This window comes from Pagrus major, chromosome 13 (assembly GCF_040436345.1).
Source record: "Pagrus major chromosome 13, Pma_NU_1.0".
In the NCBI taxonomy this organism is placed as follows: Eukaryota; Metazoa; Chordata; class Actinopteri; order Spariformes; family Sparidae; genus Pagrus; species Pagrus major.
Genome location: NC_133227.1, coordinates 28,058,354 through 28,202,532, shown reverse-complemented (window position 1 = coordinate 28,202,532; position 144,179 = coordinate 28,058,354). Strand labels below are relative to the sequence as shown.

The 144,179-nt window shown below is 41.1% G+C and overlaps 1 protein-coding gene across 1 annotated transcript; it reads left to right on the top strand.

Annotated features, from left to right (window-relative positions):
- Window positions 1-34,356: 34,356 nt before the first annotated feature.
- On the top strand, window positions 34,357-107,106 carry LOC141007468 (polypeptide N-acetylgalactosaminyltransferase 10-like). The gene is made up of 12 exons (XM_073479833.1): window positions 34,357-34,515; window positions 55,585-55,687; window positions 60,320-60,458; window positions 65,465-65,631; window positions 86,970-87,155; window positions 89,495-89,678; window positions 95,278-95,395; window positions 100,056-100,163; window positions 103,048-103,269; window positions 105,264-105,380; window positions 105,741-105,890; window positions 106,942-107,106. The coding sequence occupies exons 1-12, from the start codon at window positions 34,357-34,359 to the stop codon at window positions 107,104-107,106; spliced, it is 1,818 nt and encodes a 605-aa protein (XP_073335934.1).
- The last annotated feature ends 37,073 nt before the right edge of the window (window positions 107,107-144,179 follow it).

The window sequence follows — 144,179 nt, the reverse complement described above, 5'->3', positions numbered from 1 at the left end:
CAAGAAGAAGACAGGCAGCAAGGTCATTATCAAAGTTATGAACCAAATTTATTGCTGGTAATTAATGCAACTTTTCAAGCGATCTTTGGCAAGAACACACAAGGGCTCAATCTATTATCCCGGGCCATTTGGGGAATATATCAGCATATTAAGTGGTTGACATTATAATTTATTATCAACACTGATTAGCGCCTGCATCTCACAATACATTTGGAAGTCATGAGAGACGTCATTAAACTACAATTTGAATAAGTTAATAAGGAGGCGAGGAAAAAAAAAGAAGTACAAGGGAGGATGCAACATTAACATCGACCTCTCCCAACAAATTAACTCTTAATTCCCCTGAAAGCCTCATTTGTCAAGTTCAAACTTCTATTGACTGATCTGTAGATTAAGGTATGACCCTTGAGCAGTATTACGTTACAAGCAACCTCTTGTGAATAATTTGGTTTGATGCTCCCATCAGGTTAGAAATGACTCTGTGAGCTAAACTGTATGTTCAAAAAACAGCTCCTGAGTCTCGTGGAGGTTTAACCTTTTTCTGCTAATTAAAGCGAAATTAAAATTAGCATCGCTACAGTTTAATTCGAGTTGAAATGTGTTTGTTTTTCTTCAATTTATTATTAGTTCATCCATTAAGGTTTCAAGAACTGCAATTCTTTTTCAGAACATGGATACCCGACCCGGACCCAGACGAGCAAAAATGTAGAAATGATGTCCGGGTTATGGGCGAGTTTGTTTACATCATTTGCATGTTTTTTTTTTTACAGGCTTGATGTAAAATGCCTGTTCAAGGTCATCTACACTTTACATGTCTGCAATCAGGGTAAACAGGCAAAACTGTATCCATGGCAACAACTGCGTGACAGGATGCTTCCGCGTACATTAACTGCAGCTGGCTTGAGTCGAAGTTTGGACTTGAAAAACAGAAACTCCTGTTGAGTTCGGGTCAGGCTCGGTAACTACTCTCTTGAACTCAGTCAGGTACAGACAGAGAAATAAAGCCCAAGCTGTACTCTGATTCTTCTGTATGTTCTGGTGTTGGTTACACCTAAGATAATAAAGCATGCAGTTGATTCTAGCGTAAACGTGAATAAAATCAGACTAAATTTTCAGTTTTCACTTTCTTATTTCAGCCCGACATTGTGATCATTTTTAGATATCTCCCAATCCCACTTTTTCTTTTTTGGTGCAGATTTCGATACTTGAACTTGAGTATTGGTCGGTACCAATACTGATGTTAAAAAATAAAAAGACCAACACCAGATCTAGTATTTTCCGATACTAGTGCTGGTATTGGAAGAGCTCATTTTATGTTTGAAAGGGACCGATTGTTATCAATACACATAAATTGGCACCTGTATGTTATTGTGTCCATTTATCTGTTTTCCACCTTTACATATATTTATGTTCTGGCGCTGGAACATGATGACCACATTTTTTTTTCCTTCCTGAAAAGCTCTGACTGGTGCGGCTGTTTCTTCACCTGATGAGTCAGTAATCACAACACCAGACCTCTGCAGAGTGCTGTATGTAGCCTGTAGATGCTGTAGCTGTATGTGTGTGAACATCTATTTATTGGACATATGTTTGGCCTTGAAAATCTGTGCATATATGACCACCCCCTGTATGACTCTGGTCAGGCTGTCCTGTTTATTGTTAATCACTGAAAACCTCAGAGATGTACGACTCAGAGGTCTGGAACCAGGCTGAACTGATACTTCAGCTCGCTGGTGAAATCCTTTTATCTCTCAGATTTTCAGGAGCTAAGAATAACAGCAGATGTTTGGCCTGATAATAGTGTTTTTTTGTCCCCACTGTTTTCTGTGTGTAGTAATCTCTGCTGGAAGGTTTCAAAACCTTGCCAAAATGAAGGGAAAGTACTACAGCCTACAGTCTACAGCCCCTCAGAGTCTGGATGGTTACATATTTTTTTTTAATGAATCAATGAGCTCGAAGTGCTGATTGCACTAACAGCTGTGTTTAGCTAGTTGTAGTATTCATCGGAGAGGTCCTCCCACTACACTCTATAAAACGACACACTGATAATCACGGACAAAATTAGTAATATCTTTGTTAAAAGCGAGTGCTTTTAATATGACAGCTGTGTTACAGATCATGGCCTTTAGATGCTCTGTGGTTAAATGAGACAGGGAGGCTCAATTGTACATCAGAGCCTTGATGAGCACAGACGGAAGCAGCCACAGCGAACAGTCATCCAGAACAAGAACGAGCAGCAGAAGTAAACACATGGTGAGCAAGACAACCGCAGAGGAGATAATAGAAGGAAGAGGACGCACTGGAAAAGATTTGCTTTAGAGAAACAAATGGACCGTCAAAGTCTGCATGGCTGAGGAGACTGTTTACACAATTTGCTTATGCATGGCTAATGTAATAACTCGCAGAAAATATGCAGCTTATATCAACACCATCATTCCTCACATGTGCAGAATCCGCTGAGATTTAAAGCTCTTTGCGATGACAAATGGGCCTCGCTTTAAAACTGTTCAGAATCAATAACTTGCGCGACAGAAGCTAATTCTGTTGCTTTTTCATCTAAATTATCAACCAGTTTGCCATCTGCGTTTCATTAGGCTCCATGGAGCCACTTTGCAATATGTAAAAAAAGATGAAAGAAAGTTAAATCAACACGTGGTCATGTGATGTGTGGAATAGAAAGCAGCTGTTTTTTGTTTTTTTACACAGCCTTTTGTTCACAGAGGCGTGGTAATTGATTAGATTTGCCTTGCAGCATGGGGCTGAAACAAAGCTGTGAGTTGCCTGGGGACACGCCGCGCTTTCTATCATCAATCAGTGATAAACATGCAGATATGCTTTAATCTGATGAACTGCAGCAACGAGTCAAAACCACAGAACTTCGTAGAAAGTGCGACAAAAAGTTTCAGGTTCTTTACATGTCGTATACAATGACAAAGCAGTCGATGGTCATGCAGAGCGTATTAAAAAGGAAAAAAATCTCAGCTTTGGAAAAACCTTTACTCCCTACAGAAATCACATACACAGTCCCATTTTAGCACCTGCACTCATATGGTCAGAGTCACTATAATCACAGCTCACATCTCTGCCAAATTTCACTCCTGCTCTTTTCACATCTCTTCCCCCGCATGAACCGTCTGTCTGTCTGTCTCCCTGGAAGCAGCTTCATCACAAGCTCCAGCTTCCTCCCGAATCCGTTGTGATGGAGCACTTTATCGTCCCACACACACTAATGGAGGGAGGGAGAGAAAGAGATAGATGGGGACCAATTAGCATCCCTGTGCCAGGCTTAAACCCCAGAGAGTCTCGGGTCGTCTCAGGGTTTTTCATTATGCAGAAGATCTTTTCATGCAACTTGCTTTAGCTTCATTTTCAAGAAAAGTTCCTCAAAGAAAAATTCCCAAACTGTTATTTTCTACTTTTTTTCAGGAGGAGATAAACTTGTCAGTTAGTGCCAAGTGCCTGCACAAGCTTAAAATTTGGTGGGATATTTAAGGATTTAATCCCGTATTAACAAGTGTTATTATTATGTCAGTCATGCACACTTAATTATACTGTCTTACATGACACTGCAGAACCACTTAAGATGAGGAACTGTCCATCTAGTACTGCACACAACCATGTTTCAAAGACACCAAGCAAACCACTGTGATTTGTAATTACTGCTCTGAGTAATTTGTGTTCGGTAGGTACCAACTATGGCATTTTGGAAGACAATGACACAGACAATATGTTGTCATTTAGTTTGGAAGCAGCTGTCGCCAGAGGAAAATGTTGACATTTTAAATTCTGCAAACGAAAACAAAGAAAAATTCATGTCAGGAGGTGTGTGGACAGCGGTGGTGTCACAGCAAGGAGAGACGGCTGCCGAGCCAGAGACCACCGTTCAAGAAGGTGTTTCAACATTTGTAAGCGTCAAACCACTGGAGAACGAGACATCAGGACATCTTGAGTTTGTGTCAACAATACCAAGTATGTTTAAAGATACGTGTGGACGTTGTGCAAATGTTTTAGTGGCAACAAAACTATGTTTTTGACAGGACGTTGGGATATTTCCTGCCGGGTTTGGGGTGACAAAGCCAAGTTTTTTAAGCCAAAACATGATCTTATCACAGCCCGAACCAAGTGTTTGTTTGTTTTTTTAGTTGTCGCAAAATATAGAAATCTAACAACATTGCCAACATTCAGCCAACTGGGTTGATGGAAGTCATGAATACATTCTGCATATGAAATAATGTAAAACAAAGTGCATACCAGCATACAGTTTCAACATATTATCATCTTTAATCAGATCATGGTGGTATTGTGTTTCTAATGAGTAACCATGATTGCATGATATGAGCAGTCATATTTCAGCCTCCATCAGTATTAAAGTTCAGTTTGAAAGCAGTAAAAAAACAGAATTGGCTCTGCAGACAGAACAATAGTAACAACTGTACAGGAAATTGGTACCGAACCTGTTGAACTCTCTGCTGCTTAACTGCACACAAACAACTGACATATTGCATCTGCAACGAGATCTGACATCCATCAGAAAAATAACAGCGCACCGCTTGTAAACACAGATCCTGAAAGCATTTCATTATCCTCTGATTTTCTTTTGAGCTGTGAAAAAGACAAGAGCTGAATTAATCAAAAAAACAGCATCGGGGCTAAAAATGGAACATGACTGACGCACATGTGCATATAGTACGGCAGGACGTAACCTTCACAACAAACTAAACAGGAATCTGAAGATGGGAATGAAACGCTCCCTGCTGCGGTTCGAGCAGATGTTTCTCCCTTTTTACTTTTTAGAAGTCTTCACTTCCTCAGTTCATTTTCTAACTTCCCATCCCTCGTTCGCTCCTTTCTCTCATCTTCATCCTTTCCATCTTTGTCTCGTTCTCCCTCTGACTTCCTCTCCTCGTCTCTCTTCATCACCCACTGTACAGAACTTGCGCCCATTGTCTCCATGCAAGTAAATCCCCCTTATATAATATTATACAAATTATCTAATCATAATTAGTAATTATTGTAGTGACGACGATTTCCATTTGTTTCCATCTCTATTAAATACAACCTCCTCACCAGAATAAATGTTGGCAATCTTAAAAATTCACGTTTCTTTATGTGGCACCTTTATGTTTCTTTAGCTTCAATTGTCAATTTTTTGTTATGGCAGTGCCGTGCGTATGCTCTGGTTAGGTTTAGTCACAGAAACCACTTGGTTAGTGTCCGGAAAAGATCATGTTTTTGCTTAAAATACCTGGTCTGGTCACTACAAATACAGCTGGAAATGTCCCAGTGTCGCGTCAGAAATATCCAGTGGTTTCAGGCCTACAATGTTGAAACACTGTCTTGAACAGTGGTCTCTGGCTTGGCGACACTTCTCATCACACCCCGAGGTGAGCTCATAAACATAGTAGTCTGAATGTGACATGAGACGTATTGTAGAAATGTCAAATAGTACGTATGACACGCACAATTTTAAATGTATTGTCGCCAACATTATTCTCTGGTGACTGGGCTGTCTACTATATCATTGTATTTATTTGATATTATAAATTCTGCGTCAAATTTGTGATTCAATCTTGATGAAAAACAAACAAAAGCACTGAAAACACAAAATGTAAATGTGCTGTAAATCCAAAACAATGAACAAAAAACAGGCTCAAAGGATGAGGAGCTGCAGAAATTATAATTCTCTATTTGTTCACCACTGTGAGCTCCCACTCTTTGTTGCATGTAGTTAGTCGATTGCACCTCAACATAACATTATTTTTTATGTATGCTGACTTCAAGTTGTAGAAAATCAGCGTAGTAGCGATAATAAATGTGTTGTGTGTTTCAACATTTGTAAGCAATATTTTTAAAGGGACATTTTCCAGCTGTGTCTGTGGTGGTAAAACCAGGTATATTAAACCAAAACATGATCTGACCAAGTGGTTTTTGTGCCGAAACCTAAACAGACCATAAGCACAGCGCGGTCTCAACATAAAATTGAAAATTGAACCTAAAGAAACAGAAAGTTGCAACATAAAGATAAAGTCTGGACACGTTCACGGTTTGCAAAAAACGTACTTTGCCAACATGTATTCTGGCGATGGGGTTGAGAACAAAAACAACAAACCAACTAAAGCTCACTAGCGGGTTTTCTAAGTTCTTAAACCGAACATTACTGCCTCCTGACTTTTCCTAATGTCTGTCTTTGAAAACAGGTTTGCTCTGAAACAGTCAAAACTCTGCTGAAAGTCGCTCCCACGCATGATGATGAGGACTTCAAAGAAAAGCTTTTCTCGTTGGGACTCTCCGTCACGTTGAAGCTTTTTCCCCCTTGACAACAACTCAATTATTTCTATATGTATGCAGACCCGAAGGTGACTGCGAAGGTCAGACTGTATTTCCACGGTGCAGATGACTTCCCTCTGTCGCCTCTCAACCTCATTCTGCTGTTAAAAGAGTCGTATATTCACATTTTGGAGGCGGACGGGACACATTGAGGATGTTTCTATAAGCCGACTCTTTCGCCTGTCGACTCTGTTGATTGTATTTTTTTCCTCTCAGTGAACGTACATCCACACCGTGCTGAGCATCGGTGAACCCGAGGCCCTCTTCCCTCCCACTCTGTAACCAACCCTTTGCTGTTGAGCATGATGCATGGTGGATGAGCTCCAGTGCCCTCTATTTCTCTTCTTTTCCACCCCCGATCCTCCTCTTTTTTTCTCTTCCCTCTCTGCCCCCATCGTCCCCCCTCTCCATCTGTTAGTCAGATGAAAAATTGGAGAAACATTGTTCTCACCATTTCGCATAACCCAAAATAGACCTGGCCTACTAAAATGGCCCCTTCTTCACCTTCCCGTTGGGACTGAGCCAAGAATATCTCCTTGGAAAAAAATGTAAATCTCCTTTTCTCAAGTTTTATTTCAAAATTAAATGACTTTTACCAACTTGAATGTGTTTAACATTGTGCAGTAACTTCATGCTGCATCAGTGGGCGTACTGTAAAAACATGTGCAATAAACATGTTTTATTAAAGCCAACATCAATAAACATTAAAAACAAAAAACAAACTCATCAAGAATCCCCCGACACAAATAATAAAATAAACAAAAATATATTTATATCAATATTTACAACCGACATTTACTACTGATTATAAACAACAGCACATAATAATTTTAACATTGCACCTGACTGTGACAAACGATCTGACTTTTACAATCTTCAAATTCAATTTCCGAAACAGAGAACAACAACAACAACAGAACAACATACATCATCTTTAAGCCTCACTTAAGCTGTGTTTTTAAATTGCTCTGTCACTCTGAGCACAGATAACCGAGCACTGAACCTGAGCAGAAGGAAAAGAAATAAATAAAACATTTCATTATGTATTACAGTATTGAAAACATCAAATTTCACATGTTCTGCTTGGTTTCAAACTGCTGAGGATCAGGTGTCTCTCAGTAGAGACACTAATTCAGGACTTTTCACCCATCTCCTTCCACAAAATAGGAAACTCATACCCTCTTTATTTCATCCTCTGACTTTGACTTTGAAGGTGTAAACTCTGGCATCGAAGCATTTCCCCCTTTCAAATCCCTTTAATTATCAAACAAGTTTTGAGGAGTTTCACCTCATGATTTTTGTCCAGTGCCGATGTTCAATGCCAGTTCAGGAAGTAGTGTGCTGTATTTAAAATTAACGTTCATCAGCATCAATATTTATGCTGCTGTGGGGTTAGGAAAAGATTGTGCTCTGGCCCAAAATACCTGGTTCTTCCACCTGTGTGTTCTGTGTAAAGTGTGTCTAAATTTGGCACAATTAATCGAAAACAGTAGAAATTGTTGGCACCTTAATACCAGCATCAGAGGCAAAACACCACCTTCAATCTAACATGTTAAATCTAACACGCTTAAAATACAAATTCTTTCATAAAAACTTCCAGAAATGGTTTCATAAATACTTGTGAAAGTCAGAACGAGGAGGCAAAAATTGCCTTTTTAGAAGTTAATTCTTCACTCTGGCAGACGCACACAGACATGCTCACTCTGGCATACACTCATACATATTCACCACCTGCAGTCCTTGCATAGAAGCGGTGGACCTAATCTGTGCCACATACTGTTGGGTGTAACACGGCATGAAAGATGCATGCACGACATTTTGGAGAGAGGTTACACCCCACGAGGGAATGACTTTCATTCTGTCTCGTTCGGTTTGGCCCGTTGTTCTTTTTCAAAAGTAGTAGATTTCTCTCGGCGGTCCTGCAGAGTCTGAATGTGAATTCAAAGTCGTCGAGTCGGTCCAGAGCCGAGCCTTGTACTGTTTTAAAAGACTTGAGGTCTGACGGCTGAGCTCGGATGGGTTTTTTACTGTAGTGGGAAGGTTATTTTGTGGTTTTTAACTAGGTTTTGCTGAGTAATGAAGGTCAGTCTATATCTTCTCTGAGTAAAGGCGTGCAGTTTTGTCTCTGAATTGCAAATGGGAAAGACTGTGAAATTAGGGTCACCCTGCGGGTCCGTAATGACGTGCTGTAATGTTAAAATGAATTGAGTGCTTCTCCCGGGGACCTAAATCTGTTTTGCAGGCTGAATTTAATCCATTGTTTATTTCAAATAGAATATTTATAAGTGAGTCAAAGTATATTTCTGTGCGAATGTCAACAGCTGAGGGAGAGGAAGCTCACACTCAGACTGTCTTTGGCTCTATTTTTGTATGACAGTTCAAATAAAAAGGGATTCAAGCCCCTTAAAATGAATCATGGGATCGCTTACAGCACCGGGGCCTGTTTTACAAATGCAAATTACAAACGATGCCGATGTCAGGTTTCACAAATTGAAGATACATTTTCATGTCCTACATGGGTTTTGCACTTTCATGCATCGGCTGCATGGACTTCATGTCATTCGTTTTGATTTGTGAAATGCAAATTGGCATCATGTTCCAAATCACAGCTTGTGCGTTGTAAATTTGGTGCGATGAGCTTCTGGTTTCCAACCGATCTGGCTCGTGCCCCTGAAATAAGAAGCGATGTTGACTCGTGACACCTTTCTCACAGATAACAGATCGATGAGGTGCGAGCGGTTCAACATAAGAGTGATGTTCCTATCTCAGGTTGTTTCATCTGAAAACTTTTTAGAGGCCGGAAAAGGTCACGTCGTCTGACTTGATACAATGAAAAAGGGTAGGACAGGAGAAGCAACAGAAAAGTCATCATTTATCATCGACCCTTTGGGCGTTTTGTGACTCACAGAGGTCATTTTTTTCTCCTGTGCACTTTGGATTATCTTTAGAAGATTTAGGACTATTAGAGTTACTAATGAGCACAGAGGAGGCTGGAAAAATCTAGGAACCTACTGCTACCAGACACAAATGGCCTACAAGCGACTTACAATCCCAAAGTGTTGAGTTGACTAGTTGGGGTTGAGAATCAAAAACCTGCTATCTTACAAATAGGATCTTAAAATGAGAAGGTATCGTAGACAGCTCTAGATGGCGAGAGGAATAAATAGAAAAATTACGTCCAATACGTTCAGCTCAATACGACGTTGGCGGCCAAAGCATGACACTCCATCGTGTGTTTGCAACTGAATTTAATTTCCAATGTTAAAACCTGCATTAAAGCTTATATGTGGAGAATTTTACAAAATTATGCCACCCGAGACATTGGAAAAATCACCAAACCAAACAATAACAACAACAACAAAAGGTTCTTCTCCAGCTTCCAAACCAAACAAATAATCTTGTGGATGCAAGGCGGCTTTCTGCTGAGAGGACTTTTATAATATCTGGTGTGAATATTTCTATAAATGCACAACCTCCACGATTCGATACCAGGAGACCTTTCTTGCATTTCATACTCTTCTCTCTCTACATATTTTCTGCCCGTGTCTCTGCTGCTACTGTCGAATGGAGGCACAACTGCCCAAAACTAATTTACAGTGCACTATGAAGTCATTTTGGATTCTGACATACACTCATCTGATGCTTACATGCTGCTGGCCAGCTGGATCCATTGAAGTGTGGTCCGCAGCATGTGCTGCCCTTTTTCATGTGTGAGACATGCAAAATGTATAAAACACGTAAAATACATTTAAAACCTCCTGCAAACGCCTCAGACATGCACCAGGACTGGCTTTAAATTCAAAGTGCAAACTCTCAGTTATATAAAAAACCCACACTGGAACAGGCTCATACTGGCAGGTTATTGTGGATCCACCAATCAGAGATGAGGCACAGGAGGAAATGAGGAAACAAATGCTCAGCACCGGTTAAATTAACCTTTTTACGTATCAGCAGGAGAATAGCAGCCACTTAAATCCTGCAATCTGGTGACTCTGGAAAGTTGTGTCCATTCCATTATGATAAAGACCAACAGAGACGCCTGCCCACTCATACATCTCTCTATGATGGGCCAATTAAAGTAATGCTTTCCGGCGTAATGTGCAGCCCTTGCTATATTGCAAAATGAAACAATAAAACAAGAATAATGTTTTGTTGTCGCAGACAAACAAATCTTTTGCTTGGCTCTCAAACGTCGATGCTCGGCCAAGTACTCGTTGATTGCCAGCAAATCTGTAGCTTGAAGGCCAACGTAATAATATTTTTAAAAAAAACAGAATCTCGTAACATTTAAAGGCCAGTACCCTAGCTACGACAAAAATGTTAATGAATAACACATTCTTGGACGGATGTCGGCATCTGTCCTGCAACAGTCCCGGGCTTTTACTGAAGGAACTTCAGCTGAGCTTTCACTTGACCCTTGGACGGGATTTGGAAAGTCGAGACTGGCCGTCTTTCAGGCGCAATAAAGTTGATTTGGCAACTCCTGACAGTGTATGTCTTTCATTGAACTGTATAAAGTCTCATTTATTCCCCCTTCATTTGTGGAAATAGATATGTAGGACTCAAACGATGTAACTATAACCACCCGCACACTTCCATGGGTCCTTTTGCGTTGGCATGGATGTTAAGCAATAGAACCACTAGAGGGCAACTTAGAGTCGGTGGTGGCTGACAAACAACAAACAGGGTGAGGTTGTAATGATGTACGGCTGCATCCAAATGTGGACTTTCACCGGACTTCACTGATGAAATTACCCAGAATTCATTGCAAAACGGACGTGACATTGCAGAACTTATTATGAATGTGTAAAACAATGACTTTATTATAACATTAGTCGAATCTTGCGGGCTGGAAATGATATTTAACTGCATCATAATACAGAAATATTTGGAGTCCAGAGACCGGAAATTTGGATTCAGCCTACCTTTAAAGAAAGAGAAGAAATCTGAGACACTGGGAATTCTTCTCACTATCAATGGGAGAAACTGATCTGAACATCTTTCCCAGTACTTTCAGACGTTCACCATTGTTCCAACTTCTTTCTATGCTCTATGATCTCTGATAGTTTCAGTTTCGTCCCCACCTTTGAGCTCCCTGAAAACTTTCACCAATACGGACAAAACTAAAGGAAAGTGGATGTGAATTAATGTTTACTGGAAGGAAATTGAAGACGAGCTGACAGACAGACCTTTAAACTCAAGGTTCCTTGTAGATCAGGACAAGTATTACCAAAATAATGATGCAGGCTTTTCTGTAGAGCGCAATGTTAGAACGAGTGACAAACCAGAAATATGTTTAAGAACTCTGCTCCAAACGGTGATTGAGTCTCCTGGAGCTTCAGACCACTTTTTATAATTGCAGCCTGCGACAGAAAAATAAGCCTGGACCCATCTGTGATGTTGTAGGTCATAAAAACGGGCTGTAACTTTCAATAAAAAATATGCCTTGACAGACTAACACGAGATAAATCTGTGAAATAAAAATGGGTAGAACAGAAATTGCAGTTCACAGCAACTCTCTCCTTTTAATATCATCCAGAAAATAAGAAGGAGCAAACACACTGCGACCTTTTCTGTGCATCATCCACGTCGATCACCTCCTGGCTCACTGTAGGAGACATAGAAGTGTCTAACCAGATATAAAGCCATTATATACACTTATATCACATCATTCTTACAAGAGAAGCAATGTAAAGAAACACCACAGAGAGCTCCACGGGGATCAGAGTAAGGGGCTATACAGTGAACAGTATCCATAGCAACAACCATGTTCATTGGTAATCATCAAAAGACAACTAATGACCAGTTTGTATCTTTATGTATGTGAAAGGAAAATGCAGGATGAAATCGAGAGAAAAGACTACAGTTTAGAAAGCCAAGGCTAAAAAAACAAACCGAAAGCCACGGGTGTTTTTGACACAGAATTTATCCGCGAGTCCTGTAGACTGATCCGTTTATATCCATATGTATAAAAATTTGCTCCAGGGGGATCCTTCATCGATGTTATCTTAACAACATATCAGCAGAGAGAAAGTACACGCTTTCATTAATTTCATACTCGACTATAACGTCAGGGTAAAAGCAAATATTTTGCCATAAGTTTAATCATTTTTTTACTCTTCAGACGCGTCTGTTTAAGTTTGTGTCGCCGGGAGCGTTTCGTATCCATGCACATCTTTATTTTGAGTTTGGATGTTTTCTGTTGAGTCGGAAAACACCTTCAGAAGATTTCCTGCCCTCCCTGAGTTTATAACTTTACTATTGTAACAAATGTATGAACCTGAGTGACTGACATGGGTTCCATCCCAAACTATGATGTGTGGTGCAGCCTGGTTCAGGGCTGTCAGGACCTCCATGATGGGTTCGTTTGACGTGTGTCATGCAGGACATCCTCCACCTGGAGACAAGCCACTATATGTTCTGCATAAATCGGTAATATAAGATGCTAAATCGGCTAATTAGCAAACATTAGCTGGCACAACTTCCACTGTAACTGCTGGCAAAGAGATGCAAAAGATGGATGCAGCATTCTTCAAGTTTACTGTATGTTTTCACACATGTCCTCTTGTTGGTTGGTTGGTTTGTCAGCAAGATTACATCAAAACTACCTGACGGACTTCCACAAAACTTGGATGGAGGACAGGTCTCAGCCCAGAATAGACCCCCTTAACTTTTGGTGCGTATCCAGATAAGGGTACGGATCCAGGAATTTTATTTTACCTCCTTCAACATTGCGTTTTCCAACATTTTCATTAATTTCTCAGGGAATAATGCATGGACGGCCTTGAGGCCGGAGCTATGTGCTCTACTGAGTGCCGTTCTAGTTTGAATACATTCTCAACCCTGCGTAAAATGTGTTCTTCTTTTACCTTGTTGGTGTCTATCGCCTGGACATCTTGATGTGCCATCAGCTTGTTTGTTGCTGCCAGCAGCATAAGTGTGTAGCTGTGCAGGCCATGCAGTTTAAAGGGCCAGTGTGTAGGATTTAGGTGATCTACTGGTGGAATAAAATCTGCAGAATTATGTTTTCATGAGTGTATAATCATCTGAAACTAAGAATCTTTGTGATTTTGTTACCTTAGAATGAGCCTTTTATATCTACAGAGGGAGTGAGTCCTCTTCCATGTTTCTACAGTAGCCCAGAACAGACAAACTTAGCACTTTAGCTTTTTCTGGGTTTTTAATAGACACTGTGGGAGTCAGAGGACACCGCTAGATGCCACTTAATGCTACAGACTGGTCCTTTAAATTTGTCAGCACATGAACATGTTAGCTTAGCCAGTGAACGTAAGCTATTGCATCATTTACTCTTTCACAGATGTATTTAAAGGCTTTACTGTAGATGTTCACAGTTACTGGTTGCATTTTAAACAGCTTCCGACTATTTACTCAGAGTGAGACCATCTTGGACGTTCGCTCTGCAATTTGTCTGCATTCACAACCCATAAACACACAGAAGGAACCTATTTTCTTTGCGATCGGGTCTAATTTTTTTTTTTTCCACAGTATATTCACATGTATTATGCTATCAAAATTAATTTGACGTTGTTGCTTTGAATGTTCTACATGATACAGTTTTGAATGTATCAAATAAACATTTGCATAAATCCGGGACTCTGGAGGGAAGCTTGTTATTTGCAGCCTCCATGTCAATGCATAATTATATACCTACAATGCAGTTTTGCTGATGCAACACCGACCCAATCGCTGTCTGTCTATTACCTCTCCACTTTCACTTATTTCTGTCTTTAGTAGCTGAAGGTTTGCGATTCGTCTCTCTGCTCTCAGAGCCCCTCTGGCTCCCAGTTATCAGTCATTTATTCTCTAATCTCTCCGTCCAGGAGCAGCCTTGGTCTGGCTCCATATGGCAGAGAGCTGAGGTGGGCAGCTGGCCTTTTATCACAGCGCAGAGCCCGACCAGGTTACACACCGACACACACATCAGAAAAAAAAAACACACACACATGCAAACAGAGACGGTGCAGACTGCAGCAGCACCTGCACTCCTGCATGCCCCAGCCAGATTACACACTGTGTGACTAAAACACACACGTGCAGTATAAAATGGATGCTAACATGCACTGGAACAAAGACGCAGGTTGTACAGTGCAAACACAAGCAGTGGTGCACACACAAATAGACAGAAAACTGGCACAACGCGTGGGGGAAGGGAGACACATGTACACACAGGCAAAAAGGTATAAAAACACTGTGTATTACATCGGAGTACAAGTCTGGTGACATATTTTGTTGTACATTATTGACAGATGTGTAAAGGGAGTGCAAAAAAATGTGACTGTAATCAAGATGAAAGTCAATACGAGGAATCAAAGTGGGAAAGAATGGTGTATTTTGAGTCCTTTCAAAAGTCACTTCACAATCTGCCTTCACATTTCTCTGCAGCTCTGTCACTCTCCCTCCATCAAAGGTTTATTTTTTGCATTTTATTGAAGGGGGTACAGCTGCTGGAAGTCGAGTGCTGTCTGTGATTGCCCCCTCTGTCATTTTGAGCAGCTCCATGTTGTTCATTCAAGTGATGAAGTGCTCTTCATGTCTCGGGTAGAAATCACTTCCTTTGTCAGTCCTGCAGTTTGTTGTCAATCCATTGTGAGGCACATTTTGGCCATTGTGTCATGTTGAAACTGCCTTCACAGGTAGGATACAGCGTATGTTGTTTATAAGCCTTAAAATGACCTGTTTTTATAATACACGTCATATCAGTTCGATAGTTTTGCGACCACAGAAGCACGTGATCCGACACATGATCTTTTCCTGACTATGGTTTTTTTTGTAGCGCCCGACTGAAAATTGCGATATCCAAACATATATTCACAGAAAATATACATAAATGCACATTTCTTTGCAATAATGCCTCAAATGTGGTTATCGAACACTTGTGAAAATGTTTAACAATAAACTTTAATGTCCAAACTGACTTCAGAGGCCTGAGACAGTAAACTTAACTGGGAATGTAATTATTATACCTCACCACAAGCATCTTTGTCTGGATTATGTTCTGTAAAAACATTTACCACTGTGGCTACGACAGCAGGTCGTCCAGCAATCTGAAGGCCATTGGTTCGAATCCCTGGCTCCCCTGGCTAAATGTTGAAGTATCCTTGAGCAAGATACTGAACCCCAAATTGCTCCTGACGAGGTTGAGTGGTCAGTAGACTGGAAAAGCGCCACAGAAATGCAAGTCCATTTACCAATATATCTGTGATAGGCTACCATCGGCTGAATCGACACATCGGTTTGGACAGAGCTTGCTGCTTCCCCCTTTTTCAGTCTTCATGCTAAGCTAAGCTAACTGGCTGCTGGCTGTAGCGTTACATTTAACAGACAGATTTTTCTTCCTATCTAACTCTATTTCCCAAAATGTTGAGCCAGCCTATTGCTTGTCACTCAGAAGTACCTGTATATGCCTTTTGAACTGAATGAAACAAACAACAACTCTTTATCTTGAATATTTGATCATTGTGAGATTAACTGCGTTATAGCTTCAATATCTGAAGAGCTGTCTTTACATCCTCCTTGTAAATTCACACTGGGGAGTCATTCCTATGTTCCCAACGATCCTGTGCTCCCAGTATTCGGGTTACCGGTTCAGACCTGAACACAATAGGAGGGTTAATGTGTGTTAAGAGAATATTGAACAGGGGAACAAAGGACTCACAGACAAGAATATTTCCTCTCAGGCGTCAACTCGTATTTATAATCAATCTCCTCGTGAATCCGGTCCGGTCGTGTCACTCTGACTGCTTGGTGTAATGAATGGGACAGAAGCTGAATCATCCAGCAGTCTAATGTATTATCAATTACTTGATTTCTGCCCGCTCTCGGTCAGATGCATTGATACAGTGTGGGCTGACAGTGAACGCTCCGTTGTCCGGGCTGCCAATGGAGCTCAGCTAAAGGCCAAACCGGCGTCACTAATCTATGTAATGTATGTGGTGAGTTAGGACATGAGACACACTGTGTAAGGGCAGCTCATTAATCAGCTGCAATAATCTACTGTATCATCAATAAGTTGATTGCTGACTGGCCGGAGCCAAATCTATTGATACAGCAGCGCATTTCTCCTCTAATGTGGAATGAATTGCATGGTGTGTGTGTGTGTGTGTGTGTGGGAAGTAGCATAGTGCATTAGAGCCTCATTTGTAACACTGTTCGGGATTTATGCATAAGCTGATCATGAGACCTTTCCCTGCTGCAGGCCTTAAAGTGGGTTAAGCTCGTTTAAATCTACATTAATTGATGTTTTGGGCCAATTGGGGTCTCAGGGCCTGAATAAAATCCCAAAGAGACGTGTAGACTGACGACTGCGGACACCACGGACATGTAGTGTTTCTGTTTACAGTCTGCTTGGAAGACGAGTATCACACATGTGCAGATGTATTCACCAGGATAAAATGTTAGCAGTTAATGTCTGTGCAAACCACAGATATGTCCAAACCACTACATATATCTCTGTCATCTCCAGATAATTTCCAGCCGTGTTTGTGGAGACCAAAGCAGGTATTTTAAGCCAAATCATTATGCTTTCTTAACCCTTGCCGAGTGGTTATGTTGACTAAACCTAACCAGAGCATAAGCAGAAACAGAAATAAGTCGGACCTAAAGAAATGCAAAGTTTTAACTTCTCCGGGGTTTTGCCGAAACGTTCTTTGCTAACATATATTTTGGCGATCCGGCTGTCATAAAGTTGTTCATGTGATTGTGTAAGCAAATTTTTGAGACATCCAGCAGAAGCAAAGCAACATCAGCATTCATTTGGAGCTCTGTTTCTGCCACACATCCAGGATCCACTCTTCTTAATAACTTTGGTCTTCACCGACTTTTGGTAACAACGTCTGAGGTTGATGAAAACAGGTTAGCATAGCTGCTATAGCATCCGTTATATCAGAACTGGAGAGTATATTTCATTAAAAAAATCTTCAGTTAGAGTTTGATTCACCAGCTGGCTCAGCTCTCCTAATGTTTATCTGATTGGTTGAGATCGAGATAGACAGTGAAAGACAGCTAGTTCGTCCAATCACCTGCCAAGTGTTTGTTTTACCCGCCCTTTTCCAGTGTCAGGAGTCAGAAATTGTTAATGTGAAAATATTAATTTGTGTAGCTTTAAGGAAGAGATCATTTCTTGGAAAAGACACTAATGCAAAAGCCGCTCGTAATCGTGAGATGAGTTAATCTGAGGTTGTTTTATTGATGTAAGAAGTTATCTCAGTTATCTCTCCATTTTCCTTCAATGTATATATATATATATATATATATATATATATATATATATATATATATATAACTTTGTCATTGAAAAAGAGAAACATCTCAGTATTCTTTGTTTTTGGTATCTTTCTTAAAGAGCGGATTTCAAACACATCAACACAAACTTTAATTATCACTTTTCAAAACACCGTTTTCCCTCAAATGTCACTGCACAGTTGGCAGCACTGAAGCAAGTAACTGCCTTTTAAATTATTTGTGCAGGGAGACTCACTGTATGTCCATCTTTCGCCAACATACGCATTTACATTTACATCAGAGGTAAATACAGAAGATCACAAACATCGCCGGCATTGTGAACATGTTTTCCCCCCGATGATATCTCTTGAAGCTCTCAGGATTCTTGCGTCTGCGGCATCAAATGCATAAACTATCATTTCAGCCTGTTCTCCGCTCGCAGCATGAAAGCTGCTGGAATAAGCAGTTAAGGCAGCGATCTGTATATCTTTCTCAGTCAATCAATATGGAAACGATCGCTTTGCTCGGCTTTCATGACAAAAAAGTCAGCAGGGAAATAAAGGCAAAAAGAAAAAGATGGAAAAATCCCACATTCATGAATTAATTTTGACCATATCTGCCTATGTAGTTCATATCTCTGTCTCTGCTTAATGTATATGAGGATCTGAGGAAATGCAAAAGAAGCTGCTTAACAGCAGATACTGTGAGTCACTCACAGCTTCAATCAGAACGAGAAGCAGGACTTGTAGGGAAATTTCACACCAGTTCTTCTTGTTTCTTTTTCAAAGTGAACAAATACGGAATCGCTGATGAACTAAAACCGCCTTGCTTTAGTACTGCCGTTAGTATTATTGTATAATAACTGAAATTATTCAGAAAATCAATTTGTAAAGTGGATAAAGATTTCAAGAAAGTGATGAAAAGCAAATCACAGAATAACAGATTTGCAGATAAAACACAGCAGCATTGATTCAAAACCTTGACTGAAGCTGCAGGAATCACAGATGACTCTCCGATTTTATTTTACTTTCCATAAAAATGCCATCTAATCTGTTTTTCTCCCTTTAGATGGCTCGAGCTGTGAGCTGTCAGCTTCATCCGCCCAGCGAGGGTTCACATCATGTACACAACCGGCTGTCATTTAAAAAGCTCTGTTGCTGGATGTCCCAGTCGTTTTGTCGGACACGTTTGACAGCTGGACACAAACACAGCCACACACACCAAACACCAGCGATGTAAATCAAATCCACTTTGGGTTTTTAAAAAATCAATCTGGAAAGTTGGAAAAGTGTTTTTGTCCTAACCTTAACCAAGTGTTTTTTGTGCCTGAATTAACCAGCTCATGAGCACAGCGGTGCCACAATGTAAACTGAAAATTTGATCGAAAGAAACGTAAAGGTGCAACATAAAGAAATGTAAAGGTTTAACGTATGTCTGGGTGCAGAAACGTCAATCGCAAACATTTATTGTGAAGATTGAGACGAGTATATAACAAAAATCACCCGATCTCTGCAGCAGGTTTAAGACAAAGCAGACTTAAATATTATAGACTTACTGATTGCTTCATATTTGTTTCTCAGAGACATCAGATTGTTGATTCTGAATCAAAATGTGTCGCTGGTATCAGAAGGAAAGATAAACACCCCGACAAATGACTTAATCTCAGTGTGATCAGCCTGACAAATGGTTTATGGCAGTCTGAAACGTTTTTCTGTGAAAAACCACGAGATGTTCTCAAAACATCAAACCACGACTCTGCATTCAGACCGACAGCCTCCAGAAATGTAGTAAATATAATTCAGATGAGCTCAGAGCAAAACACATTTAATTAACATTCACTTTATGTTGTACAACTTTTCTTTAAGTTGTTTCACTTCAGTCTTGGATGGTATTTGGATGGAAACATAGCTGCTGTCCCAGCATTTGGCCCCTGCAGGCATCCTGAGTGTTGGATGAGGTCCTGCATTATTTGACTTAAATGAATAATAGATGGAGGCTCAAGCTGAACACACTCCATTCTCTTTGACTTGAAAATATCAAGTATGTCCATTCGATTACAAAGACAAGGCGCTGCTGGTGCTGGAGCAGGAAGGCACTGAGGTGTAGCTGTGCAGTATGATCTGATCTGATTTCTCATCTTTTTATTCCCTCAGTCTGCTCGCTGCTGACTTATAAAGTCTGAATGTAAGAGACACTCTTGTTTCCTCCCTTTTGCTTCTTGGCAGAGGCGTACAGAGCCTCCAGACTGGTTTACATTTACATCTTTATAGAGGGAATACATAGATACAGTATGTCTCAGCTTAAAAAGGCATATTCAATGTTTTTGCATTATTCTTGACATGCTAATCCATCTCAATTTATGAATGCATGATAAATAATTTAAACAGCAAGAAACTGTCTGTTTGCTAAACCGCTCACCAAAACAGTGATCGTCCAATAGTATCTTAGTAATCTCAGTTGGATACGGCAGGCCTGTCACGGTGTGAGGAGCGGATCAAACGGCGCATTCATCTGCTCTGATGTCAGCTAAAAACGTTAGCATGTCAGGCTAACTAGCTTATTTCCTACATTATTAACATAACCCAGCATGACTTGGAAGACCAAGAAGCATTCCTTGGGCTAACTTTGTTTTGAGGATTTACTGTGAACATTAAATAGATAAATCAAATGAAGTTCACAATTGAACTTCCACTTTATAATATTTTCCCGCTGCGTGGAAGATGTTCCCAGTGAGGGCGACCACTACATAAAAATTCAGTGTAACATGTGCAGTTCTGTTCTCAGTGGGGTGATACGGTCTTCTACAGACTATCAGCAGGTGAGGATGCCAACTTTTTGTGTGGGACATGCAGATTCAGCTTCAGTCTTTTGGTGGCCCAAATAAACAGCCAGCAGATTACAATGACACATATTTACATTTTACGTTCAACAGCGACTTCTAGTGGCTGTATAAATTATTACAGCAGCAAAAGAGGGAGTAGTAATATAAAGGGTGCCAAAGTCCGCTTAAGGAGCAGGTCAAACAAACACAGGACTGTTGTTCCTGTCCAGTGTGAAACCAAAAGTCAGTGGTGAGTTATTTTGATTTACTAACATAATTAAGTTACGGCACGTACATAACATAACTGAAGTTATGTACGTAAGGTACATGTACATTTTGATTTCCTAAACCTGAGCAAGCAGTTTTGCTGCAACAGTCATGTCGTTTTGGGAACAGGGATATAGGAGGAGGAGGTGTTGCTTTTATAAAAATATCATGTATGTAGCCATCAAGTGCATGTTTTGTCTGTGAACAGAGTCCTAATAAAACAGGACGGCTGAAAAGTGCAAAAGTCAAGCTGTGTTTTCAACATGAGCAACCCTGAGCTTGATTAACAATTCCTAGCTTAATTAGCTGGCTACCTGTAGCTGATTAAATCTGTTTTTAACGTAAACTGTGCATGCAAGACTGCAAGCTCGACAGGTGTAGTGATGGGAACCAGAGGGGGATTACACGTGGACAATTAATCTACACATATGTGCTTTGGAAAATGTCGCAAGTTAATAAGATAAAATGCAAAATCACCTGTATGGTCATTTAAACACAGCGTTCCTCATCTGTCATCTGTGAAGGTCAACTTGCTTGAAACTACTTTCCCCTACTTTCATCTTTCCCTCATAGGCAAAGACATTTAGAGGCTGATGAAGTTATAAAGGGAGCAGTTGGGAGAAAATGAGAGGGAAAGTGGCCGGGCTGGCTGTGTTTACAGAAGATGGGGAGGCTTTATGAAGGTATTTGGATTGCAGGGAAATGAATATATTTTGGCTGGCTGAGTGTGATCATCGCTCAGAGTGGTTGATGAAGCAGCAGGAAGAGGAAAAAACAGCGGAAACGGAGATGAACGAGAGAGACACAGAAAAAGATCAAAGTATGAGAGTTGCAGGGGAGGAAATACTGTATTTTAATCATGGTTATAATTTTGAAAATGGAGACTGATGGCTGGAGGTGGACGAGCATTTAGAGAATTAAAAGCAGAGAAAAGCAACGGAAGAGCCACGTTGTTGGATGCAGATACTTTCACTTTTGTTCTTAATGGATTCAGATGAAGCTGTCGCATCCGACTCAAGATCCGCTGTTGTCAAAGCAGACTTTATTAGTGAGTTAAAGGCAGGAAGAGTAGCACCTGTTCAATAGCTGGTGCATCAATACTCGTATTCAAGATTTAAGACGTTAATGGCCACTCCAGTTGTACAAGTACATAGTAAAATCCTTGGTTCAGGCTCCACTTCAGAAAATAGAAGATAAGTGCATATATATTGCATAAAGAAATAAAAGCAGAGTAAAAAAGGCATTATCTCTTATACTTTATACAGAGCAGATGTTACATTACAGACGATGATGTTTTTTTCAAGCGGTGCTCACTGATATGTTTTACGTTACAATGTTGATGCAGTGAATCCTTTTATCCCAGAGTTTGTCTGGCTATGCTGGAAGCAGACAGCCATCTGCTCTTCTTCTGGAGCTCAAGGTGTGTTCGGTCGATTTTGAAACGACACTGATATGGCTAACTTATAGAGGATAGAGGATAGATGTTGACTGATTATTATATACATGCAGTTTTTATGACCTGGTGACCATTGGATATGAAGTTGTGGCTCTCATTTAGGTAGGGGCCTGGTCTTGTTAGACCGAATTAACTGCCCGGTATCGCAAAGATGGCTGCCAAGTGGCAAGATTTGCCTAAAAGGACTTTGCTTGATGTAAAAGGTGTCACTCGAAGCAGTCATTGCATCCATGGCAATTTCAAATATTCATTATAGCAGATGTAATGAGCCTGACTTTGTGTTGTTGTGATTAGAACAGTTTATGTTACCGTAATCAGAAAATGATGTTGTTTGGTCTCATATTGAGGGGCTCAAAGTTATTAGCAACCACGACTTCTACGGTAAGGATAACTGTTATATTGTGTTCAAAAACTTTGATATGGTATACGTTTATAAATATGTCAGTACTACATAATAGTGGACTAACATCACATCTAAGCAGAAGAGATCAGTTATAACACCAGAATAAAGGTTGGATACAGACTCATGTGTCAGTGCAACCAGCCAATGACTGTGTGGTGTCACTTAAACTGGGTCCTTGATACATGTAGCGGGAACTGACACACAAGCAATTTTGAGTATTTTTCCAGGTCTTTTCATATGTCCACTGTCCCATGAAACTTTACAGGTGTGTTGTTGAGATGAAAATGTAGGCTGAGTCCGTAGATGTGCCTGGTCCAACCCACGAGTACTGAGTGCTCATGTAATCATAAGTAATGTCACAAGTCAGTATGATTGAACATGTTGACGAGTGTTGTGGCTGGTGTGATCCCATCGCAAGATGTTCTCATTCAGTTTCTGTTTGTTTAAGAATGTTTTGATGTTTCGTTCCTGTCTTTCTCTTATTGCTTTCCTCACAATCCAATTAACTCCACACAAACACAGGCGGGGGGAGTAAATGAGTGAAAGCTCTCTTGTCTCTTCAAACAACAAGGTGCAAGTTTTTAGTAAAGGCAGAGAAGGAAGAAAAGACAAAGATAACTACGGAGACAGACAAACTTTCAGGAGTAAATGCATGCTGAGAGGGACGAGTTTACTCCCCCAGATACAACTTCTGCACTACTTGGCTGAAGAAATAGACAGAAACCTAAAAAAGAAACAGACTCTCTTGCAAAAGGTAGTCAGGGTAAACATTGAGAATGTCAAAAAACACCAAACCCCACTGAAATATGAGATCATACTTGTATATCCTGAGGACAAAACTCAAACTGGCATAATTTATGAGATTTTTTGGGAAAAAACATGCATCAGAGAGAGGGCCTGAGCCTTTGCACAGAAAAGCAGAAATGTGACTTGTGAAACACACACTCATGTAAGCAAACAACAAGTCTGCCAAAAAACCTGAGGTCAGCAATTTCACATCACTGCAAGAGCACATTATGAACTGCTGGGGGGTCAGAACTGACACACAGGGGGGCAACAAAAAAACCAACAACAGGCAACAGAAGTCGGAGAATGGACTCAGCAGACTATAAATTTGGGATAACGTGGCCTATATTGTCCCACGACTGGGACTAGTCAGTCCTCTAGGCAGCAGAAGTTACTCGGGGAAGGATCGGTATATGACAAGCTGTCAGGGCGAATAAACAAACACAGGGAGAGTTTAAATGAGGGATACTGTGGAAGCAGAGGAGACAGATTTACAGTCCAGGAACAGCTCTGGGAATGTAACAGCCTAATCTTTCTTTCTCTGCCAGTTACACCACGAGTCTGAGGGAATACTGATGGCACATAATTAATTTATACACAAAGAGAGCACACTCCATTATTGTCAACACAGAAGGAGCCTTTGCGTGGAAAATGTTTGATTTGGCGGGCACACGCACACACACACCACAAATCAGAGTGGCTGGTGTTCTCATAATAAAGTCAGCCTGGAAGACTTTTAGTTCATAAATGGATGAATTCAAATGTGACAAATGTGATTTTAATCTGTGACGTTCATGTGTGGCTTCCAGGAGTTACTGCATGATACAGTGTTGTAACTGGCATGGTTTTGTTTCCCCGCAGCCTGCTGCGTCTTGTGGTTTTCCTAAATTACCAACAAAGCCTAGTGACAACCCTCAGAGGAGAGGGATTAGTTAGCTGGTAGGATAAAGCTAAAAAACTCAATATGTCTTCAAAGGTTTTGACCCATGAATGGTTTGTGTATGTATATACTGTAAATAGTAAAGTGTTGCATAATACGCTGTGGGGATTTGTTCATATATGCTATTATATGTTATTCAGTATGATTATAGCGATGTTATTAGGGTTGAACTCGACTACAACCATTATCTGGTACAGCAATGTGATCTCAGGAGATGGTGTATATTCACAGGTCACTTTTCGCGTGTCATTTAACGCCGCGTAGACTTTGTAAAGACGTGCTGACCAACACAACTGACCTGGCAACCCAGCGTCCTGGTCAGCAGACACAGCCTGTTGAACCTCATTGCAAGCATGTAGAACGTAGCATATGAGTTACAGGAAGGTATGCATGAAAATATGGGAGAAATGTTGCCCTGTCGCTTCAATAAGGGACTTTATATTTAATATTTTAGTAAAGAAATGATTATACATGGCAGGTGGCAACTCTACATCGCTCATCTGTTTTGATCCTCCATAAGGATATGAGGATGTAAAGGATGTACAACAATAATTTGACATATTGTTTTAGTTTAAAAGGTGGGGGAAGCGGTTTGCTGCATAGAAGACACGCCGTCTCTGCACAATATGAGTCAGTAGATTATTGAAACGACACATGAAAAAGCAGAAAATACGTAGTGATGGCGCACAAAATGACTTCAGAGATTGGCCGTTTAGTGATACCAGGCTGGGTATAGATAATGTACTTTCATGTACAACGGATATCATCTGAGTGAAATGTGTCAATATCCACATCCACATTTCTGTGATGAAGGAAAATCCTAGGAGAATTCAGTGTAAAGTGTAATTCAGTACGCTGACCAGACAAATACATAAATGAACACATGTAAACATCCATTTATCTGCTTTCAGTTGCATTTCAGTGTCTTGTGAACAATTTCAAGTGCTAAATGGGGGCATTCGAGTAAAGTATTACTCTTTAATGTTTGGTTGTATCCGTACTAATGTATAACCAATATGTTCTCTTCCCCCCAACACTGATTGTAAAAACACAAGTTGATGAAATGACTTAATAACTTTTCTCTCCTGAGCACCGGGAAACAAGGTTTTCCAAACAAGTCCAATAGCATTGCATCATCAACAAATAGGAAACTAATTAGCAAGAGATTCAATTCAATAGTTGATCCACTCACCATCAATACTGCCTTCAAGGGAGTCCTTGGTCCAAACACAACATGAATAATGATATTGACAATCAGGACACTTCACTTCACACATACTTGAATCCATACTGAAAGCCTGTACTGTGTATATGTTTGTTCCCTTGTGTAGTTGAACGATTCCACTCCTGCAACCCAATCACCATAATAAATCTTGGCAAACTACGCTTTTGCAAAATGTGGATTTGTTGTAACTTTAGATTTCTCATTGATCAGTTTTCAATTTTATGTTGCAACAACCCTGCTTATGTTCTGGTTAGGTTTAGGCACAAAACACACTTGGTTAGGGTTCAGAAAAGATCAAGTTTTGGCTTAAAATGACAAACACAGGTGTACATGTCTCAAGGTTGTTAAAAAATACCCAGTGGTTTCTTGCTCACAAATGTTGAAACAACGCTGATCCATCCTGGCTGACTCACAGCATAACTTCAGCTTGTTTAGAATAGATATGAACAGGAAGCCAGTCTCACACTGGGTAGTCTGATTCGAGCCTGTAGAGGTTTAATGGCTTCCTCTTTGGGATGATTCTCCTTCCTGAACTCTCCACATTGCTCACTCATATGATAGATTGCTCTGTTACAGATTTAGCCAGAAAAGCTGAGTAATTATATAGAAAGCATCAGATGAGAAGTGGAACCATAAAACAATTCAGCATCGGTTCCACTCTTCCACTCAGCATACCAGTCATGCCTGATATTATTTCACTGCGTATTGCCGTGTGCAACGGTAATTTCACTGGTGAATTACCACTTCTTGACCTTTGCTGGCATTAAGAAAGGGCACTTTCACACATAAATTGTGTATAGAGTGTTCCCGCCGCCTCTTTATCACCAGAAGAAAGAAAGCAAAGGCAGCATAGGGATTTCATTATGGGAGTTTTTTTTCAGCTATAGGCTATATTAGTGATTAAATGCATTTCTTTCCAACCTTGAATGTGCTTACCACCGGCAGTAATACAGCATTTGAATAGCATCACTGCACAATCATTAAAACATAACAGTGAGTGCTGGAAGACGTGCACAAACCCCAAGGCTTCGAGTCAATATTAACCTGTAACATGTCCAGCTGATTCTGAGGGTGTTGCTGCATATTAAATACTTCTTATATAAAACCATGCATGTCATTTTCAGCTGTATGGTATGTGTATTTTTAATATACTGTTCCTTAGAGCCACGCATTTGCCATATTTGACATCTTATATAAGATTTGAAAATGGGTTTAAGTGGCCAGTAATTCAAAATGTTGTGTACTTAACTTGATGTAATTAAATCAATCATCATACACACATCATACAACCCCGGAGGTGTATATATCATTTCACTGTTGGAGGAGGACAAACAAAATTCTCAAAAAAAAGAGCAGTTCCTGAAGAGGACACCAAAGTTACACTTGTATTAAATGTATACAGACGAAACTCTGAAACTTTCGGGTGGTACCAGCTGTTAAAAAGGTGCCATTATTGTGGCCGTGTTGACGCACAAGATTCAACTGTGAGGTAATGGACCGAACAAAATGCAGTCTGGTTATAACTGTGAATGTGTTTTATTCTATCGACTGGAAGTAAATAAAAATGTACAAATCTTTTATTTTAAGTTAACTTTTGCAAACTATAATGTGTGTGGGGGTGCAGGGTTGGTCGGCAGTGGTCCAAACCACTGTGAGGCATTCGAAGGGGGGCGTCAAACTTACAAACACATTGTTTTGCATCTATAATTAGAACAGTTGTTTTCAATGCATTATAACATTATTTTTATATGATTTAGTCTCTTCTCTTTCTAAACCTTCATGGTAGAAGGAAGGTTGAGCAGTTCTGGTCCCGTCTGTTTAAGTCAGACGGTCGGTCACTCAGAGATGCTTGATGTGCTTTGGCCAAACTGTGACAACAGGTCATCAGTACATTCTGCTTTGTTAAGTAGTTCGATTTCTTGTGTCAAGCAAAAGCACCAAACATTTCTGGGTTCCAACTTCCTGAATGTGAGAGTTTTTCTAATTTTCTCCGTTTTATATCATTCCATACTGGATGCCTTCAGTTTTCCGCCTTGTTAGTAGGACATTGAGGAGATTTGTAGGTGTTATCTCGGGCTTTTGGACATGGTGATATGCATTTTTCGCCATTCGGTTGACATTTTATTCACTAGATGGTTATTACAAATAATAATTAAGAGATCAATCGATAATAAATTACTTTTTGTAGCAACCCTACCGCATTGATTCGTCCTGACAATAGGACGGGGTCTGCAGGCTGAGCAATGAGGTTGCATGGAGAGCGGATGAATTACCACCTGGAGCAGATTTTTGAGTCATTGCTTTCGATCAACACCCTTATCAAATCCCCACAGATAGTGTATATTACGGTCATTTCATGCTGCAAGGCAGAGAGAATCATCCTTAATTCTCCACGGGGACAATTTCAGTTTTCCATTTACAGAAAGGTGAGATGGGAGTTTTGGCCGAAGCTGCTGGAGCAAAAATAATTGCACACATTTATCTGTTTTGTCTCCAGGAAAACGATGCCAGCAGTAATGTTCAGCTAATCACAGTTCAGCTCAATTAAAACCAGCATTGTGGCGTTAAGCAGGAATGGAAATAATTTGTACAAGGCACAGGTTAACGAAGCATACTTATAATTTCAGGTGTTACAATGATCTCACACCCACTATAACAAAGAAAACCCATAAATGTGATGATGTAAACAGGATCTAAATGTGTTTTTCTTCTTTGGTACAAAAAGAAACTTCTTTACAATCTAATCACACCAGCGTTCAGTCTCACACCTGTAAGCACAATTAACTAACACTAAGGTGTATATATATATATATAGATAGATAGAGAGAGTGAGAGATGCCGCCCGGTTCCCTTTTTTTCCTGTAATTGATCCCAGTGCAAAAATCTGTGTCTCCTTGACAACGGACACAATATGGACATAATGAACAAGACAAAGGCAACATTTAGAGGCAGTATACTTTAAACCAAACATCAGGCAAGTGTTGTTATGTCTTATTTAAAAAAAAAAACTGTTAACTGTTGTCTCAAGAACTGGATCAATTTCTGTTGTCAATAAGTCCTTAACTACAAAACCCCCATGGACACATACAAACTCAAATACTGGAGATGTAACAGGATGCAAATGATTGTGAACTGATCATTTAAAAACATGCTCATGTCAACCACTACTGAGAAGTCACCCAGCTTCACAGAAGTTTCTCTGACGTGCAGGATCGACAGCCTGGAGACAACCAGCTGCACGGGTACATCACACATCTACTGCACATGACTACAAAAACCAACTTCAGACAAAATGGAGGAAAAAGTGGACAGTCACAGCCATCAGCGTTCCCATTCTTCATGATAGCACTTTAAAGGGTAACTGCACCAATTTTACACATTAAAGTGTGTTTACAGGTCTTGGGTAGTTCTGCTGTATACGTGAAAAAGGAAGCTGCATGTAATCTGATAAATTGCGTCCAGTAATTACATCGTGGGTAGAGTAGACACAAGGTTGTGAAAAGCAGTCTACTGGTCTAGCGTTGCACTTTTATAACCACAGATGGACTCATTATGGAGAGTTTTCAAACAAATGATTAAAATCGATTCAGCAGAACCAGAGATCGCCTTTTTCAAAACAAAACTGGATATTTTAAGCCCAAAACGAAATATTTTCCAAACCCTAACCAAGTGGTTTTTGTGCCTTAATCTGACCAGACCAATAGCACAGTGTTGTCGATTGGGTTGATTTGGTGGGAGCTGCATTTAATTTTGCTCATTAATCGACATAAATGAAGTTTTGTAAAAGTAATTTTCACTCACATTGCTGCATAGTCTGTTAAACGCTGACCTCATCTTCTTAACCTCAAGCTGCCCCCTGACTCTTTATTGTCTCTAGTGGCAGTTGATTTGCCTCTTCTCTGTGACCTCTGACACTCAATGAACAAATCCTCATGTCTAAACCCAGTCGAGCATCTCCCTAATCTCCTCTAACCCTTGTATTTGACAGGCGTGCATATACAGAGTAAGAATGAGTGTGGGTTAAATGAAGATTAGCCACATTTTTTAAAGAGTGGACTTGAACCCAGGATGAGTTGGAGTCTCTCTCGCCCCTGCTAATCCTGCTCTGGACGCTCTGAGAGAGAGAACAGCTCATTCCTCTCTCCTGTTCTCTCCATCTGTACCAGCCCGAGTTGTGACAATTCAATCTGTTCAGCGTCCTCCTGCATGAATTATGGATGAACCCTGCAACCCTCTGAATGTGGCGGGGATTTAAGCTTTATAACTGCTCCTGCTCGTGTCACAGGCTCAGTATGGATTTGGAAAAGGTTGGATAGAGGAAAAAAAATCAAGGTAATTTGCGGAGCATCAAAGCAGAGGAAATGCCTGTATTAATATCCCCTGATGGCAGACCGATGATTCACTCCTCTGTGCTGAACGCCATTAGCAGAGCTCATCCAGAACGGGCCGGGCCGTGACTCCCCTGATAAGCAATTACTGAGGCGTCATTCTGTCTCGATGAGCTGAGCTGTAAAAATCTGCTCCTACAGGTCGTAAACACAAAGTTTGCATCAACAGAAACAGACATATGAGAAGAAATGTTGTAAGGCACTTTTATGATGGTGTAAAGCTCTTTTTCTATCCTGGTAGTTTTCCGATGGCCGTCCGGTTCATTCGCACAAACAGCTTAGCAACTAACACCTCTGGAAAATCATGCCATGTATCGTAAGACAGCTTCGATTCTTGTTATTCCATTTATGCAAACCACTTCAAGATAAAACCACATCAGGCAGGCACAATCAACAAACAAACACATTTGCCTACTAACAAGCGTTTACAAGGTTTTGGCAACTCGCCAGTGAAGCGTCTGAGTGTCTCAATGGTGAATCCAGATCCAACAAAAGCTGTACTCTCTTATTCCAAAATGTTCAGGGGATCCATTTCAGTAAAATATTTCGTCCAAAGCATAGTATTCCACGCATAAATGGTGACAAAATGACAAAAATAGCGACTTACTGCGATCGCTGATGCCTTTCATGCTTTACTCTGTCAAAAAACGTGTTTGACTGATGCCTCATTTGACCAGTTATGAGCGTCTATGCCGGCCCTGGAGCCTACAACAGCCAACGTGTGATTGCCTAGACAGAAGATCCACTCCTTGTTTCATCTCCTCTCTCCTGAGCCACTTACATGCCAGCCACAGGATGATTGATGCATCATGTAGCCAATGAGATTTCACATCCAGGAAGATATCATTGTTACGGTTGTTTAAAAGCCTAAACTTCGAAATTTTTGAAGTTTGTATGGTTTCATGCATTTTGCTCAATGTATAGGCTGTTGTTCCACCTGAGCATTTGTTTTTCTGACTATTTTATATGCATGAAGTTAGTCTAAATAATGTAATAAAGAATTATAATGCGCTTGTTCCTCTCAGGCTGGGGTATATTGAGGTCACAAAATGGCCTTTTGTTTGGCAGGTGCCTGAATACATAACATATGTTACGTGTGCATTTTCTGTGATTGTTATTAAATTAGATTTTTTTATGCTATATAGTGTGTACCCATTGTATTCTCCAGCTAATATGTGCAGTTACAGGTCATCTGCAGGATTATTTTTGCATTAGAAGTATCAGGCGAGAATAAAAAATAATAAATATTTCAGTGTGGGTTCCTGTAGATCAATGCCAGAAGCAGAGTTCACTGAGTTTGTGATCGTTTGGGAAAATAATTCAGACTGTAACCTTTAAAAAAGAGATCAGCGATAGGGTTTCTTGCTCAAGGGCACTGCAGACACTTACCTTCTGCTGGGTTTCCACTTGGAATAATACATGGCGAGAGCTCTCACAGAGAGCGACTAGAGTCAAGCATCGGTGGTGTTAATTAAGTAAGGAGTATGGATCACAGTGACAATGCACTTTATAATGCAGTAATTATATTCCCTGTCTGCAAGTGTAGCCGCGAGAGAAATTGCATAAGAGAAAAGAGAAAAGAGAAAAGGGAGGCGGTGGAGGAGGGTAAGAGAGAGAAATGTAACAAAATGCTCCACATGGCAGCACAGAGGGATATCTGAGAGAGCTTCAGCTCTCTGTTAACAGATAAAAAGAAGGAGTGAATACAAAGAGACTCTGGGATGAGGACAGTGACACATACTGGAAAGCAGCAGCAACAAAATGACTGTCGCTACTGGTCTGTTCCAGTTTCCCTTTAAAGAGTAACGTAACACCAGGCTGGATAGAAGTGTTTTTCTGCCCTCTCTGGATTGTTTGACTTCTGTCGGGTGTGGTCAGCTCTGATGCACCTGTAACCACACCCCCATAGTGATGTCACAGCATCTAGCAGTTTACCTGTAGTCGCTGCGGACTTAAACCACGCAGGGTCGACGAAAACAAGATTTATAGCTGCTGTTTAGTTGCACTTTAAACAACTTTACTTTTGACTTCTTTATCTTTTTATGCCTTTTCTAATATGTTTACCAATACTAACACATACTTAATTTGTGTTTCAGCCATTTATTTGTGTTTTCTACTTAAGATTAATGTGTTTCGTAAACAGTCATAGAGACCATCGTTTAATGGAAAGCAGTGGCTGCAGTGGTCTGCAGTAATAATCCTCCAGGCTTGAATGGTTTACATTCAGTCTGGAGCCGGAGCATTAACTCACCTGCTTTCTTTTCTCTGTGTTGTGAACCTTTACTGGTAGATGAACATGTTTTTTAATGTTGTTGACAAAGGTGACGCTTTTTAAGTTCAAGCAAGCATCAGATTCAGAGAACAAAGTTTGCTCCTCCAAGTCTTCTTTCAAACTGAGAAACTGCATCAAGCTTGAGGGAGAGGATCAGAAATCCTCAGGAAGTTACATGATTTGTCCTTCAAAACAAAAGCACAAATTCTGTTTTTTTTGCAAGAGAAGAGGTTAAATACAGAAACATGTACCGATGTACAGTATGTGTAAAAAAGCTAGTAAAACATCCGATGAACTCGATAAACAAACAGAGAAGAATACATTTAAAACGTCTACAGAATGGGAGCTGCACTGAACCCTGACTGACAGTATGAGTCCTTTCAAATTGTAGACATCGTCTTTGTGACTTCCCACAGTCTGATTACACATGGGGCACTGAGTGTTCACACTGTGTAATTTGGTCGAGTGTTTTCGCACCAGCTAAGCTCCATTTCACAGCATTTAGGGGTAGTTGCCTCAACCACAGCTGGGTTGGAGGCTGTGGACTTTAAGCTGCCAGCTGTGTTGTGTGGTCTTTTATTATGTAGCTGTACAGAAATCTACATGACTTTGGTCTTTCTTTATTTTACACTTATATATAAGTGGTTATAGTGAGTAGGTCACGGTCAGTACATACTGCTTGGAGGACGGGTTATTTTTGCCTCATTGATCTGATATTTACAGACATTTTTAGTTCTTTACAGGTTATTTTTTATTCATTGTTTTATGTTTCATTTAAATCTATCGATGTTTGGACGTTGTACCTCTTTTTTTGATATTGTTGTATCCGAGTTCTTATGCGATGCACTTGACCAATATTTTTTTTCTATTTTCTCATATTTTAGTCAGATATTGAGCGTCTGTCTTCACCTTGATAAATGCTGTCGGATCGAAAAAACACCAGGGTTCTTGGCTCTGCATTTGAGCAATGGAAACTACTAAGATTTGTTTGGGTGGCTGTGGGTTAGGGTTAGGTCGCTGGTTCGATTCCCCTGGTCTGCATGTCAAAGTGTCCTTGGGCAAGATACTGAACCCCAAACTGCTCCTGATGTGCTGGTCGACACCTTGCATGGCAGCTACCGCCATCAGTGTATGAATGTATATATGAATTACTGTAAGCCGCTTTGGACAAAAGTGTCTGCTAAATGTCTCTTGGAATTAACTTAAAAATGACATTTTGACTGCAAAAAAATAAAGAAGAAAATAAAAAAATAAAAGAAAGGCCTACTTGTTTTAATGGATGAGTCAATAACCATGAATCAATTACTTTCATGTTTAAATAAAGGCAAAGATATAAACTTTTATTAACAACAATTATTAAATTACAAATTAAAACAGGTACAAGCAGAGGTAGTATTATTTTCAAGGATTTTAAAAGATTTTAAAGTGGTCATATAATGCTAATTTTCAGGTTCATACTTTTATTTGGGGGTCCTAGTAGAAGAGGTTTACATACTTTAATTTTCAAAAAACACACTATTTTTCTCATATGGTGCATTGCTGCAGCATCCATTGTCACACTGTGTCTTGAACGCTCCGTTTTAGCTACAGAGTGAAACATCTCGCCTCTGTTCAATCTTAAGTGAGAGCTGCACATGTGCATTACCTAACGGGCAGGACGTAGCCAATCAGAGGCAGAGTGGGGCGGGTCAAGGTAGTGTGATCTAAAATAACGCCACTACAGCTGTATGTCTACTGACTGACTGGAGTGTATATATTGTTTAATATATATATAAAAATATATTTTTTTTATAACGGCTGTAACATAGTGATGCACATAAGTTACGGAAGTAAAGGCTCGACTCCAAACCAGGCGCTTCAGGAGCAGTGTTTCCTGTGAGAGACAGTGACTCCCATGGGCGTGGACTTTGGACTTTATGCAGACCTTTTACATGCACAATACCAAAAAAGGCAAAAACCCAAAAAGCATAATATGACCTCTTTAATACACTAACCTAAGAGCAGTGTGATGGACAGCACCCAGTGGTTTACAGTAGCCTAAAGCAGCATGAGTCTGTGTGGTTTTATTTTGAAAATCACGACCGGATGTCGCGTCTGTCGCGGTACTTCAGCCGCCTTGAAACCAGCCCGTCCTCCGGCTCACAGTGAAAGTTGTCTCCGCTCGGTGAGGCGGAGAGTCTGGACTCGCTGGTCGTCGCCGCCGCTGCTTCACACGCGTCCTCCCGGAGACATGAGGCGGAAGGAGAAGAGGCTGCTGCAGGTCGCCGGGCTGCTCATAGCGGCTCTGCTCTTCTTCCCCAACGTCGGGCTGTGGTCTCTGTACCGGGACCGAGTGTTCGACAGCTCGCCCGGCTCAGTGGACGGACCGGGCGGCATCCTCCAGATACAGGTCAGGGTGTGATACCGTCTCTCAAACCGGTGTCTTCTTTAGGGAGACAAAACGCACATTTGCAGCGTCTTTTTTTTCTAATTTATCTTCTTGTTTTATTCTTAATTGAATCAACTGTCCTCTGCTGTGGACTCGACAAAGACAGAGACACCTGACACATTCATGACAATTCATCCAGGCGACTTCAGAAGTGACATTGAGGACAGTGTGAGACAGTTCAGCGGTCTTTATGGGCGACTCTTCCCTGCGCCAGTGCAGGTTCAGCACCATGGAGAGCGCTCAGCCCAGAGAGGCTTCTTTGTTTGGAGCTCATACAGAAACATGGAGCTGTGCAGTCAGTCAGCCAGTCAGTCAGTCAGTCAGTCCACACAGTCTGGTGTTTTTATTGCTTTTTTCTATAACTCGTGGTGTAATTCTGGAAGGGATTAAAGAAGCATTTGAGACATTTTCCAGCAGCTGGAGGCGATAAAATGACCAGAGTGGAGAGTGTTAGTTGTGCTGATGGTCTCTGCTCAGGGTGAGCTGTCGCTGCCGGGTGAGCTGAATCAGTCACAGTGTTTCTGATGCTCCTTTATGAAGAAGCAGCTGTAAACTATTTCATTTGGTTGCTTGTGCTCAACATCTGCTCTGAAGCTGTTGCCATGGGGATCAACTAAGCCCATCATTGGTTATTTGCAGTATTGATCGTGAGGATTAATTGATCTTTTCATGTATGAAATATCTAGACGAGAGACGGCCACCACAGTTTATCACATCCTGAACTCAAGACTTCAGACTGGTTATTTGTAAAACACTGAACCTTGCAACCAGCTTCTGGGAGTATAATCCATTGTGTCATGACTTTTGGGGGTTGCCAGATAGTTGCGGAGAAAAAAAGTAAAAGAAAACATAAACATATTTTAGACTGGGGAATAGTTTCTACATTACATTTTGACTGTACCGGTGATGTAATTTTCCTCACAATGGATGTGGGTTGGATTTTGTTGGTTCGTTTGTGAGTCAAAGTGTGTGTGCACAAAAAAAACCCCTCTTTTACATTTTGGCACTTTCAGGATGCTTTGAGTTATGAGTCCCAGTGTTGGAGGAGGGGTGGAGGAGGGGGGTTGTTAACACCAACCCGATTTTTTGTCGATGTTCGTGTCTTGAAAAGGTTGAGTACCACGAGTACGATCGGTTGTTGGTCTTTAAAAGTGAGAAGAAAGCTCCCAGATGCATGCATCGATGTTCCCACTGGGATTTTACAGCCCACTGGATGTTGTTCAGCTTCTCCCTACAATGCTCTGATTCAACCATCGTCAGTGATTCATCATTCTTACGCTCTTACATCACATCTGGAGGATCGTTGACATCATCGGCAGGTTGTCACCAGGTGTCTGTCTATACTGTACGTGTGCGAGAAGAAACGCCACCCGCGGCTCCAACTCTGACTCACAGTCGACGTGTGAAACAGCAGCTTTATCCACTTTAAATGAGCTGAAAATGACAAAGACCTGCGCTGTTTCCATTTTCAACACTATTGGCGGCAGGTCGTTTAGCCAGCATGCTCAGCACCAGCAGCTTTCTCTTGTCGACTCTTTCCTTGATTTCCCTCAGAGCAGAGCAGATGAGAGATATTGATTGATAAGCTCTACAACTGACTGACTGATTTAAGGTCTTCGTGGCTCAATCTTAATAAAAAAGTTTGTTGTTCCCCGTTTTCTAAAGAAATGCATTCAATATCTGTGGGAGAAGAAAACAGTCCTCAGTTGCCACGAAAATCAGTAATGCTATGGATTTTTTCTTTTTATCCTTTCACTTGATTTGTTTTCATTTATCCAATATGAGAGTCCTCCCAAAGAATACCTTTGTGCCAAACTATTATATATTGTGGAAATTGAAATTGTATTACTGTTGTTCTCTCAGGTGCTTTGTAATGTGGCAACAGATTTCATTTAAACATCCGGAGAGAACATTTCCCGCAGATTGCTTTTAATATCCCCCGAGAATTCAACAGCGTAAAGGCTAATTGTATAATACATCTTCCTTTCTGAGTACAATTGGAACAGTACGAGAGTGAGAATATATTCATATTTATTGTGTTTCAGGAGCAGTTATAGACTCCTGGAGGATTTTCACAAAACAAAGTGAAAAAATAATGTGAATCTAAAGCGATTTTTGAGTGTGGTCTTCTGCAGAGGAAGTCACACAAAGTAGTTAGAAAGGAGGTGGAGCAGGTCGTCCACTAACTGCAGGTTTGGCTGTTGTAATCCTTGGTTCCCTCTGCGCCACATGACAAAACGTTCTTCAGGCCAAACTTTGAGCCTCAAAATGAGTCCCAGTGGTCGAGCCAGCAGCTGGCACGGTGTCTCACTGCCACCGGCGTGTGAATAGGATGCAGATTGTAAAGTGCTTTGGATGAAAGTTTGTAATTTAACCAAACCTTAATCATTTTATAACAGTGATTTGTGACAACTGATGTCGTCCCTCCAAAAAGGGGTACCAGCTCAGAAAAATATGTGTGTCGCTCTGGAGTTAATTACAAAAATCATATTTTGTTGTTGTTTAATTTGGAGGATTTGCTTCGTAGCTGGTTTACACAGGACTGAATGTTGCATCGCCTCCTTTCTAGTGGTGTTATTACGTCTCTCCTTCTGTACGATGGCTGTGCAGAAGGCTGGTGGCCGGTTTGATGGATGGATCTCTGATAATTAGACTCAAGCTGCAGATGAGAATTCTCCTCGGCCCGTTTGATGTGAGGTTTTTCGGGGAAATATTTGAGACTGTGCTCCCAAAGAAGAGCTGTTTCATTTAGTGCTCCAAAATGACATGTTCACACGTGACAAAGCCTTCCAGCAGCAGCAGCAGTAATTGTTACCGGAGGAATGAAGTCAGGAGACATTGTTATAACATCAACGACGTCCACGTTGGGATGAGATCATGGTGGCTGGACGGGTCAACAAAACACTGGACTTTAAAACAGAGGACAGCTGATTGATGGTCACGCTTAGTCGATGTTTAAGCATGACCACGATTGTTCCACAAACATAAGTATTTATTTTATTCCAAACAACAAATGCAACCAAGTGGTTTTTGTGTCTGAGCCGAACTTTACAGTTTTGTAACCGTTTTGAAAAGGCGAGAGAAAATTCTATGCGGGTTCTAGTTCTAGAGGGCAAACGTATACATTTTAATCCCGTCATCCAGTACTTGCTAATGCCAAATTTACCTCAGGTAGGATTCAAAGTACCAATGAAAACGACTCCCTGACTGAGAGAGACCTGATAAAAAGACTTACAGGAATGCAGTCAATCTTAAATCACAATATAAAAGGTTAAAAATCTCTGAGTTTGAGGACCGTTTGCATTCATTCCATTGAAAAGATGCAGACGAGTACCTGAAAGCAGCTCTGCCTCCATTAGCGTGTACATGATGGATATTCAAGGTAAAGTCATTCCTGCACCGTGAACTGTAGATTTAAATGAGAGAAGAGATTTCAGGCAGTTTCAACACTAGAGAATAATAAATGACTCGCAAGCCTTCATGCAGAATCAAGACGTCGTGTTATTGATTGTATTGGTTGTAAGAAAATTGAAAAACTGCCGTGAATATCTTCTCATTTAGCATTTCATTACCTTGAAGTTATGTTGTATTTATGGAGCTAGCAGAAAATGTTGAGTGGTTGGACTTGGTTGTTGTTGTGAAGGAGGAAATTGGTTTAACACCAGGCAGCGCTAACATTTGTCATGTTGTTTTTTAGCTTCTAATACAACACTAAACCTCTTTTACACGGCTGGAAACTGCGAGCATTCATCTCCCCGCTCTGTTTTTTCTCTTTTCTTGTAAACTTTTAATAGCAGAAGACAAATGAAACAAGAGAGAAATGAGAAAAAGGGAAGAAACAATATGTGTGTTTGTGTTCTGTGTTTGAGTGCTCCCTGTGGGCTGTTATGGCTTCACTGAAGTAGATAAAAATCAATACCCTCATCCCATTCAGCCTTTTCCCACATAAGTCTTGTTAGAGACATTTGTAGCAGATATTTTGTTCCCCTGGTTGGTTTTTCTGTCTGCTTCTTCTTGTAGACGTCACAGTGCTTAAACCATCAGAATAAGATCAGAGTGGATTAAACACAAACAGAATGAGCTGCGGTCTCATTCATACACAAACTCTCCCGCTGATGCATTAGATGAAATAGAATATAAATGAACGGCATCCATAAATATGTTGTTTAAAGATTTACTTACCCAGGGAAGTCAGGCAGGAGGCTTTTTCTATACTTACATTTATTTGGTTGCACTTTTTCACCACTATTTTTTTTTTTTTTTTGCTGTTTGGCCCCGGAGCATTTTGACTTCAGGAATTTACAGTTTGCGATTCTCCCTCTCACTCCTTCATGGAGATCTACAGCAGCAGTCGGTCTGGATTCACAGCAGGTACGACGAATTCCAACAACAACATCCTGTCACGGCAGATAAATGTCAGAAAGTTTCCAAACATCCATTGAAACTCGTCAAACTACTCCTGCAGCTTAATCCACTTCTTAATCCACCAGTGACCCACATGTTCAGAAACTCATAGTGTCTCCATCATTTTTAAATGCATCATCTCTTCAATGCTCTGAAGCTCAGTATTTAGAAAAAGGTATCAGGAAAACAGTTTGAGACTGCGTGTCAACATTTCTGAGTGAGAAACCACTGGGTGTTTTTGGACAAGTGACCACGACGCTTCAACATTTGAAATGGTCACACCACAGGATATTTTTAAAAGGAGACCTGGGACAATTTCCAGTCATATTTTTGCAGCAACATTAAACTGCTATTTTTTGATGAGAAGTCAGGACCTTTCTAGCTGTGTTTGTGGGGACAGAACCAGGTATTTGAAGCCAGAACATGATGTTTTCCTGGCACTAACCAAGTGGTTTTTGCGGCTAAACTGAACAATATCATAAGCACAGCACTGTCAACATAAAATTTAAAATTGAACCCAAAAACCCAATGGCCATGATAAATGTTGGCAATGTGCATTTCTGCAAAACTCACACTTTTCTTATTTTGTACATTGTTGTAATGGAGTATTCCCTCTACAGAAAATGTAGCAGCAGAAGTTGAGGTTGGAGAGAGCATGACTGCCTCACACACAGCTGTTTTATGGAGACTGAAAATATGTAAGAGGGAGTGAGAGGGACACAGTTTGTCTGAAGGTTACTGATGAATTTTTCAAATGCAAGTTTTAATAGTTTGAGAGAAAAGAAAGGAGAGGAGGGCCAGCATGGGATGTATTTCATCATTAATCAGAATCAGGTCGTTTATATCAAACATAATATATCATTTAGATATAACTATTATAGATTAGTGTATTTTCTTGCCAGGGCTGCTCGCGGCATGGAGAAAATAGAACAGACCCTGAAACCATCGCTGCAAAAATCATGAGCCAGAGGCCGATCGGTCTGAAAAGCCTGATTGAATAGCGTGGGCTCATAAAGGAAGCCTCCTGTGTGTCCCCCTCGTCCCTCATTCAACTCCTCCAACTGGGGATGTGAAAGAAAGACGCGAGCAGGAGATTCAAGGACGGAGGAAATGTATTTACTAAATGAGATGTCCTCGCTCGCTTGAGAACAATGCCATTGATCATGAAGAATGGCATCGCAACTGTCCTATAATGTGTAGAAATGATTTAGTATCGACTGCTGTTGCATTACCGGTTGTAGATCCATTCAGTTTTTTAACAGTCAGCAGGATTGCTTTCGCTGACCCATCAGATCAGACCAGCGACAGAACAGACAGGACTGATAGGACACCTGTGGCTCTCTCCGTCTGAAGCCCCCTCTCCTCCGAGATTTCATTCAAGGAATTGGACCTCAATTGATTTGTGGGTCGAGCTGGAGGATGGAGGAGCGAGGATGGGAGGAAGAATAATTAGCTGAATGAAAAGCTCTCATTGTTCGAGCATGTTGAACTTCTTGCCACACCCCACAATCAGCGAAATGAAACCATCGACTGATTAAGATGTAGCCAGAAGTGTGAAATTGTTCAGTGTTTCAGGCTGAACGGATCCCAGCAGCAGCAGCAGCACTTTGTCTGTATTCAGTGTGAGAGCGGAGTTGATTTTATAATAATATTGTGAATATTAGATTTTCCCCAAGTTTTGCTGTGAAACGAGGTGAGAAGTGAAGAAGCAAAAGGCTGGATTTTTTAGTTGCTCTTACTTAAAGCAAAATGGCCTCGGGCTACATTGCACACAGCGGTGCAGCTAAATGCCTTTCAGCGGCACACTGACAGCTCTTTGTGTTCAACCAATTTATTTGCTCCTCTTAAGCATACTGAACATTGATCGCTGAGCCGGAGGGAGGGAGCGACCCGTCTCTCCGGCTCCTCAGCAGCACGACTCCGGCCCATCAGAGCCGAGTCAGTCTGCTGTAGATGGGGAGATGTACAGGACGGAGGGATGCTGAGGGAGGATTAGGTGAGTCAGTGTCTGCCGCGTTGTCCTGTAGTAGCCCTGTGTTGAGTAGAGCTAAGAAGCAGTCAGGGATGATGAAGCCCTGAATCCTGCTGACAGAGAGGACTGCAGGGCTGCCGCTGCTACTTCCTGTCATGTGACTCAGAGCTTCATTTGCAGCTCTAAAAACATGACACTGACAAAAGGGACGCAGTGTGTTGTGGTCTTCATCACTACAACTGATCTCTGCCTCTTGACTCATGAGGAAATACGTCCACACTGCTGATTTATCTTCAACTGCGCTGCGACACTCCATAATGTGAGGTCAAGCACCAAGTCCTCATACCTCAACAATGGCTGGACATCACCAGATGTTCATGCATTAAAGTCTGTTTTGGTTCAAATCTATCAAACGTGTACATTTATTTGTGTGTGTACAATGTGTCAAATTTAAATTGAATTATCAACATTACAAAACAAACATTAACCCATTGGTGAATAACAACTATATTTACCATAGCATTACCAGCGTCACGTATTTTAACTGAAAGTTAAAATTTGGAGGTTTTATAGTCCCTTGAAATTTAACATGTCTGGCGTTGGATGTTCAAATGAGTAAAAACTGAGTATAAACCCAAGACTTACATTTGAATGTCATGTCTGCGCCACTTGATGTCGCCATTTTCTCTTTCTTTCCCTCTTCTGTTTCGGGACTGAGCGGCGCGCAAAGGATCTTGGGATATGGGAGGCCGCGAAGGATAGTAGCGGTGTGTCCTCCAAAAAGGGGAAACGAAGGCTGCATTTGTGGGGTGCATTTGAAGGAGCCTTCGAATTGGGACAGCCTTCGCGCGGCGTTGTGACGTAATTGGCCTTCGAAGGCTGCAGACCCTGAATTGGGACACAGCCACAGTCTTCCAAAATAAACCACATGGCTATTCGAACAAATATGAATGTTTCCTAAAAAAAAAAATCCAGCAAAATACATAATTTGTAACATCCCTCCATCACAATGACACTCAACAAGAATAATAAACTCAACACTTGAGCTGAATTTAAAGATATGAGACACAAAATCATAATTTCTGTCTAATTTTGAGCACACGTTTGTTCAAATCAGTTCTTTAGTTGTGGTAGATGTTTTATTGGGACCAGTCCCATGGCACACCTGTGCACTAATCATGCTGTTTAACCAGCACCTTGATATGCAACACCTGTCAGGTGGGTGGACTGTCTTGGCTAATGAGAAGAAACGCTCACACAAGGATTGTGATGCATTTTTGTGCAAGATTACAAAAAAAACAGCCTTTTTCTGTGAACAGGAAAAAGTCTGAGATCTTTTACTTCAACTCAGGAAAAAAATGGGGGCAAAAAAACAGCAGTGTTGTGTTTATATTTTTGATCAGTGCAATTTAAGACACATATTTCAGATCTGACGCCCGTATTGACCGGCAACATCATTTTGGCGGGGCCTTTCCAAAAAAAAAGTATTCACTGTTGCAATAGTGAAATAGCTGATCTGATGTTGCTGTATGGCTGAGATTTGGCTGAAGTTTGGTTCAATTTATAGAGATTATACTCAATATCCTACAGCTGCTCGAGGTCTCTCTTATGTCAGTGTAAACACATTTTGTTTTTGGCCGTAAAACGGACTAATGCTGTAGTTTTTGCTCGGAAGGACAGTTTTTTTTCTGATCTGCCGTATGTATTATTCAGGTCTAAACAACTACAAATACATTAAAAAAACAAACAAATCAAGAGACAGGGAGGGAACTTGTGTTTTTCTTCAACATTAAGTCGTGCACTTTGTTGACCCAAACCTCCTCTAGATATTTTGCAGTGGTGGACATATTTCCAACGTTCTTACTCAGAGAGAATAGTAATAATGGATCTAATCCTTAAAGAAATTAAGGCTGTGTTTTACTGAACATGCATAACAACATACTGTACACAACACGATTCCACAAAAAGCTGATTTACTGTGCAGTTGAATTGTCGTCCAGCTCTGTACGTGAAGTGAAAAATATCCTTTTTGCACTTCTCAAACTGGCGGGGATGAAAAACACAAATTTCTCCCGCGTGAAGTTAAAATGAGTTTGCTTCTAAAAAGCTTTGTGTGTTACTGAAGTCTGCTGGGCTGTGCAGCCGGCTCACAGCAGCGAGGCCTCTCTGTCAGCGTCGCCTCTCGCTGGGAACAGACAGGAAGCTTCTCTTTGAGCTGGCAGCACAACGACTCAGCACTTAATTGCCACCATACAGTATTTCTATCCCGTCGTTCCCCTGTCCTCGTCCCCCTCAGACGTGATAATAAAGAGCTTATTTGAACAGCTCAGATGGGTTTGGACCGGGGCCAGCGGAGGCTGTGATCCTGCAGGTCCATCACAACATGCTTATAGCTCATGATGTGTTTTTTGTGCGAGTCTTTGTTGGCAAGGAAGGCAGTGTGCTCCGTGTTTTTCTCCTTGAGGTTGACTTAGAGGCGCCATTCACCCAGTTTTTTTTTAGTTAACTCTTGTAGTGTCCCAGATATTTTGGTTTAATGTGTTGAGGTTTTGAGAGGCACATATACCATGACCCCGACACAATGGAGGTGAATTCAATGTTGTGTGCTTTTTAAAAATATTGGAAAACTGCTTTAAAAAAAAAAGGTTTTACTTCATCCTGGCTGCTTTAATTCTCTTTCTTTGCTAGAAAGTAGCCCCGATAAAAACTGTTCAGATGGACTGTTTCTCGGACATTGCAACCGTCTCTGTATCAACTACCTTCTAATAATAAGCATGATAATACCTGTCATCTCTTTGTCGCTTGTCCTTGCACCCGCTTGACACAATGCAGCATCCCTCTGAGACTCAGATGGGCTTTCTATTGTTCAGTCGGACAGTCAGGAACTGCAGTTCATCTCGGCCTCTCTTCATATTGTACCCGCATGAAACCTTCAAACCAAATTCCTTCAGCATTGAGTTTAATCATCGCGTTTTAATGCTGTTACAAGGTCGAGGAAGGAAGCTTTAAAGCTCTGACTCTTTCAGGTCAGCCTCACAGTATTCGCCTCTAAGCTTTTTAAAACTCTAACTGTCTCTTAGCAGAACTGTGTGCATATGTATCAAAGTGTTCAGCAGCAGTAATTTGAGTGTAAATTCAGATATTTGCATGTTTCCGCGCTGTATCCGCCAACAAGTGTTATTAATACTGTGCAGTCTGTCAGCAGGTGATAGCAGGACTGCTTTCAGCTGGAGGTGTGTTTGTGTGGCGCTCGCCCTCCTCAGTGTGTGTTAGTGCGGTCCTTTCTTTTTATTTGTGCACAAACACATCCGACTGTGTATCTGTCCTCTTGGTGTGTGTGTCCTTGATTTGTGTGTCACCAGATACAAATTATAATCTACTTTATTAAATATCAAGCAGACTGAAGTGTTGAGGTAAGTTAATGGTGTTAAAAGATGGGTCGTGGCCATACACAGATATTATCAATAACTTTGATGATAGTCCAGCGCAGATGTTACGCCTTGTCGATCTTTTCTTTATTAGTTCATGCGGTTGCCTCTCCATTATTCATTAAGTGTACTTTTTCTCTTTGTATGCTTTATTTTATTTACTGTCATGGTTACAGACTCTCCCTCCACATCCATTCACTCCTATTTGCCATAAAGAGGGACACAAATGCCGTAAATGAAGTTAAGGATCGATTTGACTGACATTTTAAAAATCTCTAGAGATAGTGAAAATAGTTGTAAAGGTGTTTAGCCGTTATAATAATGAAGTGAAAATCTGATTTTGTGACAGTGTTGAAACGACAAACTGTATCAAGCATATTAATCTGTCACGCCGGAGCAGAGGAGCTGGACAAAAATGCAGGAGATGGCAGGCAGGAAGTGCAATGAATGGAGTCGTTTCCTGGATCACAGCGACACAAGGAACCGGAAAACACAACAGATGACTCAACAAAGACAAAACAAAAGACTGGATACAAACTAAACTAACGAGGGATGCAGGTGGAGAGAGGTGGAGAAACAAAGGTGAGGGCAATGAGTGGGGGAAACAAGCAGTGAGGAAGGAGATGATGGGCCGGGAAAAACACCAGGAAGAGGGAAGGGCTAGTGAGACAGATGTAAGACAGGTGTGAAGGGAAAATCAGGCTGGCGAGGAGCACAGGAACACAGGAGGGAAACGACAAAAGACACCACAAAAACCCAGAAAATACGTAAGACATAAATAAAAATGACACTGAAATGACAGGACCATGACATGAACACCCTAATTCACATTTGGCAGCGATGACTTTCTCTCTATCTGTCCTTGTTTGTACAAAAACATGAAACCTTTTCCTTTCTTGTAATTGACAGAAAGAGAAAAAAACAGTGCTGGATGTGACATTTTCTGGAAAGTTAAACCTTTCGCTAGAAGTGCTGCCAGAAAAGCCAGCGGGTGCAGCACCTTTTCAAAAGAACAGCTGCACTTTGACTGCCTCGTGGCAGTTTTTCATTGCTGTTGGTGTAGTTAGGGGAAAACAACAACAACAACAACACACCCTATAATGTCCTTGTGTTGCATCCCTGAGCTCATTACTGTGATTTAATAGTTAAACTTAAAGGGAGCAGGATCCTTCATCTCGACACCCTCTTTTTCTAAACTGAAGGTCCACAGATGGAGGGTGTTGTTTGCTGCACAGATTGTAAAACCCCTTGAGGTGAATTCTGGTTTGTGATTCTGGGATACATAAATAAAACTGACTTGGCTTGACATGTGGACGGATCTCTGGCCATCTCATGGAAGCAGCAGGTGGTCCAAACGTTTTGTAATACCAGTGTCCACATCACAATCCATCAGTATGTGAGCAGAGAGTGTGAGACGGCAGGAGGCGGTGGACTCCACAAGTCCAGGCCTCTCTCCGGTTCTCTGCCTGCCCTCTCCTTCTCAGCGGGACTCCTGATAATGACTCCTTTTGGGAGATAATGGACTGTGCAGCGGCCTCGCTGAGCTCCTCATTGAGGGGGGTTTAGAGTGCCTCACTGCAGGAGCCTCCGGCTGGAGGTCCTCCGCCTCAAGCTCATGTCTGGCTCAGACAGGATGGAGAGCAGATGTCTGGAGGGATTTGCATCTACATCAGAACAGAGTGAAGAAAAGAGTGTTCATATGTGCTGCTTCTCTGAAGGTGTAGTCCAACAGACTGTATGTTTAATGAGTCAACTGAGATGATATTATTGCTCTGCCTAGTAGAAAGTTTGGTAATAATAATAATAATACATTTACAGATAAATTACAACAATATAATTTGTAGAATAATACAACCAGCAATAACATTTTTACAAAAAAACTATTAAAAACAAATTAAATGGAGGACTGACCAGTTCCAAAGTCAATCCAGTTGCCAGAATAAATGTTGGCAAAGTACATTTCTTCAAAACCAAGGCAAAAAAAGTTAGAAATTTTACTTTTCTTTGTGTTGCAACTTTACCTTTTTTAGGTCAAATTTGCATTTTTTCTCTTGCCACAATGCTGTGCTTATACCCTGGTTGGGTAAAAGCACAAAACCATTTGATTTAGGTTAAGGAAAAGGTCGTGTTTTGGCTTAAAATAGCTGTTTTGGTTGCCACAAGCAAGGCTGAAGATGTCCAGAGGTCTCGTTAAAAACACCCGGTTCTGTCACCAGAAACATGGCTGGAAATTGTCTCCGGGGTGTCCTAAAAAACATCCTGTGGTTTCACACTTACAGATGTTGAATCTGTGATCACTGGCTTGGCAGCTTTTTCACCTCTAACTCTGCCTTCTCCTCCACCTTCTCATATGAAAGTCATATAATTAACAAGTACTGTGAATGTGATATGACACATATTGCACATGTTTTCCTGGTTACTGGGCTGTCCAACGTTGTGGGGCCCTGACTCCCTGACTCCAAAGGCTTGGTCTCCCCTGGTTTTACCTATTACCTATGATAATTGCTTCTGACTTTAACAGAAGAAAGTTTTGACAGACAGTTTTGTGTTATGTTGTTGGATTCAAACGAGAAATAGATCGTGTAGTCATCTGCGTAAAAATTGAAACTCCTGTTGTAACCTTTAAAAGACTTGACTGAGAGGTAACATATAATTAGAAATAATAATCAAGGGCTGGAGACTGAGCCCTGAGGTACTCCATAGAGCAATGAAAGGTGAGGGATCTAAAATCATCAATGGCCACACAGAATGTCCTTAGAAAGATACAATTAAAAACAATCTGAGCGGGGACTGACTTTAATGGAAGCAGGGAAAAGCAACTTTAAAAGATTAAAGTATGTCGGCGTATGTCAGGTTCTGTAGAGTTTTTCTGCCATCTCGTGGCAAAAAAAATACATCAATGAATGCATCTTCTGCTGATTTTCTACACAGCAACAGAACATTTCTAGCCAGAGTTGTGAATGAATATTAATGAATAGTCCTGAAACTTCTTCATCTCTCTCTAGCCTGGCCTCTCACTGAACTGAAGCAGGAGTAGGTCAGTTAGTCCACGCTGAAGTTTCTTGTTCTTAGAAGAGGCGGCCGGGGATTTGTGGGCCTCCAGCACAGATTGACTTGTCTGTGAAGTGTCTGAAGTTGGAGGAGGAGGAGAAGCAGAGGGATGAGGTGAAAAAGAAAAGACAGGTAATTGTGTCTCTGGGGCTGGAGGTGGATCCGTCTACGATCTGACAGAACAGGAAGGGGAAAGAAAAAAGAACAGAAAAGCTTCCTTTTCTCACTCAGCAGGAGGAGAGGAAACAGAAAAGGGAAGTATTGACCCAAGGTGGTCTGATTCATCCTCCTCGGAGAATGAATGGGCTTCTCTGTTCTTATCAGACTTTCTGCACTGCTGGTAATACCGGCTTCTCCTTGACGCCAAACAGAGGCAGTCCAATAGTAGTCCTCTATCTCACCTTGTTCACTTTCTTCTTTGTTCAGTATAACAGATCTGAAAGCAGGTGGAGACAAACAAAGTGTTGAATCATGCCGTGCATAGGTGCAACAACCTTTGGAACGGCTTTGGATTTTGAGTTGCCAGCCTCTATCAAAAGATATCAAGCAGCTTTGCAATGTGGACTTTTTTCCTTTGTAACATTTTTACTTTTTTTCTCTGAATTGTTGTGCAGCAGTATCACAATTTCTCTTATTGCAGAGTAATAAAACATAAATGATAGCTAGCCAAATTAACTAAGTGTAACAAGGATAATGACAAGAAATAGTTAAGTTTTTTCCTGTCGGCGGTGCCAGAGGGAAAGACGACTGTCCTCCCGAGAACGACAGCGTCAGTTATTTCAGAAACTGCCCCAAAACATGACATCACATTTTTTTAGTGTGTTCTACCTTACGGATACAACCCAAAAGTGGATGTGTCGTGCAAGTCCATCAACTTGATCAAGTGCGACATTTAGAAACAGTTCAGTTTTCAGTCTGTGACAGAAGATGTGTGGAGTCTGAATTCTTTCCAGCCATAGACGGAGCGTAGTAGACAGGCTGGGACAACAGAGTGCTTATTATTGTAAACATGGTGACAAAGATCCTCCGACATTAATCATGTAAACATTTGAAGTATTTATTTCAACGCCAACCCATGATCTCTACTCAAACCTGACCGTGCTGTTATTGCATCTGAACCTCACCAAACCTTAACCACAAGCGTTTTCACACCATAATGCTTTTTTTTTTTTTACTGACAGTTAACAGTTTTAGAAGGAACAGACAAATGCTGGCACTCTGCTGATCATAGAGAGGCACGAACAAACAACATATTTCATTGTTTAATTATGAGGGCTTGATGAGGAAAAGGCACGTTGTTGTTCCCTAAATCAAAAGTATTTATCCCCACGAGAGAAGAGTCTTTCTTATATTTTTAGCACAAGAAAAAAAGGTTTTGCACACCAAAGGTTTTGCGTACGGATGGGAATTGCATAAGTCATGTATGTTAGATACAGTGCACATTAATGTGAAAGACGATCCGACAATACACAACAGATTACAAGACATTGAGATATCTGTGTAATAAGTGAGGTGGATAGTGTGACCCGTGAGTCAAGGATAAAAATTAAATAGTGTGGTGATAATGAATATACTAAAAAATGTGTATGTACTGTGGATGCAGTGTTCATAATATTCGTACAGTCAGTGCATCTTGCTGGACGTTGAACCGACAGGATCTCAGGTATTATTAATGCCACTTCAGACTGATACAAGACGACTTTGTGTAAAGTCAGGTCAAGGCCGAGAAGAAAGCAAAGCTTCACTTTATGGAAAATTCCCTGTAGATAGAGCCAGCAGTGGCTTAACCTGTAATAAAGCATAACAGCCAGGAATACATGAAAATATGATAAATAAAGTACAGAGAACAATAGAACAAGTGTCCCTGTGGTATTTATTCAGAAAGGCCGAGAGTGTTGAAGTGGCTTCAGCCTTTTCCACAGTGCTTGAATGGAAAATGTACAAGGTACAAGTGAGACCTCAGAGGTCACTGGCAATTTTTGCACTCACTCACTTCTCAGGAGAAAAAGTTTTCTCCCTTGTGCCGTACATCCACTGAAGACAAATTTAGGCGAAGGTGACACTTTTCAGAAAAAGGTGATGCCTCAGAGGTTAGCATGACATTTCAATTCATTGTGGCTTTCATCGGTTCCAGGGGTGTTAAAGACCTTTTCAAGTTTGGTCGGGTGTGACGTGTTAAGACATTTACAGAAGCCGGTGAGAAATGGCACAAAATGGTCAGTGGACATGCTGAGAATAAGAGGTCTTAGGAAGAGTTGAAAAATGTGCAACAGGGTAGATTTTTAGTTCTCAAGTGTTGCTGAATGTTCGCTTAGCTTCACCCAACCTAGTTGCTTAACCTGTCAAGCATTTTTTTTCCCTGAATGTTACAGTTTATATTGACAATAGTGACAGGTGAACTGAACTTAACTCATTTAGGATTCTCATTTGTAGGTAACTCCTGGCAATATTGTCAGCTGAAATGGAAACTCTCACCGGCCCATTTTATCAGCTGGAGCTAGCTAGCTAAAAGCTAATGTAGGCTTCACTGGTTGGTTGAAAATGCCCCTTCTGGGTGACTTTGTAATATTTCAGACTGACTCATTTTAAAATGAAAAATCTCTTTGAATGATTCACTGGAACGGCTGTTTTCCATGTTAATATGATGCTAATCCTCCTTCTTAGAGTGACTGGTGCGCCGTATCATTCATTCATTAAGATCTAGGTTAGCGACTTTTTCCAAGTGAATAGCCTTTTACTAACACTATTGTTTTTGCTTAGCCCACTTGGCTAACGCTTCTAAAGCCTTGAAAATGCCGCTGTTGTGTCTGTTTTCATGATACTTCATTACTTAGGCTAGTTCCACTTGTGGATACCACTTCCATTAATGCTTGTTTATAGAATTAAATTGCTTTCTAATTTGTAATCAGTGTCATTTGCTTTGTTGTCCAATACAGAAAGATTCACTGTTGAGTGTCATTGCTGCGTTGGTTGCCCAAAGCGTTGGTATTTGATAACCTGGAAATGAGACTCACCAACCATTATCTTTCTCAAGAATTGCTCACTTCACCTTTAAATGCCAGCTGCTTTCTTCAAAATGTTTTGGAAGTATGTAAAATCATGATCCTCCAAACCGCCAAGCCTAGTACTAGTCCTTTCTCTCAAATCAAGGCTGTGTTTTGGCAATATGTCACTTTTACACACACACACACACACAAACAAATCTATAAAGAGACTTCATTGTTTAACTCATAATGTTTATCCCCACCCGGGGACATATACTTTGTGAGCAGCAAACATTAGATGAATAGATGAATAGGCCGTTAAAAGGCTACATGAAAGTTAATTAGTGATCACTCACGCAGGTGAAATTGGCCACTTCCTTCTCCCCCTCTCTTTCTCTTTCCCTCTCTCGCTATCTCTGCTGTGAGCTGAATGTTTTTCTCGATAAAAATATGAATTTCCATCGAGGCCTGTCACTTATCTGACTCACTGCTTTGTAATTAATGATTGAACAGTTGATGGAGATAAAACATGGGCTGCGTGGCTGACTGTGTCGCTCCTGTCATGCCCTATTAGCTAGTTTATGCTGCACCTTGAATATTGATGGAAACGGAGTAGAAAAGTGCCCGGAGCAGAAATTTGTTTGTGGCAGCGTGAAGCCTCGTCCCTGTGATGATGGCCATTAGGAAGGAAGCAGCAGAGCACACAGCGGGGAGGCAGAGGAAGCACAAAGAGGAGACTAAAGATGGCTGTGTTGACTGTTTGTTTTTACCTTTTTGTATAATGTAAGTGCCACTTACACCTGCTTTTATGAGGTGGGTATTGTTTGTCTGGTTGATACGACACAATACATGCCCACAGAAGTGTAAATTTACTTTTATTTGAATTCCTAAAGCACCTGCCTCGTTGAATTGGATTTGTGTCAAGTGTTGGAGCGGATGATAAATGGTCAAGTAACTCTGGAGGGTTTTGTTTAGTGAGGTGGCCATATCCATTGCCGTCCACTCAGTCTTCACATGCCTTGAAAATAACAACATCAGAATGCTGTTTTGTTGAGTTCAGCGCTACATTTAAGAAATTCTCCCCCATGAAACCGATTGGCAGACTAGCACTCTGGGCTTGAGTGCAACACCCTGCAACTGGATGTTGGACTTCCTCACAAACAGACCCACAGACAGTTCGGATTGGCAGTCACACATCCTTCACCCAGCTGCTCAACACCGGAGACCCCCAGAGCTGTGTGCTCAGCCCCCTCCTGTTCATACTGGACATCCATGACTGCACTCATTAAAACATTAAGGTAACTCTGTTGGGACATTTGCAGTTGACACCACCGTCATCTTCCAGAGAGCTCATTTTGGGAGGCAGTTAACAATCTTGCAGAGTGGTGCACAGAGAACATTCTACTGTTCAACATCAGGAAAACAAAGGAGCTGATTGTTGATTTTAACAAAAAACCCCACCTGTCTACATCAGTGGAGCTGAGGTGGAGCAGGTGAACAGTTTTAGGTTCCTGGGAATCGACGATCATGGTCTGTCTGAGTAAAGAAATCTCTGAAACATCACAAACAGGCATGGACAGGAAGGCTCTGCAGTGGGTGATTGATCATCAGTGGTACCATCTACTGAGCATTAGTGATATAGTGATATAATGATAGTCTGCTCACCCTGCTGCTGTTTAACAAAAGATACAGGAGTATCCACTGCTGCACCACCAAGCTACAGAGCAGGAGCAGCTTCTTTCCTCAGGCTGTGAGGGCTCTGAACTCATTCTCAACACTTCACCTGAATAATAATAGTTTATTTTTATGACTTACTATTTATTCATCATTGTATATATTTCTTTTTTTTTTTTTTTAAAGAATTATCATTCCGTTATACAACCCTTACTGCAGTTGAGGCATTGTGACACATAGGAGAAATAATGGTTCGGTTTGCTAAAAGGTTTGTTTGTACACAAGAGATTGATTTACTGCTGTATGATTGATTCCTGTGTGTTTGGGTAGTTGATATGTTGTTGAGACCGAAACAGTGACATTGGAAATTGATCAGATTTGACCAATGTGCATAATCAGACCTGGCTTTGCAACTTTGGTGGAGAGGTGTGTCTGTTAAGCTGCCTTGCCACAAAATAAAATGAAGAACTGACTAAAAACATGAAATCACTGTTTATTTGTGTTATGTTTGCATTACGTTCCTGTCTTTTGGTCTCACTGTGGGTGTAGAAATTAATCTTCAGTGGATTCTTTCTCACATGATTTTGTGATTAGGTCCAAAAAAAGCAACTTCTAGCTCTTAGAGACTGACACCAAAACTTAATTTTGCAGAAAATGAATCGTCGAACTGTGCACTGGCATATTCATGTATGGATTTCTTGTACTGCATGTTTCTTGATATTTATCAGCTCTCGTTTGATTTCCACTGTAATCTCAAGAGAAAAAGTTCTCCCTTTAGCTGTGCACCGCTGTGACGGAGAATGACAGTAAATTCAAACTGAACTGAACTGAATTCAATTGGAGTGAAATGAATTGAATGAAAATGAATGTGCCTCTATGGTGGGGAGGAAATGGATGTTCCACTAGAATGCTGGGTTAATGTGGTGTCCAGTCTCATTTCGTGCATATTAGTGGTGAGTGATTACGACAGCTTTTCTGGGAGTTAAATTCCCCTGGCTGTTTGTTCCCTGCAAGGTCCTCTACATCTGCTGGCACAGTCACTTCCTTTTTGTCGGAAATACACAGAAGGACTCTCGCTTCATGTCAGCTCCAGTGTGACACACCGAGAGGAAATATGAAGCAAGAGGAGGAGAGAAAGATGAGGTTGTAAGACAGTTGTACTAACATTTGGTAAAAGAAAACCAATTGACTCACATTTTGAAGCTGATTCTTTTGAGGAAAGCTGTTGTTCCTGCAGACCCAAATCAATGCTGAGTAAATCTCTGTCCTTTATTTTAAGCTTGCAGGATTTTGTTGTTGTTCCTGTTCAATGACCTCCTCGTACAAACCATTTATAACTGACCACATCGCTAATACCACCAATCAGAATAATTAGCTAGCAGTAGGTGACACAGAACAATGAGGTGTCTGATTTTCCACAATTAATTAAACTTTGAGAGGCAGAGAGTGGCTGAACTCACTGACCTGGGTGCACCAGAGCAGGCATTCGAAAACACAAAGTCAGCTGTAACTAACAGCATTTTCATGGAGTTACATTCTTTGCATGTAAATACTACTATTCCTTATGCTGACATACACAGGAATTAACTGATTTTAATTTGTTTGCCTGTTGCGGTTGTGTTTATTCTTGTGTATATTCTCATTTTTGAGACCGTTTTTACTGAAATTCATCGTGAAGGTGATTTAAGTTGAGGATAAAGATAATTCTGACATGCTTTATTAGACTTTGCTTCCGAAGACCAGGGTTTGCCTCTTATTTGTGACCATAATTGAGAGTGAATTGTTGAAGTCAAGATATGTCAAGTAAGTAAGTTAGCATACGTAAATGACGTAACGTTTGAGTGATGAATTTACTTTACTTATGTGTTGTGACTTACAGTATGTTAGTGAGTAATGTCACTGTTATGTAGGTCACGAGACAGAAGTCTGATCATTTCCTAAACCTAACCAAGTAGATTTTGTGCCTACACCTAACCAAACCATGGCACTTTGATGACGTTAATAAACTGCTAACTTGACCGCGAAACCCCTTCATGTGCAAAACTGACGATGACAGTAGGTAGAGTGTCAGAGTTTGAAGCTTTAGGCCACTGAACAAGCTGCTGCATTTGACAAGTTGGGAGTAAGAATGTGTTGGAAATCCTCAAGTGAAGTACAAGTACCTCAAATTTGTACAAAAAGTACAGTATTTGAGTAAATGAATTTAGTAACTTTCCACCACTGACTAAATTGTTTACATCCAACACAGAATCATGCAGTGTAATAACCATCGCAGCCTCTCGGGGTCACCAGCAAAGATTTTGAAATCTGCGTCCAAAGTCTGTCAGCACACTAATTTTACACATTCTCTGAATTGAAGAGGAGATACAAGAGCTGCATACATATGTATAATATAATGACTTATTATGCAATGGAGCGAGTGCGCTGAGTGAAAGTCACCTCAGACAACAGTGTAATATTAAGATTAGCATACAGTATATACTGTATACAGTTAGAATGTATTATGGGATGTTGACACAGTATCTCGCTCTGGTTTTATGCAGGATTGATTGGCTGATATCTGAAATGTCACACAGGCTGGAAGCAGCTCCTGCAGGAACGAAATACACTCACATGAACGTGCACATTTCCATCGCTCGCCACGGTGGTTTGTTTGACTGTACTGTGGTATCAGCTAACGGCCTGGTTAATAGCATTCTATGCAGTCAGACGTGTCATTTGTATTAACAACATTCCACTAATTGTATCCTCCCATGGAGCTAATTAATTTACCGTTGTGCAGCGATCCTATAATATCTTGAGTCACTGAAAGTCATTTCCGAGCGCAGAGAATTTCATAAATGGCTGCTTTTTGCATTTTAATACTGAGCAGAGAATAATAGCTCGTGGTGATGAGGGTGTGCGTATGTGTGTGTGCATGTGTTTAAACGGCAGTGAATTAAATGTCATCTTCTAGATGTCATACAAATAAAATGTGTGTGTGTCGCCGAGCTGTCAGCAGCACACTTTAGGAAGAAAATTTAAACTCCTGCAGATTTTGACTGACACCAGGAGGAAGATGAAGTCTGTTTTTTTCTCTACAAGTGTGAGCTATATTTATTATTCAGGCATTTAAATTAAACATTTTGAATAGATAATATTCATGGATGACGTTTATATTATCCAGGTCTCCTCCTGTATTGATACTTTTTAATATCAAAGACAGTGACAATATTTTTTTTTTACTTTTTACTACCTGGAATCAGGCCGTTTTTTCGAGGAAACATCTCAAGATAACTCAGGACTGTAATATAAAAGAATAACGTTCTTAATTTTCATAAATACTTCAGTTAATCAAGTTTTCATAGGTGCCTCGCGTGCTCTAACATCTTAATATCCAGATAACGTGCTGGAGAGCTTTCGTGTGATCTGACTAAACTTTGGAGCGTTTTGTCGGTGCTTTATTTCCACAAACTAACAGTCAAAGCCGTTATAAAGACACGATGGAAGCCTTAATGGTTTGGTTTTTGTCCTGCAGGGGTTGAACCAGATGAGGAAGGTCGCCCAGGTGGGACTGGACGGCGTGCGGCGGACGGACTGGCACGACTACGAGGCGATGAGGAGAGATGCCGCTCGCTCAGGTTCGTCCAAACTCTCTGCTGATGCTGCAGTTTCGTTTGGGCAATGTAATGTTTGTTGAGAAGATCTGCTCTGATTCAGCATATGGTCACAAACACTCACACACGCACACACACAACTACACACTGCAGTTCTCCAGTTCAGCCTTGTCTTTTTTTTGTTTTCTTAATTCCTACCAAGTGGATTTCTCTCTCTCTCTCTCTCTCTCTCTCTATCTCTATCTCTCTCTCTCTCTCTCTTTCTCTGAGGCAGTGTGGATCAATTCTCTGAGTACAGTTCTGAGTTCATAATTAAACACAGTTAATCTTCCACAATAAGTATTGATTTAGCCCCAGGCCTCGAATGGGAAACATACCTTTGCCTTTTTACTACAAATGAAACAGATTTAACAGGCCTTTGTTTGGTATTAGGTGGTACTTAAGTGGAAATTGAGCTGATTTGTGAGAGAGCAGCAGGGGGTTTGAGACTCTAAACAGCCCAGGTGTCATAATAACAACTGTTTCTGCAAAACATGGACATGCTGAAAGTCTGTCATATGTATCACATCAACATTTCTACAATAGAGATAGAGTGACATCGTTCAGATGACATCTATAAGACATTACTTTTTAATATGGAGAAGAAGGAGTTGGAAGGTGGCCAGGAGAAAATGTTAACAAGCCACAGATATGTTGAAATTTGTACGTGTCATAGGCTGCATACAATACGAAAACTTTCATGTCGGGAGGTGGAGGGGACGGTGGTGGTGTTAGAGGCGACAGGGCTGCCAAGCCAATGACAGTGGTTCAGGTCCGTGTTTCGGCTTTTGTAAGTGTGAAACCACAGGATATTTTTAAGCACAAGTCAGGCTGTCTACAGTGGTTTGTTGTGACAAAACCAGGTGTCTATAACTAGACTTTGGGACATCTGCTGCCGTGTTCATGGTGACCAATCCGGGTGTTTTTAACAAGACTTTGCAGAATCTCCAACCGTGCTTGTGGCAAAACAGTGTTTTTAACGAGAACTTGGGACATCTCCCACCAAAAACAGGTATTTTAAGCCAAAATATGATGTTTTCCTAAACCTAACCGGAGCATGAGCACAGCGAGAAGAGAAAATTGAACCTAAAGAAACAAAACTGCAACATAAAGAAAAGTTTTCACTTATCTGTGGTTTTGCAGAAATGTACTTTGGCAACATTTATTCTCTTGTTGGGTTGCTAGACAAGCAGCAAAACCCTGGTCAAGACCACGTGAAGACCACAGTTTGTAGCTATATTTCTGGTGACAAAACTGGGTATTTTAACCCAAACCATCTTTTCCTAAACCTAACCATGTTTTTGAGCCTAAATCTAACAAATAAAATCAAAATGTAGAGATTCAACATACCTGTCGTTGGCAAAAAATACTACCTAACTACTATTCTGGCGATTGTGCTGCTCTACAAGATCGTATCGAATATTTTTTTTGGATAAAACAGTGTCATGGGTTTGTTTTGAGCACCATGGAGGGAACCAGATTTAGAGACTGTAGAGTTGAGCTATTTAACGCTCAACTTGTTCCAGAAGTAAGTGTCCCATTCATCTTGTCAGCTGACGATGATAGGTGACTCAGAGATAGGTGACTTGCAGATAAAGCATTTCTACAGTGTGGATGTGAGAGAGCGCCTTGTTGAATCACCAACAGAAAAGATAAACAAGTACTGAAACTAATCATGTTCACACTCCTCACCTCAGGCAAACGCTAACAGACCATCAGAACTTCAACCAGCCGCCTCAAAGGTTTTACAGTTTTTACCCCCAGGCAGTCAGACTTCTGAACATCGGGCCCCTAACATAAAGCAAAGTGAATTTATTGATTTCTTATTTTTTGTATGTATGCCTCCGTGCCAGTGATAGCCGTGGCCAGAGGCATTATGTTTTCAGGTTGTACGTCCGTCTGCCTGTCCCATTATTGTGAGCAATATATCTCAAGAACGCCTTGAGGGAATCTCTTCAAATTTGGTACAAACATCCACAATGACTCAAGAATGAACTGATTAAAATTTGGTGGCCAAAGGTCAAGGTCACTCTGACCTCACAAAACACACGTTTGTCCATTTAGTTTTACACAAATGTCCAATAGTAAACAATTATGAAGTTATGGCATTTGATATCCAAATGGTCGCAGGTTAAATACACTGTGACATCGTAATATTCTGCTAAAATGTTCTGCCAATTATTCTACACCATTCCTCAGGCACTGTTATGTTACGCATATGAATAAGACATGGTGGTAATTCTAGCTTTGTTTTTTATTTAAATATATATGATATAGAGTGCTGAGTTAGCCAGGGCATGCATTTCATTACATTAAAATGTACTTTTTGTGTGTCTATGACAATAAACCTAAACTATGAACCATTGAAACTGGTCATTTGCCATGCTAAAGTATTATTTCTCAGAAACTAAGTTGAAATAACAGTGGCCATAATATAAACCAATAGTACTGATGAATCATGCAGGAGAGTCATGTGTTTGTGTGTTGAGAAACATTGACAATCACATAAAAAAATTAATAAAAATAAAATTGGAATTCAGATTTGGGAAGAAATACTTCTTGAACCAGCTCCACCGCCCACTTGTAACTTCATAGCTGTGTTTCATTTGATTTATAACAGAAAATGACACACTTGCACTGTTAGACGTTAATCAGAAAACACTTCACACTCAAAACCTGCTGAGAAATACGTCGAATGAATTTGAGACACAGCTTGTGTTTGAATGTTTTAGCAGACTGAGTTTGAATGGCTTAGCTGCATAAACAGAGAGTGGGAGTCAGTCTCGGTGCCCAAATCTCTGAAAAAATACTCAGCACATGCGACCCCCACTGCTTCAGAGCTGCATCCAGACCTCAGTGCATCCCAAAACTGATGAGGGGTTGAAATATGTGCTCATGTAAAACATGCGTACACAGTCCAAAATGATGAGAGCTCCAGCGGTGAAGAAAATGTGTGTTTTCAGAGAGGGATTACAGATGTCGGTTAATTCACTGAGGAAATCTGTAATTCAGTCAAAATGAATCTTGTAAGCCACTTTTCAAAATGTTTGGTGCATATTTGCCTGAGGAGGGCTAGAAAAACATAATTTAGGAGATCTATACAACTGGTTTATTATGCGAGGGAAAAAAAAAAAAGGTACAACATTAAGTCTTAGAGTTTATCTCTGAAATGAGCCATTAAAGTGAGGAGTTATTCTCCACAGTTATTACCTTCAGGAATATAGACGGATCATTTCTGCCTAATGGAACAAGGCAGCTCACTTTAATTCGAGGCTCTCCTTTGACTATAGATCAGCCTCACGTACGGATCTTTGTGTGTTTGTGTGGAGTGCATTGATGAGCGGCTAATGAAACATGCAGCACGGTGTTATCTGATGCACTCTCCTGAAATGAGCTCAGTTTTGAGCATTTTCTGCAGGTGGAAAAGGTTTAATAGAGACGGATTAGGTACATGTCATACATGGAAGCTGAGGGCTATATCTGTCAGGTGATGCTTAAAGTAAGATTACCACATTATAAACTACTTCTGTGTGCTTCCACATAACGTATTATATAACACACAAATGTGTAATAACATGAATTTAAGAACTGCTGCATAAACACCATTTATACTGATAAAGAGGTTTTTTTCTCTCAAGTAGCAAGCTAATCATTTTTTCTTCATGTGTGAACAGCTGACTCAATACTTGTGTAGCTTATTTACAAGATCAATATCTGTTGGTTTTTTTTTTTTTAGCTTACTAAACAATGTTCCCAGTAAAAAGGGCAGTAGCAAACAAATTGGACCTCATTTTCTATATCAAGTCAACAGCACATTTGTAAAATCCTTCAGCTTGGAACAAAGGGATCTTTTCTTTTCAGATGAGTTATATTCAACATAATTCTCAGTATTCATATGTCATCATGCTGAATGAACGCAGTTTTGGTTCAGTCCACAAATCATCAGCCCATCGTTCTTAATACAACCCAGGGTAAATGTTAGGAAAGTACCTTCTGCAAAAGCATTGATAGGTTCAAACTTTCTTTATGCTGCAACTTCAAATTTCTTTAGGTTTATTAGGTCGGTCGGGTTTAGGCACAACAACATTGTGTTTTGGCTTAAAATACCTGCTTCGGTCGCCACAAACTTGGCTGGAAATGTCCTGAGGTCTCGTTAAAAACACCTGGTTTCATTGTTAGAAACACGGCTGTAGATGATCCCCCCTACCCCTCAGAAATATCTAGTTTTTGTTGCCACCAACATGGCTGAGTGGTCTCTTTAAAGATGTCCAGTAGTTTCACAGTTATAAATACCAAAACGCAGACTTGAACAGCCTGTAGTCTGCCCGGTTTATCCCATATAAATATCTTTCTAGTTTGCCTGCTATCTAATCACAGATTGCTCTACTATACTATAATATACTGTACATACAGTATCTTCCAGCAAGCCTCACAAGGCTCCAAACCTATTTCCCACACTATAGCTAACTTTGGAGTATATTTTTTCTCACCTAGAAAACATCTTAGAACAATGTTTTAAACAAACAATGAGGAAAAGAGTTAGTTCTTCAAATATTGAGGAGATGAAGAGTTAGTTTTACTCACTGACCTCTGTGTGTGTGTGTGTGTCGGATGTAGGTAACGGTGAGCAGGGGAAGCCGTTCCCCCTGACAGAAATGGACCGGGTGGACCAGGCCTACAGGGAGAACGGGTTCAACATTTACATCAGCAACCGGATCTCCCTCAACCGCTCCCTCCCCGACATCCGCCATCCAAAGTGAGTCCTGTATGTGTGTGTCTGTGTGTGTGTGTGTGTGTGCGTGTGTGTGTGTGTGTGTATGTGTGTTTGTACTTCCAGGTAAGAAATCCTTAATATTGTTAGAAACTTCCTGTGTGATATCCAGTCAACACTGAAAGCAGCTGACTTGCTGGTGGAGTTTCATTTTCTCAACCAGACAAGACATTATTTGAAAATGAAATTGAGGCAACATTTTAATTCAGAGAGGTTCATTCATATTTTCACTCATGATGTGTGTTTTAGTCGTATGGCAGCAACTTTTTTAGGTCAGTTCTCTAATTCTCTAATGAAGCTAGGGAAAATGCAGAGCCAAGATGAGGAAACATGTTGAAAGTAGTAGTAGTAGTAGTAGTAGTAGTAGTAGTAGTAGTAGTAGTAGTAGTAATAATAATAATAATAATAGGAGTAGTTGCACAAATGTGTCTTGAATCTTTTAAATCCCTTCAATAAACTCTGTAATATTCAGAGTTATGATTAAACCTGATCCGGTAGTAAAGTAAATACTGTAACTTCAGTCAGTGAGAAGCTGAAGTTATTAAGTCTCTGTGTATTCATATTCGTGGGAGCAGCTGGTCACAGACGTCAACGTCTGGTTCAGTATTTGTTGAGGATTACTGCCACTGCAACCAACAACTTCTAAATCTTTTTTTTTTTTTTTTTTTTTTTTTAAGTTTTGGTATATTCTCTGTCAGGAACCAGCACCGGTCCAGACTCCTGTGAACCGTGTGCGCCCTTCCAATTTCAGGATGACACTGCAGAAGGCCTTTAATCACAGCTTTTCTTTATCCCGACAAGAACTTTTCTGTGACACTTGACCTTCCCTTCTCTTTCATGTGGAAAGCAGCTTAGAACGCTTCCTCTCTGCCAGAGTCCCCGAGGAGGACCGACTCTTTTATTCAGTGTTTATAAAACCAGGCCTTCGTTGACCTGATACACCTCCTGCCAGGACTCGTCTTGACTGACAGGAGCTCTATGCAGCATCTCAAAACGTTTAAACATAGTTAGCTAGTTTTTTTGTATGGGCCTGTTTGGTTCTGCGGCTGACTGATGTAGATACATGCAACCGTGTGACTCCTGGTTTTAAAGCAGACGTACGTGCAGATGGCAGAGCTACAAGTACAAGTAAAGTCTCAAGTCAAGAAGGAGGTGTTGCTGATCCTCACAATGACACAGCATTTAAAAAATATAAACTTTCAAAGCTGTTATCAGTGTTATTTTTACATAACATACACCAAGTCTTTCCATGGACTCATCATGGTACGTAGCAATACAGCTGGAAAAAACAATTCTTTGATATGCACTGGTCAATTTTGAGATTTTGGGCTAATTTGCTTCCATAACTTCTTTCAGACTGGTTAAAAGAAAATAACCAGAATGCACATTCAGGTGTTTATCTTAGTTTAGATCACTGTTATGGAAATTATTGCATATTTAAATGCAAAATATCAGAAAAATTCCTCTACAAAAAATAATTAAATTCATGTAAATAATCAACTGGGGAAGTCTCATTGTGATATCTAGTGGTTACATTTTTTTTTTTTTTACTTTGTTCTTAAAATGAGTTTTCCTCAGATTCTGAGGGAGAAATCTCGATTTCAGTGGTACTGACATACACCAAACTTTCCAGTTTTATTCCCATCTATATTCTGAACAGACTTTTTAACCTGGCTTTATCCAAAATTTAGATTTCTGTTCGAGGAATGTATGAAAATTAGAGTGTTTTTAATTACATAATGTGGTTACAATTTACATATTTTAACATATAATTTCACGAAAACTTAATATTGTCTTAATGTAAGTCTTCAACTGGGAAGTTTCATTGTGTTCACTATTAGTTCAAATGTCTCATATTTACCTTTAGTGTCTCCCTTTAAGAGGTGTTTCTTCTGGCCATGTCAGATCCCTCGAGTGAGGGGGGATAAATCGAAAGTCCTCCAAACTAAATTACAGAATTCATTTCTTATTAGTGCCTTCTGAAATGACTCATAAGCATTTTCTAATCTGGTGCCACGGCCATCTTTTGTCAGGTTCTTCCAATATGCATATAAGAGCATGAGAAAATAATTAATATGTCTGCTCTCTCATCTGCTGCTGCTGTGTTTAAGTATGACAGCTGTCATCAAGTGTTGACATGACAGGTGCTGTAATCACAGTCGTGTTCTAGTGTGGTTGTAATTGAATTATTAGCATGTAAATAGGCTGAATAAACCAATGATGTTGAGGACTGATGTAGCCCCCCATCACTGCCAGACACCTGTCGCCCTGCTGTGACCAATCAGACGGACACACCTGCTGACCAGCGCCCGCCTCCCCCCCTCCGCCACGGCTTCCTTCACCCGGTGCTCCCAGTAGGCAGCGACTGCCTCTTGATGATTGGCATGTTGTCTGTGCCTCAGAGGCAACCAGTCCCAGACCTGCGACTGACACATTCGATTTTTGCACGCTGACAAGATTTAATTGGAGCAAACACACACACACACACACACACACACACACACACACACACACACACACACACACACACACACCCACACACACACACACCTCCATCCCCCTGTGGAATTGGACAGGGTTTGTTAAGAGCAACCAGCCGACTGCCTGTCGATCTCTCTGCCTGCCTGTCTCCCAGCGTTCATATTTGAATGAATAACACGCCGGCTGATGTTCAACACAGACATTGATCGACTGACACAGTTCACTGCCTCTCTCTCTCTCTCTCTCTCTCTCTCTCTCTCTCTCTCTCTCTCTCTCTCTCTCTCTCTCTCCACCTTCAGTGAGGGAACATCACTCTCTTCCCATGATTACCTCCTCTGCAAGCCTCCTGCCGCTTGCTACGATGATCATGTACAAGGTGATCGCTGTAACCCATCATCGGAGCACGTGTTTGCGGCTGATAACAGCTGTATGTGCTGCAAAATAATCAAATTAAAGCCGTCTCTGGTGCAGGACGAACATGCCAGAGGTATCACTGCACCCAGCTGCACTGAGCTTCTATTCAGCGGCCGCGGGATGAATTATTAAAAGTTGTTGCTTTCTCTTGTCCAAATAAAAACTATGGAAGTCCTGTTTTGAGTAAAGGAGACTGTTCTCTCAAGAAAAATGACATCAGTTTGATGAAAAGACAAAAAATAAAGCCTTCAGAGTTAAAGGCACAGACAGGTGACAGGTGGCATCCCTCAAGGGTCAATTATTGGACCAGTTTTTTTTCATTTGTTTTTTCTCAATATTTTTCATCAATACTGAAAAACAATTCACACCTTTATATCACTACACCTGGACTATTGTAATGCCTTATTTAATCAACCTTATTTGATATCACCCCATTTCTAGCACCTCTGTTTTGCAGCTATCCTTCATTTAGCTTTGATACATTCGCCTTTCTGTCTGCATATGTTGTGTTGCTGCCTGACATAATGGGTGTTTAAGCTTATGGATGATTTTATATACATCTGTCTTATATCGTATTGTGTTTTGCGCTTGTTTTTATACCTGTGATTATTTTCTTCTTTTTTGTGTGCTGTCTTTGTGCATTGCAAGCACTTTTATGCTTCCAAGACATACTTTTCTGAACTTACCAGACTGGTTTACTTGTTCTCATGCTTGCTTTTACCCACTTAGTCATGGTAGTCACATTACTGATGATCATTGATCAGGAATCTCATTATGTTAGTAATTTGTGAAAGAGCCGATAGTCATCCCTTCAGTACTGCAATATCAAGATAAAAACAAAGCCATACTGTCCAACCCTTATTTTAACCACGCCATGATTTCTAACCAGGTCATTTTTGTGTGTAAATCTATCTAAACCTTAACCACAGCAGTGTCCCATCAGAAAACCTTAGATTAGATTAGCCTATATTATCTACCATTGGAGAAATTTGTCTTGTGCATTTGAGAGAAGAACAACAGTCCCAGGAGATTTTAAGGCTCTGCTTCCTCACTGTCTGCTCGAACATCTCCTGACCAGAACATGGAGGCAGTCGTGGTCTGAGTTCAACGGACACATCACCAAAACATGTTGTGATGCCGCGCCGGATAATAGATTCAGTGACTGCCTTGAGAAACCGCATCATAATGCTTGTATCCACTCAGAGGACCCTGAGCCTTTGCAGAAAACACAGGCGGTAATTGATTCTAGAAATAATATACTCCACACGATGAGCCCATTGTATCTGAGAATCAAAATGAAACCAGAAGTACTTTGTGCATTATTACCTGCTCAACGCTCTCCCCGCTGGGGGAGGGAGCTGGGCTTCTAGGCAGCAGTGTCTACATCTGTTGCCAACAAACCAGAGTATAGCTGTGTCATCAGAAAACTTGGTAATGTAATTGTTTGTGTACTATGTTTGTGTAATATCTCCTAACAGCCATATAAATGATTCTTTAATGGTGCTTGTAATGGTTCTGACTAACAATACTGTCCTGCCAGCAGCCAACAAAGATCTGTTTTTTTGAAAGATGATTGCTCTCATGTGGTTTTTACACCATCCCATTTAACGTCAACTAAAACTCTTCAGTGCGGAACAGGTTTTTTTTTCCAAGAATATGATCATCTGTGCTTAATGCAACACACAAGGAGACAATTTCAACCAGTGATTTATGTGTATGCATGTATGAAAAGTAATGGGGTTTTAAAATAGTTTTTATTTCTCTCTTTCTCTCTGAGAGGCAAGCAAATATAATTTTCACTGCAACAACAAATGAGAAAAGATGGATTTGAATAATGGTTTCAGAGAAGATTGGACGTAGATTTCAGCAGGCGGAGTAGAAACGCTGTCCTCCAGTCGGCACAAACAAAATCTATCTGAGCGCTGAATCCATACGTCACCTCAGTGACCCGAGTTCTGCTGAGGAGACAAGAGTGAGTCCAAAACAAAGGTTGCTGGATGAGGGATGTGAAAGAGATGCTTTCTTCTTTCCATCAATAACAGAGAGAAAACAGGAACAGAGTTGGTATTAAGTGCTGTGTTTCTGTTTCTGTGCAGCTGTAAACAGAAGCTGTACGCAGAGAAGCTGCCCAACACCAGCATCATCATCCCGTTCCACAACGAGGGCTGGTCGTCGCTGCTGAGGACCGTTCACAGCGTGCTCAACCGCTCTCCTCCACAGCTCATAGCAGAGGTCATCCTGGTCGACGACTTCAGCGACAAAGGTACCGAGGACGCACACACACACACACACACACACACACACACACACACACACACAGCACTAAACTAAATGCTGCATCGGTTTTCTATGAAGCCAATAACTTACCCAAACATACAGCATGAAAATCGAATGTAAAGTTCTCAGACTGGTTGCCAAATGTCAGTAAAATGAAGTTATTGATCGACACCAAAGACGCAATGACTCCTTGTCCGGGGGATGAGAATCCTGGCTTTCAAAACTCTTTTGAAGCCTCTGAACTCCTGAACTCTTCGTCCAGGAGGGTTTTTAAACAAACCTCAGTCTGTCTCTGACCTCTGTACACTCTCATACAGCCAACCAACCCTGAGCAGGCTGCGTTTCTGTTATATTAGCATGGGATAACCTCCAAAAAGAGAACAAGGCTAAACTCAACCAGCTCAATCATTGGACTTGGAATGTCTTATTATGACACACTGGTCTCTCTCTGTGAAAAACTCTTTAAACTACATATTATAAAGATTAGATAAAAATTAAGCCTCTTGCAGCAACCTCAATGTGAATTTCTTTATAACGAAAAATCATCCTTTGACCCATCTAATCCAGTGAGTGCTGCATTTGTTCTCTCAGGTGAAAGTAAGGTTTAGTCACAGTGATGAAAAGTAAAATCTTTTTACTTAGCATGAGGCCTGTCTTAATGAAATCCACACTGGGTTCACCAGACTACAAGCAGCATGGACTCAAAAAGCAGGTGCTCTTTGGAAGTTAGACTTGTGATCAATATGATGCAACCAAAAAGTACCAAGGCACACTCCTCTGCAAAACTTTAAAAAGCCTTCGATGAATGGGCTCAACGCCTACAAGTTTCAGCTCAACTCGTCTTTATTGGCACACAAAAGCAAGTAGCAGCTGACAGATACATCAAGGTTGGTATCAGCTGCCAACAACCATCAAACACCTTTAAACTGTCTTTTAATTTTTTGTCCACCCAAGCAAAGAGCACACAAACATGGCAGATTGGCTCGGCCCTATATCTACCTTGCATCTGCTTATGGGCGAAACTACATCAAGTAGCTTGACAAGCAGATTGCCAGTTATCTGCTTAGTTGGCGAAACACCTTCATTGTCTTAATGAGGACTTAGCAACAACTCAACAACAAACTAAACAGCAATTCTTTATTGTGGCTCAGTTCCTGCTACCCCAACCTTTTTGTATTCGGTTGTATTAAGAAGCTACATGAATATGGTCATTTAGCAGTATGACAATCAGTTACTGTAATGGCCGTATGTCTTTCTGGCTACAAACCATCGAGACACAAGCTCAAAGTTACAAGTTCAGATCTCAAAACTCCATCTCTGCTGTTTCAACCTGTGTTGGGAAAGTAAATGCAAAATTCAAATTCTCCGAACCACAACTTCTTTAAGTAACAGTATCATCCATAACAGATCCACCTGGATGCACACAAGCTACAGAAAATGACTTCTGGGCTCAGGTGGATATTTTCCAGTGAGGAAAGGTTCGGGGGGAAAGAGCCTGGAAACAGTCAAGATGTCGGTAGACGCAGCTCATGTCTTTGTCTCCTGGTGATGAGGACTGCAGTAATTGGTGATTTAATGATGGCGGCCTAATTTGCACAGGAAGGATGGAAACATAATTGTGTTTTTTATTTTAAACAAAAAGACCGGTCTGTGCGGGTTTTGGTTTTGTTTGTGACTCTTTAAAAGCTCTTCACAGCAAACCTCTCCCTCCCATTGTTGTGTAGCTTGTGTGTGTGTGTGTGTGTGTGTGTGTGTGTGTGTGTGTGTGCGTGCATGTACGTGCACCTGTCTGCGTGTTGTTTTCTCTCTCACTCTCTTTTCACCAGCGCCTCTTAAGAAAGTGTTTAATTCCTTGTTAATTAGTGCTCTCTGTCACGGTCCCTCGTTGAAGGATGTGTTTACCTCTCGTCTCCACGGTAATGAGATGTTCCGCTGCCTCAGACTCATTTAGAGGTTAACACCCATCAGAGCTCAGAGACCAAAACCCTCCCACAGCTGCTGCCGCTGCTCAGCACCGTTTTGGAGACAAAGTGGAAACAAAATCCGGTGAAATCTAGATTTCAAAAACTGCAGCATCATAGTTGAATAATCTTGTTAGTTTTAAATATTTGGACAATTGTTGAGCTTGTAAAGCTTCTCAGAAAGATACTAAAGATGTTCCAGACAACATGTCCTTGTGAATAATGCAATGCATATGTTTATGTATATGTTTATGGTTGTAACATTGTAGCATAGAAATCCAGAGCTGCTGATCATCTGAACAGTAGAAAAAGACAGAAGGTCATGTCTCTTCACTGCCGTTATTAAGTGCACATGAAGGAGTTATATTCTATTACTTAACGTCCTCCACATCACGTGTATTCTGAGGCAAAATACGTTGGGTCTCGGCCCATAACACTGCAAGAAAGTTATTTTCTTGAGGAATGATGATCAGATCTTGATTAAAAAAAAACAAAATCAGGCTTATTTAGGCGGCTGGTGTCTATGAGTTAATGAGTGCAAAAGGGGATTGGTAGACATATGTACTCTGTTTTGTAGTTTGAAGAAAAACAGGTCTTCCTCAGGCATTTCCACTTTGAAAGGAAAGGAGGAAAATTACCAGTAGCATCATAATCATGTAATTACCTTCACGTGTAAAGAGCCCTGTTAGAAGGTAAATTAAAAACCAAACATTAATACGTATAGATATACACAAACTAATGTCCAGTCAGCAGATAACAAAAGATATGTCAACGTAAGTTTATTAGCTAAACCTTGTGTTGCACTTTTAATGCAAGTGAATCCCTGACAAACTCCCAATTAGGTTAACTTTTACATAATGATTCAGATAAAGAACACAGGAAACCTTCTTCTCTTACATCATCCCACCCCCTCCACCGCCACTCGTCCCCGCAGGTTGGAAGTAAAGAACAACTCAGTGGTGTGAAAATAGCCTGGAACCCGAGCCGGGTCCGAGCCCTCTGTCGTCAGGATGGATGGGAGAACATTACACAGCTGCAGGAGAGGGATTTAACCTCTGCAGGCCGTCTGCTCCAACACTTCCTCTCAGTGGCACTGTCCTTTGATAAGAAATGAGCCCGGCTGTAATTAAGGCTTCGGAGACACGAGGACAAAGTGAACTTCAATCAGTTCTGGTCTTTGGTTGAGTAGCTGGTATTACAATGTCAGAGAGAATAATCCAGGACAGTTTCTGTGCAGAATCCCACAAATCAATGCTCGGCATTGAAACCCTGCAAAATAAATTAACGAGCAAAGTGTGTTACAGAAGAGAGAAAAAGTGATTTATTATAAAGTGTGGTTCAGACTTACAGCATGGTGCTTCATTCTGGTTCACACATTAATTTAGCAAGCTGAGAAATAATTTCCTGTAAGAATGTGGAAAGAGGAGGAAAATGAATTGGCTGTATGGGGGTGTGAATAAGTCTGTGTATTTGCATTTTTGTGTCTCACTGTAGCTGTGGCTTACTTCTTCACTTCTTTTCAAAATCGACCAACGAAGATTAGGATTTAGTCCTTTCCAAAGTTAATGTAGTGTTAGCTACAGGGTGGGAACACTGCCCATACAAATAATCACAAAGGATTTCAATCAATACACTTAAACTATTTAAACAAAAAGGCCCTAAAACACAAATCACCTGCCTAAGATTCCTGCAAATATAAACATTAAAATACAATGCATACACACAACAGCATGCTGACTTGTTGAAGTGGAAAGAGGAAATCTGGAGACCTCACGTACATCCCAGCATAGTTTAGCCCTCCTTCAACCTGAGCAGAAGTCTTATCGGTCACAATAACGGTGAACACTTGGCGGTGTGCGGTGCGTTTAAAGCATCAGGGAACACCGAGGCGATCAGTCAAACACATCCACATATGAGCAGACAGAGAGAGCACTCCACAACATATAACAAGTTTAACATGTAAATGAGACATTGAGATGTAACACAGGTAAATGTTTGTTAGTAGGAGCTACAGAAACAAGACCTCCAACAAATTGGAGGCAACTCATCATCAAATGCTACTGTAGACTTGTCTTCCATCTTTAGTTCAGTTGCTGTTTGTTTTTGCAATTTTTTATTCATTAGTCAGTTATTTTTATTGTGTTATTGTTCGAAGGCTCTCAGACAGTTTTTTACTTCGACTATGATGCTGTAAATCCTCATGAAATCACTGGTCAGTACACTCCGGGCTAATACTGCGTTCCAGACAATTGAACTTGAAAATGTTCGACCTCCTACTGAGAGAAGTACAATTGAAGGCCACTTAGAGTCGTAATTGCTACTTGTAACTTCAATCCGCCCACCCTGAACTTCACGAGGGAGCAGTTGTCTGACATCACACAACAATGGCAGCACTCATGAGACAGTATTTGCATGAGGCTCACAAAAGGAATAATAAGACACATTTTCCACATGTAAAAGTGCTGTAAAATAACATGTATAATGACGTTTGTTGTGGTCAGCCAAGTTTTTTGTCAACTCCTGGCGTCATGCACCAAGAACACTTCAAGGTTGGAAGTTGGAAATTTCACCTCGGCATTTCCCACCTCCGACGTGGACTTGAACGCAGCATACGTGCATAACTTGTCCTTTAAATGTTAAATTGAAACGGGCGGGGTGGACAGAATTGATCCTGAAACTACGGCGTGAGCATTTGCGCTTTGTCAGTTTATTGAACGGGAGCACAGTCTCCTGACCTCACTCCTAACATGGTCGAACTTCTGTCACATCAGCGCCGGAAAGTCAAAGTGAAGGAATAAATACAGTTCAAGGACTGTATGTTCAGGTACAGAGTACATACATAGAGTATTTTACAGCAAACTATTTTGTTCTAGCATAGTTAATTTAGCACTCCTAATATAGCTAATCAAACCACAAGCATTCACATAAACGAGCACTTAACGTGGCTTTTTTTGTGCCGTTGTATCGTGACCTCCTCTATACTGACGGCTGACATAAAATATGATGATTCTTCAGCAGCTCGTGATCCAATTATTATTCACAAGACATAATCAATGTGTGAGTCACACAGACAGACACACAGACGAGAAAGCCTCCCAGTCAGTTCTGCTGACGCCGAGTTACCTCGCTCTGTTTAACATCCACAGAGCCTGCAGTCATACTAATGCCCCGTTATATTTAGAGCACTTCATTATGCATCAGAACTGCTTGTAACTGTTAACCCGAGGCCAATTAACTCATGGTGAGGCACTTTTTTTCAATATTGCGAAGTTTGCCTCCAAGGTGAGTAAGATTACACGTGTTGTAATTATAGAAATGACCTCCAGTTTATATTAATGTGGTCGTTAAAGGACCCCCCTCCAGTGTTGGCCAAAGTTAATTTTCCATATCAGCATCAACCTGCTGTGAGTGTTTGTATCTGTTTATACACAGTTGAAATGAAACAGCCGTTTCCCCTCAGTACCCGTTCATGTCACTCTTCATTCATTCATTCATTCCCATGGCTGTTAGTTTAAATCCAAACTGCAGAGATGTGTTGTTAGGTTTGATTGTTAAAGATGTAAGGAGGTCCATGTGTCCGGAAACAACAAGGTGATTATTTGATCGATCAGTTGACAGAAAATGATTAACTTTCAAAATCGATTTATGGTTTAAGTAATTTATTGCAGATTTGCAGATTCAAGCCTCTTAGATATGAGGATTTGCAAATTTTCTGTTTTTAAATTATTGCAAAATTCAATAACTTTGGTTTTGGGGCTGTTGGATGGACGACACAGGCAATTAGAAGAAGTCCCCTTGAGCTTTGGGACATTATGGATGTATTTTCACTATTTTTCTGGCATTTGGTTTGCAAAAGGTCTCAAATGCATTTAAAGGAGTAAACCAAAAACAAACTGATGAGGCGCAGGCAGCAAACGCAGACTAACTGACCGCTGAAATAGGGAAACACACCAACTAAATACAAGGACTGATGATCAGAGACAGGTGATTCAAGATCACTGAGAAATATGTAGATTTGACTAGTCATTGAATCTACTGTAGGTATAAATTAGACTAATTCATGTATTGATTGTTGATCTCTACAGGGTCAACAGTGCCTTTCAGTCAGGAGCTCATTTTTCAACCTTCATACATAATTATCCTCCTGAGGTTGAAGAGGCTCTCTGTGCCTCATCCTGTGATCTTTCTTTACCTTTCTGTAGTCGTCAGTAATCAGCATATTGATGCTGCTGCTGCAGTCGACCTCTGTAGGGAACCGCCTCGCTCGCTATCCTTTATCTCTGCAGTCTTGCACTAAAAACTGCTTCCTTCCTGTATTGACACTGACGATGTGGCCATTAGCAGTAGATTGGATTCAGGCCTCTTGGTTGTAAGTGTGGTTACCCCCTTCTGCTTTAACATCACCGTCCCCATCCCCAGGCTAATCATTGAATACTTTTATTTATAATGCACACCGATGTTGATTACTGTTTACAATAGGGAACAATGCTAAATGTGCATTACGGCAATATGCTATGAAGCTAGCGGTCCCCCGACTGTGCCCAGAACGGCAGCTCCCAGTGAACACGGCCGGACTGGGATGGAGGTGCTGCTGGCAGACTGCTGGTTAACAGTAGTTAGCAGCTACTTTAGCGACAAGTAAAGCTATCTGTCCAGAGTTGAGGAGCAGCTGGAGAACATCATATGTTCTCACCCCAATCAGTGGCTAAACTTCTCCAGTTGTTGTCGATCTGTGAGACGCAGCCACAAGACACACTCCGCTCTGGCAAGGCCTTCTTTGTGAACATCCATGGCTGTGTCATGAAAATTAAGACAACATATCGTTTTCCAAGAAGAAACTCTAAAATACCATTAAATGTTTTATTGCCAATTTTTTTGCCATTGTTAGGCCTGGTATTGATGTGCAGGTGAGATGTAGAGCAGCACATGTGTGATAAAATCACTTAAAATTTAATTTAAAAATTGATTTTGACTTTTAAAATGTAATATGATGAACTTTAAAACTGTTATTTACCAAATTCCTGCCAAGAAAAGAAAAATGTGTTCAGTCGCTGACTTCAGGTTTAGCTGCCGTCTGTTTCACAGCAAGCAGCAGATGACAGATCCTGTTTGTCAGGTGGCAGTGATGCTGGAGGCGTATCATAGCAACAAGAGCCTTGAAGGTATGGTGAGAAAAGTGGCTGTGGGAGTAACCTCTTGTCCTTCCATTCACTGAACCATCCATCTATCTATTCACACCTGTGGCTCTTCTTTCTCTTTGCTTCTTCTGAAAAACAGTGGAAGGTCACTGTGCGACCTTTCCATCGTCACTCTCCATGAATGGCCCATGTGACAATAAGTTACATATGATTCGTACTCTACTTACTAAAAGTTTGGTCCGGTATATCGCCTCAGCTGGCAGCCGTGGTACGTCTGCGTGGCTGCGACGTAAGTCTTACAGGCAACGCAGCTGATCAAGCAGTATGTGATGAGCATAATGGGTGTTTCTATTCTCCATCTTGCATTTCACTGCCATTTTCATTCTGGCTTTAGTTTAGTTAGATGAGGGCTGGAGGTTGTGTCTTTGTGCTTGTTTGGCACTGTCTGATTTAGACTATTACTTTTCCAAATTACCAAAACTGTTTCTTTTAACACAAGGATTTCCATGAATTAACCCCCTGCTGTCTGATAAATGTGTGAAAACAGTGGGCAGCATCTTCATTTTCTTTGTATTCTCTTAATTAGCTCTGTGTGGCAGATTGCAGATGTTGTCCTCTCCCTCCAACATGCCGCAGTCCTTGAGTTTTATTATAAAGTAAATAATAAATGCCTGTCAGTCCTTCCTTTGTCACACTTCCCTTCATATTTCTTTAATTATAGTTTCAGCTGGGGTCAGTTCACCATGACGCCCAGCATTCAGTCTTTGCCTCTCTGTTTATCCCTCGCTCTGATGCTGCCTCCCTCACACTCTGTTACCACATCTGACCAGGAGGCAGCTCTGATTTACAGCCAGCAGCTCGAGCGTGACACTGAGCTACACACAGTGAGCAAGTGTTGCTATCAGAGCTGACAACGGCTCTTTTATATCTCTGGTTTCCACTCTCATCCCTCGTTTCTTTGCCTCACATATATTTACAATGTGAGAACTAAAAAAAGTAAATCCACAGATGTGAAATCTGTCTCCTGAATATGCCATTTTCAGATCTGATATCACATCATGATAGATGTGGAAAATTGGTTTATTTGAGAAATATCTCAATCCCACCGTGCTGCCAAGACATAAATAGCGCCTCTCTCACAGTAGTTGCATGGATTTACACCGACTGCCTCCGTTTATTTCATTTCTCTTTGAAACGTTCTGCTGCTTAAACATAAAGCTGTCTTAACATGGTGTTTAATATTGGATGAATGGTGGAGCTGACGTGAGTTGGATGTCAGTATATCAGGTAAGGCAGGTAACAAGGAAAGTTATCGTAACTGCTAATAAGTTAACATAATTCATTCACTATAGAAACTGGGGAAAAGACCTGACCTCACTTGCAAATGGGTTTAATTTAAAGTCATAGAAAATCTTGGTTTTCACAACTGTCTGCTGTTTTCTGTTGGATCTGTCCATCCGTCACACACACGCGAATTACATTACTTTTACAGTACTCTTAAATAGTATGGCATTGCTAATTTAACAGCTTTTCTGTTTTTATTTGTACATATAGATGACCAGTGGCGTCCACTACTTTTTTTATTATTATTATTTATTAGTGACCTTCAGAGTTTTAAGCCTTTTTAAACGTACAATATGTAACTTCTGCTGTTCGAAGGCTCTAGATGTTTGCCAAGTATTGTGTGGAGGGCTGGGCGGAGTGGCTCTGAACTGGAGCCGTTTACCGACGGGAGGAGAGCTCAGACACTACTTTTAAAGTTTTGGGATTAAAAAGTGGATTCATCTTCCGGCAGGAAGTGCAGTAGACGAAGGACACAGGGAACATCGGGGGAAACACAACCGATGACTTGACAAAGACTGGACTTAAATAACAAACTTAACTAACGAGGGGATGAGCTGCAGGTGGAGAGAGGTGGAGAAACACAGGTGAGGGTAATGAGTGTAAGGGAAGCAGGGACGGAGCTGATAGGCTTGAAAAATACTGGGAACGAGAGGGGGATTATAGCACAATACGCCACTAAAGCCCAGAAAACACATAAAACACTAACACAATGAAACTGAAATGACAGGACCATGACACACCCTCAGTGTGTGCCGTTGCTCGCTAACATTAGCTCACTGCTAGTGTACAATAAGGTAAACTGGCTGTTTGGGGCAGATAAACACTGCATGAGTAAAGCAAACAAACACAAGAGTAAACCTGGGAATTTCTCTGTTGGAAATATTTGGGATGATGTAAGTACACAACAAACAAAGGTCGAGTCGTTTGTAGACATTTTAACGCAGAATTACAACATGCTATATCTTTAGAAGGGAGTCAACCCTTTACTCTAATGTCATCACATTATCAGGTAAAAATGATTATGCGAGCATCGACTAACTCTACTAATGTGATTATAACAATAGACTGACTCCCGTAGCCTCCTCTCTGCTGTGTAAAGATGGGTAAATGGTTGTGTGTGTCTGTGCAGCTTAACATTGGTGGATGAGCGTGAGCAATGAATTCTGCTGGTGGAGCGCAAGTCATTTCACGGATTTATGGCCAGACAGGACGGGGAAAGCAGCTCTAACTCGTACAGAAAAAGAACAGAAAGCCGCCTCCTTCTTCTGCACATCAGGGGAGAGAAAATAGTGCATGGGAGGCGAGGAGATGGAAACGCTTGTAAGAGTGTGTGTGTTACAGTATGTACCTCCTGGAGCCTCATATGCTCCATCGTGTCAGCTTTTCCTGGATCAGATCAACAGAGCTCCTAAATCTGAGACTCACAGATCCACTAGAATGAGTTCAGTCACTGCAGTGCTTATACCTCACCTCTGCCCCGACTCCTGCAACTGTAGTCAGCTCGGATTTCCAGCATGGATTTTGATTTGGACCCATTTTCAAGGGAATTTAATACCAACACATCCGTGGAAACTTCTCAAATAATTTGTTGGATGTTCAGTAACTTCCTTAAGCTCATCACTTTGCCAATAGATTTGCTAATTCTGCTACATTTGGCACAGCTTCAAAGCTCTGCCATTAAGCCAAATACCAGCTGGGCTATTTAACTAAATGGCCAAATGTGCAACTTCCAATTGTCACTATAACACAGTTAGATGATTGTATTGTTGTTTGTAACAAATGAAAGTAAATCTAGATGCGTGGAGCTAAACAGCTTATCGTGCTTTCAAGTTTCTGTAGATTTTTTAAATCCTCATTTTTTCACAGTGAAACTGTTTTGTTGTTAAAATCCACTGTAACTGCTTTGTGCCGTCCTGCACGTGTTGACGATCAATGCCTATTTTAATCTTCGTCAAAATTGTATTCTTCGGTATCCATTTTATTCTTTAGTATTTTACTGCGACTATTATCCTGTATTCTGTACGATGCAGCTCAGGGAGATGCTTCGCTGTTTTTATTGTCATACACAATGACATTAAAGACTTGAATCTTGAACAATGCCACCAGAAGGACACATTTATATCCGAGCATCTGCAATTTGTTCAGCGCCAATTACTGCTCATAATGAATGCATCTGCTTAACATTCACTGTCAACATTTTGTTTTCCTTTACAATCCTCTCCTGGCTTGTTCTGAAGCTTTACCCCAACTACTTAACTTAAAAAAATATATATGGATGGTCTGAACATTGGATTACACTTATAAAAATAAAGTGTATGTAAAAGAATGTCGTATAAAATAAATACTATCCAAATGCTTGTGTGTACAGGGGTGTTTCTTAAAGCGTTTTAAACTGAGACACTGACTCAGCTGATCTGATATTAACCCAGTGCTTTATACACCCAACAATATCCAAGTCAAACTCCAACTAACGACCTCTGTGTCTTCAGTGGTAGAGCAGTGTCAAACTGTGTGGTAAAACAATCGGAGGAATTAATTTTGTTTCTTTCACCGCCACATTATCACAACCAGGGTTTTGACACCACATGAACACTCACTTTGGGACTTATTAATGAATTCCAGTTAGCAAAAAAACATTGTTTATTACAGCCATAGCTGTGGGGAAGAGTCGTACACATTCACACCTTGACACCTGGGAGCTGGCCAGTATACGCCCACAGCTTGAGTCTACTGGCACATAAACAGCCCCAGTAGGGCAAGTGAGGGGCTTTGTTCAGGAGTCTGACAGGAGTTAATGATGCAGGGAAAGGTGTTATTCATTCATTTCCCCTGGCCATGCCACAGTGGGGCTTCAAAGGTTTGAAATGAGTTGCCAAATAGTTGGTTTGCTTTTTGTTGTTGGTGTTTAATCCACTCATGACTGTTCTCTGAAAACTATGGAGGAATATAGTGTCTGAAAAAAAGGCATTCTCTTAATTTAGAGCTTAAGCCTTCGAGTAAGTCTGTGTGTTAACTTTCCTTTTACAAGTGCTGCCAAGTGCTTAAATACATAATCACTGTTTCCTTGTCTTTACTCATGCATATTTTATAGACAGTATTAAGAGATAATACTGGATTCTTAACACCATTTTCTACTGCACTTGATTTGGAAAGTCTGCTGCGGGCTATTCTGTGATTACAGCTGACAGTTGGTATAAGTCTGTGGTGAGTTGTTTGCTGTTTGCTGTTGTATTCCCCCCATTTCTTCATTGGCATGCCAGCTGAATGCATAATGTATTTGTTTTCTTAGAATTACAATTACATAGTACCATGATAACGCCAATTAACCAGAAAATTATGTAGAACTGATACTACCAGATGACGTTAAAGTTGTTTTAATCAATAACATTCTGAATTAGAGACATCGTATTTTCCGGTGCTGATGATGGAAGTTGCTAGAGGGTGACGCATCAAGCTTCTTTCACATCTCTGTTGAGAGCTGTATATGTGCAGTAACGATCAGACAGCTGGCAAGGCTGTGCAACACAGAAGCCAGTGACAAACCAATCTCTCTTTGAAACTCAACTGCGCTGCTTGAACTGAGACCAATGGAAAGACAGCATCAAACTAGCTGCCTTGGCTTCAATACATGTCATCGTATCATGCCTGACAAAGGGTGAGAAGAAGCATGTTCACCCAGGTGTTGTGTTTTCTAAATGTCAATTGTACACATTCACATTGGAGTTAAAAGCCAGATGTTTACAGGTGTCAGAGGGTTTTTTGGCCAGTGTGAAAGGGGTATACATGAACCATACAACAGGTCTAGACCACACAAGAAATGTAGTATAATAATGAAGTATAGTTGGGTAGGTTTCCAGTTTTGCCAGTGTGGTCCAGTGTACGAGCTTCCAGCCGATTTGGTGCCAACTGACTGAACCGGCAACTCATTGGCTTGCAAGATTCACATGCATGGGCTTCTTGATCTGTCTCTTCTGTCATCTTTTCTCCAGTTTCACTTCAGTTTTTATTTATTATTTAGATGTTAAACTTTAAAATAAGTTAAAGTTAAGTTACATTTTTGTTGTTGCATTTACCATGATGGACTGTAGTGCTGCAGTCATTGTTGGGCTCTCATTATGATCTTATTGGGAGCGGCTGAGTCATGTGCGACAGCTAGTGGTGACAGTCATTACTATCATTCTCTGCCAGTTTATTTTGATCCGTTACCCTTTCCTTGTCATGACTATCAAATAAAAATGTCTCTCCTGGCCTTATAATATTGCCAGCAATTTTTCTAAACTGATATCTACTTTGATCTAGGAAACTCTGAATCACAGTGCTAAGGGTAGCTTTTGTCTTTATTAATACCACAGTAATTAAACCCTGATCAAACAGTAGCTTCAGTGAAAAGGTCACAGTGCCAAATGCTCAATCCAGATTCTTCATTGACGATTGTGAAACATCAGATTTAGGCGTAAACTCCTCATTATTTTGTTCAGCGCTTGTGTAAATACTGTTGTTGCACTAGTCAATAACATTGATTTTTATTCAGAATTAAAAAGACTTGTGTCATGTAGTCACAGCCAGTGGCACAGCACTATATTTACTCAGTGGGTGTACAGTGGCACTCTGCACTATCAGCCACTCTGTGATGGAAACCTGCCATTGGCAGATTGATCGTCCAATTACTTTCCTGCTTTCCGCTCCCTGATGGGATCAGTTGAACAAACGGCTGCAATACTTCATTTCAAATAAGGAGCAGGCTGTACGATGCTCTCATGCAGAGTGGCTTGATGTATTTTCAGTAAGGTATAGAGGCAGCTTGGCACTCAAGCAGCACAGCTCCCAGCAGGCATCAGCACAGCCTCCAACCTGGAGCCACCACAGAGCTGACCACAAAAGGTCCACTGCTAATTGTGTAGAAATATGTCATTGTATTCGAAAGGGAAATTGTTACCTCTGCCAATGCTGGTGCACAGCGCTGCCAACCACAGCTCCATATGGACTGAAGCCACGGACATTTTTGCAACAGCTCTTTTATTTTTTTCTTTTCAGATATTGGTCCTTGTATCTGGGTGCTCATTGTTAAGGCCCTACTGTTTTGCATTTTCTTCTGGATCTTAGCATTGATATCAAGCTGCTGAACACGATACAGAACAAAAACAACAACAAAAAAACTCCATATTCCAAGCAGTTCATCTTGAGATTGGACAGGATAATTGCCAAATTAACCAGAGTGAAATAAACAGGCAACAACAATGTGATAAATCAGTTATTCTTTGAGCCTTGGTTTGGCTAAAATGATCATATTTCTTCAGTAGGCGGTAGAAGAAAGACCATAAGCTCAGTATTATCAAGGCTTCATCCTTTAATGTGAATCTCAATGTGATCTGCTTATTCAACTATACATATTTCATGGGTGAGGTAGGAAATCTCACTTTGAGTATCTATAATGGAGAGGGTTCATCCTCTGGGAATGACCTTTAAGATTACGTTTTTCAAAGTGCAATTTAAAACCTTGGCCTTTCGTTACCTTTCCCCTGTGGCAACCACAGAGCAAAGGTAATGAAAGGACTAAATCCATCAGGATGCATCCTCTGGAGACCAAGAATATCCTCAGCAAGTTGTGTCAAATCTTGTCAAGGACAAAACGTATGTTTGATCAAGGAGAAATGTTTACCTAGTGGTGGTGGTAGGTCATAGGTACGGGGGGTTGTGTCATCGGAGTTATCCTTTGTGGACCATCAATATTCAGTGCAAATATTATAGCAAGCAGTGGGTCTCACGCTGTCCCCTGCACCTCCCAACATGAGAGTCTGGTAAACATGTAATGTGAATGTGATAAGATGCATTTCGTTGACGTGTCAATACGATACGTAGTGGTTTGCAGAACCATTACCGGCTAACGTTCTATCCTGGCAACTGGGCTGAAAATAAACATACATGCTTTAAAAAACAGTTTAAACAGAGTTTCTAATCAGTACTTAACGGACCAATTTAATTTCAGGACAGTTTTATTAATGTTTAGTTACTTTGGCTCCCTGACAGAGCTGCTGTCAGCAGTGCAGAGCCACTTGGAACAGTCTTATCGACACCAGCAGCCCAACCATCTGCATGATGGAGAGGTGGGGAGAGAGAGCGGCGGAGATGAGGAGATAGAAGACGATTTGTGGGACAGGCAGCGATGGAGGCGAATGCGAAGGGGGGAGAGACAGGCTGCAATGCAGAAAGACTGAACACAGTTCAGCATGTTTATTCATTCATGTCAGTGTGTGTGTGTGTGTTTGTGTATGTGAGTGAGGGTGCAGGGAGATAATGAGGTAATGGTGCTCAGTGAAGTGTGACGGAGAGACGAGGGAGAGAGTGATATGAAGAGGGAGGTTGAGAGGGAGACAGACAACGGAGGACAAAAGGAGCTAATTAAGTGTTGCCATTTAGAGATGTTGAGCAGTCAGTGGGAGCTGATCGATCCAAACATCTTTCTGATGAGGAGAGGGCCAGATGAGTCACATGTACCCTGTTAGGGCAAAGTAAAGAACATCTACTGTAGCTTTGTTATTGTATATATTGGCCTCTACGTTAAGTTATGAAATAGAAAATCTGAAGCTTTATTTGAAAGCAGCTCAGAAAATGTACTTGTCTCTGATCTGGTCTTACCTTTTTTAATGTTTTCATTATGGAATATAATTGTGAATATGTTGCAAAACACTTCAATAGATATTTGATGAAGAAACAAAACTGAATTGATCTGAATTGAATTTATGTGATGTTACGTTCATTATTAACCATAAATCCAGTGTAGGCTACAGTAGTGCGGTAAGTCAGTAATGTTGCAGACTCATTGTCAAATGCAGAAAGCCCACAATGGGAGGGAGTGGTTCATTCATAGGACCCAGGCAACAGGAGTTCTGGACTCTGTACTAGAGATTACATTTGGACATGATTTGGGGCAGCATCTCTTGGTTTTCAGCACTTTTCAGACAGATCACATCTTATTTGTTTAGCACACATCAGAGGATCTCAGTGGAGAAGTTGGAGAACACAATCTGACCTTCTGCCCCCAGAGACTGTCAAAGTCTGGAGCCTAACAGAGTTAACGCTTGCAAGACTGGCTTCGACCTGTCTCTGTATTAAGCGTGATGCATGATGTTGGTAGCGTGGCTGCAGAATTATTTTCAAACAGAGCTGAAACTTGCCAGCTCTCTATACAATACAGCTACTCATAACAGCTAAGATGTTCCACTTGTTCTATTTTGCCCTGCTTAGTTCAGACCGGTGAAGGTCTCGTCATTGCTCCTTTAACTACATACTCAATGCCTTTTCTTGTACAAGGGTAACGTGGGATCAAAGACCTTGTCTCACAAAATAACTTACAGAAGTCTGGAAGGACAGCGTTCTTCAATTCACTTGTTCTTTTATAGAAAACTGGCTGTCTGAAAGATACTGTTGTTATCTCACAGTGTCAGGTGAAGGTTAGCTCACTAAAGTTAGATGCCCAAATACTATCTGTGTGTACACCTTTTTACACAAAGATTTTTTCATGATTTAATCTGTTACTGCCTTGATCAACATCTAACACCGACAGTTCAGCTGTTCGCTCCTTCATTTTATGAGAGAACGAAATGATACTTCATAAAGTTCTAGCAGAAAAAAACGTTTGACGTATTGTAGTGATTCTGTTTGTGATTTTCTTTGTCGCAGCAAAAGCGTGACGCGCGTCAGATTTGGTTGCCACAGGACCACGTCTATGCTTTTGCAGATGATGTCATCCTGTTGGCTTCCTCAACTTGTAACCTCCGGGACAGACTCAAGAGGTTGGCTAAGGAGTGTTAAGACTGAATTAAAAGCAGTCGCATACAAGGTCTTGTGACAGTCGCCCGCTTTGGGTTAAAAATGTGTTGCTGCCTCATGTGAGGGAGTTTAGAGGTGTCGTTTCATCAGCATCAGCGTGATGTTACTGGACTATACTAAAACTATAGTTTATCTGTAAGTATGCTACAGCTTGACTTCATTGATGTCCCCAGCCTTCTTGTACTTCCTGTCCCTGACGATGCAGCACAGTCATTCCCCTTGAGAACCCTGTTCTTTAACAATAGCAGCAAAAATTTAAGTTGGCACAGGAAGAAAATTGATAGTGAACTGATGGAGTTCAAAGGGTCGTTGGGATATTTTGCTGAGGGAATAAACAAGCAGCCTCAGTCCTTGGTGGCGTGCCAAAGCATTTTGGGATTAATCCACCACCCTGGAAACAGAGCTCAGCGTGCCATGTTGGATCCCCTCTGTGTCAACGCTAATTGAATTCTTTAAAAAAAAAATGCATTAGGGAGGATATCGCTGTAGGTGTTTGTGGTGGAAAAGTGTGTGTGTGTGTGTGTGTGTACGCACGCGCTTATGAATGTGTGTGTGTTTGTGTTGATCTGTTGCAGGATGTCCTCTTGCAATCAGCTCATTCCACACTTGTTCAAACTTGTTTTATGTACATGTGGTAAGTCTACATATACAGTACATTAGTTTTACATAACATTTAATTCATAAAATGTTGTTTTACATTTTTAACCTTTTTTTCATGGGGTGATGTTGCACAGTAGTCAGTGGTGAAAGACTGATGAATTTTATTTTTTTTATTTTGCCACGAATCAGATGATAAATTTAAGATAATTTTACAAGTGAAGAAAGTCACAGGTTTTTTTTGTAAAGATAGTAGAATACCATTTGTTTTGGTGTAAAACAGTGAACTTCATCGTCTTACTCAACATACGTCCCCAACATCAACATGGCCGTCGCCTTGACACAGAAAAGGTCTTTAAAAAGGTGAAAATCATGATAAAACATGGTCATAATGACACCTGCAGTTATGTGAATGGATAGTCATTTATGTGAGCTTGCTAATATACGGGTGCATCTCTAAAAGGTTTCAGTAATGGGTTTTGGTGAATGTTAGATGAGACAACATCACTTACCTGACTGGTGGGCGTGTAATATTTTCTAATTATATATTTTCACAGTCATAATGCCATTAATTTGTGACAAACTGCTATTTTCTCAGGTTGAAAAATCATCTCTTTTATAAAACATCATATGTATCATTCATGACACAATTCAAACAGGATCAAAAGATCATTTGTCTCTCACCATTCACTTCCACAGGCGATTTATTTTTCATGTAATAAGATCCCACTGTGGTCCGCCAGAAGGAGCGTGACTTGGCCTCTCTATTTCTCTATTTACCCCAACAGTATCCCTGTGATGTCAACATTTGAATTGCCTATAGCTATATCCAATTGGGGTTGCCACTGAAAACACTGATATCAGTAATGTTGTGTTTGAAAATGAGGCTGTGTTGTAGCAGTGTAAGTGCATACAATCTCGACATAGTTGTGAAGGCCTTTGAATAACATGTACATCAAACTGAGTCTAAAAAATGCCTTTTTTTTGCTACTGGAAATGATGAGGCGAATGTGTGTTTTAATAGCTGAAATTCAATGTATATAAAGGAGGTGTATAATCGACATGCTAAGGGGGGAAATGTTGCAGTCAGAAAACCTGAATTGACTCGCTAATCCTGTGTGTAGTTCGAGTACACATGCCAGGCATGAAAGTGGGACAACAAGCAGAAGCTACAAACACATGTACGTTTTATCAATGACATTTTAAATACACACCGACACTTTGACATGAGCCTGAGGCCGGCTGCCGTGCCTTTCATCTGCTAACCGCTAATTCATGTTTGAGTTAGGCCCCATGTGAGCAGATGAAAGATGCCGGGCGGCTCCAGCACCGTCCACAGGAGAAATAAGTGAGTGGAGGAGTAGAGGGAGGTAGACAAACAGAACAGGGATGGATGGTGTGGTGGGAGTTAAGGTGGATTTTTCCACCAAACTGGTGTGTGATGAGGGATTCACCCCTCCGCTCCTCGCTTCGAAATGCCCCCGACATCCATGATGCCTTAGCCCCCCAATCTCCTCCGCTTCACATCCTAATAAAGACTAATGTGTTTGCCGACATCAGCTCGCTCTCATTAGCGTGATTAATTGCCTCCTTGCTTTCTGTAAACACTATGAGCTATATTGCAATTTATTCAGCGAAAATTAACCAATCATAATTAAATGCTCTGATCTTTCTCCCCCCCCAACCTCTCCTCATACAAGCTCTCTTCACACACGGGGCTAACGTTCGTTGATTAATTTTGTCTAGCTTCCTGTCATTAGCGGGATGATGTAAGCGTCACTTTGTGTGGGTTGAGCGTTTATAAAGAGCCGGAGTCAGGCTCGTAACGGTCAGTTTTTAATGAGTTGATTTATTGCGGGAGCACGCGGGGAGGACTGCTCGCCTTTTCTTCGCAGTCTGACCTCACGGAGACCTTCTGCCTTTGTTGCAATGTCACACTTTACAGCGTGTAGGTCAGCCTGCCGAGCAACACAATAAACAGGAAAAAACAGAAAATAAAAATGGCTGACCTTCACCGGAATCTGGAATCTGAGAAGGCGAGACAAAGACGTCACATAAATCTGAAAAACTGGTGATGGGAGGATTAGATTTAGGGAGATCGAAAAAGATGAAAAAAGTCCACGACTTTAAACAAACACTCATTTTGGAGGGATCAGGGTGAGGTGAGGGATGGGTATTTGCAGAACTGATTGCTGTATTGCGGCCTTGTTTCAGTGTCCAACACTAAACCTGCATCCTCATGCACACTGTGGTTAAAAACAAAGGTTGTGTAGAGAGAGAAGTACAGCAGCTATTCCCCCAAACAATCATACATTAGCTGTTGTCACCTGTCTCATGCATTTTGCTTCAAAAATCAGACCCTGAGTCATAACTGAGTGGAATCAGAGCACAGACATGTTGTACAAATAGCGCTTTGATCAGTGCGACTTTGATGCCCGTCGGGGATAAACCTGTTTAGACATCACTTTGACTTTTTTTCCTTTGCATCAAAAGTCACCCAGTCTGTGCATCCATGGTAACAGTGCAAACAGACTGATAGAAGCTAATGCAGCACGGCTTTTCATGATGCTGGACGAGCCGAAATATAACACTGGTGGTGGTCACATTGATCGACCTTTTCAAAAAACAACCAAACCGAGAGCCGACTCACTGATTGAATGGCATCAATACACTTCCTGTTTCCGTCAAAACATGATGGAAACCAAAATCAATTTCCATTTCAAAATGTTTTCATTGGTGTCCTGATACATGTGAAGTAGCCAGCTTGAAATGGAGGCGGTCTCTGCTGCAAAAAGAAACATGCTTACGTGAAACAAAATGAAGTGAACTGCTCGGTGGAAACGAGGCTCGTGTGTCAGTCCTTTGAGGATGGCTCCACCCTCTTGTGAGCCGTGCCGTCAACTCACCAAAAAAATTGTAGCACGGCCCAACCAGAGAAGATAAATGACAGCTGAGAGGGAAGCACTGTGTCCATAAAAGGCAGAAGAAAGTACATTTCATAAGCAGAAGACAAACAGAGAGAAAAACATTGAGGTCAGAATGATTGATTCCTGTCACATCGTCCCTGTTGCTCGTAGATGTGACCGCTCTTCATTCGTAAAAAGTGTTTTATGTTTCTCTGTGACAAAAAAAATACAGTTTTATTCACACTGCTTCCAGATAGAAGAAACAGACAGAACAGAAGCGAGTGGGGATGGATGGAGGGATGGAAACAAGAAGGCCTGAGTTTGAGGAATATTCATTTTGTCATAAAAAGAAAAAAGACTTAAAAGTTATTTTTCCTTTTGTTGTTGTCTGTCAACATGTGTATTCAAAAGGTAGCCTTCTCTCTTTCTGTTTCTCTTCCTCGCTGTCAGCTCAGCCGGAGCTGCGATTGGCATGAAAGTAAATAAAGTTTCCAGCGGATGAAGTTAAAAGGTCAACTTTTCAACTCCTCACAGCCTCGGCGCTCTCTCTCTCCTGCTCCTGTCAACAGGCAGCACTGTGGCTTTTTCTAAAGAACCTGTCAGAGTTACATTTCATGTTTTGACTGCTTCACGAATGATTTCTATTCAAACCACTGAGAGCACTCAGGGCTCGCGGTCTTATCCCCAAGAATGAGGTTTTAGTGTGAAAAATCCAATTTTCACGTACCCTCAAAAAAATCAGAGGAAGCTGCAACGTCCTCTTTAATTGAGATGCGATAAGTCCTCGCCATTTTCACAAAAGCATCGGGTTTAGATACACATCCCCGTGTCGGCTTTTAAGATAAACATACCTGTCTGAAAGTAACTCACGACCCAGAGCTTTTCACCTGGGACCAAAGGATGTCGTCTCTTTTACTTAGGTCTGCTAAAATCTGCCACGAAAAAAGTTCTCTTCCAAAACATCTCTCAAGTGTTTTCATGGTCATTCGTTCAAAAATGAACTGGAGGTCTCGTCTAAATCACATAACAAAGAAAGCCTTTCATCTTCAGGGAGACCATTAAACCAGGAGACCTTTGACTTGTAGTGATGGGTGTGAATGGATTACAGCAGCCGCCACAGGGAGCACGGCTCCCAAACAAAATGAAATGTCGGTCCAACTGACTCCAATGAGCAGGACAAACCTTTGGGTCATCATGTGCTACAGGTTTTCTTTACTTGTTCCGGTTTTGCTAGAAGGGGTTGACGAAAACTACTAAATCTTGGCCCAGAATAGAACCCATTCATTTTTTGGTTTGGATCCGGATAACAGGACGGATCCAGGAACGTTTTCTTACTTTCTATAACATTGTGAAATAGGTTAAGTAATGTTTGGATGTCAGTGTGATTGAAAGTCTCTTCCCTGTTGGTTGATTCTCGGTATTTTCGGAAACCAAGAAATGCAGTAAATGTGTAAGAACAAAGCAAATTACACCAGTCAACATAATAACCCTTAACAACACTGAGTGTGGTACTGGTTATCTCACCCTCCTCCTCTGTCCTCTCTGCAGAGCACCTGAAGGTGGCGCTGGAGGAGTACATGGTGCGGTTTCCAAAGGTTCGCATCCTGAGGACCAAGAAGAGGGAGGGGCTGATCAGGACACGCCTGCTGGGAGCCGGCGCCGCTAAAGGAGAAGTCATCACCTTCCTGGACTCCCACTGCGAGGCCAACGTCAACTGGCTGCCTCCACTGCTGGGTGAGGAACAATCACACACACTCTGTTTCTGTACTGCTCTGTCAATCACACACACAGAAAACACACACACAAACAGAAAACACACACACACACACACATTTTTGTATGTCTATACTTGTGAGGGCCCTCGCTAACATAACACATTACCACACCAATAGCCCTAACCACACCCCATTAAACTTTATCTCAACCATTAAATAGCACTTTGAAGGAGTTACGAAGTGTCCTCATTTTCCTCAACACTGCCCTCACTTTTCAAAATTGGGAACCTTGTTAAAAAGAAAAAAATGTCACCTCTCCCAACTCCCACCAGAAAAAAAGTTCAGATTTTACAAAATGTTAAAGAAATGTCTTCACTTTACAAACGTACTTGAGGACCTGGCACATCAACCACAGCGGTCATCCTTATACATGAAGTCACAGGATGAAGTGGCAGCTTTTTTCTTTGTTTTTTACTTACTATCTTTTGAGACTTTCAGAAGCACATAGTTCCTGTGAGTTTCACTACAAACCTCACAGACTTCACCGACTGGTTTTGTTCCTGTTCTGCAACAATCTGTGATATTCGACACTTTCAGGATTCTTATAAGATGCATATGTAACATCTCATTTCGGGGACAAACTAAATTTCACCAACTATTTGGTTCAGTCAGATGACTGACAGGACTACTCTGTGTTTTTTAGGGTTTTTTGATGCTTTTAGTCTGCAGAAGGTCGCCTTAACAAATAGATGTTATTTTGTATTAAGGTTTTAGAAAAAAGAGAACAAAACACTGTTGCTTAAAGTGCAGAAAGAGACAAAGATCCCTCTGAGGAGTGTCAGGTGCACAATAAAGCCTGTGACAAGCTAGAAATGACAGACATGTTTCTGTAGCAAAGCTGTTCTTAAAACTTCAAAATAGAAATACAAGGTCTGTTGATAGTTCGCACTTTTGGATTTGGATCACCGAATATCACCGGAACAAACCGTGGACTGACAAATCACAGTGAAAACCTGTTCAATCTAACTACTGAGCGGACTGCAGAGGGCCTTCATAGCTGAAGTGCCAGAGCACACACACACTCGCACACACAAACACACACACACTCACTCACTCAGCACCCCCTGCTGTGAGACTGAGCACCTCATCTTCTGGCTGATGGACTTGCTCACAAACAGTCTCACTTTCTCAATTACCCTTTTTCCATTAAGGAGCCATGTTCAGCTCGGTCTCCCAGCGTGGCGCCGTCCCACATGGAACCATTTCACAACAAACTTTATGACCCACGTTGCCTCCATGTCAAGCTGTTCCCACAGTAGTTGGAAAAAGTAATGTGTGTGTCTGCCTGTGAGTATAACAAAAAACAGACTGTGTTCCCTTCATCCACCTACCTCGAGCCCCTTCCTTACCCTCATCAAGCCTTCTATCAATTCGAGTAAAACATAACAGTCCAAAAGTCATCATTTGTCATAATATATGAACTATTTATCAGCAACTTAATTTTGAAAGTCAAACTGATAGTTGGATATAACATGTTTTTGCTAATGTGACCGTGGAGCCCTTCACGGTAGGTAGAGCCACATAGTTTTAAGCTTAAGGCCACTGACCAAGCAATTTTGACACATACAGGTTTGCTAAATATTAATACTAATAAGAATAATAATAATAATAACAACAATAATAATAATCTGTAATGATGTAAATCATACTTAAAGGATGACTTAATCTGTATACCATCTACAGCTCTGCACCCTCACTCATAAATGACCTTCAACATGTTCATACTTTGTGTTACAGATGAGCTCGCAGACGAGGCTAGCATTGCTGTGAGAAATGATCCAGACAGATTTTTTCCAGAAAGAATATATTCAGAGTGGGCGAAGAAGATCAAAACAAGTCGATTTATATAATTCAAACTGAAAAATTATAGCAAAAACATTTTGACTCCAGCAATTATTTATAAAAAATAAAATTCCAGGTTACTCAAAAAATAAGTCCTGCTGAAAAGCTGCAGCAGGAACGTTTTCTGACTGTGAGCAGTGGAGAGGAGCCGTTACATCAGGTGCCTGTCAAACTTGTTTTCGCTGAGTGACCTGCGTCAACACAATGGCAACCCTTCTCCAGTCGAGAGAGTGTACAAACACACGCATACACACATCTTCTTCACTCCCTTCTTTACCTGAGGGACACACTCTTACACACAGTACACAAAAACACAAATAGACAAACAAACACAACTCTAAATCCTGTAATAATAAAAATACTGTTTTTGTTTTCTGTGGTTCTTCACTGAGGAGCAGTGGAATAACCTTTTGGTGAACCAAAACTCAAACATCTGCCTCTCTGTGTGTCTCTCAGACCGAATCGCCCAGAACAGGAAGACCATCGTGTGTCCGATGATCGACGTGATCGACCACGACAACTTCGGCTACGACACTCAGGCGGGGGACGCCATGCGAGGGGCGTTTGATTGGGAAATGTACTACAAACGGATCCCCATCCCTCCAGAGCTGCAGGGGGACGACCCCATTCAACCGTTCGAGTGAGTCACGACACACTTTCACTCAGATTAAATCGCCTGTTGGTGTTCTGCTGCATCAAATTTAAAGATGAATTTACACTTTGAAGAGTTGACTTTCTTCCTTGAAGAGAAGATTAACATTCACACTGTTTCTTTTCAATGTCAACTTTAAAGTTTGAAGGTTTTTCTTTAACTGAAAGATGAGTCATCATGATAAGAGCAGCGTTGTTGTTTTGGACGGAACAGAGCGACCCACCAAGACGCCCAGTTGAGTTTAATGATAGTATCTTTTGTTTACATCCTTCTGCAACAGGCATTAATTCAGCATCATCTTCCCTTCAGCTCTGATGAAAGCTTCTGTGTGATGAATTCACGCAGTTCTTTGTCTGGTTGTTTCTGATAGTGTTTTCCTTGTAAAATTGCTTGATTTACTAAGATAATTATAACTGTCTGGACTTAATATGTCAGCCTTTGGAGGAGTTAGATGCTCCTTGGTGCAACACACAATGGGCAACACATATACTGTAGCTTTGCATCATTTTATGCACGTCAGTTGATATCTGACAGAAAAAGTAGTCAAGGCGCACTCCCCGAGAGAAGAGGAGTGATTCTGAGTTGAGGCGTGTGGACGCTGGAATATAGGAGGACTTTTAACATATTGATGTGTTTCAGCATAAGCTTACATAGACAAAATGGGTGCATGTGTCTTTACGTGTCTAATACCTACAGATGTGGCGATGCTCTTTACACCATCAGTGGAGAAAGGGTATAATGTAGTCAGTCATCACTGTACAAAAATAGCAAAATATAAACAAGTCATGTAGTCTAAAGCTGCTGTTTGAAGTTGCCCCTACAGGCACCACCATGCTAAGAGCTGAATGCTAGTATCAGCATGCTAACACGCTTAAAATAACAAAATTCGAATAATGATGTTTAGCGGGTTTGATATTCACGCTAATCACCTTCTTAGTTTAGCGTGTTATGAATGCTTACATTTGTTAATTAGGAGTAAACACACAGCTGGGCCAATTCAAAAATGAAAGGGCCTAAGACTGGATCGGTAATAACGAATTCCACCACTAGGTGTCACACAAGACTCAGCCGCTCCCACGAGGAACATAATGAGAGCCCATGAATGAGAGTGTTGCAGCAGTACAGTCCATGAGGGCAACTGCAACATGTCGTGTTTCAGCTTAACTTTTCTTCCTAAGCGACACTGGAGAGAAGATGGTAGCAGCGAAGTAGTCACTTATCTGAACCTTGATAATGTCTCACAATAACAAGTCTTGTTGAGACATGAAGGGTTTTCTAAGGGCTTTTAATTTGAAACAGATACAGGAAGTGTTGCATTCGTATTAACAGCGTGATGCAGTAACTTTAACAGGGCAAACAGGAGCCGCGGATCAAAGCGAGGCTTCGTACTGCAGTCTTCAGTCTGAGTAAAGTGACGCCGTGTGCACAACTCTCACCTCTAGTACAACATAAGCAGCACCTGTGGTGTTGAGCTAATCGACTATCCCGAGGCTCCTGCTAACTAGCCACATGCTGCTAGTTCTCTCCACCTGACGTTACACCTGACAGATGCTAGTTCAGTCGGTTGGCACAAAATCAAACTACTTGAAGCACCGTACACAGTACAGCTGCGGTTGATGGAAATATTATTAGTTTTGTAGATATTTGATGATAAACCAGAGTATTGGATACATTAAGCTGTTGACCTGATGATGGCACTCGATGCAAAGTCAATGGATCATCATAGTTGTTACAATTATTCTTGCGTCCGACACGAATATGCATACCAAATGTTATAGCGATCAGTCCAATAGTTGTTGAGACATTTTACTGATAAACACAGATGTGAATCTCGTGGTGATGCTGAGGGGATAGTCAGGGGATCAACAAAGTCATTTCATGTGGAGAGACTTAATTGCAAAAGAGGCTTAAAGAGCAATTAGGTTAAACATTAAGATAGTCTTCCTGATTGAACCTTCGCTAAGCATCATCTGGATTCATTCGTCTGGAAACCATTAGTGCCCATATCCATCAAAGAGATAGTTAGATTTAGTTGAGATATTTCACCAAATAAGTGTCATCTGGACCAGCTGATAGCTGGAAAAGTCAGGGGAGCACTGAAGTCATTCGGTTTCATTGTGTGGGTGGTGGATATTTCAAATTTCATGCCATTCCCGCATTCATTCCTTTTTCACTTTTCTACTGAGAGCCCTGCAGGGGGGGAATCCCAAGTGCTCGTACACCAGGCGAACCCGCCTGAGCAGCCACTTCACTGGTGCACTGCAGTGCTCTTCCGACTGTAGAGACTGTGTCAACACATGAATTAAACATGGTGCTCGGTGCTTCTCCTACTTACAGGCCCACTCTAACACCTACACAGGTGCCAAATGCGCTTTTGTGATTTTTTATTAATATTTCTAACCTGCACATTGTAGACTTATAAACACTTTATGTTGCAGACAAACATCAAATTAAATGTATCAAAGGTCCTTCACCTGCCCCTCGTTGCCTCCTGTCTCCAGCTGTTTTTTTCTCTGCATTCACAGTGGAGTATATTAATATAATTCCAAGGTCAACCAGAGTCGCACAACGAGGTGTTTATTTGTTAGTGCAATATGAGCTTTCTTAATTAAGACAGCGCACGAAAGCTGAAATGGTAATTAAGTCCATTCTTCTGCACTACTTCAAACTGAATCTTTGTGCTCAAGTTTATACTGATACAGATTAAGAGCCTTTTTTTTTTTAGCAATGGGCTTTTGTTTCAGGCAAAGTCAACAAAACTGTTACTTGAGTACAGTTCATTGGCTACTGTATCAGCCTCTGCCCCCCATGCACAAAGCTAGATCCATTAGAGAAATGGCTTGCTGAGGAAGAAGTGGACTGGCCAGCACAGAGCCGTGACCTCAACCCATCCAACACCTCTGATTGAACTGGAATACCAGCAGTGAGTCGGATACATACTTTTGTCCATGCCATGTGCATTTTTCTTTTATCAGCATATATTGAATATAGAGCATGTCTGTCAATGAGAAAGTAGAAAGTATGTTAATGTCATTATACAGCAAACAAAGCCATTCATTCATTCATCACTCCGGCATATTGTACAGCTCCTCGTATTCATTCAGAGAGCCGTCAGAGAGCTCGGCCCACAGAGGGCACGACACACATAAATATATTCATCACTGCACACAAATTGTTTGTACTTTAATTGAAAAATGAAGAACATGCACTGTAAACAAAGCTGCACGAGTGTGAAGTGAAAAAAGAGGTGTTGGAGGGAAGCACAGATGTTTTTGTAATCACTGCTGGTTTCATTTCATCCTTTTCACCCTTGAAGAAGGAAAACTGCAGAAAGCGGCCTGTTATCACCACGGGACTCGTATCTGTGCTCACTGCTCACGAGGCGTGCGAAGCCCCAGAGTGTTTCTCACTGCTGACTGTACAGTTGCTGCCCTGTTTGCCTTTAATTGATCCTCCTCAGGGACGACTTTGGCGAGAGCACAGACTACCTGCTGGCTGCCTGCCTGCCGCCGACTTCTACCTGATGAAAAGCTCGTAACAATGACAACCTGCAAGTGCGATTGTGATATTTCTGCACTGAGGAGCAAAACATTTCTTTTCGAGGATGAAAAGAGTAAAAAAAAAAAATCCAGTGGAGTTTTGATTGATTGCCAACATCAGAGTTACGTTAACGGGGGTTAAAGTGAGGCATGTGGTGGAGAAAGTTTGTTCCTTACAAGACACCAAACAGAAATGTGTGTCTGCACCTGCTGGCCTTATTTTTCTGCCTCAGGTGTGCTGCAGCTACAATCAGCAATACAAGAGCTAACAAGCCCTGCACTCAACAGCAAGGAGCCTGTCACAGCAGACAGAAGCCACGGTGCTCTGTAGTAGGTTAATTGGTTCGGCACTGTTCAGAGCATCTTCATTATCTGGTGAGAAATAACGCCACCACGAATGCATGAACTCTGACTTTACTGTGTGCGTCTCTGTGCATAGATTGCTTGCTCTTATTCTGATTTCTTTTTCATGTCAACTTTTTTATCCTGTAGATTTAATAGGGTGGCTCTGAAAGGCTTATTGCTTTCTCATGCTGAACAGCAGCTGAAGTCCATGATCCAGAGTCATACGAAACAACTCCATGCATAAAAGCCACTCCAACCACTGCTGCATTCCTTCCAGTGACAAAGATGGAGATTTTCGGGGGATATCGAATGGCCTACCCTCAACGCACCGACCCCCAAATAGGATTACTAACGAGGAGGAGACGGAGCGAGTTTCCTGCTTCAAGTTCCTCTGTGTCCATTTATCTGAGGACCTGACCTCTCACCTGGTCAAGACAGGGCCAGCAGCACCTCTTTTTTCTGAGGACCATGAAGCGCTCCATCTTCCCTCAAAACTGCTAGCTAACTTCTACATCTGGAAAATAGAAAGCATCCCCACATACTGCTGTACAGTCTCCAAACCTGAGCGACACCCCTTGTTCCCCATTATATACATACTTTAAGTGTTTGTGTGGGTGTTTTTAGGTGCCATCATTGCCAGGTAGACCTTTAACAGAAGAGCAGAACAGTAAAATGATTCGGGACTACAGCCTGCAAAGTGGAGGCAAGAGGACGAGCAAGTGAGACAGGAGGAAAATGTCAATAAAGGGGAAAGTGGAAACATTTTTCTTCTTCTCGGGACCTGTTTCATCCAAATTGAGTGGCGCGGAGGGCTTGAGTGAGTGCAGTGATGAGACGCACATCAGGCAGGGTCATGGCAACCTCTGGGTTTGGTTTCCAGGCACCGCGACACACAGGAACTATCAGATCGGGAGATTAACGGGATAAATTACAAACAGCAGGAGGAAAGGGTTAAAAACAGGGAGAATCCTGCAAATATCAGGAGTGTTGGCACGGATGCTCCTACAGCATAACCCACTTTGCTAATATATCGCAAAATATGTTACTTTCAGTGGAGCTTTCCGGAGGTGGCAGAGCAAAACAGAAGTCATGTAAATACATTGTAGAGATAGATTTTGCTTCAGAAGTGATATGAGAAATTTCTGTGAGTGAGTCATTGTGATCCTTTTTGGCAGTAAACAAATACCAATGTTTTATCCGCTGTGTGCTTTCAGCTTGAATTCGGGTTAGTGGATATAGACCCAGTCAAGGTGATGAGTGTTTATTGGAGATTTTAGTCATTGGGAAACATTCCCATCTCTCTGTCCTTTTATATTAAAACAACATTTTTCAAAATGTCCAGTACAAGAGACTGTAATAAACAAAAAGCCCTTACCACACACCACACAGGTCTGTAATCCTAGTTCTCTCTTGATGAACTAAAAGATCCTGTTTTATATATTTTGATGTTTCCATTGATGATTTCTGGTTGTCATCTTGGTTTCTCTCTCTCCATCTGTCGTCCTTTGGCTCTGATAAAACAAAGAGCTGAAAGATGCACAACAACTCACAGGTTTTGTGAATAAGCACGTAAATCTTTCATTGCAGGTGCGAAGAGAAAAATAAATGCTGCAGCTCTTCCTGTGAATAGTTTTGTTTAAAGCTGTTGCGCAAAATGCTCTGCATGTAGTGAGTAGGTGTGTTGTATTCTGTGTGTCCTGCAGGTCACCAGTGATGGCAGGCGGACTGTTCGCCGTGGACAGGAAGTGGTTCTGGGAGCTGGGAGGATACGACACGGGTCTGGAGATCTGGGGAGGAGAACAGTACGAGATCTCCTTCAAGGTAACAAATGATCAAATCATTTACAAATTAATTTATTTTGAAGATTCTGTTTAAGATTTCTGAAATGTGCTGTACTTGTTTCCCGTAACGAGTCACCTCCTGCCACATTTTTAGCCCTTTGTCTTTGTTTCAGGGTCGCACACATCATTTTAATAAAACATATCCTCTTGATAATTAATGTTGTTTCCAAGAAATGGCATCATACCCTCTTCTTTTGGCTTCAGTTACATTCTCATGAGAGCGTAATGAGAATCTAAACTCTGGATGACTTTATTTCTTTAAAACAGCGAGGACATTCTGCCTCTGTTTCTAATGGTCCCCTCTGGCTGGATCACTCCAGGTTCAGTGTCACAGCCAGTGACAGATGGAGGCCGTGGCAGTTCTAGAAAATAGAAAAAGGATGCTCTTCTTTTTTTTCTCCTCACTGTGTTTTCTATTAACCATGACGACAATCTTTCCCGAGTTTTTGTGCCTAAACCTAACCAAACAGCAGATCAGACGACAGTCATATGAACTACTTTAACTGTTGTTTCGACAGAAAGACAATGACAACCAATATTGTGATGTCCTGGCAATGGGGCTTTAGATCAGAACATGTTCATATGGCTCATTTGAACCCAATCGGCAGAATAAATGTTGGCAATGTAGGTTCTGGCAAAAAAACGAATAAGAGAAAACGTTTCTCTTATGGTCTGTTAAGAAACAAAAAAACAGCTAGTTAGGGTTAGAAAAATATCATGTTTTGGCTTAAAGTACCTGCTCCTGTCGCTACAAACACGGCTGGAAAATCTCCCAACGGCTCAAATGTTGAAACGCAGTCTTGAACAGTGGTCTCTGGCTGTTTAAGCCATCATACATAAACGATGAATAGGTCCATTGCCAGCGACCTTTGGTTTCACACTGGAACATACGAACAGCGGCCTCTTTGGTCGCTAGAAGTCACTTAATAAGCTTCTTTTACAATCGACCTATTTGGTAATTTTCTGATGAGGGTGGGCTGGTTGTTGAAAATGGCACAGACAACATCATGTGAAGTTGACTTGACATATGTTTGATACTATAAGCCAAAAGATTTTGCCGGAAATGAGTTCCCAAGATCACAAAGCATTCAGATTGTGTGACGCGTCTGCCTATAAATCAGTTCCTACATCAGAGGCGTCTGCGACAGGACCGTCGTACGTTGTGATGCAGGATTGTTATTCCACTTGCACCCTGAAGTGTGAGGGATAATCCCGCTTTTGGGCAAAAAGGTGACGATTTCTGACATTGAAAGCTTTGAGTGACAGACCTCGACCTACCCGGTCACGACCGGGGGCTCAGCCTGGCACGAGGACCTCTTATGGTTTAATACTGTTTTGACGCTTTTCATCTTATTTAAGTAATTACTGAGATAATATCCCATACCAAGGTTATTATTTTGGCTGAGATTATCATACTATTAAATTTTGCTATCAGCGTGTGCCTAGCTGTGCCTCTTAAGTCTACTTTATTCCCTCAGATATTCAATTTAGTTTCCCTTTTATTAAGATCCCCATTAGCTGATACAGCGCAGACTGCCAGTCTCCTGAGGTGAGAAGATTAACAGGCTCTCATACTAATCCCTACGACCAAACTGCTGCTCCCACAGACAGCCAGGCCGGGCTCGCATGTGAAACACAATCACTTCATCCACTGGTACAGTTGATCTAAAGCTCCATCCTGGTCGCACTGGTATGAGAACATCAAGCATTTCCAGCTCACACAGTGAAATTATGTCAGCACATTCAGGCACAGAGAGGCAAATATGGCCTCACATACGGAGAGAGAGAGGACAGTGCGAGGCATAAAGCTGATGGCAGATTTTCTTTTATTGCTCCGGCAGATTGGGGTTCCAGTTATGCAAACATTTCTCAGAGACAGAGCTGCTCTGGAGGCAGAAATAATTAAACCTCCATGGATGGACTTATTCCGAGTAAAAGTTAGCTAACTGGCAAACAGTTGGCAGAGGAGAACTTTTATTAAAACATACATTATGAAGAAATTTACATCATTTTTTAAAATTAATTGCTGTAGAATTCAGAATATTGCTGGTGCTCCCATGATAATGCACCGGCATCGAACACCCCATGGCCAAAGAAAACTAATTTTATGATTAGTGAAAATGTAATATAAGTATAAACCATCTCATGGTTCAAGTTACAGGGGAGATTTGGGGAAAAGAGGTTAAAACAACAGAATGGGAAATGTAACTGTTTTGTAAATGTTAAGTTAAGGAACCAAATGCAGACACAAAGAAAAACAGGCATGTTGCAGGAACGAAACACGAGCTTTAATAACCAAGCTAAACTCCAAATCAAAGCAAAAATGCTCGCTTAATCTGGGTTTTCGGACTCAGTCCTGCAGAACTCTTGTCTGCCTTCTTCACTCCAATCACTGCAGTGGCATGCCTGCTTCACCTGGGTCGTGCAAGTCAATGTAGACAGTATAGGTTAATGTAAGTAGCTAACTGGCTAGTTTACTAGCCATACCTGCTTACCATCAGCATTTCTGAATTAGGTTGCGTTAAGTCTACAGATGAATGCTAACGTTAGCTAGTTTGTGACTTTTGCCAGACTTTTTTGAAAAGATAGGAGCGACTAACTTGAGCTTTTGAGTCCTACCTTATCACTTTACACTTGGTACATTAAATAATACGAAGTTGAATGTTGATTTATTGTTTCTTTTGGACTAAATGAAGATTATTGGGTGGGTTAAACTTTTAACGTTGGTCAGGCATCGGCCTGGATGCTAACATATGTGACTGCCTCTTGTTGATAGTGTCTTTGTTTCTGGTGCAGCATTGTGTGGATCTGTGGTCCGCTGGTGTTGTGTGTGTGGTTCTGACATGCTGGAAGTTTTGCTCTAGAAAACTTTGTTTATGACCCCTTACTACTTATGTTTGTATATGCCCCTTGAGCCGGTGTAATGCATTTGATTGATTTACAGACTGTAGATTTTTGTAAAACAAGCGAGATACTGTAACCATTGTAAAACCTCAGTTCACTGAGGCGCCTGCCTGTGCTGTACTGGGTTACCTTCATGCCCTGGCGAGATAGTTCACCCCCCCCTGGTTGGCACTGTATATGTATCTGTTGTTTAAAGATTGATGGTGGAGCCGATAGTAACGTTAACACATTAAATTCATGTTGTGTCTGGACACTTATAGCTGCCGGCCTTTGGTTGAGTCATTATTATTCATGTAGTGGCAGCAAATACATGACCAGAGACACTGACACACAGTTTATACTGAACGGCGTGTATTTATGTTTTATTTATTGAAAAGCACCAATAGAAAAAACAACTCCAGCTTTTGTTGCAGTTTCAGTTGATGCTGGATTTTGTCTTGCAGCCATGTTTTATTCACGCAGCTGGAGTGAATTGTGTTGTTCTATAGTTTTTCTCCATCAGCTGAGCTGTGTACACTCGTGGGATCTGAGTCATCTGCAGCAGACCACAGAGACTGAGGTTCTGCTGCAGTGACAATGATGTCAACACGGGGTCATGAGGACTTGGTTGGCTGGTTATGTCTGAATGGTTTAATCGCTGAATGTCCGTTGGTGCTTGAAATGATTCCCCTGTGGCGAGTTGTTGTTGCAGATACTGTAACATGAAGTCAGGTCGTGGCAGGTTGAACTGCCTTTATACCCCTGTGTGTTCACAGCTTGGAGTCATGTATGAAGATTTCATGTTTCATTCGTCTTGTCCGTTCGTTTGACGTCTCAGCAGCTTCAGCCTGCCTCTCGCCGTCAAACAGCAAAAACTCGTATTTACATATTAAATACTTAACAGAAACAATTCAGAAGCCCACACTTCTTTCTTCCCGTACTTGGCTTGTTTGTTTTCATGTTTAAATCCAGCTTTTCATTTCCCCCCACTTTTCATTTTGCCATTGTCTTCAAAAACAAAACCTCTTTTCCATCTTGCCTGCTGTCTCTAAGTCTTCCCTTTTCTTCTCCTGTTCCTTCTCGAGGTTTATTTTCAACACTGCGAGCCAAGAAAGAGAATCATGACTGTTGTATTCATTATAGTTGAGGGATTAAAAATGAGGAGCCTGCTGCTCTGTTCTGTGAGATAGACAGGGGTAAGGAAAAGAAAAGAGATGCAACTGCTATAAAGGATGGTTTATTTTTATTTAATATAAGCACATTAGGGTGCCTCACAGTGTGTTAAAATCTCCTGTGAGTTCAGTATTTCAAAGGATGTCTCACCTTATTTTCCTGAAAAGATTTAGCAGCTGTTTAAAGATACTGAACTAATGAGTTAACCAAGCAGCTCAGCTTGTCTCTGACTGACTCTGCTGCTCAGGTGAAGTCAGGTCACCGTCACATCATAATACTCTGTTGGTGTCTTCTCTTCTTCCTCCACTTTTCCTGCCATTTCATCTTTATTGCCTCTCCCTCTGAATTCGCTCCTCTCTCCTCTTAGTCTCAGAGGATTTATAAGCCTGTTAGAACCACCGCACTTCATGCCTTCTTTTCTTCTTAATCATCAGTCTCCTGCTCATCTCCTTGATCGTCTCCTAACTTCACCTTCCCACAACTTTCTGCCTTTGAATGTGAAGACGGACAAAAGCTTCTAAATGCAAAAGAGATTCATCCTTTAAAATAACTCTCTCTCTATCTCTCTGTGTGTCTCTGTGTAGGTGTGGATGTGTGGTGGTCGGATGGAGGACATCCCTTGCTCCAGGGTAGGACACATCTACAGGAAGTACGTCCCCTACAAGGTCCCTGGTGGGATCAGCTTGGCAAAGGTAATTCTTCACGCGGTGTGCCTTTACGGTTGCAAACAATGCAGCAGATCAGTCACAGATTTTCTGTATTCTTCAGCAGTCTGACACAAGGGTTCAGCGTCAGGACTGTGCTGTCACATCACCTCTGTCACATCTGAGTCACAACACAACAATGAATTACATTATGTTGGACGTTAATATGAATCTGACAGCAGGGCTGATCAGAGAATAATAGATCTGTTTTTGCTGTTTAAAGGCAGATTATATGTGCTGTAATCATGTGAGCTCGGGGGGCTGAAAAAACGAATGGTACATCTGCTGTCTGCCATTCCCTTTGAGCTCCACCAAAACAGTGTTTAATGCGCTGCGAGGGAAGTGAGTGAACCACAGATCAGAAAGGATCGTCTGGATCAATGATACGATAGCAGTGTCAAATTGGGTTGATCAGACAAAGAATCGTGGCATCATGTGATGAAGACAGGCCAAACCCGGACCACTCAAACATCCACACTGAGGCTATATAACACTGTACAAAATGTGACAGGAAACCAAATAATTCAAAAGCAATGCAGACTATGTTTTTTAAATTCTGTGTCCTCTACAGTTATAAGAATATACCAGCATTTTTATATTGCACTTTCATGAGTTTGCAAGATTTAAAAGCATACTTGCTTTGAACCTTAAGACCTCAAGAATAGGGAGGGTTTCACGATCAAAGACAGAGTCTGGGGCCCAAAAAAAATAAGTCTCAAGGATCTGTTTGTTTTGCTTTCCGGTGACTTAAATAATGTGAATAAAAAAAAAAATTGAATTACAGTGCAATAGCATTTTTATGTTGATTTATGTCATTGCGACCATCGCAATATACAGAAAGATTGATTTGGCAGAACGGGACAGGACGTATGAAATTTCATTGAGTCTTTCTCCGCTCAATTTCTCTGTCTGTATCTCACTCACTGAGGACGAGGCGCAAAGGTACAGTAGACTACACGCTGTACAGTGCTGGAAACTAGTTATGCTAAATAAAAAAGGGAAAAGGCTGGGAATCTGGCATTCATTTTGAGAAATACAGGAGAATTGTGACCCTGGTTACAGTCAAAACTAATGCCACAGAGGTTCAGACATGCACAGGATCTTCTACTTCCTGTTATGCATTCATTTCAATATTGTCCTTTTGTTACAATTATCCAAAAATGGATCTGAATGCAAGACGCACACAGAGGCAGGCAGGTAAACAGGATCTACAGTATTCAGAATTAAATAACTTGAATCTGGGGCAAAATAAACTTCCCTGGAAGATGTTACTGTTAGTGTTTCATTTTAAGCTGGATGACTGTTTCATTCGGCTTTTACTGGAACTGCAAAGCTCCTCCAGGACGACAGCACGTCGCCAACATTTGCAATATTCCATTTATATCAGTAGTTAATTGCATCTCTCTTTAAAAAGCTCTTATTAGTCACATTTCTTGATTAAACAAACAATAAGTGAAGCATAATCCAATTATGCTGTTGCAAAATTAAAAAAAAATTACATCTTATCAGCCCAAACTGGTTTAACTTTATTAGTATTCAGTAGTAATTACACAAGAGGCTCCCCAGCATTTAAATTACAGTAAAAACAAAAGCATATTTTGCTTCCTGCTCATCTGAAATATGGCTTGAATAAATTTCAGCTCTGGAAATATGAAGCTATTGGAGGACAGAGAGTTGTCATCTGTTTCATGCAAATACATGCACATGCACACAAACACATACACGCACACACATAGGAAAAACAACTTCTGCGTCCTTGAACTGTGACAGTACTATGTGTAACTGAATGCATCGACTAACGAGGAGGAGTGGGTGAACTTCTGTCTGATAGGCACAAGCTCATAAATAGAAAAACCCACATAAACACCACACACATGTACACACACACACACACACACACACACACAGTACAGTAACACACATTCCAGTGTCATCATTGCAGGTCTTTAAGTGGTGCAGTATAACAAATTGCAGCATTTTTGTTTCCTGCGTCCTCCACTAAGTACTCTCCTCTTTCTCCTCTATGCACAAGAGCACTTTACAGTCAGCTCAGCCTCCACTAACAAAAGGACCACCAGACGAGAGGCAGCAGTATGCAGCCTATCCTCTACCTACGACCTATAGCCTCTGCAGGTGTTACTGTGAGGAATGAGCTTAGGATTCTTTGTTCCTCGTATTCTTCAAAAGTACCTACATGGAATGAGAAATTGTCCAAAGCGCTAAATCATCTGGTGAGAAGCTGAGCGCCATTGATTATGTATGTCTCTGCCGCAGCCTGAAAGCTGGCTCAGTTTGGATCAGTGTGCATTTGAAAGGCGCTGGCCTTTATTTTGATTTTTTATTCAGACCAGCAGTCTTTAAAAAGGACCTCAGAGGAATGCTGATGGATCTGAATCGGCTTGATTGTGCAGATAAAGGAGGGTATTTACATAAAACGTTCCTGTTCTCTGCACATATTTGAACTGGCAGTTTCATTATCGTGGTTTTACCTTGGTTTCTCTTTTTATTGAAGAGCTTCAGTACTCCAACTAAAACTGCATTCATGGAGATCAACAGATGTGGTCAGCTTGAATTTAGATGGATCCAAATCCATTTTGATGAAACATTTTTAACAGCTACAGCAAAGTAGAAAAGTGTTGCTTTATGTTTGGTAGTTTTTGATACTGTTGCTGGCTGAGATCAATCTATGACAATGTAAACATTCATGTTCACAATCTGGTCCATCGTGGTTCAACAAGATAACCCTCACTACCAGCAACTGACTGTGGGATGTTGTGTTTATTTGACGGAGGCTCATAGACATTCTGGGAGACTTAAGAAATGTAAGCTGATGAGACGATCCGCCTGACTCTCTTCTTTGATTCACTTTCAGAATCTAAAGCGCGTGGCGGAGGTGTGGATGGACGAATACGCGGAATACGTGTACCAGCGTCGGCCCGAGTACCGCCACCTGTCAGCGGGAGACATGACGGCCCAGAAGGAGCTGAGGAACCGTCTCAACTGCAAGAACTTCAAGTGGTTCATGAGCGAGGTGGCCTGGGATCTGCCCAAACACTACCCGCCAGTGGAGCCTCCTGCTGCAGCGTGGGGAGAGGTAAGGACTGGTTGATGGAATTGTTTTGATAAGTGTGAGGACATTAGGTCCGACATAGATGTGACATTCACATTTCGACGAAGATATGGGAAATATACACAGATTTTTGATTTTTGAAGTTTTATTCATGGTGTGTTTTGGTCACATTTGCCTTCCTCACTCTCTGACTCTCTCCCCGAGGTTACAGGCAGACAGATTCAAAAATATATATAACAAAGGTCTTGTATTTTTAGACATTTTAATGCAGAAAACTTTCATATTATATCTTGAACCACATCAGAAAAAACAAACTTTATTTGCACAGCACATTTAATCATTTCAGAGATGTACTGTGTTTGCTCTGACACACACCTGACTGACAGGTGCGTGGAAGAAATCTGATAAGAAGGTGATGAACTCAAGTTTCACTCACTGATAAAAGGTCCTGCGTACTTTTAATATAAGAAATAATAAAACTATCGAGACAAAAGTGAGAGGAATAAAATTATCAAAGGAAGAGGAACGAGCATGAAGAAGCGACTGCTCCTCAGCTCCTTAACCAATGTTTAAACAGTGTTTTCATCCTTTGTTTGAATGTCAGCAGTTTCTATTTCCTCTCAAAGTCTCTGAAAAACTTTTATAAAGCCTTCAGGCTCCTTCAGCAACCCAACGAAACAGGCTGAAATGAGCGTATCAACCATTCTTTGTGATATTATCATTAATACATTCAGATATCAAGTCACGGGAGCACAGTATTCACAAATCTATGAACCATTTCCTTTAATCTGCATGTGTGTGTCAATGGGTCATGCATTGCAATTATATAATCAGAAATAAAATTGCCTGTATGAATCATATTCAAGGCAACCTAATGTGGCAGGACGATGGATCGAGTGGATTGGATTGAGTTGAGTGGTGATGTGTAAGTAGCACCAACACTGAATGGTGGTATAGAGGGACCTGGATTCAAAGGTCACAATGCCATGTTCAATTCAACACAGATTTTTTTGACGTATTAAAAATGAAACACTAGTCTGAACTTTTCAAAGCTGAAATCAGAGGGGTGTGCATGGAGCTGGAGATTGTAAATCCCAGTGGAAATAACAGACAACAAACCATGATGAAACATGTTTGCAATAACTGGGTTTTTTGGATTCTCCTCCTGCATGGGGTGCACGCCCAGGGGACAAAAACCAAAAACACTGAACTGCTGTGGGTACAAAGAGCAAACCGATAGCAATACGTCTTCTGGAGTGTAGATGTTGTGCAGTAAAGATCCAGTGTGCTGGATTTATGGGCAGAAATGCAATATTCATAATTATGTTTTAATAAGTGTATAATTGTCTGAAAGAAAGAATCATTGTGGTTTCGTGTCCTTCGATTTGAGGAAGATGACGCACTCCCTCTGTAGATTTAAGGCTGTATCCAAACTGTCCTCACTTCACTGCACTTGTAGACTGACAGTGTTTGCAAGAAGTTCGAGAATCTTGAACCTTACTTGAATCGTGGAGGCCAGAAATAATATTTAACTACATCATTACACAGAAGTATGTAGAAGTAAAGGTTATAGAGGTAATGAAATGGATTTTATTATTGTAGTCTTTAGGCCTGCCCTTCAGTAGCTTATATTTGCCTTGTGGTCTCATCCACTTGCAGACCTTCGTGATGACAGTGAACGCACGTCCATGTTTCTACAGTAGCCCAGAATGGACAAAATGATTATTTAAGGTGGATCCTGTCAGTATTACTCACGTCATTTTATAAGTCGCACAGTAACAAGTGACATAAATTGAAATTTAGTGGTAAATGTTCACCATGAAGGGCCACAATACATATGATCTATAATAAACCGAGATTTCAACCGAGGCAGCTCATGAAGGTTTTCATCCAGCCATGAGTTACACAATATCTGATGGGGCATGTGCTTTAACTGTCTGTAATTTAAGAGCAAAGCCTCCCTGTTTTTGTGACTCCATGTCCTCTTTTATGTGTGATTTTGTGTGTGTGTTGTGTAGATAAGGAACGTGGGGAGCGGGATGTGTATGGAGATCAAACACTTTGTATCAGGGAGCCCCATCCGCCTGGAGAGCTGTGTGAAAGGACGGGGCGAGGTGGCCTGGAGTCATGGACAGGTGAGGGTCATCCGTCACATTTTCTCTAGCAAAATGTCATCCTGAGGTCTCAATAGCCTGACGTGGGAGGTCTTTTGTACAACACTGCCTTCGTGCTTTATGGCTGGAGTGCTGTGCTGAATATGTTTTATCTGAAAGGACCGTAACACATGACCCTGCTCAAACAGAGGTTAATGGTTTTCCCATTGGCCAGTTGTTTCATAACTGTTCATTTGAGGGACAGCAGAGTTTTACATTTGCCTCGTACCCTCCAGACTCCACAATGAAACACTTTGATGGCATAAAAATGATAGAAACCTCAGGAGGAGCAGGAGGAGGTTAATGGTCTGATGCGTGTTAAAGTTGGCGCCCTCTCTTCAGGTGTTAACATTCGGTTGGAGGGAGGATATCCGGGTGGGCGACCCCATGCACACAAGGAAGGTCTGCTTCGATGCCGTGTCCCATAACAGCCTCGTCACCCTGTACGACTGTCACGGCATGAAGGGGAACCAGCTGTGGCGCTACAGAAAGGTACGATAGAGGAAAGCGGAGAGTTCGGAGTTCACAACGTGTAGAAAATGATGGGATTTGCGGCTGTATCCTCTTTTCAGTTGTCCAACTGTGCTGCTGTTGTGATTTCTTTGGTCAGCTTCATCATCTAAGGCAAATTATGATTAATTTCAACATAATGGTGACCATCTGTTGAAAATCTAATTAAATGGATTTGAAGGAATATTGAGGGATGCATACACAACAGACGTTGAAAGACATTTTTATTAAGGTCAAGGTTGAAAAACAGAAAAACGCATCCTTGTTCTTTATCATTACATTGGATAGAAGAAAAAATTGATACATCCGTCCGTCATCACAACTGATCCAAAGAAAGATCCGTACATGGCGGTTGTTAATTGACGGCAAAGACTCCATTAAGAGGCATCTTGATGAACCCTCTTGACTTCATCCATCTGCTGAAAGAGTTTTATTTTTCAAAAGTAAACATAACGGACGTTGCAAGACGGTACAGCACTTAATGAAAAGATGTGTCCTTGTATGACATCAGTTACTTAGTAGAAAGGTTATCTTTTCGTGTCAATTCTATTTTAATTATTTTGCCCAGAATCACAAATCACTATTTGCCTCAAGTGGCTTTACAATATACTCAGCATATCACACTGTCTGTCCTTCGTCTCTTCATTCAGATAAAGAAAAACTCAGCAAGAGCAAACGAGGAGGGACGCAAGTGATATTTACAGAATAGATCAGCAGAAAAACACATTTAATACACATTTTGAAGAGTTATATTGGTTTTTGATGTAGTGGAAGTTGTATTTTGTTTAGACTGAGATGCAAAGAGATCTGAACTAAATCCAACTGATCAGGAGGGAACTTCTCAAATTCAAAATGATCAGGTTTTAGAAATGAATGTGAAATCATTTTTCTTTTCCTTTCTTTTTCCTTTATTGGTTGAATTTATTTACAAGAATGTAAAGATAGTATCAAGAAGAAAATAAATGTCCCGTGAAAATAAAAGCTTGCTGTTTCTGCATGAATATAACTGTTCTCTTTACTCCATTTACTCCAGGATAAGAGTCTGTACCACCCGGTCAGTAACAGCTGCATCGACAGCAGCCCGAGCGAGCGGCGGATCTTCATGAACACGTGCGACCCGTCCTCTCTCAGCCAGCAGTGGCTGTTTGAGAGAACCAACTCCACCGTGCTGGATCACTTCAACCAGGGCGCCAACTGAGGCCAACTGGACGGTGACGTCGGGCGTCTTCCAAAGAAACAGATCATGAAACAATGGTCACCTTTGATGAGGTGAATAATACAGTATTAATGATTATTTTAGCTTTAATTTGTTGTCACATGCACAAATATTAACATGATCAAGTATCATATCATATTATTATATTAAGAGAACAAACCTCAGTTTGTCTCAGCTGCTGTAACCTGTCCACTAACTTGGCCTTCTGTTCCTCTGTTGTCCAGATAAAGAGCAACAAGTGAAAAACGTGCTGCTTCAGAAAACATTCCCCGTGGTACAGCAGTGATCCAGCGCGCTGGCTGAGAGCTGAAGAGTTGGTCGGACCACACGACAACATCCAGAATACAAATCGTACAGCGTGAGCTCGTGATGAGGACGGAGGTAAACATAAGACATGCCAGCCTGAGCAGCGGCTGAAGTTCACTTACCTACAAATACTGATTTAATTCACTCTGCGTATTTTGTTCTTTGGCAGGGTGGGAGAATCGTGGTGAAATCTGATTGTCCTGAAAAACACCGAGCTCTTACAGACTGAAGCTTGGACGTCAAGAATTTCAAAGAATGCAAAGATGCTCCCGCCTTTCATCAACAAACTCTGCTGGATTCAACGGATTCTCTCCTCTTTTGCCTCTTATCTACTTGTCTTTTTCAACTGTTGCCTTATCATATTCCAGCAATGGGAAAATAACCTGCTGTATCTGTTCATCTGAGGTACCAAAACACAATATGGTGACACACTGTATGTTGGACTTTTTTTGGGGAGCTGTATAGAAAACATATTGTGAACAATTATTTCTGTACAGTGTGCAGATGCATTGCAAGGATTTGCCTTTTATTGACTTATCTTTCAAGTGTAAATATACATAGTATATATATATTTTTCTACTGAGTAATAAAGTGACACAATGACACAGGTTAAGTCTATTTCTGTCTCATGATGCCGTCTCAAGTTTTTCACTTTGATGCTTGGAGTATTTTGTGCCGTCTCACGAGTGACAGGTAACACACCTTCACAGTTCAGTTAATGAAATATATTCCTTAAAGGCTTGTGGGAAATATGTTTCTTCAATAAGGATAATCTACAAGTAAAAACGAACTAACAGTGCTGCTGTTTGGTCTGTTGGCTTTGCTGGTGGGTGACTTGTACCAAATATTTTAACAACTATGCAATATATTTCTATTATCAACAAATGTTTGCTGATGCCCTGACTTTTTGTATATGGTTGATATTTTTGATGCCGTCATGTTCATCACAGGATGGACTGTAAGAACTTTAAGCAGCTATAACAGATTTAACACTGTGACAATACAATGGGAAAGGGGCCGCTTGTAGTGATGAACCTAAAGAGAGAAATCCCCTGAATCTACAGATGCCTCTTGGTTTCGCAGAGCTTTAAAGTGAGCATCGGGTCAGTGTTTAACTGTTAAACCCACAACTTCTACGGCTTTGGTTCACTCTCTCCACTCCGATGGCGCTTTTGGCTGCAATTCGAAGCAGCTCTCAGTGGAGGAAACCAACTGTAGATAGGAACCAGACAGCAGACTGTTCACCAGCTAGTCTCTAATTGTGTCTTAGTGGAGACTTAAGCAGCCACAGAGGCAGATATTTCCTACAGGAGTTGGTAGAGAAAAGAGAAGAAAGAAAGTGAACATTGGACACATATTTCATCAGGTAGCCCAAAATATGACTCCAGGTGAACGATGATGTTGAAACTGCTGGATGCTTAAACAGTGAGGACAAATGCACATTCTGTCACATTACCAAAGAACAGTTTCTTCTTTGAAAAAGTTGTGCAACAGTTAATCAACCAAAATAACTTTCTAAAAAATAAAGTAAAATAATAAGAGCTTAAGATCAATGTCATCCAGAGCTAATATATTCAGATGATAATGAAACAAAAGGTTTATAATATTTTCTGAGTTATCACACATGCTGTCCGCTCCAGCACTGTAGCTGACCACTCGGGACTCGACTCCAGTATGTGAGCATAGACATCTTATTGGAAATGTGATAAAACTGAGGTCAACATTTTTAAAAGGACAGCAGCTGCTGAGGCCCAAAGTTCATTTAACTTTTTTATTGACAGAGCGACTCATGAACCGGAGTGGCAAATCCAATACCTCGAGTATTAGTCGGGGGATCTTTTCGGCTGTCTAATACCACCAAGGACAAACAGACAAAAAGTTGAAGCTGCTGATAAAACTGCTCTAAACTTGGTGTTTTTGCTTGTGATTGCACTCAAGAAGCTGCCAAACGTTTCATATTAAACCTCTGGAAGTTCAATTCTTTAATCAACATAACACACACTTTTATCTTTGAGTCATCCTTTCATGAATACACATATATGCAGCTTCAGACTTCTATACATATGACAAACACTAACGTGTGTCTACATTAAAAGAAAAGCTTTTCGAGACCCCACGTCGTTATCATCAGCCTTAGCAGCACAAAGCGGCATCCCAGCCTTCAGAAATCCACTTCATCGGAAATCCATCTACTTAAGAGACACCTGCATGAGAGAGAGAACGAAGAAAAACAGGAAACGTCTGCCGCAGTTTAAAGACTGAGTGACTCACCTCTGCATGTGTCATCCAGTCTTGTGCTTCCTTTACTATGAATTATTAGACAAACACTATATTTTAAGAATACAACTACTCACAGTTACTCACCCAATACTGTTTTGACAATTCTGAGTGCTATATCGTAGACAACTGGACCTGTTTCAGTTTCTTGAAGATGTTTTTTTACCTTCTTCCGTTCTAACTATCTGGAGGGGAGTCGCAGGCTTTTAAACTGAGTTCCCTCCACAGACAGCTCAACAACCATTCACACCTGGGCTCACCTGGCCCTGACAACCTACATGAAGACCGGTTGGGTCAACGACCCACAAGTGGCCCTAACGACTCTGAAACTCAGAGCTCACACGTGTCCTTAACGACTCTGTAAGGACGCTCCCACACAGAGTTTAAAAGCCTGCGACTCCCCTCCAGTTAGTTAGAGCTGAAGAAGCCTCTTGGATGAGAAGTGAAACATCTTCAAGAAACTGAAACACGTCCAGTTGCCTACGATACAGCACCTACAATTACCATGACCTGGATGACTGAGAACCTTCATTAATATCGAAACACACGTGACAATTAATATATAATGGCACAGACTGTTCATAGGAAAGAGGCAGGCAACATCAATGGACTCCAAGATACGTACATTTTTTCACACTTTTTTTGTAAAGACTATCTTTTATATTTATTCATATTTGAAATAGTTGTACTGTACATTTATTGATTTTCTATATCTTGATAACTGTGAAGCTGCTGGAAGATCAAACTATAATTTGCAGTGACACTGACAATATATCTCTCTGTTAAGCTGAACATGAATAATCATGGCTGCCCTACACTCAACAGGGTGCCATTTTTCCTCCATTTTTCTTTTTACATTGCATTGTGGGACAATATCCAACAGCAGTACACTCAAAAATCAAGATACCTCATGAGCAAACTAAATCTGTCACAACCATTTCCACTGTGAAAAGACTAAAAAGATTTTAATTTTACTCAGGAGAGACTTGGTCGAACATAGAATTGAAAAGTTGACGTCCGTTCTGTAGAGGAATATCTCCATAATAGAGCGTAGAAAGTGGTGATGGCGAAGTGATGGACAAGTAAAGTGGAAGGAACAAAACCTTCAGGTTTTCATCTGGATGTGATGAAACCTGGAGGTGAACAGGGTGGAGGAGGGGCAACGACTGACAGCAGCAGAGAGAGAAGAAGTTTTAAAGTCTGACAGCAAAGAGATAATTGGCTCAACGAGGTTGTGGCAAAATCTGATCGGTTCAACAGTTAACAGAAGTGGAAGAGAGAGAGTGAGAACGTACGCTTTGAGTCAGTACAAGTCTTCCTGCTCCTTTAATTAACATGCCATCAGCCTGGCCTGGGACCGAATCCCATCAGAGTCTCGTCTGCTTTTGTAATTTGCAGTTAAAAAAGTAAAAGAAATAACAGAGATCAGGTTTTATGAAAAAAAATGAGGACAGACATCGAAGAAACGGCTCTGAATGGCTGCATGTGATAACGATCAGTGAAATTTACAACAGTGGGATTTCCAGCGTCGCTCATTGTGCTGCTCTGAAGTGACAGGCAGGAACACGTTTGGAGTAAATAGACTATTTTCACTCACCGTCTTTGCTTCATCGTGAGTGCTGTTTAAAAAAGACGTGTGATTGAAACTTTGACATCTCGAGCTCTAAACAGACAATCAGAGGAGATGGCTCGCAATCTTCACAATTACTGAGAGACTCCACGGCTGGATGTGTAATGCACTGTGTCGAGGCAATTTAACAAAAGGGGGGAGAGACCCGCTGTCATTTAAAATCCATTTCTAAACACATCCAGCTCCACATTCACCTCCATCATATTATGACCCTGCAAATTGCACCCACTCCTTTTGATGATGTGTGATATGAACATCAAGCAGCATGAAATGGAAAGATGCGAGCTGGAGACAAAAACTCAAACAAAAAAAATGCTAATTGAATCCTGCCCCGACTGAAAAATGAAACCAATTTTCCCTTTTTAATGCCAACTTTCATCTTTCATATCTGGAGAATATGTTTGCACAAATAGGTCAGGATGAAAAGACACTTATTAGCATGTGAGTTAACCAGGCTAATAGGGGTATTAGTTGGGAGTTGGAGATGAGACTGACAGAGTCCTCAAATGAAACATTTGTGACTCCTGGTGAAACTGCAGTTCCTCTCTCGGGGAGACACTTCCTGCCAGTCCCACAAATATCCAAAAGCTCCTCCTGGCTCCTGATCCCTTCGGTCCAGGAGCCAGGAGAGGTTTGACGAGCCTGCTCTGCTCATAACCTATCAGCTGAATAATTACAGCTAACCTGCTTCTCCACAGGGCTTTGCTGCTATAAACGGCCTCGCTGTCACACGCTAATGGAAAATTGCTGCCCTGGCGGTGTCGCAGCGGCAGGCACGGGTCACCGGGGAGCTGGGTGGACGTATTCGGGTCAAATCCTTTAACACGCCTCGCTGTTTAAAGAGGCAGATTGGAGCTGGTTTACAAGGGTGTTTTTACGTGATGTAACACATCCACTGACTGCTGTTTTAAAGTTTGAGTGAAATAAAAGTGCTTGTAAATGACATGTCCAACACTGTGTCTATTCACTGGTTAGGTTTAGGCACAAAGAACACCTATGGTTAGGGTTAGGGAAAGATCCTGACCAGAAAGTGACCGGACATCTTCTTAAAAATATCCAGTGGTTTCATGCTAGAGATGTTGAAACACCGTCTCCAACAGTGGTCTCTGGCTTGGCAGCCGGTAACGGCACCACCATCCCCTCCCCTTTGCCTCATTTTTCTCTTCAAGAGTTTTTCTCCACTCGGCCTGTTTGGTGGTATAACTCTGGAATTGGTAGCTTACTCTGTTCTGCCATTGCCGGGAAACACGAGGTTCCTGCTGTCTGTTCATGAGCAGACAGGACCGCCTCTTTATGGAGTTCTCTGTCCTGGTTGGATAAAGTGGGCAGGGATACCAGAAAAAGTATTTTCTTTTACTGCAGGAGCAGGAGGAGGAGTGACATGGGTTGCTGACTAAACACTCAGTAACAGTGATCAATATGGAATATAGAGCTAATCAACACTTATTGTAATAAAAATATAACACTTACAGCAGCTTTAAGTTGTTACATATATTTACCAGAGTAACTTTATTTGCATTGCATCTCACTCTGCAAACAGTGGTTTTAAAAAGGTGGTCGTGCAGCTGTCTGACACAATTTTTTGACTGCAAAAAGGGATGACTTTTTGTTGGAATTTAATATTTTCATGCCAGCAATAATTCTATTAGTGCTGTCCATGAACTGATAAACTGAGCTGTTCTTTGACATGATGTCACACGATGGCTTCTCTCTTAATTTGAACACTTTTGGTCATTAGCTGTGGAGAAATAACTGAAGTCAGGAGCTAATTAAGTTGCAGCCAAGATGATGTGACACCACTCAGCCAACATGAAGCTCTGTTGGTGTATTTTAAGAATTGGAGCGTGTCTGTGAGCTATTAGCATGTGGACAAGACTCAGATCTCATTGGAGTACTTGGTAAATAAGCAAAGCATGTAAATTAGGTGAGGTTGAAGAGATAGCTTGCCATTTTTAGCCATGAAAAGAGTCGATCCCTTATATCTGCTCAGAGTATGACTTTGACATGACAGTTTTAAAATCATATTTTCCTTCCTGTTGTTTTCAGTCCTTCAACATAACAGCGCGTCCCTCGCTCTGCATGTCCTCGCTGTGAAGCGAATGATTTCTTCCCCCTCCACAGTCTGTCTGAGGCTCAGTGACTTAGTTAAATACCTGTTGTTATATTTACATAAAGCCATTCAGCCCGGGTGAGTGAATCACAGGCTGGAGCTGCAGAATAACAACAGCAGCGGCGTCTTGACAGCGACGAGCACAAACTGCAGCTCATTGTGCTGCAGTCAGCTCCTCGCTGGTTTGTTGGCGACACACACATGCCGCTGTCACCTCCGACTTTGTACAGATTTATACAGCATGCTATATATTCTGTTCAGGTTGCCTCCGCCAGGCACAGATCCAAAGCAGCTCGCGCACAGGAGCCAAACTGCTCTTCAACCGACTCTTCAGCTGAGAGAAAGCAATAAAGAACGTCAGCTGGAAATTAGAGTTTACATCACAGAACAAGGTTTCAACTGGTGTTTTTGCATTTTCAGTCCATTTAGTGCAATCAAATATTTACTGCTGTAATTTAGTTTTGAGTGCTTTTTTCACCCTCCAGGCCGCCATTCCTTTTTTATTTATGTAACTGCAGTTTGAAAACAAGTCAAAAGGTATAAAACGTGTCTGAGTTGAGTATTTTATCACAGTGAAGAGCACGTCTGAAGAGCAAATACAAGGACTTTAAGCTACCTTTTACTTGTTGAGGCAGGCTTTCAGACTATGTCCACACTAAACTGGCCAAGTCTCAAACCTGATATGAAAATGAAGTGCAGCCGCACTTGTAGGTAAATGCCTGACAGCAGGACAATAGTTTAATTTGTTTATTCTTCCTCTTTCAGTGATCAAACAATAAAAGTGTATCATAGCCAACATAAGGAGTGAGACACACACACACACAGCTGACTTTGATAAAGCCAAACCAAACCAAACACAAATATAGCTGTTCTCATTCTTTCCTTTTTTATTTGATTCTGCAAACATAAATTAGTGACTGTGCTGCACACAAAGCCCTCAGATTCTGGTGCGATGAAGTGAGCAGGTGTTGCCATGACAGTGTCTTCTTTTATTTTGATCATAATTATGGTACCATTGGATGCTGATGCAGAGATGTAATTTTGACCAAAATAAAAGATGACATAGTGACTACTGTGATGGATCACCTACCTCGAGCAAATTTAAAGTCTCTGTAAGTTGCTTCTCAGTGTACAGATATGAAGTAACTTCACAGACTACAGTCTGAATGTATTCTGTCCCTGCAAAGCAATTGTGCTTGAGATCCTGGGGTCTTCAACAGGGGGTCCGTGACCCCTAGAGGGTCCTCAGAGTTATTACTAATATTCTATTAGCAAAGATTAATTGTAAGAAAGAATAATTTGAACCAAACGTCACCAAAATAAAGTTTAGCAGAGTACGTTTCTGCAAAACCACAGATAAGTTATGACTTTACGTTGGTTGTAACTTTACATTTCTTTAGGTTCAATGTTTCTCTTGTCACACCGCTTTGCTTATGCTCTGGTTAGGTTTAGGCAAAATTTGGAAATTGTCCCAAAGTCTCTTTAAATATCCAGTAGTGTCGTGTTAACAGATTTTGCAGCACTGACTCCAGCTGTGGTCACCGGCTTGGCAACTTTGTCGCTCGTTACTCCAGCACCATCACCTCCACCGCCCAACGTTAGAGTCAGGTAATAAACATGTAACATTCGTGGAAATGTCAATATGGTACGTAGCCTGTGACACGTACAAATCTGCAATCTACAGACAGATTCGGCATCATCTGCATTTCATTGTGCAATCCTGTATTCTACAATGTCAGTGGGTACACACACACACACCTGAGAAAGATGGTACTAATGTTTGCATCTCTGAATATCCAGAGACAAACATGACCATGGTCAGATTACTGAAGGAAGCAGACAAAAGCCTACAAGCTTTGGCAGCAGGAAGCTTTTACTGTACTGTGACCTACATTCAGAGGATTATAACAGCTGTAATAACCTTGCTATTGCTCACATTTCATCTCTAGTTTGACATTTTATCAACTTACTCCACAAAGATAAGGAAAAAAAAGCCAAAGAGAAAGAGAAATAAAGTCAGCAACTCCCACTGTTGCCATGCCAGAAGGAATCAGAGAGCTTTGAGAAGAGATCCAGTGTGAAGGAATATGCCAGATAGTGGAGAATCAAAGCCTGTTCCCATTTCCAGTTCCTCTGCAGAGCAGCTCACAGTGAATGAAGACAGCAGAACAAACAGGAGAAAGGATAAAAAACATCCCAACTGTGTGAGCAAACAGTCTTTTGGATATTGAATGGCACGTGGAAGGTGGAGCGAGTGAGGGAACATCTTCACAGTCAGAAAGTAGGACACCGTTGTTAAGGGTGGAAATGTCAGTTGGCGCTTGTGTCCGTATGTTCAATCCTTCAATCCTTTAGCTGTTGTTGTGAATATCTTGCTCTAAAATGTTGTGAGGAGATTCATGATCCCCAGAGGACGCTTCTTAATTATCTAATCAAAATTCCCAGCTGGTGTTGTGAGGATATCAATGTCAGTCTGTTGCTTCACTCAACAGTTTGGAAGAGAAACGGTCTTGAAAACTAACAACAAAACAAAATCTAATGGGCATTTTGGTGTCGCTGTCAAACCACAGTTTCCACTTGACACCCACACTTTGGGTGTTTGTGGCCATCAGAGGAATAATGCTATTAGTTTACCTCTCTGGTAGTGTACAACAGAAGCAGTAACATGTAAAACACAAACCAAAGAGAGAAAAGACACAGGAAAAGTAATGGGACTAGCTTCGTTTATGATCCCCAGAGAATAGACCCTAGACATTTTTAACACAGCAGGAGCTAATGTCTAGCACCACTGCTAGGGTTTAAGTATAAATCATAATCCAAAAGGCAGTTTGAACATCCAGATAGAGGGGGTTCATTCCCAGGAGAGCAAAAAGTTGCTCTACAAAGATTGTGACAAACAGTCTCTTAAAAGACTATCCTCGGGACATCATTTTCCAGTTGGCCTCCACCACTAGTAAGGCTCTAAAAATAGCAATATTGTCCACCCCACTCTCATCAGAAAAAAACCCAAAACATTGGGGTCGACTGTGCAAGCAGCTTATTACAACCTATATTTATGTTTCTTGTTAGGCAGCGACCCCTAGTGGCCATACTTATGATCACGGCAGCAGGAGAACAAGCACAGGACTTTCACTCAAGAGATCTCTGACGTTTGGTTTGGCAACAGACAAGGACAAAGGTGAGTTATTTCAACTCACTAATGTTACTTAACTGACGTACATAACGTACTTATTTGAACCCAAACTAAGATGTTTTGTTGCCTGAACCTAGCCAACTGTGATTGAACAATGAAGGTCCAGTACCCCTGTCGCTGATACACTGCAACAATTTTTTTTTTGTTTTGTTATGTCTTTTTGGGACCATATCGACCTATTCAGTCTTGTAGGTATAGTTAGCAGCCGTTGGGCCATTGCTAGTGAGATTTTAGACTTTTGGATCTTGTTTTGCTCCACCTAAAAATTCAGTATTTTAGTTTAACCTTACGTCATTCCTTAAAAAACAACACAGGAGACATTAAAAACGTATGACTCCTACTTAATATGACAGACCTTAAATGGGGGCTCTGAATCCTCTCAGTACATTCTGGAGTGACATCTGCAGAATCCGTCCACTTTGCAGAAGAAAGCAGCACCATTCATTACTTCACTTCACTGTCAGGCTTCATATCCATCCCGACTACGCCCTCCCGGTACAAATCTGAGTTTCTAAGATCACACAGAAGTGCTCACTCACTGAAAAGGAAACGCATTTCTTTCTGCACCTCTGAGGCGATCTATCATTTTAATCCCATTTCATCTTGTTTAAAGTCACATCTCATGGCATGTGGCGTCCTCAATCCTAAATTTGAAGCATTTATCTGGATGTTCGAGGAGTTTTCTCTGATAGGATGATGACAACTAAAAGAAAGATCCAACGTCTCACAGCCGTGTATATATCAAGGCGCTGTGATGTTCGCTGCTCTCCGGGGGGTATTTTTGTGATCAAGTGGTCTAATTTACTCTGTGTAGCCAATTGCACTCAAACCTGTCTCTGTTTACTACTTCAGGTGGCAGTTTCTATATTTCCCAGAGTTTCTTTCAGCAGTCTCCTTACAACTGGTGTGAACGGTGCCTCCAAGCGACAGTACATTCAAATCCTTGAGGCTAACGTCAGCTAGCATGCAACAGTTGACAGAATCTTAAAATACTCACCTCCAGTTCTCTCTGAAGAACAGAAAACCTGTGTTGGCTGCATCTCCTCACTCATCAGACTTGTTTACTTGCCATTTTGTTTAGGTCTGCTTCCCCAGATCACGTGAAGCGGTGCATTGCTCCCTCTGGTATGGTGACGTTATTTGTAGTGTGTGATGTGCCATTATTTTTAGAATATTGTAGCGAGTGCATGTTTGAGATTTGAGAGAAGAAAATCTGTGGAGTTTCTTGTTACAGAGCGGTGTTGGAAATATATTAATATTAAACTGGTTGCATGTCCAGATTGCATTCACTTCTTCAGCAAGATGGTTGACCATTGTTACAGAAAAGCAGCTCTAGAATGAAGGAATGGATATTTATTTAATCCCTTGATTTAACCTCATCCTCTTACATTTTTTAGAAAACTGAAATATTCTATAGATTTGTGTTTTGTATGTCCTGTAACCAAGGCAACACCCCACTGATTTTGATCAATCCACACTCTGCCTCTCCACACTCTCATGCCCGGTCCTCGTTTTCATCCTCTCATTCGTTCAGTGAGGGTAATTACTTATTTCATATCAGGGCTTCAAAGCACAGAGGTGCTCATTCCCCCAACAATGGAATCAATCACAGGAGGAGGAAAAAAAGACAGAATATATTAATATAGGGTATTTCATGTTTTCCAGGAAGGCCATCACAGACAATCTATAATGAAAAGGGTCACAGAAATCCTTTACAGACCACAGAACAGGGAAAAAAGCGTAATGTCCTCATTTTGTCTCCTTATATGCTTGGCTACACGAAGGAGTTTGACTGAAACAAGAAAGGAAGTTTGCTAATCAGAAGAAAGTAGTTCACAGTCGGAACATTGGACAGAGCGCTTAAGTTAAATGTTTCGGCAAATCAGAGCAATGGGACTGACATTAAAACACCAGCCACCTGGGAATGAGGTAGAAAGAAAACTAAAGACTGAAGACTGCCCAACTATCCTGCAATGTTCAACACACCCTACAATACAAACAAGGAGATGGAGTCATTCTCACCAGTAATAAAAGATAAAATATTAAAATCATGATCATCAATATGAAATGGGTTCATCTCTGTGTGACATTAATTTGCTCGGTAAATTTAATTGCAAATCTACTACTAGTGCAGAATGGCCCAAATTGTAATCAAGTATAAGGAAATGGAAAAGTTTAAAGCCTGAATTAATAAGGAAATGAGTTGAAGTTGAAGTTTTTCTTGGAGTTTGTTCAAGACATATTGAACTACGGGTCATAACGCAGCAGCAAATCAGTGAGTTACAATCAAATTTGATCTCAAATATGAGATAAGGAGAAAACCACGTACTTTGATGTAGAAATTATCTTCTCTTGTTGTAAAAATAGTGGACAAAGCCATCTTGGCAGTACCTGAAAACAAATTAACTCCATGTGTTTATTCCTCCATAAGCTCCAGGCTCTACCCATGGCTGTTTCCTCCAGCACCTGCAGCTGTCTGCGAGTTCACACCAACCAGGTGAGTCAAAGAGGCCACACCTTTGAAACCTTAATATGATTTAAACAAGAAGCCAGGAGGGTTCAGGTGAGTTGTATAAAAATGTACCCTCGAACAGAATTTAGCTACAGACACCAAAACCGTTTTTTGTACCACGCTGAAACATTGATTTCTGTCGTACAGTCGGCCATTTTAACACGGGGTCTTAAGCCTCAAGGCCTCAAGTGGCCATTTGAGGAACTGCAGTTTTTGGTAAACCCACGTTGGCTTCAGTTGGTCTAGACTTGACATAAGTGACTCTCCTGCTGGTTATGTAGGGGTATTACAGTTTGGGACCAAGCCTGTGGTGAACTTTGGAGTGTTTGTTCATAACGCTCATACAAAGTCTTTGTTTGTCAACCAACTGTTCAGTCTACAGGATAATACATGTTGTCTGGCTTCAATCTTCTCTACCATCACATGATCTTAAAAAAAAAGTTAGATTTTCTCTTTTGGTCCATGGCTATTCCTGACCAAACCCTCATTTGTGCTGGCATTATATAAAAAGGGGAAATCACAAGGCAGGTGTTATCATTTATAACTGATTTGAGATTTAAAGATCACAGGTGTGAAAGTAATAAACACGATTCTTAGATATTGCTTAAGCTGGGGTTTTTTTGTATGCTCAACATCTTTCATGAATTGAACGTATGCACACCATCGGAAATGATCTTCAAGTATAGATCTAAGATAGACTTATTAATCTATATAGGTTTATTTTTAATATATATCAAGCCAAGAGTATGAAGCTAGTGCAAACATCTGAGGAATGGAAGAAGAGAACTGGATCTGCAACAGTCATGACAATGTCAAGAGAGAAGCGAGTCAGAAATAGAAAGGTTTTATTGCATGGGAAGCAAGAATATAGTCAGTCAGTCAGTCAGGTTTTTATTAGATTATTTTTTACTCTTGTGGAAAGGTCAAAGAAGTTGACATTCTGCTGGCAGGCATGAATATTCCCAGCAAACTGTATGGAAATCTTACTACTTACTTTTCTCGAAACTGCTGCATGGAGCACAAATATCAAAAGGTAAATTTCATGGCAATCTAGTTTGTAGTTTTGTGAATTGGAGCTGGTCGGACGATCTATATCAGCAGACGCATCCAGATACACTTTGATAGCTTTAACATCAAGAACCAGCCAAGTGCACACAAAAACATTCTCTGTGCGCAGAGTGAACGGCAGATATGAGACATTCATACATAATGACTCATAGCACCAGTTACTGCTGAACAAGAAGGACTGGGAGAAGAAACAATCACATCCTGCAATTTCAAAAGGATTTGGGCAAGGATGAACTGACTGTTTCATCTGCCATAACAGCTCCGTTATATTGTTTCCTCTTTAAGTTAAATGCAGCTGCAGGAAAAAAAAAAAAAAAAACACGTTTGCCACATTGGTTTATTCAGAAACTCATTCAAAGCAGACGCTGAGCAGAGTGTTTCAGAAAACTCATCTCTGGGGCTCTTATCCAAGGAAAATCTCCAGAGCTTCTCTCCAACACAAACCCTTCACTCTGAAGGTTATTGCCATACAATGCCCCTTTTACACAGCAAGAAAACACTAAGCAATATTATTATTTATTAAGTCGTGTTTCCATACACCTCATAAATTGAAGTCAAACAATTACTGTTTTAGCTCCGTTTTGGTCTCCACCAACTCCTGAGAATAATACCTAGCTTTTTTGCAGCTAAATGTTCCACTTGCTTCATCAGCGATTGTTTGTTTCCATCAAGCGGCAAACGCCAGGGATGAAAAATTAAACCAGTGCATGTAAAACATGCAGGTCCTCAGATGGCCACTTGAGGCTTTATAAGAGCCCCTGTTAAAATGCCCAAACTTTACAGCAGCGAGCCTGGTACAAAAAAAACGGTTTTGGTCTCCGTGCTCATGACAGTTGTACTGGTGTGAACATATATACAACTCACTCATTTAAATTATATTAAGGCTTAAAGTTATACATAATTAGGGGTGTGGTCATTCAGCCGGAGCCCGGAGCTTCTGGAGGAATAAACATCCGGAGTCGAGGAGAGAGTTTGTTTTTTTAAACTTTTGGGATTAAGAAGTGGATTTAACTTCACCCTGCTGAATGCTGAATGGAGGGGAAATGTACTTTAACCTACTTAATGACTGTCCAGAGAGAGGAAGGCACAGCAGGATAATAGAAAGAAACAGACTGAACAAAAACACAGACACCAGTTGTTGTACTGTATCTTGTGGCTAATGAACGGTTAACTATTGTGTCTGTTTGGGGGAAATAAACCTGCGGCCATGCGAGTGATGGAAATTCGTTACCTAGGTGGGCTTGTTTAACTATCTAGGCTTGCTTCAGCTCCACCATCGCTCCACCTCTTTGCCCAGTTTTAATTAGCAGGGAGTAACGCGGAGTCAGGTGCTGCCAAGATGGTGACACCCAGCACGATCCACATTGGGCTTCATTTTGGCTCTTCAGCGGTTCTGTCCACTCATTTATACATTCATACATTGCCATTTTGGTGTCGGGCAGGTCGTGTTTCAATGAGTTCCAGAGCTTCTCATGAGGTTGATGAGAAAACGGACTGAACCAAACCTAAACGTGATTGAGTTAAATGAGGCTAAAAAGCTCAGTAATCTGGGAAAAGTCGATGATGATTCTCTCTGATTTCTCCCCCATGAGTTTTTACATTATAGATACATTTGATTCAACGTTTAGATCAAAAAATACTGATGTGTGCCAATTTAAATTTCCCAAATTGAGCCAACTTCTTTCCCATCTGCGATCCCAGTGAGCTTCCCTTGGAAATGTTGGCTGTGTGTTAATCTTCAGACTTCATATTGTAAACATGACCTACTTAGTTCAGTTTCATGCAGCCCATAAAATTTCATTAATCCTTCATGGAGCAATTTTCATAGCAGACATTAAATCAAAAACTAAAAACCTCTCTCTCACACACACACACACACACACACACACACACACACACTGTAACCTTCACTCTGTGTTCGTCAGCATGAATCTGTCACATAAAGAAGCGTGAAGAGTGAAGAGCCTCTCTAATGTGCCCGCCTCGCCTCCCTTCAGTGTCCCGAAAACCATCCGACTTGTCAGAGTAATTTTCTTCACTTGAAATTAGCTGCTTCTAATAAAATTTTAATTCAGTTATTACAAGCGCAGTAACGCCTCAAGTGCTGCCCCTAAGCCCTGTCTGGCTTATGGAAATGTATCCGCCAGATGCACTTGAGCCTCATGCAAATGAATTTTAATTTGCTGGAAATTGGTTCTGTTCATTAACTCGACATTTCCCGAGCTAGAAGTCGTATCTGACCATTCGTCTCACACTGACATCACTTCAATTTGGCTGTAGGAGGTGCTGAAGGACAATGGGGTCGCTCCACTTGGTCTTATGAAGTCAATAACTGCGCTACGCCGAGTGACTTTTCTGCAAAAACTTGGTGCAATTTCCTTTGTTCCAGCTGCTCCAGTAATGGCCTCAAATTTATAACAGGAAGGAGAGAAACTGTGATGGATGAAAGTTAAAATTGCCCAGGAGTAACCCTCAAAACCACGTAAACTTCTATCAGGATGCTTGTAATGCATTGTTGGAGAGAAGACAGTGTGTTTGGAGAGTTTGTTGATCCTCTCTGGGATGAAAAATAGATGCCCAAATAGGTGCAAGTAGATGTATCTCGTGACAGTCTGACAGATTTTTAATAATCTGTCACATCGAGGCTTTTCTTTCCATAAACTGTGTTTACAAATATACAAACAGCTCACAGCACAAGCTGTCTCCTGTTTTTACGCTCTGAAATATTAAATATTAGCACTAGTCCTCATGAATTTAAAATGGATTCTCACATCAGCGTTGCTTTTCAAAAAAGCTGTCGGCATGTTTTAGTGAGGAAGAGACTCCCAGTGAGAGATCATTACTGCAACCTGGTTCAGTCGATGTGTGCGTGTGTCCTGTTCAAGTGTTCTTGAGCAAACCACTAATCCCATGAAATTATTTGTTTCTTTGTCTGGAAATCAAACTGCAGCACGGTGTTTCTCACCCACATTCTCAAACCTCTGTGACAGTATTCATTACACATCTCAGACCCACTCCTTGAAATGTCTGTCATTTCAGAACACTTGACATACTCTGATCTCAAGAGTGTGAATTAAGAGTTATGAAGCATTGAACACACACGCACACGGCCGGTGGTCTCTTTAGAGAAGAAATGCAATCATCATTTTATGACATTCCGTCATAAAATAAAACTGAAAGGGCACCTAACACTTTCCTCAGCTGGTGATCCATGCATTTACAGTAAAAAGACCTCCCTCAGTAGCTGCAGAAGCAAAAACAGACACGTGGACTTTGGTGTGAGATGTTATGCAGCTGTAAACTTTCAAGATTCAGATTCGACCCAGTTTGTGTACTGGTTGGATGTGTCCCCACTTTGGCAACCAATGATTTTACCAATTTATCTCCTGTTTGACTTGAAGGGAGGGTGCACAATATAGTGTGTCTGTATTTGTGCCTTCAGATGTGAACAAATATATATCTTTTTTTGAATGGTGTTGTGGTTCTCTGTCCTAAAAGATACACGTTCTCCTTAACACGGTTTTAATGTGCCAAAGAAACAACACAATCCTGTCAGGTTTTATATAAAAAAAGGACCCAAATGCAAAACACCAAGGCATGCAGGTAGAAAAGCTAAAAAGCGAGCTTTAATGATCAGAAGCTGCCGTGCATCAATCCAAAATTCAAAAATTCAAGCCTCAAAGGCAGGTAAAAAAAAAAATGTCTGGCAACATAACAGAACCGATCCAAGAGCAACAAACTAAAATAAGTACAATCAGAATAACACAAGGCAGGAAACACAGGTAACAACACAAGGAGAAGAAGAAAAGGGCGGGAAAAAGACAAAGACATGAGGAAATAATCTACAAAAACCCAAACCATGACAAATCCTTACTATTCCTGATGTTGATGAATGAGTCCTGCATATCCCTGACTACACCCAGATGTGTCATACTACAGGGTACATTATTACAAATATTAGGTGCATCAGATTTCTGTTTACATCGTCATTTTCATAATGTCTTAAAAAGGTGTTTTAAAAATATATATATAATATAATATATATAGTCCCTTAATTGCCCGGCTACAGCCATAATTCACAAGTCAAAGGACAACAGTTGATCTGGATGATTGGCTTCTCAGTTATATACAGTATTTGTGCCAAATGACAGTCTTTTAGTCGAAAAACTATTGCTGCAAATGTATTAGCAACTCTCAGCTCCATCGTTGTGCTGAGCTGCATCAATTAATGTCCCTCTGTGACTCCGGCACAGCAGCTATAAGGACATGCGTTGGTGGAGGACCAGTGGGGGTGGAGGATGGTGCAGACTGAACACTGGAAGCAGCCTCTTCACTTTCAATCTCAATATGGTACATATTCAATTCAACACAAGATTTAATAGTGGACTCTGTATGGTTTTTTTTCATGAAAATGAAGCAATTCCACACAATGTCTTTTGTCCCAGCAGAGTTGCTGTACATTCATCAGCTGTACAAAGAGCTGCAGGTTCAGGGTTTTCCACCTGAAGCCTTCATAGTGTTGTTGTGTGTTCTGATCGCAGTATTCTTCTTTATGTTCTCTGGCTCAGACCTGACAGAGATGATAGCTTCTGTCACATGTTGACATTCAATAGTTTTCATTGTGTTGGTGGAACTATGGCCACAAAATAAAAGCATTTCTTTTCACTTCCTCAGCGATGCTTCTCAGTTTCACATTCTGTAAATCCTTCGCCGGGTCTAGGAGAACCAACAGGCATACTGACACAGAACATCTCTTCATCCATTTACGGAAATCAGGCTTTTGTGCATTTGGATATAATTTTGCAATGATTTATAAAATAACAAAATGCATACGTATGACTTGTGTATGCCCATTTCTGTGTTTGGATACATTGAGAAGTTGCTGATGAAATTAGGGTTGGGCGATGCCTGCTGAATTGGCATATAGTTGATGTCTACAGTGAAACATCGTGATGGACGATGACATCGTTGTTTATGAATCTGAGGCAGCGTGTCCCCTCAGTGTTGTCGTAAGGCAGCAGTTGCGTATTAGCTCACCACGCTGTTTCCCAACGTCGCTCTGACACGAATCTCCAACTGTCTCACCCTGCAGAGGAAACTATCTCCCGTTACCACCGACATACATCCCTGTGCCAGGTTTGAAAGTGTCCTAGTCTCCACAACTTAGCTTTGTTCAGCATAAAACAACATTGGCCAACTAGCCAAGGAAGCTAAGCTAAGAAAACTGTGTTTAACAACAGCATGACTGAGAGAAACAGCGTAGTGTTTAGTGCACTGAGCAGCAACACACTTCTTTTCATTTCCTCTTCCCACAAATCACAAACAACAACTCTTGCCCTACGGCAACTCTGAGGGGACACGCCACTTAATTGTGCTCTCTGGTGGGAGCCTTTTGAATCACAATGTTACGATAATCAGGGATTATTAGTCGATGGCCTTCAGCCATCGGCGATGGACGATGGCTTCGTTCATCGGCCGAACCCTCGAGGAAATGTTTCAGTCAAATGTAAGGCGAACATTCAAGTAACATATTCAAATTAAAGAATCCTTTACAGTTGAGTGGAGACAACAAACCCACAAATTGCATTTTCCGCAGTGTCATCTGCTAGAATGTGTTAGATCTTGTTCTTGTGAAATGACTTGGAGTAGAAAAAACAGCGCTGCAATGTGGATCTCTGGAATAAAGCTTTCCTCTTCTTTCTCTGCAGTATAATAAAATAGAACATGAATTATTAATGATTACAACATGGAAAACTAACATGAAAAACAAAAACAAATCTCAAACAACAAACCTTCGAAAAGGGGAAAACATTGTCAGCAGTGCATGAAGAAGCTCAGACTGGAAACTGTCCATACTGAGAAACCTCAAGCCAGCAAAGCATGCCTGAACACACTTGGGGTTATCTAGTCGAATCAGTGGTAGAAGCTCTCTGGGCCCAAAGTTCATGGGGTAACGCAGAAGCGTGCCTAAAATTAAGACCAAATATCACTGACAGTTTTGGGGCCATGAGGATCGATAGCTGTTCAGACACGGTTGATTGCTGCTTGTTGGGTTTCCAGGATCAGAGCTGCAGTCACACTGACTCAGGCACTGATTTTTTTACACCTCACAGGTACGGTCCTCCCTGACAAGACTCGGTGTAATATCAAGCTGCCTGTCAACACTCTCTGTTCTATCAAGCTTTACAGGAGGAGGAGGTTGAGGGGGAGGAGGAGGAGGAGGAGGATCCGAGTTTCAATCTGGTTTGAAAAAGAATACCTTAAAAAGTGATGTGGTGGTTTTAATAGAACGGCTTCTCTGTTGTGAAAGAGTGTCATTTCTTAGTCAGTTCATAAAACATCAAACTCTGAATAAATCCCAATCTCTTGCTCTGAAAAAAGGGAAAATGGGGGCTGGCTGACAGTTTTACTCTTGGTGATTTATCAAAAATCTTTGTAACATTAAAAGAAAGAAATCTTGAGGTCATGGACAATCTCATTGTATAACCTTGAACTGAGTGGCTGAAAAAGACTACACCCTCTCAATTAATTATTTTTTAATTACATTTATTAATTCATATAAAATGGCTATTAACATAGATATGATATCATGATATCCACATAAATGGCTGGTTCAGTGACACCCTTCGCATCATGTTTGTATGAGGGAGGCCAGGGACTAGGCCAAAATCTTGATGGGTTGAAGATTTAAATATATTGTGTACAAAATATTGGAGAACATACTGTCACATAGAAGTCAGAGGGAAGTGTCTCTCAGAGGAGATCATGTCTTTACAGTGGATTCAGGACACAGATTGATTGTCTGGTTTCAACACGTTCTCACTCCCGGTTCATCAAAATCAGCAGCAGCCTTGAGTTTCAATATATGAAGCTTTACCCACACTCTGGTGTCAGATTTGCACGTGAAAGGCTCCCCTGTTAAATTGGCAATAAGACGTTAAATGCAACGTCTGGTTACACTTCCAAAATAAAGTGTGCTGTTTGCTTTGTATGACTTGACTCGGTATTGGCAAAAATGTCACCGTTTGGATTAAAATAACTCACGTCATGTAACATATCTGACATCAGTTATGTATTCACTTACTTGCGTTCCATGAATTGAAAACAAACTACTCTTGGGGACAGGATGTGAACCTTGGTCTCCAAAGGAAAGTCCTGTGAACGTTGCGTAACAAACCTGCTTGCGTTAAATAAATTAAAAAACAGATTACTCTTGGTCACAAAAGGGGACGTGAAACCCCGTCTCTGGAGGGACAAAGGCCCTGAGAATGACCCAACCACCCACCCTCTTACTTGGACTATCTTGCTCTTTATGCTATCACATGACAGGGGACCTTTCAAGACACTAGAGACACCAACTACAGCGTCAAACTTTGAAGCGTTCTGCCTCTGACCAAGCTAGGCAAGGTATTTGACATGTTGGCAAGTTAAACATCAATTGGAGCGATAGGTTGTTCATGTAGCTGTCCACCTGTTGCAGTGGGCTGGATACACAAACCTTCTTGGGTACAATATGATGTGTACGCCTCTACAAGAACCAGACATCTCCTCGAAGGCACATAGGAGAAACAGTACAAGTAGAACCACCTGAAACAGCAGAGTGAATAAATGATAAAACTAATATCTTTTCTTCCACAGAGTACATTCACACTTCAGTCCTTTTTTGATGGACTGAAAGGAGAGTGGCCTTTATGTGATATGTCAAGGTTGACCTCAGTGCATGTGCCGCTGACAAACCTCATCAAGATAAAACACCTTCCCTCTTCCTGCCTTTTGGATAACCTGCAGAAAACACAAATGTCAGTGTCAATGTGAGTGTGTGTGTGTGTGTGTCCCTGCAACACGAGTAATACATGTCCACAGCCACACAGCACATGCATAGTCTATTGTGTCGACCCACCCACTCACTCACACACTCGATTATCTTGCATAAATAATAGACTGGAGCTGAACGTAAACACAGCCCGCCAGTGTTGCTAAACTTGAAAGCAGCTGCGAGCGAGGAGAGAGAGAGACTAAATAATAAATGAGGAAAAGCTTCTTGTTTTTCAGCTCGAGTTATACGGATGCTTCACATTCCATCAAATCTGGATCCAGAAAGATGATATTAGAGCTGAGAAAGACCATTACAACAGAAAATATCACACGCTGAAGCTGCTTATCTACCCCCTGCTGTGAAGCACTGTGCCGCAAACTTTTTCAAAGTCTTATGAAATGAAAATCATGCCATTGATTTTGTCTTAATCAGTTTGCACAAGGGCAACCGCACATCAGTGACATTTAAGAGTCGAGAAGTGCTGTCAGTCATCCTTTCTTATTAAATACCGTTGATTCCCATTGAAGGCTGGACGGCTTCTGAAAACTCATTTACCCCGAAACCTTCAGCAATACTTATCTTACGGTTTTCAACCTACAGCTGGTGACTGTGCAGCCCGTCGCTGGGATATAATGTTAGCAGGTAACGTTTCTGCAGACCGCAGATACGTCCACGATTGACTTTTTTACTTTCCTGACTTTGACATCAGCAGGTGGACGGTATGTTGGCGTTATTACAGCCAACAAGGCTGCCAAACGGCTGACTTCTGGATATTTGTAACGACACGTGGAGACATTACCAGACATTTTTGTGGCGACCAAAACAGGCTTTCTTTCATGGGAAATCGGACCATCTCCATCTGTGCCCCTAAACTTGTGATCGTGGCGACCATAACAGGTATTTCAAGCCAAACCTTTAACTTTTCCTAACCAAGTGGTTCTTGTGCCCAAACCTAAACAGAGCATATGCACAGTGTTGTGACGAGAGAGAAATAGAAAATGAAACCCAAACAAAAAGGTAAAGATGCAACATAAATACACGTTCAGACTTAACTTATCTGTAGTTTTGCAGAAACGAATTTAGCGAACATTCATTCTGGCGATTGGGTTGGTGTTTCCCTTTTCATTTACTGGAACTAGAACAAGCAAACACATCAGTTTAGTGTGACACCTGTCAATCAAGCTCGCATTCCTGAAAACAGCCATGAATTATCAATGATTTTTATCAAATTAAAAGACAATTTTCAAGTCAAGTAAGACTGTCACTTATGCGACTGTTGGGTGTGTAGTCTTGTATTTTCACTCCTTCACTTCAGTTTTTTGATAAACTGCTACTCCCGACTTGTAAAATCCTTGGCAAACGTGTATTTCATGGCACAATTCAAAACGGGATAAATTATTTGTTGCTCCAAATTCACTATTGAACATACTTCCATCTCTTCCTCTTATTTTTCAAATCAAGTCTTTAACTAAATTTGAAAGAAAAACTATGAATTTTGTAGCAGAGGTAAGTCAGCACACATTTTAGAGACTATGCATCTTTAATCATCTACTCGAGACAAAAACCAAACCCTCTACATGCAGACTGGAGAGTTGCTTGGATACACAGCAGTTACAGTTGATTACAACGGTAAACCAGAGGAAGTGTGAAAGGGTTTAGAAAAAAGTACTCAAACCACCTGCAGTCTGTGCATCTGTTAAACTTCTGTCTGTATCCTGTTTGTTCCATCTTTACCCAAATAATATAACAGCTTCCATTTGGTCACTTTTGGCCATTTTTTCCATCTAAAGTGATCATCATAAACATGTGATAAAGCTTTTTGTATGCATGTTGAAGTATTTGTGTGAGATGAAATGAAGCTACAGCCGTACTAACAAGGAGAGCGATATGGTGAAAGGCCGAAACAAGTGCGAGACCCAAAAGGGTAAAGTAACTACTAAAAAGTAACTACTCTTTCTTTACATGACAGTGAGAAAAGCCTCGAAGCAGTAGCAGCAGATTATGAACTCCCAATAAAGCCCCAAAGACTCTGCAGCAGAATATGCCTTCAGGGATAATGATACCGCCTCATATCGCTCTGCTCCCTGCTCTGCATTGAATACAGCCTGCTCTAGTGAAATGAATGCACTGTGTGTGTGTGTGTCTGCCTGCCTCCAGGCAAGGCCATGCAAAGACAGAGAGAGGTCAGAAAGGTGCAGGGAGTCCTATGTGAGTGTGGGTGGGATCTCGCTGGGGTTGTTTGTGTGTTTGTGTCTGTATACAGGGTAGAAATATATTAAAAACATCCTCCAGCCAGTGAGGACTGAGGGTTAAAGGTCACTGGCACTCAGGTTTGGACCCAAAAGCAGGACCATGACACAGTCAGAGTAGAGAGGATAGCTCGGTTGATTGAAAAAGATTCAGCTGAGGTCAAAGGCAGGTAATCTGAAGAGAAGCAGGCGCGTCAGTACAGACTAAGAAAAGGATAAGACATGGTGGATAGCAACATGCTGAAGACAGTCTGACAGGAATCAGGTGAAAGTGGACGAGTATATTTGCTGAGGGACTAATGAGGGAATGAGCCACAGGTGAGGAGATTGGTGTGGGAAACCAGGTGTGGGGCATCGATTGCCTGGAATGAGTGAGAGGCCGGATCTGCAATGAAAGGTCAGTGATATAACAAGTAACAATAAAATCAAACTCAGGCCCTCTTGCAAACATGTAAATACAGTTTTAGGTCACTGAAAAAGGTCCTTCCAGGACAAAGATATTCAAAAACTCACCTTTCAGTTTTTTAATGTCTGGACGGGGAGAAAATGGTGCACAGACACATGTTCTCTTCCTGACTGGGTCTTATCAGTGTAGCATCAGTGTCAAATGTGACCTGGAGTATTTGACTTTGTCGGCTACATTAGATGTGATATTGTCTCTATTTAGAAAGACACAAACAACCTAAAATACAATGATGGAAGAGAGACAAAAACAGCTGCTGACACATTTAAATCAAAAAAGCATTATCCAGGAGAACATTACTCTGCCTCTCCATTTTCAGGATAATTTACATGTTGCCTTGGTTACCTAACACAGTAATAAAAAGCAAAAGTAAGCAAGTACATCTAAAAATCATTTCTGCAAAAAAGCAACAAACCACAGAGAGTAAAGTCTGCTTCCCTTTCACACCACCAGGCCCAGTGTTCAGGTGTCAGCATGGACTGAGATTATGTTTGAGTGGTCCAAAAATCCTCGTCTGTTTTAAAACCCTGTTTTCCAAAACAGCACCAACATACTTGTGGCCACGTCCACATGTTTGTGGGTATTTCTCAACGTTTGGCCTTTTCACACACACATGTAAACTGTTTTAGGTCAATGAAAATTCAGCTTTGGGAAAAAACTCCTTCCAGGGAGGCGATATTCAGAAACCCTTTCAGTGTTTACATCTGGACAGGCAGAAGTGGAGGTTTTTGAGTTTGTCTGTGATGGAATGGATTTTATATCGTTTAACGTTATATTTAGAAAGACACAAATGGACATTGATGATACAGCGATAGAAAAGAGATACAAAAACAGCAGCTCACAATGTTTTGGCAGCAGATTACCAAAGAAGATCCAGTGGAGAGCAGTCGTATTTCACGACCTCGTTCATTGTGTTTTCTGTAACCAAGCAACCGACCAAAGTATTTAATCTGCTTCCTCATGACAACGGCACGAGCATGTCCAGTGTATGCATGTGTTTTCAGGAGTGTTGTGTGGAGATTTTTTTTTTTCCTATAACCCTGTTCCCAAACTACTGTACATGTGGACGAGGCCTAAAACAGGTTAGACAATGCTAGAAAGCTAGACAGACAATCTGGCAGGGAACAAAATTCAAGTTGACTGAGGGAATGAGCCACAGGTGAGGACATGGGCATGGGGGATGAGTTGGTTACCTGCCTGAAATGACAGGAGAGTTAAGAAGTACCCTTCATGGTCATGATACAGAATAAACCACCATACATGCAAATAATATGAACACTGAAAACTGGATGTCAGGAGACCATCCAAAACATGTTTTAATCACTCACACTTCCTCCTTTGTTCCCCCCCCCCCCCGCAAGTTCTTGTGCTTTTTATCCATCACTGGAATAAATGTTTAATGTGAGTTGTCGTGACCCAGTTCAGTAGGACACGACAAAAATGGGAGAATACACCATATTTAGATGTTAAACAATGTTTTATTAATCCAAATTAAACCAAATTAAGATAACCCAATTCATATTTACAAAATGGGATGTGTAAATCAGTAAGGTCAGTGGTGTATGATGTGCATGAGTGTGAAATGTGTGGGTGTGTTGTCAGATGTGAACAAAAGGATAAACTCAAAACAATCTCACCAAAAGTCTGGACCGTGGCGTGCCTGCAGGGGACCAAAGCAGAGTGAGGGTTGCAGCTGTTTAAATAGCTGCACTGGCCAGGTGCGCTGAATCACCTCAATCAGGCTTACCTGCACGGGAGCATTGCATGCATGCTCTCCTGCAGAGAGCAGCACAGCTCTCTGATGACCCCATGGGACATCAGAGAGTGTAGTCACTATTTGACTGGGTCTCTCTTGTAAAATAGATATTGTATCTCCAGAGGCTTCCTGGTTAAATAAATAAAATCTCTTAACAGACACAAGGTTTCTCCATATGAAACTCTGTTTTTATGTGACAAAAGCTCCTGTGCGTCACACGTTAATGGAGTCAACTCCGTGTGCTGATTAAGCCTCTGAGATGTGGTTTAAAGCTCCTGGAGAAACTGTGGATATTCACGTTAAGCTGTTTCCAAACTTTTGTATTTTATTTTGTAGCATAACACTGATTGTTTTTATCATTTACAGTTAAACAGTACTCAGCTTTCCATCAGTATCCATGGTGACAGGTGCTTCATAAAGTTTATAATGGTGAGTGCATCCCACACTTCATCTGTTGCACAGTCAATCTCTGATCTGCTACTGTAGGCTTGAAGGACACTTGAAAACGCTGAAAATGATCTATTTCAGGCAGCACCCTGACTATCTTGTTTACAGGTAAATATGAAGACATACACTCATCTTGAGCTCGCTCTTTTGGAAGGTCTTTTAGCATGAAATTTCAGGGTTGGGCCCTGTGAAGGTCACCAGGTGACCTGTTGCAGACAGAGATGGATGCAAGACTCCCTCCACACGGCTTCTCCTCTGTCACCGCTTTTATGGCTCATTACACCAGCCGGGCTCTCCACCCACACAACATCACAGCTCACAGGCTGTCTGACAGATGGCCGTCGTGTTGACTCCATTAGAGACGGACAACCGGGAGAGTCCCGACTTAAGGTCACGGTGCAAGAGGGGAGGGCAGCTGGTGTCCTTCTGCTGTGTGTGGAGTTCATACAGGTATGTGAGAGAATAACAGCCCGTCACCTTCTCCCTTTGGAGAAAACAAAAAATCTATTGGCTATCTCTTTCTGCATTTTTAGTGACCAAAACCAGCTGTTTTTTACGTGAATGTGGACCATCTCTAGATGTTTTCTTGGGTGCCATAATAGGTTTTTTAAGCCTAGCCATGTGCCTGCTCTTAAACTTAAGCAGACCATAAGCACAGCATCATCCCAAGATAAAACTGGAAATGTAACCTAAAGGAAGGTAAAGTTGAAACATATCCGTGGTTTGCAGACACGTACATTGTCAACAACCTTTTCCTATTTTCTTTTTCTAACATGAGGAATATAATGTGAGATTCAGCACACGTCACTCCAACAGGCGTTGTTGTGAGAACAGACCATTTTCACGACAGACATTTTGACTTGTCAAAGCAGGAAAAAGCACAGGTGACCCAGTACGGCACGTCAGTGAGCGAACACGCACAGAACCAGAGCCCTGGAACGAGCTCACCTGAATGGAATGCAGCCATTGTTAATGTTAGAAATTCCACCTGTGCTTTTCCAGGTGTGATGAGTCAAAATGTCCAAAATGAATGTATGATGATCACATAGTGATGCAGAGCAAGGGGAGTAGTGTGTGGTATCTTTTGAGAACGCATCCGGCGAAAAATGGAAGCTTTGTCGTCATTTACAGCCACATTTGTTAGTTTGTTGAAGCTAAAATTAGGCTGCTTGTTCAACTGCAGGTTGAGTTGGGTGAGGAAGATTTAGGTTGGTGATTACAGACTTTTAATAGACATTTCTCTTTCAAACAGTTTGGTGTGGTGAGTTAGTAGCATATACATGTAATTTTGAAGATCTAGAACGTTTCCAACGCAGCAAATTGCAATGACAGTTTCTGCTTTTGTTTAATTTATTAAAACAAGCAGTCCGTTTCATACGTCTCCTACAAATAATGCAGATATTTTCCCTTGAGGTGAAATTTTAATTGAGAACTTGATGAGATGCCTCTTTCTTTTCTAATGCGAGAGACAGCCCGTCATTGTTCTTCAGCTGTTCCATCAGCCCGCCTCATTTCACAAGCTTTGATTGTGGCGGATGGGGAATTAAAACTCGTCCCACTCTCCAAAATCTATTTGCTCTGATCCAAAAACTGTGAGCCCCTCGCAACTATTTTCCCCCCCAGGTGTGCCGAGAACTTTCATTAAGTTCTGATCAATTAACTTTGGTTAATTGAAAAATAAATTGATAGAGAAATTTAATTGGGAACAAATCTATCACACACACACACTCTGACTAAATCATGATGCACTAAAAGCAGAAATTCAAAACCTGCATCAAAGCGTCTATTCAGCAGCGGCTGCGAAATGAGTCTTATCAGTCATAAAGCGGCTGGAATCTGCATTTAATTAATCAAATTGTCAGCTCGACATTAGGTCAGATGCTCCTCTGCTGATTGGTCGACTCTATCACAGCCTTTAAAAGCTGCTGCGGCTGACAGAAGCGGCACAAAGCTGACGCCTCACAATACAGAATTTTTAATAAAGCTGTGTTCTGGTTCCACAATTACCATTTTGTTTTAATGTGACAGTTACAGATGAGGGGGGGACGTACATGAGCAACTTTAAACATGATAAAAAATACCATATGAGCAAGTTCCACTCTTTCAGAAACTGTAGTTCAACATGGAGGTTTTGAGAGTCAGGGGAAAGGAATATATAGATATAAATGATAATTTAGTCTGACAACAACTGAACAATGTACAAATGTATGACTTGCTGAGAGAAATATGGAGGTTTCCACGCGTTCACAAAAACAATACGGGAAGAATTAAGTAAAGGGGTGATCTCTGCGACTGGACAACTGAAGAAAAAACATCCCCCAGTCCATTAAAAGCCTTTTCGCGGGGGAAAAACACGATTTCACATGTGGACTAAATATTCTTAAATGTTTTCACATATGAATGTTAAGTTGCAGCAAAAAAGGAGGCAAAGGCAGACTCCTGGCAGGTAAATGGTGGAACAGAGAGCAACCTTTAATGAAAAGCTGATCAAAAAACAGAAAAAAAAGGAAGAACCAAGGGAATACAGAACATTTGAACAACTCAACCACATTCAAACAGAGTGAAGGATGGGCAGCTCAGACAGGAACATGGAGCAAACACTGGGGAAACTGACAAAAAGAGGGAAAACACATGGACTAAAATTCACAGGAGGCTAATCAGCGACAGGTGAAACTAATTGGGACAATCAGAGGGGAAAACGAGACGGAGGCACACACCATGACAAAATAACTCCCTCACTGTTCACAAGTAAACTAAAAATCATGTGAAAATGTGTGAAAATAAATATCAAGTCACATGTGAACTGGATATTTTCACAGCTGATTGGCTTTTTCATATATGAATGAAAATGTTCACATAAGAACTTTTTACATTTTATCATACGCAATTTACTTTCTTTCACAAAGCCTGTTGTATGTTGTGGTTGATGTGAAACAATGAGGTGATGACTCGGCTTTTAATTTCTGGGTGTTTCCATCACATGACCATTATCGTCCTTTTCACATATGATTACCTCATTTTAGGTCACCAGATTGTTGCTAATAAATGTGCATGTTGGTAATGAATGTACGAGGACTATTTAGTGTTTGATGTTAAATCTTTTACAATCAATAAGTGTTTAAGTTCTCCCAACTCACATCAGCAAACATTGTTATCTTCCCTGCTCATGCTCTGCCTCACTTGTAATGAGCTTTTTATCTTGTGTTTGTTTGGCCATGAAATCTCTTTTTCTTTGTTTCTGTGTGTTGAGGATTGTTGGTGGACTGTGCACCAAAAGGGCTACAAGTCACTGTACACCCAATATAGATGTGAACTCCCTCAAGCTTTAAGCCAAATGTCTGCAATTTCTGCACAAACCGAAAGAAAATGTGTCACTGTAGGTTTTAAGGACAGTATATGAATGCCTGACCCAGTTTTGTACATATCAATTTTGATGTGAACAAAGCAGGTCCTCAAAGAGCTTTATTTTCTGAAGAGATCTCATTTTGTTAAGCCTGTGGAGAGTGGAGAGTCTGCACGGTTGCATACAAACCAATCACCACACAGGTGATTTCACTGATTAGCTGTCCCTCTGTGATTAAAGGTGCTTATCAGGAAAATCAGGAGCTGAACACTTTCCCCTGCCAGCTGTTGCTCCCTGGGCTGGCAGTGTTTCACACAGGGCCACAGCTGGCTGTTCTGATAAAGAATACACTTTCTTTTCACTCGTAAATTGCTCCATCTTCAAACACGTTAGATTCTGCAGAGCTACTTCTTTTTTCTCTGCAGGTTTTAAGAAAGCTTTTAAGCCCTTTTTTTCCTGTTTGTTTCTCATAGCGAACACGTAAACTGAAATGTCGGCGCTTGCATTAAAGCTATGCTAACTCTGCATTTACGCCCTGCATGAAAGATTTATATGTATAATGGGTACAGCAGGAGGTGTCCTGATATAGAAAATGACAGACTCAGCAGGTAAGAACATCATGACGCAAGGCAAAGTGGTATTTTCTCCGCCGAGTCTGTATTCAATGACTACAATAATGTATATAAGGACAGCTTGTCATGTCCATTGTGAACCAAACCACTACATTCAAACTCAACCTGTCACAATGTATTGCCTCCATATGGCAGTATTAAACTCGCTGTATCGGGCTTCCAGCTGCAGACGGAGAAAAGGCTACTTTACTTCTTTATTTCTGAATCTTTCGGCCACATCCTGTGCAGCAGCGGGTGGCGTGACCTCAGCGCTCTGGCTTCGTGGCTCTGCACACTGAAGCTGCACGCATGTTCCCTCTCACGTGATCTCATGGGGAAGCAGACATAAACAAAACGGAGATTAGCGTGGTGCAACCAAAAAAACCCAAAAACAGACGGTTAAACGAGCCTGGATGAGATGCAGTCAACACAGGTTTTCTATTCTTCAGCATGAACTGGAGGAGAGATTTTAAGTTTCTGTCAATAGTAGTATGCTAGCTAGCGTTAGCCTCAAGGGCTAGAATGTTTACCGTTGCTTGGCAGCATCGTCTCCAGTCTCCACGTCTCCAGTCTCCACCAACTCATTAGGAACATGTTTGGTTCATATGCAGTTATATCTTCCACTTTCTGCAGTACAAGCTCAATGGCAAATGCCAGAGTAAGCTATTTATTCTTAGTGGCTTAAGCACAACTGTTGTGTGACACTTTGACGTTAGAGTCACTTTATTCAACGTTATTAGGCTTCATAAAAATTCAAGGGTAGCGGCTTAATGTTCTTCAACTTTCATGGTGTTTGTAGAAAAGCAGAGCTTGCAAAACTGCAATGATCTTGTTAAAACTTGATCTCTAATGTATTCAATTTTCTCAAGATACGGCATGCAATCCATCATTAAAACAATGGGCCCTATGAAAAGTGCATTTATTCAGCGTGCTGTAGGAATAATGTTACAGTGGAAATCTGACTGTCTCATCAGAATTCTTGGTGAAAAACCCAATCTGAAGTGAAGGGCCACATTAATCAAGCAGCAGAACCAAAATGAGATGTACGAAAGCCCTCCGCCCTCAGCGCTCCTCGTTCAACATGGATCTGAATAAGGGTGGTTTAAAGAGGGTGCCTCTTTTAATCTCAGATTCCAATTGACCAGTTCAACAGTGCATAGAAAGATCATTTCATCCACTTATGAAATAATAGATTCATGATTATGATACCATCGAGCAGAGCAGGTGGAGGAGCTCTCTTGTTGATCTCTCCTCCAGCACTTCCTTCTTTTACTGTAGCTCCTCCTGGGAGATCTCGACATGCACCCAGGTCTGCTGGGAAATAAAAGCTCTCCACTGAGTTTGAATCTATTTCAGGGCTTCCTCACAGTCGGCATGATACCCTCTTGAGGAGAGAGCTTTGACTCCCAGCCCTCAACAGAATTAGGCCTCACCCAAAACTGGATCTAGTTCATTAAAGTTTATTCTACATTTTTGTACCTTTTTTTTAAATCAGCTCATGCCTAATATGTGGGTTGAATGAAAGCTTAAGCACCAAAGGGACGGCCTTATTAGATACCCAACCAACCTTTTTCACTGTAAAAGAGAAGTAGCTTGGCTCTCGGTTCAAGAACTGCTCAGAAACGGTCGAGGAACGTGTCAAAGAGCTCGAGGCATCGAACTGGCCTCCAAATCCCCCAGATCCCAATCCAATCGAGCATCTGCGGGACATGATGGAACCAATCAGATCCACGGAGGGCCTCACTTCGCAACCCACAGGACTCAAAGGATCCACTGCCAACTCCTTTTACAGTGAAAAGCTGTGGTGAAATTTGCCACAAGTGCTATGAGGTGCAAAGGAAAACAGGAGGATGGACAGACAGCCGAGTGAAGAGTTTTCACTGAGCTGACAGGAAGATGATCATCTGACAATAACTGCTTCAGTCCCAGTTTGTCATCTGTACCTGACGATGTCTTTCCTCATCTCAGAAACACACACACACACACACACACACACACACACACACACACACACACACACACACACACACAAACAGTCACTCATTCTCAGCCTGGCTCTAAGTGTATAAATCTGTGAGTCCATCTGTCCATTAGCATGTAGACGAGGAAGAATCGCAGTAATAATTTAAAGATCACATTGCAAAGAGTGAGATGGAGAGAGAGACAGAGAGCCTGTTGCACACTGCATTCAGCTGACACCTAAAATGTACCTGTGCCTTCAACATGTAGCTGGGGGAGCTGGGGATTCAAACCAGTGGCCTTCCAGTTGCTAGACGGCTCGCTCCACCCCCTGAGCTACAGCCGACCCTGATTCTAATGCAAGAAACGTATTAATTTCACATGTGAACTCAAATCATCTGCAAATACTGCCGTGATAATAGTTTTGTGTTGCTGTTGGCGAGTTAGTGGTCAGATTTCTTGTCCATATATTTACATATAACTAAGTCAGGCGTTTGACACAAGGAAGTCAAACACATGGTATACTTGACCTTCAGTCTTTCCCTTTCATAAATTTGAAAGTAAGAAGAAAGATATTTTCATCTTGGTGGTCCGATGCGTCAAGGTGAAAGGAAAGTAGGAGCACCAAGGTTAGGGAGAAAAAGGAAAACTGCAATGTGCCAACACAAAAATAGGTCTCCCCAAGCTAACCCTGCAGCTGTGCACAGACCACCAGTGACATGCCGCTGGACTGTGACTGCTCCATGTTGTGACCGGATCAATGTGTAGCAGGAGACCGCAGAGAGAACAGCATGCTCAGTAAACTTTGTCTTTCTTCTCCAGCCAGCTGCAAAAAAGTCTCTGACTGATTTCCTGGTGGCTCTGAGCATCACAGCGGGACGTTGAGTCGGGTCTCGCCGATGGCAGTTTGGACAGAGTGCAGCGCTGTGAGACCCAAAACTGCTGGTATTATTTCAGGCAATAAAGCCACATGTTGGCCCTGAGCTGAGCTGCTAAACAAAAGTACACAGTGCCATCACACACAATAAACTACTTGTACCATACATGACTCATTTACTAAATGTTGATATTAAACATACCAGTAAAATATCCTCTGACAATATGTTTCATTTGTTTTATTACTTGTGAAACCTGGACCAGGACATCATTTAAACAACTTTATGTTCAGGCACTCAAAGCACTTTAGGGTCTTGGTTAAATATTAAAACGGTGATTTGGAACTGGAGACATTGTGTGTTTACTTCATTAACATTTAACGAAAACCACCATCTTTGCCCAACTTTAATTATACCATAGTGGCTGTGCACATACAGCAGAGTGAGAATCGTAAAAAAGTTAATAACTGAAGTTGGCAAATGTTTTAACAAACTTTGGTAAGATAAACAAGCTTCTGACTGCATCATAAAGCACTGATGAATATGATGATTCAAGGTTGACATTTTTGTACCAAATGTGGCTTATCACTTTTACATTGGTTGCTTACTAACCACCTTTCACATCAGGAGGTGGAGGGAATGGTGGTGCCGTTCTTTCAAGGCTGCCAAAAGTCACACCAGAGGATATTTTACATGACACTTGGCCATTTCCAGCCATTTTTGACCAGAAGCACAGCGTTGCACAGTTGCAACATAAAGAAATGTAAAGTTTCAACATTTATTCTTAAAGTGTGAAGGCGTATGACAGATCTGCTTCGTAGTATCAGTATGTGACTACTGTGCTACTGCTTCTAAGCAGAATTCAGCAAAACATCCAAAGCTCTACTTTAAACAGCACAATATTGAGAGAAACGTGACGGCTCCCCAGGGCTTTTCTCTCGAGCCTACCTCTACTTTTACTGCTGAAAGATTATAAATATATAAAAATGCAAATGTGAGGAAACTGCCAACTTCCTTTCCTTTTGGCCTGTTTTTATTCACACTCATTTGTAGGACCTACGTTTTTCAAGTCTATGCTGGCAAAAGCAAAACTAAATACTGAGGTGTTTTGATGGAAACTGTCCAGTTTTTCGTGTTTGAAAGACAGTTTGGCCCACAGCAGGAGACGGCAAGGCACCCAGTCGGATTCAAACATCCCCTTCCTAATATAATTACCAAACCACGGGCTGCAGCTCTCCATGTAATCTTTCAGAGAGAGACTTCAGCTCAATTTAAAACCAACATGAAAAAAGCAGGAAACTAAAATCAGATGGACGATGGTGATGACTTCTGCCTCTTGTGGGTTTAAATTTAAAGAAGCTGATTTTAAGTGCCAGGAGCACAGATGTACTGGATGAGAAGTTATTAAACAGGCATAACTGATACAAAAAATAGTGGCAGAAAATGCATTTAAATGTAGAGTTTGCAGCTAAACGCTGTAGTTTAATGCTCTGAACTGGTGGTCAGACAGGATGTATAAAAAGTGCAGCTCTTCCCTGTAGCTCTGATCCTAAGCATCGATTCATTCTTTGCCACGAGGCATTGTGTGTCAATGAAGCAACATAGCAGGTCCAAAGCAGCTACAATGAGGCTAATAAAAACAGACAAGTGGATCTAAAAGTGTACCTGAAACTTCTGAGTGCCACACAAATGATTAAACAAGGTTTGCCATCCAGCTAGCTCAGTCGTCTGGATCAGATGAAAGTTTCTACAAACCACAGATCTGTTCACATTTGTACATGACATGGGCAACGTACCGGATAGACATTTGTACAAAAGGTGAGAAAAGCCTGCTTTTCAACATTTGTAAGTATGAATCATTGCATATTTTAAGGAGACAATTATGTTGTTTGACAGATATTTATAACGGGAAGTCAGAACATCTGCTGGTATTTTCAGCCGAAACATGATCCTTTCCGAACCCTAACCAAATGGGTTTTGTGCCTAAACCTAACCAGATCATCAGCATAAAGCTGTGACAACATAAAATTAAAAATTGAACCGAAAAAACAAAGTTCCAACAAGGAAATGTACAGATTCGACATATCTGTTGTTTGCAGAAATGTACACAAGATATATTTTGTTTTACTGTAAAAACTTCTCTTCCAGCATGAGGAGCAACCCAGTCGCCAGAATAAATATCAGCCAAGTCTGTTTCTTATGTTGCAACTTTCCGGTTTGGCCGAATTTTCTATTTCTCTCTCGTCACAACAGTGTGGTCATGCTCTGTTTAGGTCTAGGCACAAAAACCACTTGGTTAGGGTTCGGAAAGCATCATGGTTTGGCTTAAAATGCCAATTTAGGTTGCCACTCTCACAGACGGAGATGGTCCAACCATCCAACCAAAAAAACGAAAACAGCTCAAACTCTCCTCGTCTCCTGTTAAAAAGAACAGTTTTGTCGCCACAAAAATGTCAGGAAATGTCCCCAGGTCCCCTGGTGTGACGCTAACTGCGGTCAGCTGTTTGGCAGCCTTGTTGGTTACCACTATCTCCTCCATATATCAACCTTGGACGTATCTGTGGTTTGCAGAAATGTTAACGGCTACCATCCTGCTGACTGGGCTGACACTGCAAAGATTTCTTCTGGCGATTGGGTTGTTTGCTATGAATTGAAAGTGATTATCGGCAATATTAATGTGCTTCATGCAGATGGGTTTACACATGAAAATAGTTCAGGTGTGGCATTTTAACAGTATAATCCTTAAGAAACAGTTTAAACCTGCATTGGTCGGTTGGTGGTTTCACTGTGGGCTGCGTTAACATCAGTATTGCACCACATCACCACTAGCCTCCTTGACTATTGATTCATGCATAGTGAGTGAACGAATTCCCATAAGTGATGCAAAGTGAATGAGAGGAAGTATCTTCAAAGGCCTCGCGAGCGTCTCCGGAGGTTCATCACCTGAGCTCGCTCCAAATGAACCCACTCATCTCCAACATCTCTCACACTCAGGCACACACACGCAAGAATGTATGTATATTAAGACCCAGAGGAACTTGTGTTGAGGAATATAATTTAATTTTCCAGTTATAGGACAGGGCTGCTGTACCGCAGGGAAATCCATCATCTACTGCTGTAGCTTCAGGCTCTGGTTGATCAAATTAAATTCCTTCTGCATTGTGCGCCGCTTTGTAGATTTCCAGTACCTCCAGAAAAAAAAGCAAATCCCTAGAAAACAGAGTGAACGCCAGGAGTACTCTGAACAGAGTTTCACTCGTGCCCTTGAGATTTTTACAAGGTACCTGATTTAAAAAAAAAGAAAAACTTGTTCAGAGTTTTCTGTGTGCCGAACACAAAAGGTGCACTGAGGTAAACAGATGTTTCTTTCTGACTTGAATGTTTAATTTTCACAGGAAAGGAAGGCGGAAATGTATTTGGTTCCACTGCAGCCGTCAGTGATGTATGCTAGGAAATCTTTTTCAGGGAGTCATTTATTCTACAGCCTGGGAATGTTTTCAGGTGGAAACTATAAGTCAGTCCAATAAAGTAAAGTTTATAGTACTGATATCCACTTTCCCCCGGAGGATTAAACCCAATGTGACCTCTTAAGCTTCATCTGACACCACGATCCGAAGTTTATACCTGTCCATAAGACGGACCTGGAGATAACTAATCCAGTTTATAAACCTTCAGTGCTCATATCTTTTTACAGATTGCTGCTGCTTAAGTTGACGAGTTTAAGCAGATTGTAATGAAATGCTGACAAAGTGTGTTGTAAGAGTTGAGATTTTGTTTTACACTTTTGAAGACCTTCAACTTTTGACTTTTTACAATGAAAGTAAAGCACACAATATCCACTGCCACTGACGCCTAAACAAAACCATAAAAAAACTAATTAAACTTTCTCCAACTACAGGAACTTTCTAATGATGGCAGTCGCCTTAGAATGTGCTTTTAAAAACTAACTGCCCCGGTAGTACCAAGTCCTCAAAGGTGGGTGAGTTTGCTAAGAGCCTATCTTCCTCCATTTGTATTTTTTAAACAGAAAACGTGTTTTTATATTGTGACGTTTAGATGGAAAAACAGAGCCAACAGCAAGTAGAGATGATGAAGATATCAGTTCCCTGGTGATCTCCCTTCAGCCAGCTGGCACCTTATTTAGGTTGTTTTGTAATGAAAGGAGATGGTATTGTATAGATAACTCTTCATACCAACGTCATGAATCAACCACTCCTCGTCCATGTCGTGCTTTCAAGGCAAACAATAGGAAAACAGAAAAAGGCCATTGGGCTCAGAGCGACGTGCCGCACTGGGCTGCACAACGCTGTGTTGCTCGAAGCCAGTTGGCACACTCCAATAGAAAACAATGAAATCAACCAGATTTTGTCGCTGACATTCACTAGTGTAAACCTCAGTTTTCGAAGGTGTGTCCTGTCGGCCGAGCTACTGTGACTCTGC

Bases quoted from the DNA above. Each gene is read 5' to 3' on its own strand.
- LOC141007468 (XM_073479833.1), top strand. From the start codon at position 34,357: ATGAGGCGGAAGGAGAAGAGGCTGCTGCAGGTCGCCGGGCTGCTCATA. The intron at 87,156-89,494 runs GTGAGGAACAAT...TGTGTCTCTCAG, and splicing joins CTGGCTGCCTCCACTGCTGG to ACCGAATCGCCCAGAACAGG. The intron at 105,381-105,740 runs GTGAGGGTCATC...CCCTCTCTTCAG, and splicing joins TGGCCTGGAGTCATGGACAG to GTGTTAACATTCGGTTGGAG.